The 144,179-nt window shown below is 29.2% G+C and overlaps 1 protein-coding gene and 1 long non-coding RNA gene across 5 annotated transcripts; both read left to right on the plus strand.

The window, feature by feature from the left end:
• The first annotated feature begins 20,568 nt into the window (after positions 1–20,568).
• LOC135923594 (DNA polymerase kappa-like) lies at positions 20,569–93,061 on the plus strand. 4 transcript variants are annotated; one of them, XR_010571264.1, is made up of 15 exons: positions 20,569–20,676; positions 20,721–20,861; positions 20,902–21,054; positions 24,734–25,082; positions 25,186–25,320; positions 26,521–26,634; positions 39,124–39,248; positions 39,502–39,691; positions 52,285–52,451; positions 52,566–52,701; positions 81,265–81,489; positions 82,394–82,621; positions 83,027–83,070; positions 89,747–89,940; positions 92,782–93,061. XR_010571264.1 is itself a non-coding variant. In XM_065458545.1 (13 exons), exons 1-13 carry the CDS (start codon positions 20,605–20,607, stop codon positions 83,044–83,046), a joined length of 2,055 nt encoding a protein of 684 aa, XP_065314617.1. In that variant the 5' UTR covers positions 20,569–20,604; the 3' UTR covers positions 83,047–83,487. The 4 variants fall into 4 exon arrangements, 3 of the variants coding, with proteins under 3 accessions (XP_065314617.1, XP_065314539.1, XP_065314736.1); XM_065458545.1 differs by lacking the exons at positions 89,747–89,940; positions 92,782–93,061 and having other exon boundaries at positions 83,027–83,487; XM_065458467.1 differs by lacking the exons at positions 89,747–89,940; positions 92,782–93,061 and having other exon boundaries at positions 82,394–82,649; positions 83,027–83,486.
• Positions 93,062–101,130: 8,069 nt separating this feature from the next.
• Positions 101,131–101,501, plus strand: LOC135922647 (uncharacterized). The gene is made up of 3 exons (XR_010570982.1): positions 101,131–101,218; positions 101,276–101,308; positions 101,358–101,501. It is a non-coding gene; the product is annotated as an uncharacterized LOC135922647 (long non-coding RNA).
• Positions 101,502–144,179: the final 42,678 nt, after the last annotated feature.

Consider the following 144,179-nt stretch of genomic DNA (forward strand, 5'->3'; position numbering starts at 1 on the left):
AGAGAATTTTATAAAAATTTGATAATTAAAATAATAGATAATATAATCAATGAAATTGATTTTCGGTTTGATACATTAAAAAATATCAAATTCGTCGAATTGTTAGATATTAGTAAATTTCAAATATTTAATCAAAATTTCCCAAAATATTTATTAGACAATTTAAATGACACTTATTCTCAATTTTTCGACTTACACAAGCTGGAAACCAAATTAAAGGTAGTGTTTAGTGACGATGAATTTAGAAAGAGAAAAAATGTTTATGAAATACTTGAATTTTTAATTAATACCGATTTGATGAAAAGTTTTAGAGTTTTTTAAATTATGCAAATTCATTTTAACTTTGGCTGCAACAACAGCAAGTGCATAACGGGGGTTTTCATCTTTAAAAATAATCAAATCTTATTGTAGAAACAGAATGCGTCAAAATCGATTTCGAATCTAGCTTTGATTTCTATTGAAAAAAAATTATTGAAAAATTTAAAATCTAGTAATAACTTTTATAATTCAGTACTTGATCATTTTACTCAAAAACAAAGACGAATTCCGCTTATTTATATATCTTTATTTTTTATGGTTTGACTAATAAATAAAATAAAAAATTTTTTTGATTGCTTCCCTAGTAGTAAACTTGACGCCTCGTCACTGTGTCGTACTATAATTACCTATTTTGAAAAATAGTTGCGTATTTTATTTTGGGAAATAGTTACCTATTTTATTTTGAAAAAGAGTTGGATATTTTATTTTGAAAAATAGTTGGCTATTTTATTTTGAAAAATAGTTGGCTATTTTATTTTAAATAGTTGGCTATTTTATTTTGAAAAATAGTTGGCTATTTTATTTTGAAAAATAGTTGGCTATTTTATTTTGAAAAATAGTTGGCTATTTTATTTTGAAAAATAATTACCTATTTTATTTTGGAAAATAGATTCGATTTTATATTTATAAAAAATAATAAGCGGATAACTAAGCGCAAAGGCTTGCTATTTAATGTCGTTGTAAATTGTAAAAGCATGACTTTTACTTAAATAACGCTCTAATTATAGAAGTTACAAAGCACTACTTTTTAATATTTTATAATCTAAAGCCATCAAAGATTTAAGAAGGATTCTGTGCCAATATTTTTTATTAAAAAAAATTAGATTGGGTACGGTAATTTTTTAAAATTAGATGGGGTAAGACCTTTCTAACAAGTAACTTGGTTAACAATATATATTTTCAATAATTTTTGAAATAATACATAATTTTCAAAATATCTTTATTTTATCCTTGTTTAAATTTTTAAAAAGTTTAAAAATTTTACATATGACAATTGTTAGTTTTCTATGTTATATATAAAAAAAAATCAAAAAAGTTCAAAAATAACGATTATAACAAATGTCACTTTCCACATCATCACTGAAATTTTAATTTAATATGTTAAAAAAATATTTTTTTTACCCATTTGCCTCAAAAAGGTTCAATAATAACGATTATGACAATTGTCACTTTTCTGTAGAAGATCTTCACAAATTTAATATGATAACAACATCTATTTTTACCCATTTGTCTTAAAAAATTCAAAAAAGTTCAAAAATAACGATTATGACAATGGTCACTTTCCTGTGGTACATCTTCACTGAAATTTTAATCTAACATGTTAACAATATCTATTTTTACCCATATGCCTTAAAAAATTTCAAAAAAGTTCAAAAATAACGATTATGACAATTTTAACTTTCCTGTGATACATCTTCACTGAAATTTTAATTTAACATATTAATAATATCTATTTTTACCCATTTGCCTTAAAAAAATTCAAAAAGATTCAATAATAACGATTATGACAATTGTCACTTTCCTGTTGTACATCTTCACTGAAATTTTAATTTAATATGTTAACAACATCTATTTTTACTCATTTGCCTTAAAAAAATTCAAAAAATTTTAAAAATAACGATTATGAGAATTGTCACTTTCTTGTAGTACATCATCACTGAAATTTTAATTTAATATGTTAACAATATATATTTTTACCCAATTGCCTTAAAAAAATTCAAAAAAGTTCAATAATAACGATTATGACAATTGTCACTTTCCTGTAGTACATCTTCACTGAAATTTTAATTTAACATGTTAGCAATATCTATTTTTATCCATTTGCCTTAAATTAATTCAAAAAAGTTTAAAAATAACGATTATGACAATTGTCGCTTTGGTGGTACATCTTCACTGAAATTTTAATCTAACATGTTAACAATATCTATTTTTACCCATTTGTCTTAAAAAATATCAAAAAAGTTCAAAAATAACAATTATGTCAATTGTCACTTTTCTGTGGTACATTTTCACTGAAATTTTAATTTAACATGTTAATAATATGTAATTTTACCCATTTGCCTTAAAAAAATTTAAAAAAGGTTCAATAATAACGTTTATGACAATTGCCACTTTCCTGTGGTACATCTTCACTGAAATTTTAATTTAACTTGTTAACAATATCTATGCTTTAAAAAAATTCAAAAAAGTTTAAAACGATTATGATAATTGTCACTTTCTTGTAGTACATTATCACTGAAATTTTAATTTAATATGTAACTGTTGTGATATGATGTAAAAATGTATTGATTTTTGTGTTGAAATTAGGTTATTGATGAAAAGTGTAAAGAAAAATATATATTGATTTGGTATTATTGATTTTTTTGAAAAAGTTTATGTAAAAAAAGAAAAGAAAAATTAATTATTGTTTTCATTCTTCGCGTTTATAAAAAAAATATTTTTTTTTGTACTGAAATTGAAAGAAATAAAACATTTTTACAAGAAAATTTGTGTACGTGGTTTTTCTTAACTAAAAGTCCGTAAGTCTTACCACTAAGCATATAGAGTTCACCACAGTGGTGCCGTGAATATTTTAAGATACCTACTTTGTAAATAGGTTAAGCGAAAAAAACCATTGACTACCATTTTATACATAAAAGGCCAAAAAGTATTTTTTTAAAAAAAGCAAAAATTCGAAATAAAGGTAAAAATTTTTTTTAAGATAAATTCTATGAATTGTTTATTGATAATATTAATAATAATAGTTATAATTTATTGTTTTTCTTTTAAATAGTTAAAAAATTTTTAATAAAATTATTAATAAGCTTGATATAATATAAAAATTGAAATTGAGAAAATAAATAGTGTTAAAATAGTTAAAAAATTATAAAAAAAAATGTGGAATAGAAAAATAATTAAACTAAAAATTATTTTGAGTTTAAAGATTTTGCACAAGGAGAAATATATTCGGGTATAATTGTAATAATAATTGTATGGGTTGCGGGTTATAAATGGTATAGAAAAAGTGGAAATAAAGAATCAAATAGGATAAGGTGTTTAAAACAAATAGAAGAAGAAAAAAGGGAAAAAATAGAAAAATTTCAAAAAAAATGGAAAATTTTTTTAAGGAAATATATGTAATGGAAAATGATGATGAAAAAAAAGAACATTGAAAACGGATATTTTTAGCGATTCTGAAAAGAGAAAATTTGAAAGTAATTTTAATAGACCAGATTTCGTTAGAGAATCTGAAAAAGAAGAAAGAAAAGTGAAAATGGAAAATCGAAATTTGGAATATGGAAATTATGAAATTGGAATAATAAATTTGTTGAAAAATAGAGCATTAAAGGAAATAGAAATTGAAAATATTAAAAAAAGAAAATTGAAAAAGAAATTTTAGAAAAGGAAAATAAAGAAAAGGAAAGGAAAGGAAAGAAATGCTTTAAAAAATTGAAGAATTAGAAAGTAAAATTAGACAAGGGCATGAATTTAATCAAAGATATAATGTTAATAATAATAAAAGTCAAAAAGAATGTTATAATTGTGGAAAATATGGGCATTTAAGTAGAGAATGTAATGCCAGAGTAAATCCAGAAATATTACCGAAAATATGTAAAAGATGTGGAAAAAGGGACATAATGCGGAAGAATGTTACATTCCGGCGTATAAATTAGTAAATGGGAAACAAAAAAAATGTAATTTCTTGTGAAAATTGTGGGAATTTGGGACATACTAAAGATAAATGTTATAAAAATGAACAAGGTATTTTCAAAGCGTTTCCAGCAGTGGAATACGTAGGAAGTGAACAGAAAAATACATTTAAAAGAAATAATAGAGAAGATATAACTTGTTATAAATGTCGTAATATTGGGCATTATGCAAGGAATTGTACAGTAGATATGATAGCAAAATAAAGACATTAGGAGGAGTTACATCAAAAAATACAGAGGATCAGATAAATAAAGTTATGTTTACAAGTTCAATAAATGATAATAAAATAAAAATGGAGAATGGAGTGATTGAAAATGAAAATTATGGTGTTTATAAAAATATGTTAGTAAATGTAACACAAGGGAATCAAATATGTAATTTACCTATCTTTAATTTGAAAGATAGTAGAAATTGATCAATGTCCAAGGGTTAAAATCAATATAGGAAATAAAGAAATTTGGATGTTATTAGATACCGGGGCAACAATTTCGGTTATGGGATACGAGGAATTTCACGAATTATGGCCGGATAAATTTATAATTAAGGATAAAATGAGAATAAAACAATTAAATGGATCTGAAGTTATGGTAGTGGGAAGGGTTAATTTACCGGTTTTGGTAAATGAAGAAATAATATATTTGGATTTGTGGATACTAAAAGAAAAAATTGGTGCTATTATGGGATGGTCTTGGATATCAAAGTTTGGATTAAAAAATAATTTTTGGAATATGTTTCAAGGGAAAAATAAAAATAATGAAAATATTAGAATACCAGATTCGGTAAAAGAAATGGGTATCAAAAAAATGGAAAATGAATTTTAAAAAAATTTAATTTTGGAGAAAATTAAAGTTGAAAATATAAAGATTGATAATCAGGAAATTGGTGATAATACAAAAAAGAAATTTTAGAGAATAAAATAACAAGGTGGGATAAAATTAAAAATTTGGTAAATAATTTTGAGGAGATTCAGGAAAATAAAATAATTATAAATGAGAAATTGGGTCAGGAGGAACCTAATTGTCTGAATAATAAAAATGAAATAATAGGTATAATAGATGATTCAGGAATTGAGGAAAATATTGATTTGGATATTGATAATTTCTGTTGATGTGGAAATGGATAATATTACGGAAACAAATGATGAGAATTTTAATTTTGAGATAAACGAAAAGATGATTTTAGAGAAATTGGGACTAGAGAATAATTATGTAAGAAGTGATGAAATTTATAAAGATTCAAATTTAGAGAGGGAAAAATTGCCTGTATCACAAAATTTTCCGGTGAAATTGGTGAGAAAAAAAATTGAGGATAATGTAATAATAGAAGAAATTGATGTAAGTCATGATTTAGGAATTTTGAAGGAGTCAGTGGATTTGGTAAATAAATATAGATATTTTTGATGAAAAATTAGGTCGTTTAATAGATTATGAAGTAGATATACGTTTGAAGGAAGGATAGATTCCACAATATTGTGCAGTACGTAGAGTGCCTTTTGAATGGAGAGCAGAAATGGAAAAAGAATTAGATAAATGGTTAAGAGATGGGATAATTTGTCCGATTGGATATAGCGAATCCATTAGTTCCAATAAGGGGCGAATGGCAAGTTAAGGATTTGTGCGGATTTCAGAGTAACTTTAAATCCGTGAGTTGTGGAAGTAAAGTATCCGTTACCGAGAATTGAAGAAATTTTAGCGAATTTGAAAGGGGCGAAGTATTTTTCAAAAATTGATTTTTCATGTGCGTAGTTGCAGTTACCTATGAAAGAGTCTACGAGAAAATTGTTAACCATAACGACGTTTAAAGGATTGTTTACGTTTTGTAGATTGTCATTTGGATTAAGTGTTTCGGCATCGATTTTTCAAAGAACAATGGCTGCGGTGTTTCAAGGAAGGTGTTTTTTTATTATAAGGATGACGTATTGATTACCGGAATAACGGTAGAACAACATAATCGAAGGTTGGAAGAGGTTTTTGGACGAATAAGGGTTAAAGGATTGAGGTCAAGTAGCGAAAAAAGCGTTATGGGCATTACCGAAGTTGTATATTTGGGACATAAAATAAATGGAATAGAGGTAAAACCGTTGGATACAAATTTGATGAGTATTGCGAATTTGAGAAAGCCGGTGAATAAGGCAGAAATTCAATCGTTTATGGGAATGGTGAATTATTACCATAGATTTATTGAAGATTTTTCAAGGATAGCAGCTCCCTTATATGAGTTATTACGGAAAAATGTATCTTTTGAATGGAAAAAGGAACAAGAATTGGCGTTTGAATGGTTGAAATTACAAATTAGTAAAGAACCTGTGTTAGTGTGTTTTAATAGTGAATTGGAAGTGATTGTGGCTGTGGATGCTTCCAGTAAAGGAGTGGGAGGAGCTTTATTGCATTTGATAGAGGGTATGGAAAGACCGGTAATATTTTTCTCGAGAGTATTTAGAGAGGTAGAAACAAGATATTCGGTAATAGAGCAAGAAGCGTTGGCGGTTAATTTTGGTTTGACGAAATGTAGGGAATATTTGATTGGAAGGAGATTTGTAATGTATACTGATCATAAACCATTGATACATTTGTTTAAGAAAAATAACAAGGAGCTGATGATGTCACCGAGGCTTCAGAGGTGACTATTGTTAGTAGGTAGCTTTGATTTAGAATTGAAATATCGACAGGGTAAAGAAAATCATTTACCAGATGTATTATCGAGATTAGGTATGGGAGAAGAAAGTAATTGTATAATGGAGGATAAGATGGATGAAAAAGCTTTAATTCGGATATTAACGGGGGGTTTTAAAGGTAGTCCTACGACTTGGAAAGAAATACAGGAATATACTCTGAAAGATAGGGAATTAAGTTTGATAAAATTATTTATAAAAGGTAAAAGAGCGTGGAATGATAAAGGAAATAAATTAAAAAATATAGAAACTGAATTGGTAATAATTGATGATTGTATAATGAGGGGAAATAGAGTTATAGTACCACCACGATTAAGGGAAAGAGTTTTAAATATGTTACATGTGGGGCATCAAGGAATAGAAAAAATGAAGCAATGGGGAAGAGAATATGTATGGTGGCCCAGAATGAATGAAGAAATTAATGATTTGGGTAAAAGTTGTGAGGTTTGCAATGCTTGGTCCGATATGCCCCGGAAGGAAAAAGATAGTAATTGGCCAAAAGTTAAAGAACCATAGATAAGATTGCATTTGGATTTTTTTAAATGGGAAGAAAAAAAGTTTATTCTGAGTGTAGATGCATTTTCTAAATGGATTGAGTTTGAAGAAGTACATGGTTTAACAGCGGGATTAGTAAAAAGACATTGAAAGAAATTGTTTTCGAGATTTGGTATTCCCAGTATTATGGAGTCCGATGGAGGACCGGCTTTTATAAGTGTGTTGTTTTGTGTAAAGATGAATGTGAGACATATAATGTCACCACCTTACCATCCTAGTTCGAATGGTCAGGCTGAACGAATGGTAGCTATAATGAAAAATTGGTAAAAAAAATAAAGAAAGTAAAGGAGAATTGTGGATAGCTCAATTATATTACAACAGTGCAATTGGAAAGGATGGCAAATCACCAGCAGAGAAAAAAATTAATTTCTTTTTGGATAGTTTGAGACCAGTAGATATGGATGTAGAAATTGGAGATAATGTTGTTTTGAAATTTGTTGTTAATCAATTGGTATGGGTTCGGATGTATGGAATGAATAAAAAATGGGAAAAGGGAATAGTTATAGGGAATGTGGGAAATAAAATACTGAAAATTAGATTGGAAGACCATAGTGAGGTCACGAGACATAGAAATCAGTTAAGAGCAAGGGTATGAAGAGTAGTAATATATATATATAAAAAAAAATGTGTAAAATGTAAGGATCAATTAGGAAAAATTTAATAAAAGTAGAAGGTGGAGAATTGGGGACTCTTTAAGGGCAGCCAATCTTAATTTGTTGACCGTTAATGTAAATATGTATAAATTGAGAGTTGGTAGAAAGTATAAAAGTCGGAAATAAGGTTAAATATATGGGGTTAAGTGGCCATAGGACAATCGCTAAAGAATTAGCTATGTGTTGTATTTAACCCATTATGTTTTGAAATTTTGGAGTGAATAAAGAATGTGTGTTGCATTAACTCATTCTGTTATTATTAGGGAATTATTTAATTAATTCAAATTCAGAAGAAATTTTGTAAAAAAGGGAATAAATAATTGAGGGTAATGTTAAAGGAGATAATTAATTAGAGAAGTTGGTAAAATAAAAGTTATAAAAAGTTAAAATAGAATTTCTGAGAGTTAAAAAAAAGGAAAATTGTAATAAAAGGGGGAACGCATTTAGGTGGCGTATGGTGTAAAAGAGAAATTTAAAAAAAAAAAAAGGAATTGAGGTTAAAAAAAAGAAAAAAAAACAACTGGTAGAGTAATATGTAAAATATTTTTAAAGTTAAAGAAAGAGATGTAAAGGAAAAATTGTGTTATTTTCAAGTTTGGTATGTGTTATTGTGTTTTATTAAAAAGGAAGAAATAATAATAATAATATTTTATTATTTTTATTGGTAGTAAAAAAAAATAAAGAAGAAATTGTTGTGTTATCGGTTTAATCTAGTTTTGTAAATTGTTTTGAAAGGTAAGAAGTTTTTGTTGAAAATTTTTGTAAAACAAAGAAGAAAAGAAAAATTATTTTTAATTCATGGAGACATTTTATATTAAGGCCCATAGAACTATGATTCAGGTGAATTCTTTGGATATGGCGAACCCATTGGCTGACAAATGGCATAATTTGTGGATTGATCAACAAACAGGAGAAGGAGCAACACAAAAAACATACTCATATCGTATGGTCCTATGTCCTCGCAAGGAAAGGTGGCGTTACATGCAAATTACGCGTCTGGGCCGGCTACTATTCTAATGCGGCAACTGGGGATGAGTGGAACCAACATAAACTGCTTCAAATGTGGTGGACGGGGACATAAAGCAAGGGAGTGAGCAAACGGGGTGAGCACATCGTACACGTTGAACAATGGGCTCAATCGTTGGGCTGGGGGGCAACAGCGGAGGATAATAGACGATTCTCGATTAGTAGCTAGGGAAGCAGAAGATTTTGCGGAACGGCGTCTGATGTATAAATTCCTTCCAGCAGCCGAAACTGTTTCATGTGGGGTGACGAAGAATTTGGGTAAAAAGGAAATTCAGGAGTTAGGAATTCTAAAATGACGGGTCAAAAAAATAATAATTTTAACGATAGCGGAGTGGAGGTGGAAATGAGCGACTCTATAGAGGAGTTCCTCATAAACGCTCCGGTCCCATGATTTTTTTTTGTGTTGTGTGAATATTTTTTTTATATAAATAAATTTTAGCGGAATAATAGTTGTTTTTTTTGTAGTGCATATTAAAAGGAAATTTTTATTAGCATGTACCCTGGATTTTATCCTTAGAAGGGGTTACATGTTGTGATATGATGTAAAAATGTATAGATTTTTGTGTTGAAATTAGGTTATTGATGAAAAGTGTAAAGAAAAATATATATTTGGTAATATTGATTTTTTTGAAAAAGTTTATGTAAAAAAAGAAAAGAAAAATTAATTATTGTATACATTCTTTGCTTTTATAAAAAATATATTTTTTTTATACTGAAATTGAAAGAAATAAAACATTTTTACAAGAAAATTTGTGTACGTTGTTTTTCTTAACTAAAAGTCCGTAAGTCTTACCACTAAGCATATAGAGTTCACCACTTTAACAATATATATTTTTACCCATTTGCCTTAAAAAAATTCAAAAAAGTTGAATAATAACGATTATGACAATTGTCACTTTCCTGTAGTATATTTTCACTGAAATTTTAATCTAACATGTTAACAAATATCTATTTTTACCCATTTGCCTTAAAAAAATTCAAAAAAGTTCAAAAATAACGATTATGACAATTTTAACTTTCCTGTGATACATCTTCACTGAAATTTTAATTTAACATGTTAACAATATTAATGCTTTAAAAAAATTTAAAAAAGTTCAATAATAACGATTATGAGAATTGTCACTTTCTTGTAGTGCATCTTCACTGAAATTTTAATTTAACATGTTAACAATATCTATTTTTATCCATTTGCCTTAAAAAATTCAAAAATGTTTAAAAATAACGATTATGACAATTGTCGCTTTCCTGTGGTACATCTTCACTGAAATTTTAATCTAACATGTTAACATATCTATTTTTGCCCATTTGCCTTAAAAAAATTCAAAAATGTTTAAAAATAACGATTATGACAAATGTCACTTTGCTGTAGTGCATCTTCACTGAAATTTTAATTTAATATGTTAACAACATCTATTTTTACCCATTTGTCTTAAAAATATTCAAAAAAGTTTAAAAATAACGATTATGACAATTATCACTTTTCTGTGGTACTTCTTCACTGAAATTATAATCTAACATGTTAACAATATCTATTTTTACCCATTTGCCTTAAAAAAATTCAAAAAAGTTTAAAAATAACGATTATGACAATTTTAACTTTCCTGTGATACATCTTCACTGAAATTTTAATTTAACATGTTAATAATATCTAAGCTTTAAAAAAATTCAAAAAAGTTCAAAAATGATTATGACAATTGTCTCTTTTCTATGGTACATCTTCATTGGAATTTTAATTTTACATCTTAATAATAAAAATTATAACCTATTTACGACATAATAAATCAAATAAGTTAAAAAATAACGATTATTACAATTGTCACTTTTCTGTGTTACTTACATTACATCTCATTGATATTTTAATTTTAATTTATTTTTAAATATAAATTTTTACCCATATATGTCAAAAAAGTTTAAAAAATAACGATTATGAAAATTGTCGATACTACATCTTTATTGAATTTTAATTTTAATTTAACATGCCTACTAACCCATTTACTTCAAAAAATAATATCAAAAAAATAATAATTTACTATAACATTCTAAAATATGAAGATCTTTGAAGATCGTTGTTCTATAATATTTTTAAATTAAAGATCTTCAAAGATCTAAATTTTTTAAAATGAAAAGATCGTCATTTTAAGATCTTTCTCAAATTTTTGAGCCAAATCTTGCTCAAAAATCTTCAAAGAAGATCTTTTGTACAACTCTGCATTCAGGATACATATTCCCCTGCAACATAAGATTTTTTCCTTTAATGTCAAATTCTTCATATACATATATTTCCTTTTATTAATTTTAGAGGTATTTATATTGGGAATTCTCTCAGGATACATCTTCCCCTGCAACATAAGATTATTTTTTCCTTTAAATGTCAAATTCTTCATAAACATATATTTCCTTTTACTAATTTTAGATATATTTATATTGGGCATTCTCCCAGGATAGATATTCCCCTGCAACATAAGATTTTTTCCTTTAATCATATACATATATTTCCTTTTACTAATTATAGATAATATATCGCCCCTCCTCATACCCCCGATCGTAATCTTCCCGGTTCCACGCCTCTTTTCAATTGATCCCGATGCCGTATTCCCTCTCTCCTGTCGGTGAAATCAACTCGATTTAATTTTTGTCCCATGTTTTCCACGATCACCCCGAATTCTTACCTTCTTGTACTTCCATATATTCCTGCCCACACGGTTTGTCCCACTCCAAACTCAGGCGGATTCCATTATCTGCCTTTCCGCTTCTTGATGTGGTTTCAGCTTTAATAAATCCAATAGTATTCTGGTTCGCCTTTAAAAACTTTTCGGCTGGAGATTTTTCCTCCCCCTTTCGACTGATGTTATAATATGCTATGGCTATCCAATTTCCCTACCTCCATACTTTGATTTTATTAACCAGTTTTTGACAACCGACACCATCCTTTCTGCCTGACCATTGGAGCTCGGATAATATGGTTGTCCTAAAATATGTCTTACTCCAGTTTCCAAACAAAACGCTTTAAACTGTACACTGGTAAACGCCGGGCCTCTGTCAGATACTATCGTTTGCGCTACTCCGAATAGCCCATAGATTTTTTAACGTTTTCACTACCATTTGAATCATTAAACCCCTTATATCCTCATACTCCACCCATTTTGAGTACGCGTCGACCCCGAGTATATAAATCTTATTTTCAAAGTCAAAGAAGACAACGTGTATCCTCTCCCACTGCTGCGTCGCCTTTGGCCAAACACTCTTCTTGTCCTCAGTGTCTACATGAGCGGGGGAGGGGGGGGGTAGGAACAGTTTGCATCCTAATATCTATAAAGGGATAGGGGGTAGGAGGTAGGTGGTAGGGGGTAGGCATTATGGGGGGGTAGGCTATAATAATCTAGAAAATTTTCCATTACTTTTTTAAATTATCTATGGATAACATTTTGGTATTTTTAGGGGGATAGATATATATTTTTGAGGGGGGTTTGCATCCAGTGAATATACTGTCATGTAGACGATGCTTGTCCTTATGGGACATTTTGGCCCATGTATTGCACATCAAACAACTCCTACTGATATTTTCTATATCTCTATTCATTCCCGGCCACCATATATATTCTCTGCCCCATTGTTTCATCTTCTCCACTCTTGATGCCCCGCATGAATCATTGTCAGCACAGCATCCCTTAATTTGAGCGGCACTACACCTCTATTCCATGGCCAAATCTTTTTCTATATATTTGTAAGTTTTGTCTTCATCTCGCCATGTCTTCCGCCCCTTTATGCATGCCTTGATACTTGTTAATTCGCGATCCCTTAATGTGGCCTTTTTGAGTTGTTCCCACGTTACCGGTCCTCCTTTAGATATTTCTGCCATATTTTTATCCAGCGGTCTCACTCCCATCAATCTTGTGTCCTAGATACACCACCTCCGATACTCCCAACACACTCTTCTCGGCACTGCCTTCAATCTTTTACCCTTAATTCTTCGGAATACCTCCTCTAATTTCTGGGTATGCTGCTCAGGAGTCACCCCCATTACTAACACATCTTCTCTTCCATGTAGTAAAACACCACTTCTAGGCCTTGTAAAACAGCTGCCATAGTTCGCTGAAAAATCCACAAAATTTTGGCACACAGCCCTCCTTCATTTTAATATCTACTTTATAATCACTCAGACATCCTAAACCTTCATCAAAAATCTCTTGATAATTGTCCACTAATTTACATACTCCTTCTTGCACTTTGATTATTCCTAATTCCATTACTTTATTTCGCAATTCCGCGTTGTCACGCAGATCCGTTTTCTTTATTTCGACTTCAACTCCTCAAATACGCGCTTTTCCTTTCCCCTTTTGTTCTAACTCTTCGAGCTCCATCGTCCACATCTGCGGCAACCTCTCTACATTCAAAAAATTCCCATCGTCTATTCCCCTACAGATCTTCCCCATTTCTCCCTTAGAATTATTCTCCCCAATTTTTTTCCTAGAATTATTCGCCCCAATTATCCCCTTATAATTACCTTTTCCCATTTTTTTTAATATTCCCCAATGAGTCCCCCTATTACTCTCCAAAGAGCCCCCCCCATTACTCCCCAATGAGTCCCCCTGATTACTCTCCAATGAGTCCCCCCGCTTACACCCCAATGAGTCCCCCCGATTACTCCCCAATGAGTCTCCCCGATTACTCCCCAATAAGTCCCCCCAATTACTCCCCAATGAGTCCCCCCAATTACTCCCCAATGAGTCCCCCCAATTACTCCCCAATGAGTCCCCCTGATTACTCCCCAATGAGTCTCCCCAATTACTCACCAATGAGTCCCCTCGATTACTCCCCAATAAGTCCCCCCTATTCTCCCCCATAAGTCCCCGATTACTCCCCAATTAGTCCCCCTATTACTTCCCCCGATTTCTTTTCCCAAAATATTCTTCCCTATTTCCCTCCTAGAATCATGAACCCCTATTTCCTTTTTTCACTTCGCTTATTCTCTCATTTCCTAAGAATACTATCCTCTCACTCTCAGTCTCTTCCCTTATCTCTACGATACTTCCTCGCTCTCTTCCCTCTCTATTCCTACTAAACGCAGCCCCGAATTCTGGTAATGATTCTACGTATTCCTCCGATATATCCCATAAACATTTTGTCTAGTTAAGGGTACAAACACACCCCGCCATGAAAATACTCCCCAAAAACTATACCACGGCCCAATTCTGGTTATCCAGTTCCACTCCATTACCGCATCAACCTCCCGATTGATAATCCACAAATCTAATATCTCCACCCTTTCTCCCAATATCGCTTCTATTTCAACTCTCCCCATCACAGATACTTGTGATCCATCGAATTATCGTATTCTCAAAACTCTATTTTCGATCATCTCATCATGCCAAATACTCCGATATTTATCCTATTCCATTACCGAAATAACCGCTCCCGTGTCAAATAACATTGGCACCGTACTTCCATTAAAATTTATTATTACTCTCGGACAAGGGTCATGTACTATTCCTTCTTGTATCATATTTATATATCCCATAATTTTTATTTTTTCGGGAGACCGCCCTTTTCATGTCTCCTTGAATCTCCTCGCCTTGACCCGCGTAATTTTATTGCCATCATATAGTCACCAATTCCCACATTCTCTCGCCACATGTCCTTTGACGACATTTGAAGCATTCCATATTTTGCTCCAAAATATGTCCACCCATCCCCTCCATTTTCTTTCTCTGTCCTCACATTCGGGGCATTCTCACCCATTACTCTTTGCGGAAAACCCCCTCTAGTGTTATAATGGCTCGAATTGCACTCCTCTTTATTGAGACCATCCACATCCGGCACAATTTTTCATGTTTTCCCGGACAATATGGAGCTATCTGTCCAAATTTTTCCCGACAACCCCTAACCATATGTCCTTATCTTCCCCAATTACAACAATTTAAATTCATATATCCTATTCCACAAGAATCAAAACCTCGTCTCATTTCTATTCTTCTTCCTTGTGAATTCTCTCTTGATCCCCTCTGCATTCCTCACATTTGACCATCGTAGGACTCTCGCTTCTCTGGTCTATGGACTAATTCATTTATATCACTCTCCGTCCATCCTTGAATTAACTCTTGAAATGGTAGCCACATCACCTTTCCCATCACATCTTCCTCTCAATTATGTCCTTCTATTATCAAAGTTTGTCTTTTTATTCTAACACTGCGGCTTCTCTTCATCCTTCTTCCCCATATTAAACTACACATCCATATTACTAGTATAACCAATGCGCCAAAAATATTGTATTGAATCTCCCAGTATTTAACAAATTTTAAGCTTTTTATCCCGTCGTTATAAAAAATTTATAATTTATTTATAGGACAGTTTAAAATGGCTTCGGTGTTTTTGTTGTTTGGTGATAGACCGTTACTATTTATTACATGTCCTAGGTATTCAACGGACGGTTGCGCGAATTTGCATTTTGGTAGGTTTATTTTCAGGTTGTATTTGTGCAGTCGTTGAAATAGTTTATGGAGGTTGTCCCAATGCTCATCTTCTGTTGTCCCAGTAACTATTATGTCGTCCAAGTAGGTGGTAGTTTTGTCTAAGCCTGCAATTACCATATCCATGGTCCGTTTAAATATCATGGGAGCGGCGGAGACCCCAAACGGTAGTCTATTTACACGGTAGGGACCAAGATGTGTACTTATGGTTAGGATTTCATTTGTTTCCTAGGTAACTGGAATTTGCATATAGGCATCCTTAAGATCGATTGTTGTAAATAAAGTACCTCCTTCTAATTGGCCAAAGATATCCTTTATTCTGGGAAGTGGATAACAGTCGTTTTTGACCCATGGATTGATGGTTACTTTATAATCTACACATAGTCGGAGGGTGCCGTCTGTTTTGGTTACTGGGACAATTGGAGATCCCCATGGACTATATCCACACTTTTCAATTATTTTGGCTTGCTCCCATCGATTTAATTCCTCTTCGACTTGGGTTTTATAGGCGTAGGGTACTTGTCTTGGTTTGATAAATCTGGGCTGAGCTTCTGGTTTTAGATGTACGTCTATGGGAGTTGGAAATTCCCCTAGAATATCGTCGGCAATATTGGGAAATTTGGCTATTAGTTTGGTAGCGTTTGTTTCGGCCGATATATTGGACATAATTGAGGGGAAAATTCCTATGGCCTATAATGGGTTTATTATCATTGTCGGTGATTAATACTGACTTGAAAGCAGATTGTTGATCATATTTTAACCAGGTTTTAATTTCGCCCAATATGGGAATGGAGTGACCGGAATATGAAGTTAATTGTATTATAGATTTAGTTATGGTTTTTAAAATGGGTGTTGTATATATTTTTTCCTATGATAGTTATTGGCGATCCCGTATCAATTTCCATTTTTATTGGAATCTCATTAATTGTTAGGGAGATGTGGTAAGCCTTGGGTATGGGGTTTAGAATAACATGGTTGATGTTTAGGGATGAGAGGTTGGGAAGGGGGTCCTTTGGGGAATTATCGTCTATAGTTAAATAATTTAGTGATTGCTGATGTAAAGGATAGCTTTCCAGCTGTTCTATTGCATTTACTACATTGTTTGTTATAGCTTTTTTTGTTTCGGGTTGTATGGTGGGTCTTAGACAATTTCGCTCTAGGTGACCTATTCGTTCACAATTAAGGCATTTGGGGATTTGATATTGTTGTCGGTTATATGGGGGCCATTAAGATGAATTGTTTGTGGGATATTGGTATTGTGGGGTTTGGTGATACGGGGGCACATAAGATGAATTGTTGGAGTGATTTGGGTATTGTTGTTGTTGGTTGTATTGCGTCCAATGCGATGAATTTTTGGTTGGATAATTGTCTCTATGGGTAGGTTTAGCGTTTGACTTGAATGTTAGGTGTGTATAAGTATCCTGATGTGGGGCAATATCATAATTTCCTCCATCTGATGTTGACCAGGATTCGAATTCGATAAGCTCCTCGGTTTTTGCTATTTCCACATACTCTTGGAACTGAGTAGGGGGTAGCGATAGTAACTTGCGTTTTATTACTGTTGAATAAACGCCAGACATAAATTGGGTAGCCATAAATAAATCGTGGCTCTCCTTTAAATCGCAATTGTGGGCGATTTCGACCAGGGCTTCTGCGTATTGGGTTATCGATTCGTGGAGATGTTGAATTCGATTCCTTAGTCGGTAGCGGGGGGCGGTTCGGCGAATTTGTCGATTGATTGATTAATTTTTAGAAACCCTTGGGTCTCTATTGCCTCTGGATAGAACGTATTTTTTAATTTGGCAAATAATGTTGGTCCGCAGTAAGTTAGAAATAGTATACCTTTCTATATATCATCGGAAAGCCTAACGGTCTTGGGTTCGAGCCCCAATCAGGGCGCCAGTGAAGAATTTTGAGACACTTCATTTAAATGATTTTGAGATCAGGTCGAAGTCATAATAATTTATTTAATAAAGATTTTCAAAATTATTTTTAACATAAAAAAGTATGTAATGATTTTCAAAATTATTTTACGGAAAAAAAATAAAGTATATCTAAACTATAAAAAATTCGTCCCTTTTATAGGGAAAATAAAAGGCGCAATTATAAATTAAAATTAAATTGGCGTAAAGTGAAAAAAAGAACGTTTTTGTGGAAACGAGTTGTGTTAGTTTTATCGTACATAATTGGGGATAAAACCTACCCCCTATTCTTCCCGAAACTCAAAATATACCTTGGGATGCAGGGTGGTCTCCCGGACCCAACGGTCTAACTCATATTTTCGGATCACCTTACTGAGGATTCCTAAAGTAAGATATCCAGTAAAGTGAGAGAAAACACAAAAGCCATATGTTTTACTTTCACTGTGTTTAACTTAAAACAAGAGAGGGACCAAAAAGAGAAACCTTTTTTTTAAAACTTTCATTTTATTGTAAACAAAGGAGGGGCATTAAAAAAAACTTTATTTAACTTTAACATAAACAAAAGAGGGGGATTAAAAAAACTTTTTCATCTTAACCATATAAAAAGAGGGGGATAAAAAAAACTTTTTTTTTTCATCTTTTATAATTTCAAAAAAAAAATCTTGGTTATTTGCAATGTCAGCAGATATGATATTATTAAGAGCGTAAACAATCCAATGATGCACATACACATCCACACTTTATAAGTCTAGATATGACAACAATTAGAGCAAATTTCGTGTAACAGATTTATAACTGATAAAATTTGTGCAGCACTTCCGTTTAACAGGTTAATATGACAAAAATGTGGATAAATTCCGTATCTGGTAAAATTTGGACAGCACTTCCGTACAATAGGACCCTTCTTTTTAAAAAAAATAATTTTCGACTAAAATGGGCAGCACTTCTGTGTAATTTGGCCACTCGGTGTATTTTTGTAAAAAAAACGTGTTCCACAATCCTCTAACGTTTTCCTATTAGTTTTCAACGGTGTTCCGTATATACAACGCTTTTCCTACCAATTGGTTTTCAACCTTATTCCGTATATACAACGCCTTTCCTACTAATTAGTTCTCAACGTTATTCCATATATACAACGCTTTCCCTACTAATTAGTTTTCAACGTCATTCTGTATATCCAACTCTTTTCCTACCTATTGGTTTTCAACGTTATTCCGTATATACAACACTTTTCCTACTAATTAGTTCTCAACGTTATTCCGTATATACAACGCTTTCCCTACTAATTAGTTTTCAACGTGATTCCGTATATCTAACGCTTTCCCTACTAATTAGTTTTCAACGTTATTCCGTATATACAACGCTTTCCCTACTAATAAGTTTTCAACGTTATTCCGTATATACAACGATTTTCCTACAAATTAGTTTTCAACGTTATTCCGTATATACAACGCTTTCCTATTAATTGGTTTTCAACGTTATTTTTTAAAAAAAATTATTATCCCATACACTACGTCTTGGCCACCACTTTTAAGTTTATTACACACAATTTTTAAAATGTAACACACAATTCGGACTCTTTGTTTTATTTTATTAATATCAAAATATACTTCCCACAAATTTAAATATAAAATAATCTATAAACCGCGGAAACAACTAAAAAAAAAAAATAATAATAATAATTTTAAAAAATTTAATAAAAAATTAATGAATGATTTTTCCCTTTTTTTAGGATTTTTATATTTTTTAAATTTTTACAAATTTATTATTTATCAAATAAAAAATATATTTTTCATTATAATTATGACTAATGAAAATAATATTAATTTTACGACGATGACTCAATAAAATATTATAAATTTTTATGACGATGACTAAAATAATATTATAAATTTTTATGACGCTGACTAAAATAAAAGACATATACAACAATTATGATTGTGCGAGAATAAAACATCTAAAATATAAATTATATCTTTTTAAATTTTGAATTTGTAAATTATGAATATATGTATATCAAAATATAATAATAAATGAATAAATTTTTTTTTTATTTTGAGTCATTATTTTTATCCTGACCCGAACCCTGGACTCGGGTCCTTTCAAATTTTATTCCTGTACCCAAACCTGGACCTGGATCCTTTTTTTTGTCCAAGGGTTCACATCCCTGAAAAAAATATCAACTTTTACATTCTTTCTTTCAAATTATTGTTTAAGATATATGCATACATTTTTGAGGGTCAGAGAGTGGGGGGGGGGCTAAGGGGAATATTCTATATTAACTTAAAATGATATTGACAAAAAGTGATAAATTTCTGAAGGGATGGGGATTTTCCCTTGCCCCACCCGGCTACGCCTATGCAACATTATATTAATTATATGACTGTTTGTCAATGTAGTTAGCTAAGAATTACAAATTGCGTGTAAAAAATTCAATTACCTTGTATAGTTTTAAAAATCATTATCAATAGAGGTTAACCTTTTTTATCACTTGTATTTTAGACACAAAATTTTTTTATACCCGTAATCGAAAATATTTAATATTGTAATAAATAGATAAATGTTATGTATTAAAAAATATTTTGTTTAATATCTTGTTTTATTTTACTTTCATTATTTGTATGCATAATAAATGACAAAAATTTAGAATTGTTCTGAGTTTGCAAATTTCAATTACAAAAGTATAATATATTTATATAAAACCCGGCCGAAGGCTTGGCAAAACCGTTTTGAAGGCCCGCAAAATGGGTATGGAGGCGAAGAACTCCAAAATTTTTTAAGTTGAGAATCCTGAAATTATAAAGGCTAGTGAGGCACCCAATGATATAGTACCTGAATATATTTTATATATAATTTCTTTATAGTATGTATATGTAAATCAAGTATTCTATCACATGACAAATATTATAAAACTGTATGATTGATTTGCATATGACATTAATAAGATTAATAATATATAATATATCTCATTTATAACAGTCTTATTTCATCTAAAAAAAGTTATCCCACCCCTTTAAAAGCGTCTACTCTCTACCCCCCCCCCCCCCCCCCCATTTATGTAGACACTGCACATCGTAACTGGTTATTACCTATTTTTACGAAAATTCGTCATAAGTCTTTTTATTATTATAAATATCAGCTGATAAATAATTTGATAAAACAATATTATTTGAGGACCGTAGGTTATGAAATATTAGACAGGAAAAAATTTAGATGAGCATTCCTTTTATTAAATTATTATTGAAATATGCTGGCCGGTTAAGTATTATGCGTGGTTTTAATTGATTCATTCATTAAAAATAATGAACACTTTTTTGAATTTGGACGATACCAAGGCTGGAATGATATCTCTTGATAAAGAGGAGATTAATAAAGTATTTCTATTATACTAAAATTGTTTTTTTTATCAACCACATAGAAAATTCAAGAAGCATCTTTGGGATCGTTATACTATGAAACTCAATTGAAAAGAGCAACAATTCTTGAAAAAAGGATTTTAAATCAGCATATATTTTTATCAACATGTGATAATCTTCGATTTGAATCTGCGAAATTGAAAGTATATTTATATTGAAACATAAATTTTAAACATTAGGAAGATGGAAAAGATTTTTAAAGATTTAAGAAATAAGCAAGACTTATCACAAGTTATAGTACATATAGACCTTGATGCGTTTTTTGCTGCTGTTGAGATGAGAGACAATCCTACTTTAACATCGAAACCTATAGCTATTGGTTCAATGCAAATGATTGTATATTTAATTTTTATTACTCAATATATATAGATAGATAGCAATTTTGCTAAATTTTAAATATTTTCCCCAAATAAATTTCAAAAGTTAAATTCACTTTATTAAATAATTATTTACTATATATCTGTATTAATTGCTAAACAATTTTGAAAATAATCTTAAAAAAATCCAAATTAATTGGTATTCAAACATGTGTCTAGATGAGCCTTTGATTTTTAAACCAGATTTTTAGAAATTATGAGACAAAAGTTAATATAGGTTTACTAACTAAATGGATATTCTTAAATTTGCTATATACTCCACTCTCATCTATTATTTTATTTATTAATATCTATTATATAGGTATTATTAAAACTAATTGTTTGGTCATTTTTTTTTGCTTTTCCAATGGTTTCAAAGTGAGGAGATTCACTAGATTTGATAAAATTATTAACAAAATTGTGGAATCCATTTAAACATTTTTTACATTGATATTTTAAACAAATGTGTAACTTATCACCTTCATTTTAATTGATAATATTTTCACATGACCACAATCTGGTTTTATTAATTAAAAATACCTATTAATTGCTCATAGTTTTTCTTATAAATACCTCCTAGAGTTTTAAGGCATCACATTGTATATTGAATGGTATTGGCCTTAGAGATTTTAATATTTTATAATCTTTTTCCATTATATTTTACACTTAGGTATTTTAATAAACCATAAAACTCTATTTTTTAACACAAATTTAGAAACATACATGATTTAATTTTGGAACCCATTCAAAAATGCAGGCACCACAAATGGCTAACAATAGTCATTTTGGGGATCTATATCATACTTTTTTAACACCTACACTAAATTAAGTTTTTTATTCTAACTGAGTGGACTAAAATAAAATTTTCATGCCTAAATTAGTTCAATATCACTTACACCTGGGTTTCCGCTAAGTTAGTTTAGCTTCTCGTAATAAAATATATTATCAATAAATAACATTTTAATTTAGTCTTATAACTATATCAAATATTTAAAAAAAATAAACCCTTTTATGGTAGACCACACATGATTAGGTATGTTAGTTTAAATAAAAATTACGTTGATGAAAGCAACATTGTTACTAACAGCTACACCATTTGTTACTTGAAACAAGTGACACGTTTTTTATTAGAGGTAGCACAAAACTTTAAATTTCTTAAAAAATATGGAAAATATTAATTTTATTATATATTATATTTTGTTTTAAATTTAATAAATAACTTAAACCGAGTTTAATTCAAATCAATCACCAAGTTCTTCATTTTTATTTATATTTTTGTTGTTGAGTTTTATACAGTCAGGATTCTAAGTCTAATTAAATTTAATCAATGAAACTATTTTAATTTATATTCTCTAATATTATAATTTATTTTATAAAGAATATATGTCAACTAGAGGTCTGCATTGGGCGACCCAATGTTTTAAAAAAAATTTAACGCACCCACAGCCTGCCCATAATTTTCAAAAATATATACACGCCCGCCCTGCCTATTTGTCTAAAATTCCTTACCCGCCCGCCCATTAGTCTAAAATTTTTTACCCGCCCGCCCATTATTTATAAAAATTTTAACCCAAGCCCGCTTATAAAATTTAATTATGGCCATTCTTTCAATTTTTAAGCATCTAATAAAAATATTTCAGCATTACACTTCTACAAAAAGTTTATAATTTAGGAAATCTTTAATAAAAAAAATATAAATTAAAATTGATATTATATGTAAATATATTGCAAAAATAATAATGAATAGACATTTTCTAGATTCAAACACGTTCATCTTTGTTCTAAAAACCTTCCAGCAATGCTAAATCTCCTTTCAGAAGAAGCACTAGTTGCAGGAATTGCCAATATTTTTCGTGCTAATCTTGATAGCTTTGGCAAATCTTTTTCCTGTCGTTTCCTCCAAAGTGGGATATTCGCTTGGGTATATCCTCTTCCTCAAATGAGATTCGGATGTCCAGTATTCAATATATGTAAAACTCTTTTTTTGAAGTGAGTACGGAATGATTAATCTGCCATCTCAAAATAAAATACCGTGCTGTTTTTGTAATCGTTTTCATACATTCGGAATAGTAACAGAACAAAATACTATATAGTTTTATAAACCGGACCTTGAGTTAATATTAGAAACAGATGCATCTAACCAAGGATTTGTAGCTGTTGCAAAAATATGATAATGGTAACAAATTTCCAATAGCTTACACCTCAAGAACTTTACAAGATGCTGAAAAAAATTATTCTACAATAGACAAAGAAACAAAAGCAATAATAAACGGCGTAGAAAAATTTCATAACTATTTATATGGACGAAAATTTAAAATACGAACAGATCACAAACCTTTAATAAAGCTAAATGGTAATTGCAGAGATTTAAGCTCATTAAAAAACAAAGATTATTACATTGGGCTTATAAATTATCTGCAAATGATTATGATATAATATACTAGAATGGTGCTAATAATATAATTGCAGATGCTTTATCGCAAATAACAAGCGAAAATAAAACAGCGAAATATATAAGAAATCTTACTTATGACACATTAACTCTATCAAGAAAAAAACTTAGAGAGGAAACCACAAAAGATACAATTTTAAGAAAAGTAAAAATATTAATAAATGGTACAAATATACAAAATCAAGCACCAGAATTACAAGCTTTTAGAACAAGAATAGATGAAATAGAAAATGATGACGGTATTCATGTAATGACAGATTAATCATTCCGTACTTCAAAGAAGAGTTTTACATATATTGCATACGGGACATCCGGGTATTACATCAATGAAATCCATTACGAGACATTATATATGATGGGAACAATTAGATAAAGAGTCGAAAAACTAGTAAATTGTTCTTCACTTAAAAAAAACGATTGGTAGAATAAAAAAGAAATATTGTTATTGATCATTTAATTAGATTTTTCTTTAGCTTGTTTTTGAACAAAAATTTTAAATTTCCTTAACCCGCCCGCCCATTGTTTAAATTTCTTAACCAACCCATCCATAATTTCAAAATTTTTTTGCCCGCCCACTTAGATAGGCGGGCGGGCCGAAACCCTCCCAATGCAGACCTCTAATGTCAACAGTACTTATTTTTTCAGATGAATATGATTTAATTCTGCCCTGGCCACATGAACATTTTTTACACAAATAAAGAAGTGCACTATGTTTATACATTTTAAATGTTCATTGCCCTAATTTAAATTTCTACCTTGATGTCCAGCAGCTAAAATCTAAACATGATAGTAAAAATATGATTTCAGATTAAATTCTGATAAAGACAGAAATAAATTTGATTAGTATCTGAATGAAGATCCTTGTGTAAAGATGAAAAATATTTTTAATAAATATACCCAAATAAAATTTATATTTATTAAATATAACTATGGTTATTACATTGTTTCCAAAAATTTAACATCTGCTAATTGGCTCCAGAACAGTGCTAATTATTTTACCCTTTAAGTCATTATTTATAATTTAATTAATAATTTTTGTTTATCTAAAGACCATCTAACTTGACTAATATGTTAGAAAGAACTCTACATTAAATTTATCTAATAAAGAATATATTTTAGACATAAATTTCAAATTTAATTTTTTTTTATCTACCATTCATTTTTTTAAAACCCTCAATCCTTATAATACATTATTTTCTGAATGAAGTCAACATCAAATTACATTGCCAGACGTTATGGGGTTCGAGCTGGTATGGCTGGATTCATAGGCAAGAAACTTTGCCCTGATCTCCAATTTATTCATTACAATATTCACAAGTATAAGCAAGCATCTAAAATGTTCCAACAGATTTTAAGCCTTTATGATTCCAAGTTTAGCTCGGGGGGATTAGACGAGGCCTACCTAAATTTGACGCCTTACCTAAATGAAAAACGCACCTTCTTAACTCTAGAAGAAAGAACTTTCATCTTTACACGCATATGCCAATGCTTTTGTCACAATGCTTCACAAAAGGTATCCCTCACCGATCTCCCATCCACTTCCAATTATGAATCGGGTAAACATATCCCCAAATGCACATCTTTTTAACTTATGCACCATATACTTTGTTACCAAGATCCAGAAAGTTATGTAGATACTATTTTTTTTAAATATCATAGATGCCACTATATCAGCGACCCCTCAAAATTCGGCCTTTTTAACTTGCTGCTGTAGGCGAACTACCGAATATGCGGAAATGCACAAAAATGGTTACGAAATTCCTGGTTGCATTATGGCCGATCAGAAATATAAAAGTACTAAATTATTAAACGGATAAAATTATTTATATCTTTTGTTAAATAAGATATTGTATATATAGCAGATTTCTATCTCAAAGATAATAGTAGTGGTTGCAAGTTTCTTATTTAATAGCTAAGTTCGGTGAATGAGTTTATGAATTTCATTTAGGTATGACTTATGTTTAAATCACATTCTGAAATTTAAATCAAATTTAATAATATAATATAAAAATATGAACTAGGGGAAAATAGCTCTCTAGACAAAGTTATTATCAAACATGCAGTCATTTTATTAAATTAAACATCGGTTTTCCTATGAAATTTTTGAAGAAACCATTGTAAAACTAGGAATAAAAATATTTTATTGTGTTATCAATATTTAATATTTGCACATTTGTAAAAATTTTGATACATTCTAAGTATATCATAGAAAATACATTTTACTGTTAAGAATATTCGATTATTTAAAATTAATATTTTTTATAAACTAGCATTATATTTATAGAATGCTTCTAAATTAATCATAATCAACAAAATATTTAATCAATATTATATAAACTGGGCAAAATAGTTATAGAGATTTTTATATTCCCCTAAATTTTAACAATATTAAAATAATTTTGAAGTTTATACAAATTTCACGAACACATCATAAAATCATTTATAATAATAAAAATTAGCAATTAATACTATCAAGATTTTTACATAAAAAAATTGTTAAATTAGATTTAATCATGCCAATCCTACTCCTTATCTATTGGATAATAATATATTTAAAAATAAAATTCAAATATACCACCTTTTGAGTTACAATTAAACTTATTTTTTTAGAAAGTAGATATTTAGGGTTGACAGATTAAATTACAAATTATAAGTGTAACTATTAATTCCATTTTTTAAAATAAGTTTAATTAAAATAATCAAACATTTTAAAATTAATAAAATTTACTCCGAATCAGGATATATTGAATTAATATTATTATAAATGGGTAGATGCATTAAATATTGATAAAATATTTTTTAGTCAAATGTAGAATTAAATGATTACATGATCGATTAATAAATTTACTCCAGAAAGTATTTTCCTTTGGGCCATATTGCTCATAATTATTTTTATTATTAATATAATTAAATTAAAAAAATTCCAATTTAATCAAATATATCGTTTTTTTGGATTTTTATAAAAAAAAATTATAATCTTTGCCAACTCTATAGACATTCAAAACAAATCACAATCTATAAAGATGACATTTGATGTAACGATTCAAGACACCATTAAGGAGATTAGGACACGGATTTATGAAGCAATCGGAATTACCTGTAGTGCAGGTTTATTGACAATTTATCCTAAGCCTAACTAACAATTTCAAGGTTAATAATAATAAATAATAGAATATTGTATTAGCTTTAATACTTTTTGCATTTATACTAAATACTACCCCACTTCATATATATTAAGGTGACTGGACAGAATACTCTCCCAGACATAATATCCAGGACATTAAATATAATTATAAAAAATAAAATTTGTAATTAATAAGAATTGGTAGCCTTTGAATTTTAAATAGAAATTTTTATATTTATTAAAATTTTATAAAGATTAAACTATAAAATGATATAATTTTTTGGGTTACATGTCAATACCGCGAAAATTTTAGCGCGAAATGTATTAGCGCGAATGCATTATCGCGAATATCGATTACCGCGAAAAGATATTATAGCGAATGCATTACAGCGAATGCATTATCGCGAATATAATATAGCGTATGCATTATAGCGAATATAATACAGCAAAAATATTATAGCGAATGTATTAGCGCGAATGTAATACCGCGAATGAATTATCGCGAATACATTATAGCGAATGCATTATAGCGAATCCATTATAGCGAATGCATTATAGCGAATAAATTATCGCAAATGCATTATAGCGAATGCATTTTAGCGAGTGCATTATATCTAATGCATTATAACGAATGCATTATAGCGAATGCATTATCATATCGCGAATGGAGTTTCATGAAAGTTACAATTTTATATTTATCGACTTTTCGACTGACTTAGTTGAATCTGAAAATTAAGTTAAAATGGGGATTGGCTCTAAAAACATTTTTTTATTGAAATTAAGGCTAAGGCTTTTCTTTTTTTTTTTTTGACTTAAAATATATAAAAAAGATTCTAAGTAATAAAATAGATTTCTCTTTTTCATCTAATCATTTTAAATATTAAACATCATGTTTTTTCTTTTTAATTTATTGAAAACTTGTAAGGGAGAACGGGGTAATGGCGAACCCTAATGGCAAACCTTAAGAAAATTATAAGTACTTTATCATTTTTAATAAAAAAATATCTCATTTTGTTCAGCTCTATTAGTTTTATGATATGTTTAAATTTCAAAAATACATCTCTAATAATTTTTTCAAAATATCATTTTTCCTGGAATTTTTTTTGGTAACCGAGTGAACCCTACCCAGGGACGAACAAGCCCTTGGTCAAGGCTATTATAAACTCTGCTTAATTTTCCATATATAAAAGTTATATATTTTTTTATTAGGATATATTTAATGATTTAAAACATAAAAGTGTTATATAAAATCATTTAAAACATTCACAATCTTTGCAAATAAAAAAACAATAAAATTGCAAAGCCATGTAACTAATAACTGACATTGAAAGCAGTCTTGATTGTTATGCTTGATATAATTTATTTGTATACCAAACAATTATTTATCATATAATAACCTTTTTTCGATTTTTTTTCTTTTAGTTGGTCTCTCCTTGGCTTTTTTTGCATGTCAAATTTTTTAAAAATAGCAAAAAAAAAAGGTTCGACCTAACCCCATAAAAATAGCCCCAGTAGCACCACTTTGATTAAGATCATATTTTGAAGTATTTATATTATCAATTTTGTTCGGGTAAATTGTTATTCTATAAAATAGGATTTTTTTCTTTTATATAAGATAATTTTTGTGTGGTAAAATTGTATATTAATCTTTATTTTTAAAAAATAGTAAAAGTGTAAAAAGTTACTTTTGAAGGTACGAATGATATAAAGCATTATAAAAATTCTTCAAGCGGTCCGATAGAAATAAAAATTATAGCCGCATATGCAATATATAAGTATATAGTTTTGGTAAAAAATTATCTCTTAGAGTTTAATACTCTAGAAAATAAAGCCACTCTCACTATAACCCTGGGTTCATTATAACACCGGTCTCCCCTAATTATGGGCATCAGAAATTTTTTAGCTTTAGCTGATAACATAAAAGAATATCCAAAGTTCTTTCCAAAAGTGTCTTACTTTGTGGAACAAACAAAAAATGTCTACCAATATGTAGGTATCTGATAAATTCTAGTGGAATTCGTATTACGAATCTATGGTTTTGCTTGATAAAATCTTAGTTGAAAAACAAAAGGAGCTTGATGAGTTATATGATAACCATGGGGTTAGCTTGGTGAACTGGATTAATATTCCACTTTTTCCTAGAGAATTCAGGAATTAAACTTGATTCCAATTTTTCTTCTCATGTCAAAATTTTATCATTATCAGATCTTTGATAAAATACATAATTTAGAAAATTATCGTATGTTTATATTGTTAGTGGTATTTAATAATGAGATTTGTTTAATAATGCCAAAATATTTTATGTTATAGTTTATGAATTTGAAGAAATCTTTAAAAATATATATGTCCGACTACATTTTTTTATCTTAATTTTCTAAAAGCCACTTTATAAAATTTAAAATATTTTGTTTTTATGTTAGTTTATGAATTAAAGGAAATCTTTAAAAATATATATGTACGACTACATTTTTTTTATCTTAATTTTCTAAAAACCACTTTATAAAATTATATATTTTGAGAATATTAAGACAGGAGATTTCATAAAAAACGAATGACACATTTCGGAGTTAATAAGATTTCAAAACGCGACGTTTTTTAGCCGCCCGGTAAATAATCAAAATTTTTGATCTCATTATCAACTTTCTTCCAATAGTAGGAATAGGGCTAGTAGTCGTTTTTGTCTATATCATCATAAGCTTGACAATTTATAATTGAATTTATTAAATACCATGAGATAGATTAACAAACACTTAACTTAAGTTATACATTAATTAATATTTTATATTTTAAGTTTGATTCTAGTATACTTTTATTAATATTTATTTTTTACAGTACAGACAAAATTGAATTTAACATATTTCAATGTCATAATTAGTAATAAAATAAATAATATAAATGTCATAAATTAATATACCTGTGTTCTTCTGCATTTTTTAGCTCTGATTATTTAAAGCCCTGCCCTAGATTTTTAAATTTCGTTATTTTGAATATTTTCTCTGTATTTTAAATTGTTTTATACGGAATTTAAGATAAGTAAATAATATTAAAGCATAATTAAAATGTTTTTCACTATAATATTAAACGGCATAAAAATATGGATTTGTGGCCTTCTGTCTCTCTTAAAGTTGAAATTGTTTTAAACCGTATCATGAATAATAAACCAATTTGCACAGTGAGATTTAGAAATAATTAAATAGACAGAATATGAAATTAAAAAATCTTCTTTTCCCATTTCAGAAAGTCTCATAATCATTATGTTTAAAAATATTTATTGTAGGCATTCCCTTTCAGGCAGAATAATATGATTTGAAAATAACTTACAAAATATTAAATTTGAACTAAATTCACATATCATCTCTATTGAAACCACCAAAATATATAATTAAATATATTTTTTATCATTTTAAGATTTATATTTGAAACAGGAGTTGGCATTTATTATTTTTAAATTTAACAATGTTTAAATTTAAAAAAGATAAGATTTTATGTTTTAAAGCTATAAAATTAATAATTTTGACGATTACAAAAGATTTAATAAGATAGAGGTCCTAATCCAATGTTCCCCTTCATCTAATCTTATTTAGAAATTTTTAAAAATTATCAACATATTTTTTTAGAGCTGGAAAGGGTTAATCATATCTCAGTAACTAGGGGCTAGTAGAATTAGGTCGAATTAATTATATTATGCTTAAAAATATGATATAATAAGTATTCATTGGCTATTATAGCTTTAAATACTATTTTTTTCCCTTTAACTTTCACCTTTTCTGGTGGTTGATAATCAAAAGAAATAGAAAAAAAATTAAAAAATTCATTAAAACTTAAACATTTTTTAAAATATAATATCACATTTTGAAATTTTTTATGAATTATTTATATACAAATGGTGTATTATTGATAATAACAATTATCCTATAGGAGACTTAATAAACCAATATAATCTACAAGCCTGGGGTTTGGGGCTTGTTGGGGCAAAAATTAACTTTTACTAGAATCAATCTTAAAATATAAAATATTAATTAATAGGGTCTTTTGTAAAAAACGACTTAATCTAATTGTTAAAAAAATTGAGTATACCAAATTCCACATATTTTTTAATAAAATACAAATTTCATAAATAACAAGTGATGTGTTTTAGAGGTAAATAATTTTAAAACGCTACTTTAAATAAATATAGACAATTAAGCTGGTTCTCTGGTTTTTAGGAACTTAATAAATGGGTTAAATATAATTTTGTCAAATATAAATCACTATTGCATTGTGATAATGTTAGTTGTAATGCATTCGCTATGATGCATTCGCGATAATGCATTCGCTGTAATGTATTCGCTCTAATACATTCGCGATAATATATTTGCTGTAATGCATTCGCTATAATGTTTTCGCGGTAATGCATTCGATATAATGCATTCGCGCTAATATATTCGCTATAATACATTCGCGGTATTACATTCGCTGTAATGCATTCGCTATAATGTTTTTGCGGTAATGCATTCGCTATAATACATTCGCTATGATGCATTCGCGATAATGTATTCGCGGTATTACATTCGCTGTAATGCATTCGCTATAATATTTTCGCGGTAATGCATTCGCTATAATGCATTCGCGCAAATATATTCGCTATGATACATTCGCTATAATGCATTCGCGGGCATTCGCTATAATATCTTTTTGCTGTAATCGACATTCGCGATAATACATTTCGCGGTAAAAGTTTCGCGGTATTGACGTGATACGAATTTTTTGTTATTAATCAATATGAAATTAGTATTATATATTATTTTCAAATATTAAATTAAAAAATTGTTCATAACTTTCGTCTAAAATTTTTATGATTATTAATTTACGTCCTTATTTATTATTTACTTTTATTCGTAATTCTACCAGACATTGAATTTATTATATGTACAATTCCCGATTAATTTAATTATATACATCTTAAATTCTGTTAGAGGATTCATCCTACTATGATATTCCGTGAAATTTTAATTAAATAAAATCAGGGCTCTATGCGATCATTCTACAACATTATCAGATATCCATTTTTAGTCGAATTCTCCATATGAAATGGTGCCCTGGAATTCTGGAGGGGGAATTTAATTCATAGGTGTTTTGGGGTGCAGACCCGCTTTCGTTATTTGAACCGATTTGTTGTACAATGGGCAATATGTAGGATTGGCATGGTCGTTGGGTAATGCCAAATTGTTTTTTTAATTTTCGTTTATTTAGGATGTGTGTATAATTCAAGTCATATTTAAATCTCGTTTTTAAAATTCTTTGCTGATAAGAATGTCTAAAATGTCCTTGATTAAAATTATATAAGCGAAATATTACAAAAATTTAATAATAAAATAATAATTTATAAAAACGAATATTTTGTTTTAGAAATTCTTCTTTTAAAAATTATTTAATGGACCTTTACTCGTTCTATCCAATTTCGGACTAATACTAATGGGATGACATGATATACTTTTATATGAAGCAGGGTAGTTTATAAATTTTAATATGTTGAATTCCACTTCAAACCAACTGAATATCCAACCCGACCACCTTCGACTTATTTAAAAAATTTATATGACGTTTATATGTATTTTCACTAATTAAAATATAAAGTTATAATTTTGAACCCAGCTTATTCCCAGAGGTATGACGAACTTTAAAAACGCTAAATACAAAATACCTTCCATTTAATTTTAAATATTTCAAACTAATTTGGCTAAAATCACGATTTAATTTATTATATAGCTCTGTAATAATCCTATTGTATGATTTAAAATTTAATATAGTGAAAATTAGCCTAATTCCAAAAACCGGAAATAGACATAAAAAGTTTTTTTCAAATTTTTTTTATAGCTAGACATTATGCCACCTTGTAATTTTCCAAAATACTAGACTGGGACGATCACAAAAGTTATTACACTTTGGTCATATGGCTAAAATCCTATATATGTAGTAATTTTTTTAAATTTATTTAATATAAATAGAAGGTTCTAAATTTAGTAATTTTTTGTATAAATAAATAAGAGGGGGGATAATGAAGCGTATTTAACACTTAGGTTTAGCTATCTTATTTTACAAAAAAAAATTCTAACATATTACTCTATTTATTTAGCTAATCATATATATAACAATCATTGTAAAATTTTTATTATAAAAAGTATTTTTAATAATTATTATAATGTGCTAAATTAAATTAAAGAATTTGAGTATAATTTGACTTTTATTTTTTGTCTAATGGAAATAAAGCATGAAATTTTTATGTTCCGGGAATTTGTTTTGCTTTCAAAGTGTTCAAAACTTAAATATTCAACATTGAAATATAATTAATTCATAATTAAATAAATCCATAAGGATAACTAACAAAATTTGTGATTATTATTTGAATCCCGATTTTTAAATTTAAATCGCGATTTAAACCAAATACTAATATTTTTATTAGAGAAGTTACAGATTTAGATTTAAAAATATCCATCATAATTTTATTTTACCTTTATCTTATTTTTGTAAGTAAAAAGTTAATATGCCTTAGGAGAGAAAAATATATATTGATCAGATGAAAATCTTACTTTCAATTAAAAATTCGATATGTAAAAACTGTTTTTAAAAAATTTAACTAATCGATATCAATGCGTCGGAAAGAAAATCATTCATCTTCTAAAATGAATACTATTATGAATATTTTCAAATAAAACTGTTAAACCAAATTTATAATTTCATTTTTTTTTGACTAATAAATAATGGTGGTTTTATAATTTTTAATTTTAGCTACTATCATTTCACAATTGAGTGTCCTGATGCATTATTAAAATTTAAAATATTCGTTAATACCCTTAATTTAAAATAATCATATTATTAATTTTGTAGTAATTGTTAGGTATGTCCCATAATTACTCTCCCCTTTTCTGCTGATAGAGGCTAATTCTTCAATTATATAATGATAAATATGGTTTAATTAATCTTTTTTTCTGAAGATCAATTTACACATATCAAATAAGCAATTAATCATTTTTAAAATGTTTGGTTATACCAGAATCTTTTTTTAGAAGGAGGGTTCACAGCCGTTAAACTATTAAATAATTTTTCACTACATTGAGATTAGAATTATACAATTAACAATTATGTCTAAAATTGAAACAATGAAATATAAATAAATCAAATGTTTTTTATCAAATTAATAATGAGTGGTATTTTTCATATAAAAATTGTTTAATTCTAAAATAATTGAAGCCTTTGTCTTTTCTTATAGTATTTTTGTTGTATGTTTGTCTAAGTGGGCAGGCGATTTGGTAATGTCCAGGGTTACCACACTTGTAACAAGTGGGATTATTATTACGTTGCATATTCTGGTGTTGTAGGTATTGTGTATTGTTATACCTTTCGGTTATATGGTTAAGGCTATTGTGAGTTTGGTTCCATGAATTGTTTTGGCTCAGAGATTCCGTTATCTCCCAAGTTTGGGCTATTTTTAACTTTCCCTTAAATGTTAAATCATCCGACGTAATTACTCGGCAATTCCAAATGATTGAATTCCGGCTCCGAATTGGGATGACATGAATAGATCCCAGCTGGGGCCTAGGTTGCATTGTGTGGCTAACGAAATCAAAGCTTTATCATATTCGGCTATGGTTTCTCCATCCTGTTGTATACGATGGCGAAGTTTATCAATTGCTACTCCTTGGTTACCATTATTGTTGCCTAGAATAACCTTGATATCTTGCATTGATAGCTCCGTCATGGATTTTGGTGCATAGGCCAATTTTATTTTTGTATACAAACAGTAACCAGAAACCAGTTTTCGAGATGAAATCAAAACAGGCTCGATAGGAGGCCACTAACCAATACCTTGAACGGTTTATGCTCATCAACCGTAACCAGACTGATGAAAATCTTTTAGCAGTATTCTTATCTTCTTATGGTCACTGTTTGTATACTAAAATAAAATTGGCCTATGCACCAAAATCTATGACGGAGCTATCAATGCAAGATATCAAGGTTATTCTAGGCAACAATAATGGTAACCAAAAACTAGCAATTGATAAATTTCGCCATCGTATAAAACAAGATGGGGAAACCATTACCGAATATGAAAATGCCTTGATTACGTTAGCCACACAATGCAACCTAGGCCCAGCTGGGATCTATTCATGTCATCCTAGTTCGGAGCCAGAATTCAATCATCTGGAATTGCCGAGTAATTACGTCGGATGATTTAACGTTTAAGGGAAAGTTAAAAATAGCCCAAACTTGGGAGATAGCGGAATCTCTGAGCCAAAACAATTCATGGAACCAAACTCACAATGGCCTTAACCATATAACCGAAAGGTATAACAATACGCAATACCTACAACACCGGAATATGCAACGTAATAATAATACCACTTGTTACAATTGTGGTAACCGTGGACATTACCAAATCGCTTGCCCACTTAGACAAACATATAACAGTTTCCCTGCAACATCCTACCAATCTACTCTCCTGATCCAAGGGCAAACCGTAGCGACTCCAAACGAGCATACTCAAAAATCTACGAGAGGGAACTCGCAAGACCATTGGAAACCTTCCCCTGGATAGCAGGATTTAAGCGGGGAGGAGAATAGAAGTCCAACAAAACACCGTTTTTTTATCCCATTATAACCCCCTTTTTCCCCCTTTGTTTTTTTATATACTTTACCTTTTTTTTATATACCTTCTTCCCCACCCTCCCCGAGTTTTTTATCTTAGTAGGATTAAAATCCGCCCTGACATTTGTTAGATGTTTTTATGTGTCTAAGTAAATGAACTTAGGATAAACACCGCTCTAATTCAGCTGTACGGCATATGCCGTTATTATTATTTTATTTTTTTGGTTATTGATTATGTGCTTAATTAAATTAACTTAGGATTAAAATTCGCCCTGACACCGTTTATTTTGTTAGATGTTTTTGTATGCCTAAGGTAGTGAACTTAGTACTGAACACCACACTAATTCAGCAGTACGGCGTATGCCGTTCTTTCTTTTTTGCGTTGTAAAATGAATTTTTATTTAGGCCTGCAATCTGCCCTGATCCGACGGTGCGGCGGTAGTAGAAGTTAAGCGGGGAGGAGTGTTGTGTTATAACTAGTATTATAATTATTATTATGTTTTGTTCTAGTGATATGTTTTTCTTATATTACCATTTATATTATTTTTTTCTTAGTTCATTTAGAAGTGATGTGTTTTTTTCATATTATCATTTATATTTTTCTTTGTTCATGTATGCCGAGCCTGTTTTGATTTCATATTAAATTAATATTCTATTTTATTATTGTTTGATTGAAAAACGGGTCTATATAAAGACCTCGAAAAATGAATTGTGATGATTAAATATTTGATTTTTTTCTTTTGCTGTTTATAATATTATACTGTTTAATTACCAATTAAAATAAATACCTGTATTTCTCGACTTACCTGTGAATGACAAAAATGATGTCCAAATCCTGTCCCCAACATCGACCATCTCGGACCCCCGAACACGGACAGTATCTATCCCTGCCCGACGGTGGAACCCGTCTGTCCAACACTGTCGATGTTGGGGACCGGATTTGGACATCATTTTTGTCATTCAAGTCGAGAAATTAATGAAACACGTATTTATTTTAATTGGTAACACTGTGTGACAAATTTCGACTTGATTTTTTGGGAGAAAATAAAATAAACATGTTTTAAGACAGTTTTTTATGCATATTCTAAATCCCGCTGTCAGTTTTTTTCTAGCACGTCAGGTTTTTTATTTATTTTTGGTTAAAGTGGCCAAAAAGGTCATTTTTAATACTTTTTGAAGGTTTATAACTTCGGTTCTAATTATCCCTACAACTAAAAAAATATCTTAATTTTTGCAGCAAACCTTCCTTATTATTATTATACATTTTTTTTTATAAAATCCTTACTCAATTTTTAAACAACCTAAATTTTTTAAATTTACCTTTATTTATAAAATCTTTTTTAATATAGCTTACATTTAATATATTTATTTATTATATTTTACCGGATAAACAACCAACGAAATTTCAGGATAACAAATTTTCTTCTTATTATTTTTGTTAAACCCAAATGTACTAATCGAGCAAAAATAACAATCCCACAAATGATTTCTTGCTACGTGCCATATGCAGGTTTTGAATAAGGCAAATATGACCGTTTTCCATTTACCCATGAATTAAAAGAATTATAACATGTTTTACATATGTAATTAGGGGCAAATGGTTTATCCAAATCGCAGAGTGGAATATTGTAATAAATTTCATAAATCCTTTGATTGATTGGAGAAATTGGACATTTTTGTGCGGGCAATATATAGCCCGCACAGATGTAACAAAATTTAGAGACACACTTTAAACAAGGGGACCTCGGCATTAATTTTTTGTAGAATATTATATAAGGAGGGAATTTGAATAATATTTAAAATCCAATTTTAAAAAAAAATTAATGAAAGAAATTAAATGTTTATGAAAAATTAAGCGCGAAAAAAAATAATTCTTCTCCTTTCTTCCTACTCGTTATTTGGCATTATTATTTATTGCCCATACTACGGGTTCAAGGTACTCCATTGGAAAATCATATATTTTGATATAAATTGATTAAAAAAACAAATATTCTTAAATACATCTAAAAAAGATAAATATTAATAAAAAATATGAAAAAATTACCAATTATTGCATTTTAAATGAATTTTGCTTCAAAAATGCTCAATTCAAAAAGAGTACAAACTAAAAAAGTGGGTACAGATATCTGATTTTGGTATAAATTGATCATAAATGCATAAAATATTACTAAATACAACTAAAAAAGATAAATATTACCTTAATTTTGCTTTAAAAATGATTTATGCAGTGAAAATTCAATAAAAGTGTACAAATTAAAAAGTTCCAAAATATTTGTACCGACTTTTTTAATTTATAGATTCTGGTTGAATTTTCATGGCATAGAGTACTTTTGAAACATAATTTGAATTAATATATAATTTTGAGCATATTTGAAGCAAAATTATATAAAATTTATCTTCTAAAGTTAAGAATTTTGATAGTAATTTAAATTGAAAACTTAAGACCCCCAAAACGAAATTCTTTACCATTTTTCCCAAAAACCAATCGATAAAAAATTATAGAAATTAGTAAATTTATAAAGAAATATAAGTTTAACATTATCACCAATTTTCAGGGATTTTTATTCGATACTTTTTAAAATATATCCGTATAAAGACCTAAAATTTACCATTTTTGAGATTTCGAAAAGTTGTCTTTATAATAATATTTTTAAAATTTGACGTATAGGGAAAATTTATAAAACGGATTCGAACTCAGCGTCAAATTCTGCACCAAAACTTATTTTTATTTTCTTCTCCCATTTTTCTTGTCACACAGTAACAGCAAAAGAAAAAAAATCAAATATTTAATCATCACAATTCATTTTTCGTGGTCCTTATATAAACCCCTTTTTCAATCAAACAATAATAAAAAAAGAATATTAATTTAATGTCCTGGTCCATCTCGAAAACCGGCTAGAACCAGTTTTGAAGATGAAATCAAAAAAGGCTCGGTATATATGAACAAAGAAAAATATAAATGATAATATGAGAAAAACACATCACTTCTAAATGAACAAAGAAAACAAAAATATAAATGATAATATGAGAAAAACACATCACTTCTAAATGAACAAAGAAAACAAAAATATAAATGGTAATATAAGAAAATCATATCACTAGAACAAAACATAATAATTATAAACTAGTTAAAACACAAACAATTTGGATCAAATTTAGTAAATATAATATTTTAAAAATATTGATTTTTATTTGCCAACCCTACATAGGGATTAGTAATTGGTTTTCTAAGGGCTTGCAGGCTTACTTTGGCGCTAATTTCGTAGTATTGCCTCTTAAACCAATTCAAGGAGTTTTTCCATGTGCAATTTTGAGAAATGGCATTCAGCCTTGATTCCAAAATTATTTTCATGGATGTAGAGGTAATAAATTTTTTTTAGTTTTTATACTGATCCACAGCTTCATCGGAATAAATAACAAAAATTTGAAATTAAGCACATCTTTCTTTCAAAAATAGAATAAATTTTGAAATAGATAAAATGCACAAATGTTGTGTTTTATATTTGAAATGATTACACATGTTTGATGATCTCGCTTTCACGGCAAGAAATTATAATATATTAAGTGTCGAAACCCATAGCTTGATCACTACAAGCGCCTAGTTCTCTCTAAAGTTCAATATTATTAGATAAGTCCCAATCATTTAAATTAGATTAAGCTTGTTGCGAAGAAATATGAGTGAGGAATTTTTTAAATGAATATTCTACAGAATCGCTGGCAACTATACTAAAAATGAGTGTTCGAAATATCTCCAAATGAGTTACTCCCTAACAGTCATTTATTATTATTTACGCCTATATTTTATATAAATGAACATATTTTTTTAATTACTCATTTATATATTTAAGGCATAGCCCCAACTCCATTGTTGGCCAAAATTTGCACCGATATCAATAAACCTTGTGGACAGTTCATCCTCGAGAGCGATAGAAATCAAATCGAAACATTCATAAAAAATACTCCGATAAATAAGGTAAGCATTCGGGTAAAAGTGATTCTAATGCAGGATACCCTTTTTCTTCATATATTTATTCATTTGGTTGTTATAAATCACAATCTGATTTTCATCAGTTAAACCAGTTTAGAAATTTACCATCACTTATTAGAAATTGACGGAGAACTCGATGTTCAAGTTTTTAAAATTTTTGAAATATATTACACGAGCGGCAAAAATGCAATCTAATAAAATAAATTTGTCGACCTTCCTTTCCCATCTACTATTTTAGATAAACGGCATAGGTAAGGTAACATCGGCACTTTTGAAATCCATAAACGTAAACACCTGCGGTGATATTTGGACTCTGAGAGACAAAATAGGACTCCTCTATTCTGATATTTTTTGCCGCTTCATTCTTTCCGTTTTTATCGGCGGACACAGCGAGGCAGGTAGCGATGACGATTCCGATGATGACTCAGGTAAATTAAATTATAATAATTAATTATATTATATTATTTGGACAAAAAACATAAGATATTAATTTTTTGTTTTTTAAAAAGTAATCAATGCGCCATTTTGATTTTTTTTAAAGCTAAATTTATTGTTCAGAATATTTATTATTCCTCTTTCAAAAATTTAGGGTGATCGAAAAAGATATAATGTCTTTTTAGTGTTATATATTATTACCGGAATTTTTGGCTAGATAAGATGAAGTTTCGATTAAATATTATTTATATAGATGAGCATATTTTTTACAATTGGATCAATTTTAATTATAGTAATAAAAGTAAAATACTTATAGAAATAGCGAAGATATATCTAAGGGCTGGGGATTGCAAATTTATTTTTGGGATTTCCCCCCAAACCATCATTTTCTCGGCCTTCGGCCGGGTCCTGCTTATGTAAAATTAATCTGATAGATATTTTTGAATTTTCCGTGGTTATTCTTTATAACCTTTTTAAAAAGTTAGCTGAACTTGTAAGCGCTAATTCTAGAATCTATGCCAATGTTTTCCTTGTTTTATTAGTGCCCATGATTGCTTTAACTATTATAGTAATAAGTAGTGAAGAGATTATTGAGGGTTGACTTACTTTTAATTATCTTAGTTGTTACTTTATTAACTCTTTACAAAAGGGTCATTCCACATCAAGTGAGCAAAAAAATGAGATTTTCGGCCGACCCCTTTCGATTTTTTTAAAATTAGGTAAGCAAAGAAAGGTCAATGTAACTAAGAAATAGCCAAAATTTTAGCCTCCTAACATTTATATTTTTAAAGATATTAGGGTTCAAAGTGGCAAAAATGACGTATTTTTACCATTATCTGCCTTCATTCAATTAAGCATATGGTGAATTCCATATCAAATCAACCAAGGTTTCAACCCGACCCCTTTCAATTTTTTTTAAATTTTGCATACTGGTAGTATATACTATAACTAAGAAAAAAATGAAATTTTACCTCCCAAAAAGGCTTACCCGCTAAGATATGGGCGTTTAAAGCGCGGAAAAATGGTACATTTTTGACAAAAAGTGCCTCATTTATTTTCAAATATCTCGAGAAATAATTAAGTTAGAAAAATAATTTAAATTTTATTATGTAGCTTAATAATAGTTCTTTAATATGACATAAAAATAAATATGATATAATATGATGAATGTCCAAAACCGGAAATGGCCATAGAAAAAAAGGTATTTTTTTTTTCAAAATTTTTTTTCTGTAGATAGATATAACACTGCTTTATATTTGTGCCAAATCCTAGCCTGGGATGAAAAAGGGTCTAGGAATTATGACTCTTTATATGGCTTAAATTGATCAAAAATATCTTCATTTAATGAATACTTATGAAATAAAGTTTATTTAAAAATTATGTCTAAATGATATGCCCTTACTTTTTTTTATTTATTACCATAAAACAATCTATCATAATTAAAATTCAACAAATATCATCATATTTAATTGATAAATTCACATTCATATTGTAGTTTTCGTAACCCCTAATGTGTAAGCTCTATAACTTTTACTTCATCTTTAAATCATAATCAATTTTCATTTATATTAAAGAAAAATGAATTCTCCGAATCGAAAATAGTATTCTTAAACGGAAAAAATAATAAAATTATTATATTATTGGGAAAAAGAAACTAAAAAAATAATAAAATCATAATATATTATTGGGAAAAAGTGCAAGACCATGCACAGGGATTTCATTGGACAAATAATCAGTCCACTATTCACTCTTTTATCTTTTATTATAGTCAGGACAACACTATAAAACATATAAGTTTAGTGGTGATATCAGATTGCTTAAAGCACAATGCCTGTGCCTTTTATTTATTTTAAACTAAAATGATCTTATTTTTAAAAGAAAGATTTGATACATTGACCAAAATTTATTATCTTTCTGATGGGGCCGTAACCCAATATAAAAATAAAAAAAATTTCATAAATCTCTAAAATCATGAATGTGATTTTGGTATAAAGGCCGAGTGGCATTTTTTTGCTACAGCTCATGGAAAAAGTCCGTGCGACAGTTTAGGAAGTATTAAAAAACGGCTAGCAGGTCGAGCTAGTTTGCAACGGCCATATCAAAACCATATTTTGACACCTATGGATTTATTCGACTTTGCAACAAATAATATACATGGAGTAAATTACATTTTTGTAAGCAATAATGAATACAATAATATGGAAAATCATCTAGAAAGCAGATTTTTGAGAACAAAAAGAATTCCGGGAACACAAAAATACCATGCTTATATTCCCCTTGACGAAAATAAAATTAAAGTCAAAATTTATTCCAATTCTTTAGATAATTTAATATATGATATATTGTAAACATAATTATGAATTATTATATTGTATGTAATTATGCAATTCTTTAGATAATTTAATATATGATATATTGTAAACATAATTATGAATTATTATATTATATGTAATTATGCATTTCAGAAAAATAAAGTTATAAATTGGTTTAGAATTATTTTGTTAAGTAATTTTTCAGTCACAATATGTTAACAATTAAAAATAAAAAAAAGTTAGGGCCTATCATTTAGACATAATTTTTAAAAAAACATTATTTCATAAGTATTCATTAAATGAAGATATTTTTGATCAATTTAAGCATAAAGAGTCATAACTTTTAGACCCTTTTTCATCCCAGGCTAGGATTTGGTACAAATATAAAGAAGTGTTATATCTATCTACAGAAAAAAAAATTTGAAAAAAAAATACCTTTTTTTTCTATGGCCATTTCCGGTATTATACATCCGGTTTTGGACATTCATCAAATTTATATCATATTTATTTTTATGTCATATTAAAGAACTATTATTAAGCTACATAATAAAATTTAAATTATTTTTCTAACTTAATTATTTCTCGAGATATTTGAAAATAAATGAGGCACATTTTGTCAAAAATGTACTATTTTTCTGCGCTTTAAACGCCCACATCTTAGCGAGTAAACCTTGTTGGGAGGTAAAATTTCATTTTTTTCTTAGTTATAGTATATACTACCATTATGCAAAATTTAAGAAAAATTGAAGGGGGTCAGGTTGAGAATCGACTTTTTTTGGTTGATTTGATATGGAATTCACCATATCTTAAAAACTACATAATTGTAAATAACGAATTTAATATCAAAATTACGTACAAAGATTCTACTTTTAGATAAAAAAATTTTTTTATTTTTTTTACCAATTTCCGGTATTTTATTTAATATATAAGGACTAAAAACGATTTTTTGGAAATAATACGACCTTCAATTTTTTTAAAAAATTTAGTAGACATTATTAAACTCTTCCTTTATATTTATATAAAAAAATTGGTTTGGGACGCAGCCATTTTCATTCTCAAAATCGATAAAATGCTTAGAAATGTGTATAAATATTTTCCCGAAAGGGGGCGTCTTTGTATAAAATTATATATTAATCAGTTTTTAATTGTTTTTCTTGGACTATTTGATAAAATTTAAAGGATTATTCATCTTGTAAGTGAAAATAACAATAAGTGAAATTGTATATCGATAAAAGAAATTCAATTTATTACTTTATTTATAATTTATTATAAAAATTTTGCCCATATAGCATATATTTAATGAATATTAATAAAATATATTTAACCAAGTTTATAGTTCTTGAATATATGAATCAGAATCTTGTGCATTTCATAGACGCCAAAAAATAATATCAAAATTTTCTCTACTCAATTTTTTAAAATAATTTGATATTTTTAAAATATTGCAAATATTAATTTATTATTATTATGAAATTATATACAAAATAAAAGTATTATCATAAATAACCCAAAACAATATAAATATTGGATCGGATTTTCTAAAATCGGCATAGCCTACTAAATTAGAAACACAATAAATAAGTGTTTCAATCAATAAAATAAATAAAAATTTTAAATTGATTAATCATTCAATAATACATGCTCACTATATTAATTCATTTTTTAATTAATTTATTGGTATTTTGATTTCTATCAACACCTAACCCCAAGCCTGGAAAAACTATAGACTAATATACAGTTAAAATTGTACAAGAATTTTATTGTATGGACGAAATAAGCAGAATCATGCCAGGCAAGAAAGATTGCATTTCGATTTTGTCTAAAGACGGAAAAAAGAATACCATACATAAGAGATCAATTTTAGATTATTTGAAAGAAATTCATATATTTTTTAAAGAAATGAGGTCTGATGTTAAGGTTTTTCGAAATTTGCAAGCATTCGCCCAAAAATTGTAACTCGTTGGAGGTAGTGGTACACATGTATGTGATTGCAGCTACCACCAAAATTTTAAATTAATGATCATTGGATCAAATTTAACCAATGATATGTTGCCATTTAAAACATACAAACATATTTTACACTTAATAATTTGTAATTCGCCTCAACCAGCCAGTTTATATGGGCAAATGTGATAATTGTCCAGGGTTAACACATTTACGAGATTAAATAGAAATATTGTTTCATTCTAAGGACATCGAATTTATAACATACAAACAATGGCTATCCGTAGATAGAACCACTCTTGAAACAATAACCAAACCAGTAGGTGAATTTATCAATGCCTTTTTTGAAAAAATGGAATCTTTATCCATTTTTTTATTACAACGCAACAATCGTTGTATCAATACAATCTAAAATTGAACTTAGATGAAGACCAATATTTAATTTTATGTGATTTTTAAGAAAACTATAGCTTTATACTTCAGGATGAAGTACAAAATTATCATTGGAATAGGGCTCAATCCACTGCTCACCCTTTTGTTATATATTATAAAGATAATTTTGCCAATAATTGTTGCCTAAATTATGTAATGATATCCGAATCTTTGCAACACAATCCAATAGCAGTACATAATTTCAAAAAAACATTGTTAAATTTTTTAATTAATAAAATTTGTAGGCTAAATAAAAATTTTTATTTTTCCGATGATAAAAATCGTAAAAATTTTATTAATATTTGCCATTATGAGATGGATTTCGAGGTACAGGCGAAATGGCATTTTTCTGCTATAGCACACGGGAAAAGTGTTTGTGGGCACTGTTATAAGATTAGCCGCTAGAGCTAGTTTACAAGGCCTTACTCAAAGTAAATAACCACATATGAATTGTACAAGTTAAATAAAGAAAATATTAATGTCATATATTTTGAATAAATGACCAAAATAAATTATGATTACGAAGATCTATTACTCAGGAAAGATTTTCAAAAACTAGATCTATACCTGGAACACACAAAATACACACCTTAATTCCAACAGATCTACATCAATTTAAAAGTAAAATGTATTCCAATTCAATAGAAAGTACTATAGAATAGTTATCATATAATGATGAAAGTATAATTATTGAAGAAATATCAGGATACCTAACGTATCCTTATGATTCTAATTGGTGGTTAGCTTTGTTTTAGTGAAAAATTAAAAGCAGGAAGAAATATATATAAAGTTTTTAACCCATCCGGACCTTCTAATTCTTTACATTTCCAAGTATAGACGACACTCTTTACTTGCCCAAATGTCATATCTTAACATTAGTTTCACTGTTAACTGCTACTGGCCGTAGTTATACATTGTTGTCACAAGAAAGTAAATGCGCTACTGAAAAATTAGAATCTTTTAAAAGTGAGTTGTCTATTAGATTTTTAAATTTAAATTATATCAATTTTTTTAATATTTAGGGCGCCATATATGAAATGCACAAGATTCTGATTCATATATTCAAGAACTCGAAACTTAATTGAACATATTTTATTAATATTCATTAAATATATTATTTTATGGGCAAAAAATTTTATAATAAATTATAAATAGTAATAATTTTTTTTTTTTGAGAGATAAAACTTTATTATTTATTCATAATCATTAAATTACAGAGGATTAAAAAAATATATATTAAAATGGATATATTAAAGATTAAATATAAAAAAAATAAATATATAATATGTATATAATCTATGAAGACATTAAAAAGGACTATAAAAAAAATATATATTTAAAAAAAAGGGGGGTATATATCATCCAAGAGAAGAGTGAATACTTAAAAAATTAGACCGGCAAATTTCCAGGGAAATCTGCTGGCGAAGGTAAAATCCTTCATTGGGGTCCCCTGAGATCTATCATTTTTTTTCCTATGATTTTAATGAAATTGAGAGCCTCGTTTCCAAACATGCCTAGGGTATTGGTAAAGATAGGAATGAACATAGTGTTAGCGAGGCCAGCGTATTTTTTTAAAAAATTTCTGCCTTTTCGATAGCAGAAAATGAGAGGTTAGACTTGGCTGCAAAATCAACGCAAGTGTAATCCCATGTTAGCGGAAGACCATTAGACCAGGGTATGAGAGAAATACCATCTGGGCATATGGCGTATTCGTTTGAAAGACCCACTGGTTCGAGGGTAGATGGGATATTAACTTTTTTGAGGGCGGCTAGTAAAATGTTATTAATAGATTTATGACGAGGTTGTCGTCCACGGGCGAACTTGCAGTGCAAGGGATGGTAAGCCTTCGATTCAATGGGCTGACCACAGTCGATGCAGATGGAGGGAACTACGACATTACAGTCGAGGTGGCGGGCTATAGATATACGTAGCTGTTCGCCAGTCACGAGGAGGCCAAGATTGGCGCTGGGGATGGCTTCCAACCATTGGTAGCCAGAGTTTGCATTTACCAAATTATTGGGATTGATATTCAACGGAACGGGCGATCAGAGGAGCATCCCAGTCTTTTTATTGAATTTCTTTTATCGATAGACAATTGCTATAATTGAATGAAAGCCCCATTTATTGTTATTTTCACTTACAAGATGAATCCTTTAAATTATATCAAATAGTCCAAGAAAAACCATTAAAAACCGATTAATATATAATTTTATACAAAGACGCCCCCTTTCGGGACAATATTTATACACTTTTTTAACCTTTTTATCGATTTTGAGAATGAAGATGGCCGCGTCCCAGATTAATTTTTTTTTATAAATATAAAGGAAGAGTTTAATAATGTCTACTAAATTTTTTAAAAAAATTGAAGGTCGTATTATTTCCAAAAAATTGTTTTTAGTCATTATATATTAAATAAAATGACCGGAAATTGGAAAAAAATTTTTTTTATCTTAAAGTAGAATCTTTGTACGTAATTTTGATATTAAATTTGTTATTTACAATTATGTAGTTTTTAAGATATGCTTAATTGAATGAAGGCAGATAATGGTAAAAATACGTCTTTTTTGCCACTTTGAATCCTAATATCTCCAAAAATATAAATGATACGAGGCTAAAATTTTGGCTATTTCTTAACTACACTAACCTTTCTTTGCTTACCAAATTTTAAAAAAATCGAATTGGGTCTGCCGAATCGTGGTTGATTTGTCATGTAATGACCCAAAATCTTTATAATTTTTTCCTTATAGTGCTTTCAAATTAAGGCGTTTTACTTTTTTTAGTAATATAATACAATATGGTAAGCCCTTTTTATTATTAACGCAAAATAGTCAGGGTTTTATAGGATTTTAGTTTCTTGCATATTGACTTATAAATAACTATATATTTGGTATAATATAGGATTTAAACCATACCAGCTAGTATTTAAAGTTGCAATAACTCTTGGCCCAGTACTCGTCCCAGTCTAGGATTTTGTACAAATAATAGGGAGTAGTCTCGTTGATTTTCACTATATAAAATGTTATGTCATATTAAAGGACTATTTTAGAGCTGTTTTAGCTTAATTATTTTTGAGATATTTATAATTTAATGAAGTGTATTTTAAAATTTTGGCATTTTTATAGATGGGCATATATAAAAAAGTAAGTTGATTTGAAAAGTAAAATTTCCCATTTTTATTAGTGTATATGCTACCAACATTCAAATTTTTAAAAAAATCGAAGAGGGTCGGGTTGAGAATCGAGTTTTTTTTGGTTGTTTTAATATGGAATACAACCAGAGTTGGGCAGTACCGTGAATACTTGTTTCTAAGATACAAGATCCTTTTGTATCTTGTACTCAGTATCTTATTGACATTTTTAATAAGATATTAGTATCTGTATCTAAGATCCTTTATTTTAAAAAGAATCTTGTATCTTTTTTATTTTCTTTAAAAAGATACAGATACAGATTCTTTTTAATATTCATGTTTAAAACATTTACATATCACAAATGTAACTTTATTTTCTTTGTTAAATCTTGTATTATTTTCTTTATTTTTTCCCGCTATATAAATAAAATATATTGTATTGATAACCAAAATTAGTTGGAAATTTTACAGGTCATAAAGATAGATAGATTAAAAATAACAACACCAAAACTAAATAAGAGAAGGATATATTTTATATGTAATATTTTTTAATTTGTAGAATGTTTAACAATCATAGTAGTGAAGATGAAATTATGGAGATTCAAATCCGAATCTTAAAATTCTAGATGGAAAATTTTTCTAAAGTAATTCATGTGAAAAAGAACAAGGTACAAGCTGAATGTCAAAATTGCACAAGTAAAATAGTTATTAAAGGTTCAACAAACTCCTCGACAAACTTTGTTAAACATATTAAAATATATTATACATTTTTATTTTATAATTATTAACATAATAATACCTATACTTAGACCTGTGCGCCGGCCGGCTTTTTTGGGTATGCCGAAAACGCCGCCGTTTATGAAAATTGCGCCAGCGCGCCGCCGATTTTCATATTGCGGCGTACGGCCGGCGCAGAATTTTTTTTCATATTTTATACCTTTTTATTCTAATAAGTGGTCAACATCACTTTTGTAATTTTATTAATGCCAATCAGGATTTTAATGAATTTTTATTCTACATGTTTTTATTATATAATAGGAATTAATAAATTAAAATAGTTATTAAATAGTAATATATTTAAATTATATTTCACGCACTCATTAAATTTTCTGTATTTATTTTATGAATATATAGCTCCACCATAATCTTCTACAATTTTAAAATTATGATTATATTGATGTTATTATAAAATTCACTCCACCATATCCTTCTACAATTTTAAAATTATAATTATATTGATGTCATCATAAAATTCACTCTACCATATCCTTCTACAATTTTAAAATTATAATTATATTGATGTCATTATAAAATTGAATCATTCAAAGTTACCATAATTTTACATATTTTAAAAATGGATGCATCAACATTTAATAATTCTGTAAATAATTTTAGTATTATAACAGTAAATAATAAAAATAAAAATTTTTTTGTTTGGAAATTTTTTGGTTTCTTACATTTAAAAAGAGATAATAAAATAATTTCTATAAATTAGGACAAATTTTATTGTAATTCTTGCTTGGAAAAGGCTATTGTAGACGATGAGGATTCAAATAAGTCATTTTCACAGTATATTTTTTTTAAATATTATACCCTCATATTAAGCCAAAATCTTTAATAAATTAAAATATATGTTTTGTAAAATATAATCTAGCTATAGAATTCAAAAAATCAATATTAGCACAGGAAATTTGTTAAAACACTTGACTTCTGATCATAATATTAAAGAAGATATTTCATCAAAATCACAAGATTAAAAAAAATATTTTATGTCCAAACCAAAATTCCAGACAAATTCTAAAACTTCTAAAAAATGGCTTTTAGCAAGAAACTATGTGTTATTATGTTGTGCTGACTTATTACCTTTTCAATCAATTGATAATATAGGAATGAATGTTGTTTTTTTTCTATTGAAATAGCATTGGCTGATGAGGACTAGGTTTACAATAGTTGAATTTCATAGCCATGCTAATAATATGATTTACACATAGACATGAATGATTTAAATAATATTAAATTTGTTCTAATAACTAATTTATTGTTTGATATAAATTAAAGATATAATAATTTTCTGTTATAAATTTCAAAATACTTAATTTTAGAAATATCAAGTTATCAACTATGATTCTGATTTGCTAGACAGGACAACACTAAGCCGTACTGCTCTTAATGATGTTTACCTATCAATGAAAGGATATGTACAAGAACAAATTAACTCAGGGCCAAAATTTTTCTCAATTACATTGGATATGTGGACAGATCAATATAGAAGAAGAAACTAAATTACATTTACACTTCATTTAATAAATGATTTGAAATGATTTACTTTACCTTAGCAACTCAATATATAACCCAAAAACACACAGGTGAGACTATTCTAACTGAGATTGAGAAAATAGAAGAGGAATTTAATTTAAAAAAAGAAAAAAATACAAATGGTTACAGATGCTGGGCCTAATGTTAGAAAGGGTGTTCGATTAGTTAAATATGAACACCACTTATGTTTGGGTCATGGTTTACACAATCTTGTTACAGTAGATGGTATAAAAAAGGTACTTTTTGTTGAAAATCTCATAAGAATTAGAGAAATTATTACTGCTCTCCCATTTATATCGGGTCAAATTTTATAATATTGGCCGATAACCGATATTTTAAAATGAATGAAATCGACCTGATCCGACAAAAAATATCGGCACATCACTAATTTATTTTATATATAATTATTTTAGCAAGTTCTTATTAGAGGAAATATCTAAGCTACAATTGATATTTACATTAGATAATTTTAAAAGGCTCTTAATAAAATAATTATAATAAGGTAGAATTTATCTTTATTAGTTACTTTTATTTATTTTTGATATAAGTAAAATTACATTAGAGTATTTATTTACAAAATTTAATCAATTTAAAATGCATTAAATAAAATTGTTATGTATTTAATAATTATAATATAATGTTGTACATTATTTTCATATTTTTTATATATAATTAATGATTTTGCAAGAATTATATAAAAAAAATTTGAAAAGAGATTTAAATGATATTTAAATATACGATATTACAAACGCAAGAATTAATAAGTCATATTAGAAAATAAACTAATTTAAAAAATACATAAATATCACAAACAAATAATGATAAATACTTATTAAAGATAATGAATAAAACTAATATATTTTTTTTAGAGATGCCATTTAACCATATACTCCGAATATATGCTATATTTAAAACAACACAGAAAATAACCTGCAAATTCTAATAAATCATTTGATTTAATTTTTTTTTCTTATTTGCAAATTTTCAACTCCCATTAAATATACTACTCTCCCTTTCCTGTTTAAGCTATTAATGGGCAAAAACTAATATTAAATTCCCTGGTTATTATAATTAATTCATTAATAAATATTTTATTAATTATTGCAAATATTCATTCTTATATGTGTATGCTATATTCTTCACAAATAAATAATAAAAACTGTATTTTATAAACTATTCTTATTTAATTGGTAATGATAATTTAAAAGTATCTTGTAGATACTCTAGTTAAAGATACAAGTATCTTTTATCTTGTATCTTTTTGATATTTTTAAAAAGATACTAGTATCTATATCTAAGAATCTTTTTTTATAAAGAATCTGTATCTAGATTCTTTTTCTGGAGGACCTGCCTAACTCTGAATACAACATATATAATGTTGTATTAGATAAAGTGAACAATTTCGTTGAATAAAATTTAATGAATATAATATTTTTGATTGACTTAAAAAATTGAATAATTTTTTTTAGATCACTTCATACTTTGAATTTTAACATTAGAATCCTAACTACGCTTTATGTACACCTTACATAATTATGACATGATAAAATGTAACTATATCTAGATTCATTTTTAGGCGATGTATCGATACCTAGATAAATTTTTATCTAGATACATTTGAAAAGTATCTTTTTATCAATAATTAGTTCGTGTTTGTACATTTTAGTGCTTCAACCCGTTTGATAGAAATTTTAAAGAAAAACGCATTATTTGCAAAATAAAAAAAAATTATTCTAATAGTATGCATTTTAGTTTAAGGTTTCAATCCTTTGGTACACAGTACAAATAAAAACACATTTAGCAAAATAAGAAATTTCTAATATTTGTATCAAGATTCAAGATGGAACGAAAATTTTATGAGTACTAGAGAAATTAAAATTATAAAAAAATTAAGTAAACAGAATATTTATAAAAATAACCATCATTATAAAAAAATCAACTTTTTATCATATTCAATGTCTGGCTTTATGTATAACTTTTATAATTTGTAGACGTAGCATAAAAGTAGCCAACTTGACTTGCATCTTTAAAATGTGATACCAAAATAAGGATTAATTAAGATGAAATTGTAAACGATTACAATAAATTATTTTATTTTTTGCCCTCAAGCGCTAAGGTTGAACGATTGTTAGTAAAATAATTCTATGCTAAATGTTCTTTCACATTTGGAAATATAAGTCATATGAGCGTCCCATGTAAAAAATCTATTTGAAAAATAATATGATTATAATATTGTTTATTCATAGATTATTAGGATTTTCTCACATATTTTTTAAAATAGAAGAAATTTTTGGGAATATTTTAAAATAGAAAGTTCAATTTTAAAGAAATGGAAGTTTTTGGATATCAATATAAAATTGTCATAAAATTTTACCTTATCATATTTTTTTGATGAGGCCCCTAGGTTATTCAAATATTACTAATAATATTTTATATAAATAATTCCACTAAACAGAGTGCCGCCGTCGTAAGAGTATAGGAGTCGAACGCACAGTAGCCCGCTGCGATGCCCGCCATGATTCTGCTCTAATCTATGAAATCTGTGCCGAGTTATGCCGGACTTTGGCACACGATTTGCGGTCCCGTCAACTAACCGGTTCCCTACTTACCGTTAAAATTAAGGTTAATTATGTAAACCATCATTATTTAATTGCAAACGCGAAAACGATATTTTTACAATAGTAAATTATCGTAAACTAATTTTTATTGTTGTTATGAACCTGCAAAAATTAAAAGTCATCCAATTTTCGCGTAATGACGCGCGTCAAACGCCTTCCACGAGCAACTAACGATGAGGTTCTTATGTTGAATTATGCTTGGGATTTGATCAGGCCTGAATTGGAAGCGGCTAAAAAGGCGGCAGCGATTGAAAGTTTATTTTATTTTTTAAAGGACTTGAAGGTAATGTTTTAGATTAAATTTCTGCAAGGCCGCCCCCGGGCCGGTGGTAGCATCATCATTTAAATATAGGCCCATGATCCGAGAAAATATAAATGCTATATTTCCTTCTTATTCTTCCTTTTTTGCCTGAATAAATATTAACAATTATAAAATGAATTTTAAAAATAAGTAAGTTTTTAAAAAGATCAAGAGGTGGGAATTTATATTATACTTTGTAATATAGAATAAAATAATCATCAATAAATTATTGAATATTTAAATTTAAAATATAACAATAAAATAGAGAAAAAAATTAATATTTTGAGTTTGAAATTTTTTACATACATGCTTATAAAAAAACCAGGCAGTGGAGGCCACAGACTGGGCTAGATCTAATATTATAGACTTGAAAATCTCACGTTTTTTAATAACTTATAAAACCCCTTATCTATTCGTACAGAATTGTATTCATTGCCTGAGTGTTCATCTACTGTCCATCTTCATTTTGTACAGCTAGTAACGAGTTGTTATGAACGATAAAAGCTGATTAGATACAATATCGCATTAGGTTATCTCCATCCCATGCCCAGCATCGTTTGGCCGTGATTAGATATAGGGTTCTCTTGTTCCTTGACCTTCATATCTTCTTGTTGGGCCTCTTTGTCTTTCGTCGGTATTGTTCATCATTTCTCTATATAACATTGTAGCTTCTTCTCAGGACAAATTTAACCAATTCAGGATATATCTGAACTACTTATCTCTAATTTCTATACTTATTATTTTTTTGCCCAACGATGCCATCTAAAAATATTGCAATCTTTAATTTTCTTTATATAATAAAATATCGATCAAAAATATGTATACTCTTTTAAAAATAAAAATTTTATAAATATGCACGAGTTGCTAACGGCCATATCGGATTCGATACAATATCGCATTAGGTGATCTCCGCCCAGCCTCATTTTGACCCTGATTGGATACAGGGTTCTATTGTTCCTTGGCCTTCATATCTTTTTATTGGGCCTCTTTGTCTTTCGTAGTAATTGTTCTTAGTGTTGCTAAACAGCGCGTTTTAAATTAAGAGGTTAGATAAAATAATATGCAAGCCTCAGGATCCAGATTTCGTTAATAGATATCTAAACCTCACTGCCATCTATGAGCAAAATAACCAGGTTTGTGTAATATTTTTTGGCTAAAATATTGTGTAAACCGTTTTTAAAAATCGATCCGTTTAACAACACTAATTGTTTATTATTTTTCATATAACCTTGTGGCTTCTCGGGCTAAATTTAACTAATTTCGGGATACCTCTGAACCATCTGGTTCCATGTCAATTCAGCGAAACTTTTATCGCTAAACACTTTTTCACGAAACTTTTATCGCGAATCCACATAAGCGAATACTTTTCCGCGAAGACAATATAGCGAAACAAATATCGCGAATTTTTTATAGCGAAACTCTTATCACGAAACCTTTAAAGCGAATACATTAGAGTAAATTTTATCGCGAAAATTTTATAGCGAGGTCAATATCGCGAAACATAAATCGCGAAGACATTATAGCGAAAACTATTTCGCGAAATATAACGCGGCCTATTATTATTTTTTATTTTTATTAAAACAATTTATTTTATTAATATTTAATGTTAAAATTTTATTTAACATATTATATGATATATATTTTTTATTTATATTATGAAATGAAGAAATGAAATGAAAAATAAAATGGATTGCTTCTATTTGATGTTTTTTTAATAAAATAAATGATATGCTACTATTGTAAATTATTTTTGTTACAATTTATTAGTGATTTTCACGACCAAAATTTTAAACAAAAAGTATTTTTTAAGTTCAAAAATATTTTTGAACATATTTTGATAAAAATTTTAAATCTTTTTTGAGGAATTCTTTTGTGAGATTTATTATAAATAAACAATCTTTTAGGTAAAATCTTTTATAGTTTTTTTATCATTTTTGTAAAATTATCTATTTTTTATGTATATTAAAAAAGGTGGGTTTTCTAAATAATATTTTTTTAAAAATATTTTTATTTAACTTATTTTTGTTATTTCATATGATCTTTTTAAGAAAAATAATTTAATCTGACAATTTTTATATTCGTTATTGAAGATGTTCCTTGGAAAAATGACAATTATCATAATCGGTGTTTTTAAACATATTAGATTTTTTTACGGTAAAATATATGTATTTTAAACATGTTAAATAAAAATTTCAATTAAGATGCACCATATAAAAGTGACAATTATCATAATCGTTATTTTTAAGGTTTTTTAGATTTATTGACGTAAATCTGCTTAAATAAGTATTGTTAACATGTATTAATAAAACTTCAGTGAAAATGTACCCTAGATAAGTGACAATTGTCATAATCCTTATTTTTAAAGTTTTTTTGAATTTTTTGATGCAAATGGGTAAAAATATAGAATGTAAATTTGTTAAATTAAGATTTCATGAAGATGTACCACAGAAAAGTGACAATTGTAATAATCTTTATTTTTAAACTTTTTTTGACGTAAATGAGCCATTGATAACATGTTTAAATAAAACTTAAGTGAAGATGTACCCAAGATAAGTGGCAATTGTAATAATCTTTATTTTTAAACTTTTTTTGACGTAAATGAGCCATTGATAACATGTTTAAATAAAATATTAATGAAGATGTACCATAGATAAGTGACAATTGTCATAATCGTTGTTTTTAAAGTTTTTTGATACAAATGGGTAAAAATATAGATTGTAAAAATGTCAAATTAAAATTTCATGAAGATGTACCCTAGATAAGTGACAATAGTCATAATCGTTATTTTTAAAAGTTTTAAAAATTTTTTGAAGCAAATGGGCTAAAATATAAATTGCTAACATGTTAAAACAATATTTCAGTGAAGATGTACCACAGATAAGTGACAATAGTCATAATCGTTATTTTTAAAGTTTTTGAATTGTTTGACGCAGTTGGACAAAAATATAAATTGTTAACATGTTAAAATAAAATTTCAGTCAAAAAAAAAACAAATCGATATTTTCATGCTCATAATCGTTGTTCCTTTTTTCCTGCTTAAAATTTGATAAAAATATGCAAAGTGATTTTTAAAGATAGTTGTAACTTATGTTAAATTCTAAACTTTTAAGATATGGTTTCACAATTTTATTCCTTAGATTTATAAATTTTAATTCTACATTATAAAAATGTAATAACCCTGCATTCACAGTTAACAAATATTTTTGTATACTCGTGGCAAAATAATGCTAAGTCTGAATTCAGGGTAGGATTTTTATAAAAAAACTTAAAAACCATATGAATATTATTTCGTAATATGATACGATACAATCAACATCCTATAAATTTAACGTTAAGATTTTATTTTATATACTATGGTTAAAATGGATTACAATCTATATTTTAACCCATATAAATCAAAAAACTTTAAAAATAACGATTATAACAATTGTCACTTTTCAATGGTATATCTTTATGTTTAATTAACATGTTTACAATCTATATTTTTATCCATTTGCAACAAAAAAATTCAAAAATTAACAACGATTATGACAATCTATGGTACATCTTCACTGAAATTTTATTTTAACATGTTAGCAATTTATATTTTTGCCTTTTTGCATCTAAAAAATTCAAATAATTTTAAAAATAACGATTATGACAATTGTCACTTTTCAATGGTAGATCTTCATTAAATTTTAATTTAGCATGTTTACAATCTATATTTTTACCCATTTGAGTCAAAAAACTTTAAAAATAACGATTATGAATTGTCACTTATCAAGGGTACATTTCACTGAAATTTTATTTAAACATGTTAGCAATATATATTTTAGCTCATTGTTATGGCTGGCAAGGAGTAAAGCAAGATATTACAAAAAGATTTAAAATTTTATTAAATAAATATATTTTTAAAATATTTAACTACAATATAACTGAAAAACTATATTAAATTTATCCTTTATTATATAAAAAAAAACTATTAAATAATTAAATGAAAGTAGAGTACACGGAAGTGCTGCCCAAATTTTTGGTTATATAAATCTATTAGACGAAAATCGAAAATTTACTGAAAAAGTAGAGTACACGGAAGTGCTGCCCAAATTTTTGTCTATATAAATCTATTAGAAGAAATTCCAAAAAAGTTTATTAGAAAGCAAGTTACACGAAAGTGCTGCCGATTTTTTTTTTCAAAAGACGTCAATACACGTAAGAGATTAAAGATTAGCGGAAGGTATTGATTTTTTTTTGAAATTGATAAATGTATATGTGTATTATTGGAGTTTTTACCTTATTGATTTTATCTTATTGTCTGACATTACAAGTAGTTAAGATATTTTTGGTGAAATTAATTATTAATTTTTTGTGAATATTTTATAAAATTTAGTGTTGTTAGAGAAATAAATTAGGAAAAATTTAAATACTTAAATATTTTAATGAAGGGTTTTAAAATTACAAAATATGTGGAGTTGCAATATAATGTATTGGGAGCGGTGGTAGTGTTGATGATATGGTTGTGTAGTTTATATTTTGGAAGGAGAATGCGAAGAGAAAGGAGTATTAGGATTCGTGGGCAATCGTTGTTGGTAGAGGGGCATAATGGAGAGGATGATAGGTTGGGGAGAGTGACGTGGTTACCGGTTCAAGAAATAATGAAGGGTTGGGTCAATAATGAAGAAATTGACCGGTTAAAGAACGAGAGGATAGATGACAGACATTTGGATATATACCGTGGACGTCAAGATATGCCAAGGCCGTTCAACAGTGGGGGACAGAGAGGTCGGAATGGTAGATGTTATAAATGTGGGGAGATGGGTCATATTGCGGTGAATTGTAGAGATGTCAAATGTTTTACGTGTGGGGAGATGGGACATATTTCGACATATTGTCCGGGCAGAGCAGAGAGAATACGTTGCACGGGTTGTGGAAGATTTGGACATGTGTTAAAGGATTGCCGAGTGGGAAAGGTGGAAACAAGGGCAGGTTTTCCACAGAGAGGAGAGTCGTCGGGGGTCGTGAATATGAGGAGTATGACGGAGATAGCTGGAAAAGGAGGAAAGGATATTGGAGAGGAGATGACGTGTTTCAAGTGCCGAGAAAGGGGACATTGGGCCAGAGATTGTAATAAAGATTGACTATATGATGGGAAGGAGAGTAAAATAATGACCGTGGCGTTAGGAGGAGGCAAGAAAGAGTTGAGAGTTAAAATGTTGCAGCAGGAGGTTCAAAGGGAGTTAATGTATCTGCCGAGTCCAAGGGTATGGTTCGATATCAACGGGAAGATGGTATCTATGTTATTTGATACCGGAGCAGCTATTTCGGTGATGGGATATGAGGATTTTAGAAGACTTTGGCCGGGTAGTAATATAATTAGAGACGTTATGCAAGTGAGGCAGTTTGATGGATCAGAGATGGAGATGATGGGAAGAGTGCATATTGGGGAGGTAGGAAGAGAAGGATGTAAAATGTTGGACTTATGGATAATTAACCGAGACGTTGAGCCGGTGATGGGATGGGATTGGATTACAAATGTAGGGCCGAGGTATGGATTCTGGGGAGTATTTGCCCGATGGGGAGTATTTGTGGCGATCGAAGAAGATATTCGGGAAGACTTGATAAATATGGTCCGAGTGAATGAAGAGAAGAGAATGTCGAGAGAAAATTTGGAATGGATGGAGGGCCGAGATAATATTGAAGTAGACGATGGAAGATCCATGTTTTGGGGGGAAAGTGAAGAGAATGCGAGAGAATATATGTTGGGGAGAGGTCCGATTTATGTAGATGGAGAAATAGGAAATGTCCAAGACAGTAGATATGGAGTATTGAGGCCGCTGGTTAGTGAGAAGAAGGGAGAGAATTTTGTAGAACAAGGAGTTGCGAAAAATTTGTGGGGGTGTGGAGAGGGAATAAAGGATGTCCAAAAGGAGGTGGAGAAGTTAGTGGAGAGGTATGGAGAAATATTTGAGGAAGAGTTGGGTTGTTTGAAGGGTTATGAGGTGGAGATTCGGATGAAGGAGGGAAGTGTGCCGAAGTATTGTGCTGTACGTCGTGTACCTTTTGAATGGAGGCGAGAGGTAGAGCAAGAGTTGGATAGATGGGTAAAGGAAGATATTGTATGTCCGGTCGAATATAGCGAGTGGGCGACACCTTTAGTACCGGTGAAAAAGGCTAATGGGAAGTTGAGATTATGTGCAGATTTCCGAGTAACATTGAATCCGTGGGTAGTGGAAGTAAAATATCCGTTACCGAGGATAGAGGAGATATTGGCGAATTTGAAGGGGAGTTTATATTTTTCGAAGGTGGATTTTTCTAATGCGTATTTGCAGTTGAAGGTAAGGAAGGAGATGCAGAAGTTGCTGACCATAACTACGCCCAAGGGACTATTTGCGTTTAAGAGATTGCCGTTTGGGTTGAGTGTTTCGGCACCCATATTTCAGAGGACAATGGCGGCCGTTTTTCAGGGTTTGGAGGGAGTATTTTATTATATGGACGATGTCTTGATAACAGGTATTACGCAGGAGGAGCATAATAGGAGGCTAGAGGAGGTATTTTGGAGAATCAAAGAGAAGGGATTGCGTGCTAGTAGAGAGAAAAGCGTGTTTGGAGTAATGGAGGTTGTTTATTTGGGTCATCGGATTAATGGAGTAGAGGTTAGACCGTTGGATAAGAATATGGTGGGTATTGCAAACATGTTGAGGCCGAAATGCAAGTCGGAAATACAGTCTTTTCTGGGAATGGTTAACTATTATCACAGGTTTGTAGAGAATTTTGCGGAGATAGCGGCACCTTTGTACCAGTTGTTGAAAAAGGGAGAGAGATTTGATTGGGGAGATGAACAGGAGGAGGCGTTTGAGGAGTTGAAGTGCCGGATTGGAAAAGAGCCCGTCTTAGTGTGTTTTAATAATGAACTGGAGGTGATATTGGCGGTAGATGCGTCTCAAAGGGGAGTAGGAGGAGCGTTATTGCATCGTATAGAAGAGCTGGAGAGACCGGTGTTATTTTTTTCTAGAATTTTTAGGGCCGCGGAGACGAGATATTCGGTAATTGAGCAAGAGGCATTAGCTGTAATTTTCGGATTGACAAAGTGTCGGGAGTATTTGATTGGGCGTCGTTTTGTAGTCTATACGGATCATAAGCCGTTGATTCATTTATTCCGGAAGGATAACAAGGAGTTGATGATGTCGCCGAGGTTGCAGAGGTGGTTATTGATGGTGGGTAGTTTTGACATGGAGATGAGATATCGTAGAGGCCGAGAAAATTATTTGCCGGACATAATGTCGAGATGCGGAGCAGGGGAGGATGTGGAAGAAGGTAGTACGGAGGAGATGTGTAAGAAGGAGGTAGCGATGGTCATGGTGGTATCGAGAATGTTGAAGGGAGGTCCGGTAACGTGGGAGGAGATTCGGAAAGAGACGCAAAAAGATAGGGATTTGAGTCGAATAAAAGAATGTATAATGGGCCGGAAGTCGTGGAAAGAAGGAGATAGAGCTTATAAAAATGTTGGAGGAGAATTGACGGTGATGGACGAATGTGTAGTCCGGGGAAATAGGGCAGTGATACCTGGGAAGTTGAGAGGAATGGTTTTAACAATGTTGCATGCAGGTCATCAGGGAATGGAGCGTATGAAACAATGGGGACGAGAATATGTATGGTGGCCGAGGATGAATGTGGAGATTGAGGAACTAGCAAGACAATGTGTAGTATGCAATACTTGGGCCAGGATGCCAGCAAGAGATAGAGAAGGGACTTGGCCGAAAACAACGGAGCCATGGGAGAGGGTTCATGTCGATTTCTTCGAGTATGAAAAAAAGGATTATTTTCTAGTGGTTGATGCATTTTCTAAATGGGTGGAGTTTGAAGTTGTAGGAGGGTTGACAACGCAAGTAGTGGTCAGAAAATTGAAGAATTTGTGGGCAAAGTTTGGAGTGGCTAAATCAATCGTGTCTGACGGTGGACCAGCGTTTAGTAGTGCAGAGTTTGCGAAATTTTGCAAAGAAAATAGGATACGGCATATTTTATCTCCTCCATACCACCCAAGCTCCAATGGGCAGGCAGAGCGGATGGTGGGGTTGGTGAAAGATTGGTTACGAAAGGCAAAGTATGGGAAGGGAGAAGTATGGACGTCGGTGATGTATTATAATAATAGTAGGAGGGGAGAGGATTTGTCTCCAGCAGAGAAGTTTTTAGGGCGCAGAACGAGGATTGGGTTAGATGCTCTGAGGCCAGAGTCTGAGGGTCCGAGGAGAGAACGGGAGGAGGAGGGACTAGCAAAGTTTATGGTGGGACAGTCGGTGTGGGCGAGGGTATATGGTGAAAAGGAGAAATGGCGAGCCGGAGTTGTGATGGAAAGGGTGGGAAAAAAGTTAAGTCGGGTCCGTTTTCAGGATGGTAAGGTTGGTGTAAGACATGAAGATCAGATACGCAGAGGAACGGAAGCGGGGCGAAAGTGACAGGGGCAAGAGGTCAACGAGAGGTCCGAAGTTCAAAAAATATATATAGGTCAAGGTCACGGGGGTGGTGTAGGTGGTCGTTCCGGAAGGCGGAAGGGAAAGGGGAAGTATGATATAAAGAGGGGTATATATATATATAAGGTGGGAATATAAGTCAAAGTATGATCGAGTCAAATTGTAAAGAAAAATTATAATGTATCAGAGTAAAATAGTAAAAGGAAAATTGTTTTTTTTTAATTTTTTTTTTTTTTTTTGTGTGAAATTTGGTGGAGCTGAAATAAATATTAGAGAAATGTTTAAAAAATGTTGAATTAAATAAATTAAGGAGAAATAAATTATTAAAAAAAAAAATATTTTTTTGGAAGTTTAGGTTAAATAAAATAATGTAAAGGGAAAAGGGTTTTGAAAGTGTATATTAAGTAAAATAAATTTTCGAAATATATTTGGTGGAATAAACCGGTAACGAAGAAGGAATAAGCGGCGGAATAATATTGAAGCGAAAATAGTTGAAGGTTCTTGTGGTAAACGGAGGGGCGGAGGCAGGAATAGAATGGGTATGAATAATGGGAATAGGTGGATGGGATGATGTAATAAAGAGAAGTATTGAGAAAAATAAAAATTAATTTAAAAAAAAAAAAAAAAAAGTAATGGTAAAAAAAAATTAATAACGGGGTTAGGGTTGAGTGATTTGTATTATAATGTTTTTTATATTATAATGTTAATAACGGGGTTAGGGTTGAGTGATTTGTATTATAATGTTTTTTATATTATAATGTTGTATTTTGTTGGCAGGGAATAGTGAATTCAAAGGAAAAAATAATAATAATAATAATAAGATGTTAATAAAGGGAGTAATGGTTGTTTGTTGTTTTTAATTTTTCTTAAGAGAAAAATAGTAGGAGTTAAGGTTAAATGATAAAAAATATAATAAATAAAAGTTTTTCTGTTAACGAAAATAGAGAGAGAAAGAGGAAAAAAAAAATAGAGTTAGGAAGATGGGGTATTGAAATATAAAGGAAATGATTTACGAGTAAGAGAGTGTTGAGAAAAGGAAAATTTTGAATAAGTAAGAGAAGAAGAAAACATAAAATTCATAATTTTATTCGGTAGAGGAAAATATCATTTTATTCGGTATGCCGATTATTAATAAGTAAGTCGTTATATATATATATGCAAGGAGAGTGATGAGGAAAGGGGAGGGAAGAAAAGGGGGAAAGCAGAATAAAATAAAATAATAATAAGAGAAGGTAAATGATTATGTGATATAGATATGTAGACCTGGGTACTCATTTGATGCGAAATACGATAATTAGTGCGGATATGGAACCGCTTGCTAGTGAATGGAGGGCTTTAGCCCAGGAAGGCACGAGATCAATGGAGGGGAAAAGAAGACCATCAGAGCACTCAAGGGAAACGGTACGTGAAGAAAGAGACAGGGTGATATGTTATGGTTGTGGAATGGCGGGACATATCCGCCGGTGGTGTCCCAAGGAACGGTTTGATACTATGGGAGGGCGAACCTGGAAGGAGTCGGAGCCAACGTCCGCATCTTCCGATAACAGAGCAATACAATCAGATCAACGAATGGCGTCGGACACGCCAGTGTTACGGGTAGGAGAAGATGAGTATAGGCAGTTGTTGGGGCCAACGAGGTCCGATAAAGGGGGGAAATGTCATAAATGAGTGACATATTTGATGATATTTATTGCGTGAACATTAATAAATAAATTGTGCAGGTTCATTATTAGACCGTATTTTAATATTTTGTTTTATTTTATTTTTAGATATCGAAATTAAGTTTTGTTAAATCATAATGAGATTGTATTTTATGCGCTTCCCTATAAAAGGGAAGCGAAATATTATAAAAATTATTAACTATTTTATTTTTGTTTTTAATATATTTTTTTTGGTTGTAATAGTAAATTTTGAAATAAAATTATTCGTTTTTTTTGTGTGGGAAATTCAATAAAATTATTATACTCGGAGTTTTGCTTTCTATCACACAAAAACAAACGAATAATTTTATTTCAAAATTTACTATTACAACCAAGAACTATCACGTTGTGCCGTATAAGTCCGAATAGAAAGCAAAACTCCGAGTATAATAATTTTATTGAATTTCCCACACAAAAAAAACGAATAATTTTATTTCAAAATTTACTATTACAACCAAAAAAAATATATTAAAAACAAAAATAAAATAGTTAATAATTTTTATAATATTTCGCTTCCCTTTTATAGGGAAGCGCATAAAATACAATCTCATTATGATTTAACAAAACTTAATTTCGATATCTAAAAATAAAATAAAACAAAATATTAAAATACGGTCTAATAATGAACCTGCACAATTTATTTATTAATGTTCACGCAATAAATATCATCAAATATGTCACTCATTTATGACATTTCCCCCCTTTATCGGACCTCGTTGGCCCCAACAACTGCCTATACTCATCTTCTCCTACCCGTAACACTGGCGTGTCCGACGCCATTCGTTGATCTGATTGTATTGCTCTGTTATCGGAAGATGCGGACGTTGGCTCCGACTCCTTCCAGGTTCGCCCTCCCATAGTATCAAACCGTTCCTTGGGACACCACCGGCGGATATGTCCCGCCATTCCACAACCATAACATATCACCCTGTCTCTTTCTTCACGTACCGTTTCCCTTGAGTGCTCTGATGGTCTTCTTTTCCCCTCCATTGATCTCGTGCCTTCCTGGGCTAAAGCCCTCCATTCACTAGCAAGCGGTTCCATATCCGCACTAATTATCGTATTTCGCATCAAATGAGTACCCAGGTCTACATATCTATATCACATAATCATTTACCTTCTCTTATTATTATTTTATTTTATTCTGCTTTCCCCCTTTTCTTCCCTCCCCTTTCCTCATCACTCTCCTTGCATATATATATATAACGACTTACTTATTAATAATCGGCATACCGAATAAAATGATATTTTCCTCTACCGAATAAAATTATGAATTTTATGTTTTCTTCTTCTCTTACTTATTCAAAATTTTCCTTTTCTCAACACTCTCTTACTCGTAAATCATTTCCTTTATATTTCAATACCCCATCTTCCTAACTCTATTTTTTTTTTCCTCTTTCTCTCTCTATTTTCGTTAACAGAAAAACTTTTATTTATTATATTTTTTATCATTTAACCTTAACTCCTACTATTTTTCTCTTAAGAAAAATTAAAAACAACAAACAACCATTACTCCCTTTATTAACATCTTATTATTATTATTATTATTTTTTCCTTTGAATTCACTATTCCCTGCCAACAAAATACAACATTATAATATAAAAAACATTATAATACAAATCACTCAACCCTAACCCCGTTATTAATTTTTTTTTACCATTACTTTTTGTTTTTTTTTTTTTAAATTAATTTTTATTTTTCTCAATACTTCTCTTTATTACATCATCCCATCCACCTATTCCCATTATTCATACCCATTCTATTCCTGCCTCCGCCCCTCCGTTTACCACAAGAACCTTCAACTATTTTCGCTTCAATATTATTCCGCCGCTTATTCCTTCTTCGTTACCGGTTTATTCCACCAAATATATTTCGAAAATTTATTTTACTTAATATACACTTTCAAAACCCTTTTCCCTTTACATTATTTTATTTAACCTAAACTTCCAAAAAAATATTTTTTTTTTTAATAATTTATTTCTCCTTAATTTATTTAATTCAACATTTTTTAAACATTTCTCTAATATTTATTTCAGCTCCACCAAATTTCACACAAAAAAAAAAAAAAAATTAAAAAAAAACAATTTTCCTTTTACTATTTTACTCTGATACATTATAATTTTTCTTTACAATTTGACTCGATCATACTTTGACTTATATTCCCACCTTATATATATATATACCCCTCTTTATATCATACTTCCCCTTTCCCTTCCGCCTTCCGGAACGACCACCTACACCACCCCCGTGACCTTGACCTATATATATTTTTTGAACTTCGGACCTCTCGTTGACCTCTTGCCCCTGTCACTTTCGCCCCGCTTCCGTTCCTCTGCGTATCTGATCTTCATGTCTTACACCAACCTTACCATCCTGAAAACGGACCCGACTTAACTTTTTTCCCACCCTTTCCATCACAACTCCGGCTCGCCATTTCTCCTTTTCACCATATACCCTCGCCCACACCGACTGTCCCACCATAAACTTTGCTAGTCCCTCCTCCTCCCGTTCTCTCCTCGGACCCTCAGACTCTGGCCTCAGAGCATCTAACCCAATCCTCGTTCTGCGCCCTAAAAACTTCTCTGCTGGAGACAAATCCTCTCCCCTCCTACTATTATTATAATACATCACCGACGTCCATACTTCTCCCTTCCCATACTTTGCCTTTCGTAACCAATCTTTCACCAACCCCACCATCCGCTCTGCCTGCCCATTGGAGCTTGGGTGGTATGGAGGAGATAAAATATGCCGTATCCTATTTTCTTTGCAAAATTTCGCAAACTCTGCACTACTAAACGCTGGTCCACCGTCAGACACGATTGATTTAGCCACTCCAAACTTTGCCCACAAATTCTTCAATTTTCTGACCACTACTTGCGTTGTCAACCCTCCTACAACTTCAAACTCCACCCATTTAGAAAATGCATCAACCACTAGAAAATAATCCTTTTTTTCATACTCGAAGAAATCGACATGAACCCTCTCCCATGGCTCCGTTGTTTTCGGCCAAGTCCCTTCTCTATCTCTTGCTGGCATCCTGGCCCAAGTATTGCATACTACACATTGTCTTGCTAGTTCCTCAATCTCCACATTCATCCTCGGCCACCATACATATTCTCGTCCCCATTGTTTCATACGCTCCATTCCCTGATGACCTGCATGCAACATTGTTAAAACCATTCCTCTCAACTTCCCAGGTATCACTGCCCTATTTCCCCGGACTACACATTCGTCCATCACCGTCAATTCTCCTCCAACATTTTTATAAGCTCTATCTCCTTCTTTCCACGACTTCCGGCCCATTATACATTCTTTTATTCGACTCAAATCCCTATCTTTTTGCGTCTCTTTCCGAATCTCCTCCCACGTTACCGGACCTCCCTTCAACATTCTCGATACCACCATGACCATCGCTACCTCCTTCTTACACATCTCCTCCGTACTACCTTCTTCCACATCCTCCCCTGCTCCGCATCTCGACATTATGTCCGGCAAATAATTTTCTCGGCCTCTACGATATCTCATCTCCATGTCAAAACTACCCACCATCAATAACCACCTCTGCAACCTCGGCGACATCATCAACTCCTTGTTATCCTTCCGGAATAAATGAATCAACGGCTTATGATCCGTATAGACTACAAAACGACGCCCAATCAAATACTCCCGACACTTTGTCAATCCGAAAATTACAGCTAATGCCTCTTGCTCAATTACCGAATATCTCGTCTCCGCGGCCCTAAAAATTCTAGAAAAAAATAACACCGGTCTCTCCAGCTCTTCTATACGATGCAATAACGCTCCTCCTACTCCCCTTTGAGACGCATCTACCGCCAATATCACCTCCAGTTCATTATTAAAACACACTAAGACGGGCTCTTTTCCAATCCGGCACTTCAACTCCTCAAACGCCTCCTCCTGTTCATCTCCCCAATCAAATCTCTCTCCCTTTTTCAACAACTGGTACAAAGGTGCCGCTATCTCCGCAAAATTCTCTACAAACCTGTGATAATAGTTAACCATTCCCAGAAAAGACTGTATTTCCGACTTGCATTTCGGCCTCAACATGTTTGCAATACCCACCATATTCTTATCCAACGGTCTAACCTCTACTCCATTAATCCGATGACCCAAATAAACAACCTCCATTACTCCAAACACGCTTTTCTCTCTACTAGCACGCAATCCCTTCTCTTTGATTCTCCAAAATACCTCCTCTAGCCTCCTATTATGCTCCTCCTGCGTAATACCTGTTATCAAGACATCGTCCATATAATAAAATACTCCCTCCAAACCCTGAAAAACGGCCGCCATTGTCCTCTGAAATATGGGTGCCGAAACACTCAACCCAAACGGCAATCTCTTAAACGCAAATAGTCCCTTGGGCGTAGTTATGGTCAGCAACTTCTGCATCTCCTTCCTTACCTTCAACTGCAAATACGCATTAGAAAAATCCACCTTCGAAAAATATAAACTCCCCTTCAAATTCGCCAATATCTCCTCTATCCTCGGTAACGGATATTTTACTTCCACTACCCACGGATTCAATGTTACTCGGAAATCTGCACATAATCTCAACTTCCCATTAGCCTTTTTCACCGGTACTAAAGGTGTCGCCCACTCGCTATATTCGACCGGACATACAATATCTTCCTTTACCCATCTATCCAACTCTTGCTCTACCTCTCGCCTCCATTCAAAAGGTACACGACGTACAGCACAATACTTCGGCACACTTCCCTCCTTCATCCGAATCTCCACCTCATAACCCTTCAAACAACCCAACTCTTCCTCAAATATTTCTCCATACCTCTCCACTAACTTCTCCACCTCCTTTTGGACATCCTTTATTCCCTCTCCACACCCCCACAAATTTTTCGCAACTCCTTGTTCTACAAAATTCTCTCCCTTCTTCTCACTAACCAGCGGCCTCAATACTCCATATCTACTGTCTTGGACATTTCCTATTTCTCCATCTACATAAATCGGACCTCTCCCCAACATATATTCTCTCGCATTCTCTTCACTTTCCCCCCAAAACATGGATCTTCCATCGTCTACTTCAATATTATCTCGGCCCTCCATCCATTCCAAATTTTCTCTCGACATTCTCTTCTCTTCATTCACTCGGACCATATTTATCAAGTCTTCCCGAATATCTTCTTCGATCGCCACAAATACTCCCCATCGGGCAAATACTCCCCAGAATCCATACCTCGGCCCTACATTTGTAATCCAATCCCATCCCATCACCGGCTCAACGTCTCGGTTAATTATCCATAAGTCCAACATTTTACATCCTTCTCTTCCTACCTCCCCAATATGCACTCTTCCCATCATCTCCATCTCCGATCCATCAAACTGCCTCACTTGCATAACGTCTCTAATTATATTACTACCCGGCCAAAGTCTTCTAAAATCCTCATATCCCATCACCGAAATAGCTGCTCCGGTATCAAATAACATAGATACCATCTTCCCGTTGATATCGAACCATACCCTTGGACTCGGCAGATACATTAACTCCCTTTGAACCTCCTGCTGCAACATTTTAACTCTCAACTCTTTCTTGCCTCCTCCTAACGCCACGGTCATTATTTTACTCTCCTTCCCATCATATAGTCAATCTTTATTACAATCTCTGGCCCAATGTCCCCTTTCTCGGCACTTGAAACACGTCATCTCCTCTCCAATATCCTTTCCTTCTTTTCCAGCTATCTCCGTCATACTCCTCATATTCACGACCCCCGACGACTCTCCTCTCTGTGGAAAACCTGCCCTTGTTTCCACCTTTCCCACTCGGCAATCCTTTAACACATGTCCAAATCTTCCACAACCCGTGCAACGTATTCTCTCTGCTCTGCCCGGACAATATGTCGAAATATGTCCCATCTCCCCACACGCAAAACATTTGACATCTCTACAATTCACCGCAATATGACCCATCTCCCCACATTTATAACATCTACCATTCCGACCTCTCTGTCCCCCACTGTTGAACGGCCTTGGCATATCTTGACGTCCACGGTATATATCCAAATGTCTGTCATCTATCCTCTCGTTCTTTAACCGGTCAATTTCTTCATTATTGACCCAACCCTTCATTATTTCTTGAACCGGTAACCACGTCACTCTCCCCAACCTATCATCCTCTCCATTATGCCCCTCTACCAACAACGATTGCCCACGAATCCTAATACTCCTTTCTCTTCGCATTCTCCTTCCAAAATATAAACTACACAACCATATCATCAACACTACCACCGCTCCCAATACATTATATTGCAACTCCACATATTTTGTAATTTTAAAACCCTTCATTAAAATATTTAAGTATTTAAATTTTTCCTAATTTATTTCTCTAACAACACTAAATTTTATAAAATATTCACAAAAAATTAATAATTAATTTCACCAAAAATATCTTAACTACTTGTAATGTCAGACAATAAGATAAAATCAATAAGGTAAAAACTCCAATAATACACATATACATTTATCAATTTCAAAAAAAAATCAATACCTTCCGCTAATCTTTAATCTCTTACGTGTATTGACGTCTTTTGAAAAAAAAAATCGGCAGCACTTTCGTGTAACTTGCTTTCTAATAAACTTTTTTGGAATTTCTTCTAATAGATTTATATAGACAAAAATTTGGGCAGCACTTCCGTGTACTCTACTTTTTCAGTAAATTTTCGATTTTCGTCTAATAGATTTATATAACCAAAAATTTGGGCAGCACTTCCGTGTACTCTACTTTTTTAGTAAATTTTCGATTTTCGTCTAATAGATTTATATCGGCAAAAATTTGGGCAGCACTTCCGTGTACTTTACGTCTTTCAGTAAATTTTCGATTTTCGTCTAATAGATTTATATCGGCAAAAATTTGGGCAGCACTTCCGTGTACTTTACGTCTTTGAAAATTTTCACTCGAAGGTCACCTCTTTTGACGGTACTTGTTCTTGACGGTCTTTCAACCCCAAACGGTCCCTTATTACACACGGTACTTGTCCTTGACGGTTCTTGTTCTTGACGGTACTTGCTCTTGACGGTACTTGCTCTTGACGGTACTTGCTCTTGACGGTACTTGCTCTTGACGGTACTTGTTCTTGACGGTTCTTCAAATTGGCAATCTTATCCACCACAACACTCCACAAAAATGTTTTCCCAAAAATAATTTATAAAAATAATTGTTCTTACTTTAATTTTTTGGTCACGGCACCAACTATCACGTTGTGCCGTATAAGTCCGAATAGAAAGCAAAACTCCGAGTATAATAATTTTATTGAATTTCCCACACAAAAAAAACGAATAATTTTATTTCAAAATTTACTATTACAACCAAAAAAAATATATTAAAAACAAAAATAAAATAGTTAATAATTTTTATAATATTTCGCTTCCCTTTTATAGGGAAGCGCATAAAATACAATCTCATTATGATTTAACAAAACTTAATTTCGATATCTAAAAATAAAATAAAACAAAATATTAAAATACGGTCTAATAATGAACCTGCACAATTTATTTATTAATGTTCACGCAATAAATATCATCAAATATGTCACTCATTTATGACAGGTAATATGCGCTATATAACAACCAGTATAATAAAATAATAATCCATGTTTAACATTCCACCCTCTAAAGGAACCCCGTTTAGGTTCTCATAAGACGTAAATCTTTCGTGTTCAAGGGTTTCCCATTTATTTTGATCATAAAATCTGTCATAGTTTCGTCTTGGAAAATGATAGTTATTTTGGTTGTTAAATCTTTGGTTGCCATAATATGGTCAAATCTGCCATGGTTGTCTAAAATGATGTTTGTAATTATTATCATAATATCTGTTGTTCTCAATATATGGCATCATCTGGGTATAGTCATATCTAGTGTTAGTTGGTTTTTGTTCGTAAACTTTCTTATCTTGTCTTACTCCCTCCAAATCTTTGAAAAACGGTTTAGTATATGATTTGACTTTGTCATCCTTCTGTTAATTATTATCATTGTTTGTTATTAAATATATATACGAAGATTTTGAATGATTTTAGAATATAGGTATTATTGAATAACGTCATAATAAAATAAGAATCGTCGAATAATCGAAATAGAATTAATTTAATGAATATCGAATTTTATTAAGAATAATTGAAGTAGAATAAATTAAATATTGAATAATCGAAATAAAATGAATGATTGGTCGCGTTTTATTTTTATATTATATATATTGCGTTTTAGATAATAGCATTTTACGTTTCTCAATTTCGCGTTTTATATAATAGATTTCATAATATATCATTCATTTTTAATTCCGCGTTTTTTATAATATATGATTTTATATTTATTTTTAATTACGCTTTTTGTATAATAATTTTTATCAATATTAAATTTCAATTTTATCATCATTTTTTTAAAAATATCCTTAATTGTAGCGTTTTGTATAGTAATTTTTTTTATTAATATTAAATTTCAATTATTTTTTGAATTTTAAATTTTACTCCCTTGTTTTTCAATAAACAACTTTTTCATATCATAAATTATCTATAAATTGTTCTTTCTAAAAAGAATTTTATTTCTCCTTCCATTTCTAATATATGATTTCCATATCATATTCTTAAAAACTTTTTTATCATCAAGATGTTTAACTTTCACCTTGCCTCTCTTAATATTAATTGTTTTACATTTCTTTATTTTCACAGTTTTTTTAAATTTTTTATCAATTATAAAAGTTTTTATTTCATTATTTTCTTTAATGTTTATTTCCTTATTTTCTTTAAAGTTTATTTCCTTTTTTTCTATAATCACAAATGTTTCAAATTTTATTATATAATTTATCTCTTTTAGTTTATAAGAATCTCTTTCATTTTGAATATTTGGTTCTTATTAAATATTTTTCAATTTCTTGTTACCAAGAGATTTACAATTATAATTTCTTTTATTATAATGTGTTTCTTTATCATATTTATTGTCTAATTTTCTATTTTCATAATAATTCTCATTATTAGATTTATTAAAATTTTTATTATGAACATTTTTCTTATCATGGGATTCACAGTTATGACATCTAAAGTTAAAATTTCTGTAGTCTCTATAATTATAATTTTCATAATATCTAAAATTGCAATTTTTATTATAATTAATATCATATCTTTTAACAAAGTTTCGTCCAAAGTTGTTTTTAAAATGCTCATTAGATTTATAATCATTATAATTTCTTTTGTTATAATTAATATTTCTATTATTATTATAATAACCTATGTCACTAGTATTATAATTTTTTTTAGACTGAATTTTGTCAATATGAAATCTATAATGATCTCGGAATTGAATTAAATATGGCCTATTTACGTAATATTTTTTAATTGTAGCTAAGAATTTATATCTTTAGGCAATTTAGTTAATTCCTACATTTGGTCATTATCCCAGAAATCAAAAATACGAAAAATATCAATGGGTAGGTCTTCAAGAAATTTAATTGTTAATTAATTACTTAGCAAATATTTTTTAAGGTTATCTAAGTATTCATATATGTTCATTATTACTGATTTAATTTAATAAGTTATTTTATACAACTCATTAATAACTTCTTCTTTTTTTTACTTGGATTTAGAATATTTTGGAATCGTCATTGGTTTTACTCTATAGAATTCATAACCTATTGTCTAACTATCATATTGGTTCTTGTAAGTTCATATACCCAATTTTAGTTATCATTTCCATTTATAACAACTCCATATCCATGATAGATTCGTCTAGTTTGATATTAAGTTTAGTAATTCTCCTCATTCTTGATTTATCCATTTGATCTAAATTATATTTTGTATAAAATAAATAAATTTAAAAGATTTTAAAATTCTGCCGCCACCATGTTAAGGTTGGCAGGGAGTAAAGCAAGATATTACAAAAAGATTTAAAACTTTTATTAAACAAATATTATACATTTTTTTTTATTTATAACATGTACAAAAATTATAATAATTATTAAAATTTTGTTTTCCCGTCTATATTATAGTTTTATTATAAAAAATTAAATTTATCTCGAAAAATTTCACAAATTATAAAATTTTAATTATAAAATTACAAATTTTAATTTTATATACAAAGAGTATAAATTAATTTTTAAATATTATATTAATTTATATATAAATAAATTATTAATTACGCGATTAAAATAATATAAAATATATTCTAATCATCATGTGAGATGAGGCTGCCAATGAAGCTGATGTAATTGGCCCTGTGAATTGCTATTGCGAGTCTTTGTCTTACGAAGAAGCCTTCACGAGGTTCATCTGTTAGTTTGCGGATTATATTTTTAAAATATTTAACTACAATATAACTGAAAAACTATAATAAATTTATCCTTTATATATAAAAAAAACTATTAAATAACTCTGTGTGACAAATTTCGACTTGATTTTTTGTGAGAAAATAAAATAAACATGTTTTAAGACAGTTTTTTATGCATATTCTAAATCCGCTGTCAGTTTCTTTCTAGCCAGGTTTTTTATTTATTTTAGGTTAAAGTAGCCAAAAAGGTCATTTTTAGCACTTTTTGAAGGTTTATAACTTCGGTTCTAATGATCCCTACAACTAAAAAATATCTTAATTTTTGCAGCAAACCTTCCTTATTATTATTATACATTTTTTTTATAAAATCCTTACTCAATTTTTAAACAACCTATATTTTTTAAATTTACCTTTATTTATAAAATCTTTTTTAATATAGCTTACATTTAATATATTTATTTATTGTGGCTTTCGTTCTATTCGCTACACTGCACACGGTACGATTCCCAAACAATTTATTTTAAATGAAATAGTTATATTTCTCATATTTAAATAAATATATTATGCTAAGCTAACCTATCTCATATTTTACTTTCATCAGTATTGCGATCATTTTGAGATCGCAGCATATCTTAAATTCGTAAATGGAATAATTTATTTTTGACAATGAATATTTCATATGATTCATTTAACTGGTTGGAATAGACGATGGGAATTGATGGCTTAGAATTTCCGTTATGAAGCAAAACTGCTTTCAAGCTGTTTTTGCTTGGATCGATGAACAAGCGCCATTCATCGGGCACCAATTCAATATTAAGTTGTAAAAAAAGGTTGACCTAGATTGTTGGAATAGTATAAAAAAATTTCTTAAGAGTATAAATTTTTAAACGATGTTCCACGGAATTGGTATGAAGCTCAAACTCCATTTTTTTAAATTTTAAAATCATTAAGCCTTGAGGCTAAAAATTCGGACTTTCTTTTTCAAAGTTGTAAATTTCTGGTTATGTCATTTAGTTGCTCTTGTGACATAAATGGCGAATCCTCTTCGGGATGATACTCAAGATTTATATTGTCATTGTCCTGGCAACGTAATTTTTCCAGCTGCGAACTATTAAAAAAAGGAACTGTTGTATGCATATTATATTTTACCGGATAAACAACCGACGAAATTTCAGGATAACGAATTTTCTTCTTATTTTTTTTGTTAAACCCAAATGTACTAATCGAGCAAAAATAACAATCCCACGAATGATTTCTTACTACGTGCCAAAAATGCAGGTTTCGAATAAAGCAAATATGACCGTTTTCCATTTACCCATGAATTAAAAGAATTATAACATGTTTTACATATGTAATTAGGGGCAAATGGTTTATCCTAATCGCAGAGTGGAATATTGTAATAATTTTCATAAATCCTTTGAATGATTGGAGGAATTGGACATTTTTGTGCGGGCAATATATAGCCCGCACAGATGTAGCAAAATTTAGAGACACACTTTAAACAAGGGGACCTCGGCATTAATTTTTTGTAGAATATTATATAAGGAGGGAATTTGAATAATATTTAAAATTAAATTTTAAAAAAAAATTAATGAAAGAAATTAAATGTTTATGAAAAATTAAGCGCGAAAAAAAATAATTCTTATCCTTTCTTCCTACTCGCTATTTGACATTATTATTTATTGCCCATACTACGGGTTCAAGGTACTCCATTGGAAAATTATATATTTTGATATAAATTGATTAAAAAAACAAACATTCTTAAATACATCTAAAAAAGATATATTAATAAAAAATATGAAAAAATTACCAATTATTGCATTTTAAATGAATTTTGCTTCAAAAATGCTCAATTCAAAAAGAGTACAAATTAAAAAAGTGGGTACAGATATCTGATTTTGGTATAAATTGATCATAAATGCATAAAATATTACTAAATACAACTAAAAAAGATAAATATTACCTTAATTTTGCTTTAAAAATGCTTTATGCAGAGAAAATTCAATAAAAGTGTACAAATTAAAAAGTTCCAAAATATCTGTACCGACTTTTTTAATTTATAGATTTTGGTTGAATTTTCAAGCATAGAGTACTTTGAAACATAATTAGAATTAATATATAATCTTGAGCATATTTGAAGCAAAATTATATAAAATTTATCTTCTAAAGTTAGTAATTTAGATAGTAATTTAAATTGAAAACTTAAGACCCCCAAAACGAAATTCTTTACCATTTTTCTCAAAAACCATTCGATAAAAAATTTTAAAAATTAGTAAATTTATAAAGAAATATAAGTTTAACATCACCAATTTTCAGGAATTTTTATTCGATACTTTTTAATATATATCCGTATAAAGACCTAAATTTTACCATTTTCGAGATTTCGAAAAGTTGTCTTTATACTGTAATATTTTTAAAACTTGACGTGTAGGGAAAATTTGGAAAACGGATTCGAACTCAGCGTCAAATTCTGCACCAAAACTAATTTTTATTTTCTTCTCCTATTTTTCTTGTCGTGTAATTAAATGAAACTATTAAGTAAAGTCGCCGAAACAGGAGTATTAGGATACGTGGACAGACGCTGTTGATTGAAAGACATAATGGGGAAGAGGATAGATATGGTAGAGTAACGTGGTTGCCCCTGCAGAAGATGTTGCATGGATGGGCAAGTAATGAAGATTTGAAGATGGGCGAGGAGGTGAAGATAGAAGAATGGACATGTATCGAGGTCGTGGAGAGTCATCAAGGTTGTTTAGAGCGGAATCGAGGAATAGAAATATTGTTTGTTTTAAATGCGGGGGTAGAGGGCATATGGCGGTGAATTGTAGAGATGTCAAATGTTTTGCATGTGGAGAAAAGGGTCATATTTTAACGTATTGTCCGGGTAAAAGAGATAGATTACGATGCGTAGGATGTGGAAGATTTGGGCACGCAGAGATGATTGCAGAGTTGGAAGGGTAGAAACCAGAGGAGGATTTCCACGAAGGGGAGAGAATTCGAGTGCTATTAATGTGAGGAGTATGGCCGAGATATCAGCAAAAGGAGAAATGGGGGCCGATTGCAAAATTATATGTTTCAAGTGCCGGGAAAAGGACATTGGGCGAGAGATTGCGACAGGGTATGACTATATGATTGTGGGGAAAAGAGAATTCAGGCCGAGGAGGGGAGAACGGAGAGGCAAGAAATGGTTATGAAAATGTTGCGGGAGGAGGGTAGAGAGGAACAGGTATATCTTCCGAGTCCGAAAGTGTGGTTTAATATAAATGGGAAAATGATATCCATGTTGTTTGATACAGGAGTGGCTATATCGGTAATGGGATATGAAGATTTCAGAAGACTATGGCCGAATAGTACAATAATTCGGGAGAGGATTCAAGTGAGGCAATTTGATGGACCCGAAATGGAGATGATGGGAAAAGTGAAAATAGGCTATGTAGGGAGTGACTGATGCCAAGTTTTGGATTTGTGGATAATTAATAGAAGAGTAGAGCCATTGAAGGGATTGGATTACGAGTGTTGGGCCGGTGTATGATTTTTGTGGAGTATTTGCGCCGTGGGGAGTATTTATGGCCGTCATAGAAGGCATCAGAGAGGACATTATAAGGATGATCAAGGAGGATGAAGAAATTTACAGGAGAAATGGTGAATGGATGGAGGACCGAGACAATATAGAAGTGGATGAGGGAGCACCCATGTTTTGGGGAGAAAGCGAAGGGATGACAATGGAGGATCGTGTAGAGGAGGTGAGAGAAGGTCAAATGTTGATGAATATGGAAATGGGATGTTCAACAGTAACCAAGGAAATAGTTGGACCGCGGATGCGAGGTATAGAAAATGGAGAATTACAAGAAGAGGAGTTCCAAGAACAAGGAAGAGTAGTAAATTAAATAAACCAGAGGATTTTATGGGGGAGTTGGAATTTGTGATAAAAGGTGTCGAGAGATTAGCCCAAGAGTATGAGGCCAATGTTGAGGTTGTATGCGGATTTCCGGGTAACGTTGAATCCATGTGTGTTGGAGGTGAAGTATCCGTTACCCATGATAGAGGAGATATTGCCAGTTTAAAGGGGAGCAGATATTTTTCGAAAGTGGATTTTTCGAACGCATATTTGCAATTACGGGTGGAAAAGGTGAGGCAGAGGTTGTTGACTATAACAACGCCAAAGGGCCTATTTGCTTTTAGAAGGTTTTCGTTGTATTGGGTGTATCGGCGCCTATATTTCAACAGACGATGGCGGCGGTTTTTCAGGGATTGGAGGGAGTGTTTTATTATATGGATGATGTATTAATAACGGAGGTTACGCTAGAGCAGAACAATCGAAAGTTGGAGGTGGATGAGTATTTGCAGCGTGTTAATGGAGTTGTGGAGTCTTTTCAGCGTGTATGCAAAAGTGGGAATCCACTGGGAGTCCGAAATTTTTTTTAGTAATAAAATAAATTAAAAGGATTTTAGGTTCACTTTACTCATAGAAGAAGACGATGGAGGAATGGTAATTATGGAAATATGTTCGAACAATCGATGGTCAAAGGTGTCCACTTACAACAATAACAGAAGAATTCCTAGGGGTGATCAAAGGGATTGGGGTCTCAAGGATTGTGTCATAATTGGAAGACTTTGATTTGTAAAAATTTTTGGTAAAGTCAGTATATATTGCGTTTAATGAGTATATTTTATTTTTATAATTTTATGTTTTAGTTAATTTGGTGAGTCATTGTTATTTTTATAATTTTATGTTTTAGTTTAATCGCATTAACATTTTATTTTTAGATTTATAAAAGTTAATTATTGTAAAGTCATTATGATGGGATAATTTATAATGTCTAAAAATGTATTTTTATCTTATAATTTTAATTTGAGGCATGAGGCGCTTTATAATTGTAAAAGAAGATATTTTTAGATTGTTAAATTTTAATTATTTATTTGTGATGATTATTGCTTCCCTATAAAAGGGAAGCGAAATTGTAAATTATCAATTCATTTTTTTTTAATTCATTTTTTTAAAATGACAATTGTCACATTATATTTTCCTTAAAAAGATCATATAAAATAACATAAAGTTGAATATAAATATTTTAAATAAATATATTTAGAAACCTCTTTTAATATAATTTAGAGATAGATAATTTTACAAAAATGATAAAAAAAACTATAAAAGATTTCACTTAAAAATTGCATATTTATAATAAATTTCACAAAAGAATTGCTCAAAAAGGATATATTTTCAAAGAAGATTAAGAATTTTTATCAAAATATGTTCAAAAATCTTTTTGAACTTCAAGAAAGGGCAATCATTAATAAATTGTAACAAAAATAATATTACAATAGTAGCATATCATTTTTTATTAAAAAACATCAAAAATAAATAGTGTTCCTTTAAATAAATGCATTCGCAATATTTTTATTGTTTCGCGGTAATGCCCTCGCGATAATGACTTCGCGCAAACATATTCGCGATCAAAAATTCGCTGTAAAGTGTTCGCGTAAAATGTTTTGCTAAAATGTATTCGCTCTAATAAATTCGCGGTTAAGGTTTCGCGGAAATAAATTCGCGGCAATGGCTTCGCGAAATTGTCTTCGCTATGTTTCGCGGAGATAAATTCGCAGAATTGGTTTCGCGATTTTACCTTCGCTATAAAAACTTTTCGCGATTAACGGCATTCACGATAAAAGTTTCGCGAAAAAGTGTTTCACGATAAAAGTTTCGCTGAATTGACCTGATACGGAACCATCTATCTATATCATATTTTAGAATTATGAAGAAAATACTGAAAAACAACAATTTTGGTAAGCCAACAAATTAACCGTAATCTTTAATTTCTTTATCAATATTTAATTCGATGCTATTTCTTAGTATATACAGGAGCTACCTTTTGGTGGGACTTGGTCAACAAAAATTACGGATGCTGCAACTGATGAAAACATAATTTATTCTTTTGGACTATTTATAACAATGTTTTCATACATCATCCCAGATTCAAAACGAAGTAATATCTATTATGGCAGATATGGTACTTGAATATATTTCAGATAAATATAATAAAAGTGAGATGCCTTTTATTTGTCTTAGGCTGATGAGACAAAAGATGCACAAGGTGTGAAAACCTGAACATAATTATTCGTTATATTTTTCCTGAAGTCCAAAAAAGTTTAATAGGAATTATTAATTTACAGTGTCTTTCTGCTGAAAACATTACTAATTGCATTTTAAAGCAAAATAATGAGTTAAATATTAATTCAGCGAATATAATAAGCCAGGCATTTTATGGGGTAAACGTTATGTCTGGCCGAAATGAAATAGTGCAAACCCTTCTTCAAAAAAAATTAATAAAAAAGTTCCTTTTATACATTGTTACAACCACAAGTTGCATCCAAAATTGATATAATAATATTTTTATCATTTCTAATTTTTTTAATTTATACAATGCGTTGTATAATTTTTTAGGCTCTTTAACGTATCCTGTAAATATGCAGGCCATACTCCTAGGAGACTTTTAGACCAGAGGTGGACTAGTCATTTGGAAGCATCTCTCATCATTTATGATAATTTTGAGGCTAGTGGTGAAGTATTATTTTACTTTTCTTCGGAGGTTTCTACTCATGATTCAGTCGAAGCCTAATATAAATTACGTTATATTAGTCATATGAGATATAATAACAATAGATCCACTAAATAAGTATCTACAGTCAGTAGGTACTAATCTGGGGGATGCTAAAAATTGTATTGATTCCACTATCAATATATTAAAAAATAAAAGAAGCGATAATTCTTTTGATTTGATTAGAATTAAGGCTGAAAAACTTTTAGCAAAATTTGATCTCACTCCCCACAAATCATCAAGGGTACGTAAAACGCCTATAAATTTTCAATATTTTTTAGTCGAGACCAAATTACAATTTGATTGTGAAAAAGACTCCAATTGGAGTTCTTTAAAAAGGAATTATTGATTACTTTGTGTTGATCATTTTTTAGATAGATTTACACAAGATGACTATAACCTTCTATCATGTTTTAATACATTGTCCCCCTTTGACCCTGATTATTTTATATCGGATAAAATGGCCTGATTAGAATGATTATTAAACTTAAATATGGAAACGTTACATCATGAAATGAAAAAAGGATTATTAGCTGCAGAAGTTAAAGAAACACATAATTTTGAAAATATCCTAAATATTATGTATAAAAATAATATCATCATGCATTTAAAGAATTGTATAAATGCTATACTCAGCAGCCATCATCATTAGGGTATCAACGGCTTCTTGATTGGTCTCTTTCTCTACAATAAAGAGAGTTCTATCGAGCACTAGAGAGTCGATGAAAGATCAACGTAAGCAAAATTTAGTATTGATGGCTTATGGAAAAAAATAACGCAAAATTTATCCTTTAATTCATTTATGTTAAATTTTAAAAATAAAAATCGTCGTATTATATAAAGTATTATTTTGTATATTCATATTATAGTATTATTTTGTATTCATATTACATTAGTAAATTGTTAATAAAAATAAATAATTTCTATGAATGCTTTTATTTAAAAAAAATTGTGGCCCCCTCAAGTAAGCAGCTGGCCTTTCTAGTTGAAAATTCCTGGTTACGGCCCTTTTCTTGAGCATCACTAAAAACCACCCTCTATAACTCAATAAAATCATAATATCATAACAAATAAAACATATAATTAGAATGTAGGTTTGTATACAAAAGTGTTCAAACCGGTATTTAGAGGTTCGAACAGAGCCGATACTTGTATTTTACTGAACCTGAACTTTGAACCGTTATAATATTCTTTTTGATACGGATCTGCCTTTTACAATCTACTTTTTCATTTTTGAATGTTACAATCTATGTTTTGGTTTTTTTTAATAAAACCATATTATTATTGTCTTTTTTACAATATAAGTTTTCGCATTTTCACCAGTTTATTGTTAATTAAATAAAATAAATAAACTTTTGGAAATTTCATTTGACCGCAATTGACTTTATAACTACATTTGATTGCCACTTTTATTTTTTTGAATGGGAAATCCTGTGATACTATGTTTAATTAAAAATTTATCACGTGATTTGATTAATTATGATATAAGATCAACGGTTGAGGATTCAAAAATCTCAATATTTCCCAAAATTCGAACCGTACGATATCAAGAGCGATGTACCGGACTCAAACATGACAATTATATCGCTATTTACCAAACCTGAACCAAAACAGTCTACAAAACCAAAAGACCCACCTAAGAGAGAGGAGACAGAGAGGCCATACAGACAGATCGTCGAAAATCAAGAAGATTTTCTATATCTTCGGCTCTTGGGTAAAACTATACCACTAAAAAATCTATATACGCTAATTATATATTTATTCTATCTGGCTAAGTAAGTAGTTATATGTAACTATTTTTAATTTCCCTTATATACTTTAAATTACCAGATTTATTTAATCGAAAGCATAAGGAATTACTTTTTTCAGCTTGTTATTCGTGTGTATATATTTTGTGTGTGTATATATATAATAGTAGAAGCCTGCACTGACAGATTCAACACCTATCTGATCGAACTGTCGGACTTGGGAATAAATATTCTCTGACTCTTTCGGATTTGAATCTTGATTTTGAAATTTATTTCGGACTCTAATCTCTTAAAAAAATTTAAATGATTTGGATTTCCTAATGTTTTGATGATAACTATCTTCAGGAATAAAAACAAAGTTGTATATTATCCTTCAAGCCGTGTAGACTCACGGATTATTTCTAAACAGCTATCAGCCGTCTATAAAATATATAGCCTTAAAAAAGTGGCTATTATGATTTACCATATCTTTACTTTATTTGTACCCCAAAAAGATGTATGAATAGCAAGTAATATTTATTTAATTACACATACTCACTTAAAACAAACCAGAATAGGGTGTATTATGGCTCAAAGCTGAATAGTTTATCCTAAGCAGAAATAAGTTTCAGAAATAATCCGAGTGTTGACACGGCCTCGGCACTTATAAACTTTCTGATTTCTTTTAATAATGTTTTTTCAACAGTTCAATAAAAACTGATCGGACTCGGATTGAAGAAAATTCTTGTATCGTTCATACAATCATTTTTTCTCAGATCGGGTTCGACCTGAAAAACAGGTCCGATTTAGGTGTATATATTAATTATTTAATTCATAATATCTGCGTTTTTTTCAGTTACTCTGAAAATTTACAATATTCATTTTTTCCAGGAGTGAGAATGTTGAAATTAGTAAACACTAAGACGAATGAAATGCAGGCTAATTACCTGAAAGGGTGGATGAGTAACAACAAATCTCTCCACCCCGAAATCATAGTCAAAAAGGATTCTCCCAAACTACTTGTAGAAGAAAATAGTATGGAGGAAGCATGTACCCTGGACGGCCCCATATACCACGTAGTCTCATATGTTGACGATGAGGATGACGAGTGCCAGTATGGTCAGGAAAGTTCTAGTTTTAATGATAAGTTCATATTTTATAAAATAAATAATTATATGTTTGTTCGATTGAAGAAAATCAATATTAAAATAATAAACCTTTAAAGAAATTTGAAAAAAATTTGAGGGAATAGGATTATACATCCGATTTCACTATTTTTTTTGTTACCCTAAATATTATTTCTCATCTAAAATCTCTGAACATTACTTTTGAAAAACTTAACGTTGTTTACATATGGGATATTATATTATAGGTAAACTGAGTGGAAATTTTCTAAATATTTTTATTGAATAGTATACATCTGTTCAGACCGGACTGTTTTAATAATATGGTATATTATATTTTCTATATAATAATTTTATTTAAAATACTTTTTTCATAATTTAATAAAAATATCAATTCAAGGGTTCGTTCGCAGAAATTGATTACGAGTTATTTTACAAAACATGGTGAAAGTTAATTTTATTAAAATATACGTCGATGGGGACATATTAAACAATTATTTCCACTTGTTATCAGATTCTTATACAAAGTGCAATGCAAATCAACCATTAAAAAAAATATATGAATTGTTTTTTCATCATAATTATTAATAAATATTTGTATTGTAGAAAATTAGCAATATTTTTAAAGTATCGATTTTATTAAAAAAAATTTTTCCGGTCATGGGTTACTTTATTTGAATATTTACATTATAATTGCATATTTTAATAAATTTTAAAATCTTATAATTTTATATACACCATTTTTTATTGTTTCGTTTTTCTATATCTTTTAGCGTATCACGTCAATTCGGCGCACGACAATTCGGCGCGGCGACAATTTAACGCGTATCTATTACAGTTGCAATTTATTATATATTACTTAGTATAAAAAAATAAGGATTAAATAGAAATCATTTTGAATGTTGGTCCTATTAATTATTTCTTCATATTTATTTTTACAAAAATCTCAATTTTATTTACTAAATGTGTAATATCAAAAAAATTAACAACCAATATTTACCTATTTCTTTGGTTGACCAATTTACCACATAAGGTATGTTGATTAGTAGCCAATGTTTTGCAAGCCGAGATTTTGGACATAGAAGAAAGAAAGGTTTGGACCTCTATTTCGAATCTTACATATTATTTTGGCTAGAATTTAAATCGACGATTTTTAAAAATAGACCCAGCCATGATCCAAAAAAAATCATATTAAGACTGATTCATTTTTTAGATTTATTAAAAATCTTTAAATTCTATTAATCCTTTTTAAAAAAAATATTATTCTTAGGCTAATTTTTTTTATTATATAAATCAAAAATTAAATGTGTAATATCAAAAAAAATTAACAACCAATATTTATACCTATTTTCTTTTGTTGACCAATTTACTACATAAGGTATGTTGATTAGTAGCCAATGTTATGTAAGCCGTTTTGGGTCTATTTTTAAAAACGGTTGATTAAGATTGTAGCCAAAATAATATGGTAAGCGGAAAATAATTCCCCGGAAAAAAAATCCCGGAAAAAAATTCCCGGAAAATAAATCCCCGGAAATTAATTCCCCGGAAAAAAAATCCCCGGAAATTAATTCCCCGGAAAAAAATCCCCAGGAAAATAATTCCCCGGAAAAAAAATACCCGGAAAATAATTCCCAGGTAAATAATTCTCCGGAAAAAAAATCCCCGGAATAAAATTCCCCTGGAAAATAATTCCCCGGAAAAATTTCCCCACTATACATTGAATTGCTAATGCATTGCTAAACTGCATTGCTAAAAAGCAATCAATCATAATTAATTATAAATCAATCAAAAATTTATTACCCATATTTTTTTAATGATAATTTTTTAAACTTTTTTTAAAATATATTTAAATCATTTTTTTATTATAAATGAAGAATACTGATTAAATGATATAGTATATAATTTTATTTTTATTTAATATTTATTTTTCTAGCTTATTAAAACAAATATACATTTTATTTAATTTTAAAAATTAAAATATATATCCGTAAGAGTGCGTTATATGTTTGAATATGTATCATTTTAGGAAACCGGAATGATGATTGGATAGCACTTTTTTTATATTTGGGTATATATATACATATGAAAAACCTAAAAATTAAAAATTTTTTTAGGTTTCTTTGATGTTTAATGAGTAGGTTTAGAATAGTAAAACAATGGAAATTTTTTAAAGTAAATATTGCTGGCGTTATTTATCAAAATCTCTTCATTTTTGTTTTATACGTGTATATTTACGTGCTAAGCATTATTCTAAAAAATAATTTGATTTGACCGATTGCCGAGTTCAAAACCGACCACTTATTAAATATTTGATTGATCAAATTTGCTATTAAGATAAATTGAAAAATGTTGATTTTTGTTTTATGTATCTATAAATACGTATAAAACATAATTCCAAAAAATATTTTAAAAATATCGTGATTTGACCCGAAAACCGACCGAATGACCAAATACTGCATTGCTGGCGTTATCCATGGAAAAATCTTCATTTTTGTATTATACGCGTATATATATACGTGCTAAGCATTATCCTAAAAAATATTTTGAAAATAATTTGATTTGACTGATTGCCGAGCTCAAAACCCCACTTACTAAATATTCGATTGATAAAATTTACTAGTAATATGATTCGAAAAATGTTCATTTTTTGTTTTATATATCTATAATTACGAGTAAAACATATACGAGTCGGTTATCCGCCAAACCACGATATTTTTAAAATATTTTTTGGGATTATGTTTTATATGTATTTATAGATGTATACAACAAAAATGAACAATTTTCAAATTATATTACTAGTAAATTTGAATCTGGGAAAATAATTCCCCGGAAAAAAAATCCCGTGACCCGGATCTGCTCTGCAGTATTTAATTAAATAGAAATGTTTTTTAAAGTCAAATTTCTTCGAGGATTTGAGATTTTAAATAATAAAACGAAAGTTAAATAAATCTAGTTCACCTTTACACACTTTCATCAACTTTTAGGTATTTATTGAAAAATTATTTTTACACAAATTTTAATCATTTTTTTAGAAATATGATAAAAGGCTTTTCACAGTTTACTGACTCTTAAATAGCGCCCCTTTTTGTTTTTACAAGGATAAGCTATTAAATAATATAATTTTATAAATTTTGTGGCGAAATAGGAAATTAGCAATTCAATCTGATACCCTCTATTTGATAAAAATTATTTTACTGAAGTATTTACCTACTTTAAGAATTTAACTGACTGAATACAAAATCACAATAAAACTTGCAAAATTATATTTTTTACTGCCCAATTTTAATTAAATACTGCCAAAAGTAATGAAAAATGCTGACCACTTTAATCAAAATACATCCAGAGGTGATTATCAGCAGTGAGTATTATATTTTTCTAATCTAACAATTATTATTTTGCTTATGAATTTTTTTCAAAAGTTACAGAAAAGAAATAATTATAATTTTATTAAATGATATATAGAATAATAAATTATATTATTCAAAAGAAACAATTCTAGAACGTATATGTTCTCCAAATGAAGAGAGAAAATTGGGCAAGTCCCTTCTCTCTTCTAAATAATCAAGGCATAAATTTTTTTAAATAGTTTGTTTCGGTGCATAAATACGATTTTTTTGGGAGTGTATGTCCCAATATTCCATTGGCCGATTTTTCCCATATCAACCGCTATTTCCATCCTTATTTTTTCGAGTAGTTCCCATATCTTCGGTTTTTTATTGCCTACAATATGCTTAAATCGGTTATTCCATCCTTCACATACATTGTTTGTTCGATTTTCCCCAGCAATCGTAACATTGAACACATTCCATGTTTCTGGTGAGAACAATGGCTCTACTTGCCTTTGAGAGTTTTTCCCATGTCTCAATTCTCCATTCACATAATTTTTATCAAAATAAAACAATAATTCTTTGTTTTCATCCGATACAATGGTTTTTAAATACTCCATACCTCGTTTGACATCGTGTATAGGTAAGAATGCTAATCCATCGATCATAGCTGCAAATAAGCATAACATTGGATCATTCCGATATGATGATTCTAACCCCAATTCCTGAATCTTTCTATGAGTTGATTGAGTTAGATGATAAAAACATCCTTGGATGTTGATATCTCTACCTAAAAGTTGAAAAAATATAGATTAAAATTATTGTATAGGTTTTATTTAATATTTATGTCTTTATCAATTTTTATTAATTGTACTGTGTGACAAGAAAAATGGGAGAAAAAATAAATAAAAACAAGTTTTGGTGCAGAATTTGACATTGAGTTCGATTTCGTTTTCTAAGTTTTCCCTTCACGTCAAGTTTTAAAAATATTATCGTATAAAGGCAACTTTTCGAAATCTCAAAAATGGTAATACGGATATATTTTAAAAAGTATCAAATGAAAATCCCTGAAAATTGGTGATAGTGTTAGATTTATATTTCCTTATAAATTTATTAATTTTTATAATTTTTTATCGATTGCTTTTTGAGAAAAATGGTAAAGAATTTCGTTTTGGGTACTCTTAAGTTTTCAATTTCAATTCCCGGCAAGAATCGTATAAATATGTTGGCGGACTACTGCTGGAGTATCTTTTTTGAAAATAAATCATCAACTTCATATTCGCGGAAATATATTTAGATTTACCATTAAATGTTTTTAAATTCGATAAATTTTATGTTATTGTTTAATTTGTTTTAAATTCAATAAATTTATTGTATATTACAAGTTAAATCCTATATAATAATGAAGGAGGGGGTGAGACAACGGACCGATAAAAGGTTTATTAAAAGTAAAATATGAGATAGGTTAGCTTAGCATAATTTATTTATTTAAATATGAGAAATGTAACTATTTCATTTAAAATAAATTGTTTGGGAATCGTACCTTGTGCAGTGTAGCGAAGAGAACGAAAGCTACAATAAATATATTAAATGTAAGCTATATTAAAAAAGAATCTAGAAAAATAATTCCCCGGAAAAAAAATCTCCGTTTTTAAGATAATTAAAATTACAAAATTAGGAGAAAAAATTCCCTATAAATATATCAACGAAATAATAATTCAAATAAAATATTTAAAAATTTTGATAAAATTAATTCTGAAGAATTATTAGGATTATGTTTTATACGTATTTATAGATATATAAAACGAAAATCAACATTTTTCAAATTATATTCCTAATAAATTTGGTCAATCGAATATTTAGTGAGTGGTCGGTTTTGAGCTCGGCAATCGGTCAAATCAAATTATTTTCAAAATATTTTTTAGAATAATGCTTAGCACGTAAATATACACGTATAAAACAAAAATGAAGAGATTTTGATAAATAACGCCAGCAATATTTACTTTAAAAAATTTCCATTGTTTTACTATTCTAAACCTACTCATTAAACATCAAAGAAACCTAAAAAAAATTTTTAATTTTTAGGTTTTTCATATGTATATATATACCCAAATATAAAAAAAGTGCTATCCAATCATCATTCCGGTTTCCTAAAATGATACATATTAAAACATATAACGCCCTCTTACGGATATATATTTGTTAATTTTTAAAATTGAATAAAATGTATATTTGTTTTAATAAGCTAGAAAAATAAATTTCTTATTAATAATATTAAATAAAAATAAAATTATATACTATATCATTTAATCAGTATTCTTCATTTATAATAAAAAAATGATTTAAATATATTTTAAAAAAAGTTTAAAAAATTATCATTAAAAAAATATACGTAATAAATTTTTGATTGATTTATAATTGACAATGATTGATTACCTTTTAGCAATGCAGTTTAGCAATGCATTAGCAATTCAATGTATAGTGGGGAAATTTTTTCCGGGGAATTTTATTCCGGGGATTTTTTTTCCGGAGAATTATTTACCTGGGAATTATTTTCTGGCGAATTTTTTTCCGGGGAATTATTTTCCGGGTATTTTTTTTCCGGGGAATTATTTTCCTGGGGATTTTTTTCCGGGGATTTATTTTCCGGGATTTTTTTTTCGGGGAATTATTTTCCGGGATTCAAATAATATATAAGATTAGAGATAGAGGTCAAATCTTTCTTTTTCTTTCTTCTATGCGCAAAATCTCCAGGTTTACATAATATTGGCTATTAATCAACATACCTTATAATGTGGTAAGTTGGTCCATTAAAGAAATAGGTATAAATATTAGTTAATTTTTTCGATATTACACATTTAGTAAATATAATTGAGATTTTTCTAAAAATAAATATGAAGAAATAATAATAATATCAACATTCAAAATGACTTCTATTTAATCATCCTTATATTTTTATACTAAGTAATTTATAATAAATTGCAACTGTAATAGATACGCGCCAAATTGTCGCTGAGCTGAATTATTGCCGCGCCGAATTGTCGTGCGCTGAATTGTCGCTGCGCCGTGACGTGGAACCATCTTTATCTACTAATATGTTTTTTCTTCTCTATTGTCAAACTACCATCATAGTATATTACCTTAATTTTAAAATTTATTTCGGATCGGGTTAAGACCTTGACCAAGGAAACTGACCACAAAATTATTCATCATCATTGAGCACTCATAATTTTTTCAATCCAATTAAAATCATTGCTCCTACATATTTCAAATAGGGTTCATATAAGAATTAGCGATCAATATCCTAAAGTTCGTAACTTTTTTAAGCTTAGATTAGGCAAATTAATCTCTTCATCATAAAAACATTATTATTGAGCAAACATCTTATACATTATTTTATGGGGCCAAAAACTCTAATCAAAAAATTTTATGATTAGGCCATCCCGCGTTGAACTCCTATAAAAATAATGTGTTTGGAAACCGTTATCCTATACGACAAGTTACCTGATCCATCCTATATTATATTTTTAATCATGAAATCCTTTTTCAGAGATAAGTGATTTTTTTAGAAAGCTTTATATAAAGATATAAAGTACAACAATGTAATGAGATTGAACTGTCACCAAAACAATGAATTATTTTATATTTTTGTAATTAACTTCAGTTTATATATCTTTTACAAATCATTATAAATACATCAATTAATCATCATACACAATTAACGAATATATTTAAATACAATTACCTATATTACCAGTTGCCTTTATTTTCAATAATAATTGATTCTTTTTTAGGCTCGATTTGGAACGGAATAAATTGGTATCCATTTTATATAACGGCTAGTACTTTCGTTCCCTACTGTGGGTTGATCCGTACTATCGATTTCAATCTTTTCATATATGATGGTGTCTTTAGTTGTCGAGTCTCATATAGGATCAATGTCTTTGGCTATCGAGTTTTGTATAGAATCAATGTCTTTAACTATCAAGTTTTATAATCAATTTTATCCATTAATGTTATAGTTTCTTCTTCTTTTCCTTCCTCTCTATTTTTTAAACTGGAATCGTCGAACCGATGTTTTAAATAATTAATGTGTCTTCTCCATTAACCTAATTTAGTTAGAATGTCATTGGTTCTGTTCTTTTAACAATGATACCTGGTATCCAAATATCTCTTTTTTCTTTTGCATATATTATCTTATTTATATTAAAAAAAACCTTTATGTATGGATGAGGATAAATTGGTTCTATTTATTGTAAGGGTCCTATGGGTTGAAATTATAATTGAACTTAGTGATTGTTTTGCGGAGTATTTTGATAATTAAAAAGAAAATCATCCTTTCAAATGGTTTGGTTGCCGAAACCCATGGTTTTTGTATCTTTTTAGGATTGTCATGATATATGTTACAATCGTCACAACTTTTTACTTCCATGTCTATGTCATTATTTATACCACCACATATAATCTTTGGCTAAGGATTTGATTTTTCCTGCTCCCAAGTGACCTTCATGTAATGTCGTACATTTTTTCTCGTAGAAGACGGAATTATGATTTTGTTGCTTTTGTAAAGACAATCCTTAATTATACTTAATTCCAATTCAACGTTTTTATAGATATTATTCTTTATAAGCACGTTGTTCTTATCATTTATGACTTGTTTTAATTCAATATCTTTGAAAGTTTCATCACGTATTTGATTAAAATTGATAGGTAAATCCCCAAAGTCATTTATAATTGTGATATTTTCGACAACTTCATTGTAACATTCTTGTGGCAATTTCGAGAGACAATCAGGAACAACATTATATTTACCCGCTTTATACTTTGAAATTATATCCTCCTAATGTTATATTCCACTTCAGGAGTCTTAGGGATAAAGTACTATTATCCTTAAGACCCTTGGTAAAGATGTGAACAAGAGGTTTATGGTTAGTAATAATTGTAAATTTTATGCCGATTAAGTATTCCTGGAACCTCTTTATAGCGAACATAATAGCGAAAGCCTCAAGCTTAATATTGGTATAATTTATTTCGGATTTTAATAAGGTTCTCGACGCGAAAGCTATTGGTTTTTCTTTGCCGTCTTTTTCAGTAACCACATTTAGATGCGTCAGTGGCAATTCCTATAAATAATTCAGGATTAAAATAAGTCAATGCAGGAGGAAGACTAATCAACTTCTTCAGATCATTAAAACTTCTAGAGTGTTCTAAGTTCCAAGCCCATTTTTCTTTGTTGTCGATATTATATAGAGGATCGGCTATTTCTGCAAATTTGTTCAAAAATTTTCTATAGTAGCCAGCCATTCCCAGAAATTTTGATAATTCAGTAGCTGATTTTGGTTATGGCATTTTAATTATTGCTTCAATTATGTCGTGATTAGCATGATTCCCCTTGGCGTCAATATCATGACCCAGGAGAACCTCACTTTATTTTTAAAGAACACACTTTTGTTGAAGTTAGGTACTAACCCAAACGATGATATTCTATAAAACATTTTTTTGTGTTATTTAGGTGAGCTTCATCTTTTTTTCCTGTTATAAGTAAATCATCAATATAAAATATGACATCTTTCATGTCACCGAAGATTTTGTCCATGATCTGTTGGAAGATTGCAGATGAGGACTTTATATTTAAACCAGAGACCTGCAGAGGTACCATTTGCACGGCCCGTCTCGGTTTTAAAATTTTTAGGCCCGGCCCGGCTCGGATATTTTTTAAAAAAATTTTTTACGGCCCGGTGCGGCCCGGATTAAAAAATTTAAAGCCCGGCCCGGCCCGGATTTAAAAATTTAAGGCTCGGCCCGGATATAAGTATATTCCATATTTTATTCAGATATTTAATTACAAATTGATACTATAAAAAATTTGTGCAAATAATATTTTTGAATATAAAAGATTCTATTGTGATTTTTAATTTTTATTTAAAAAATACATGTAAAAAGCTAATATTTTGAGAATATTATATTAAATTTATAAAAATTATAAAACTGTTATTTATAAAAATGAATGAGCATATACTATATTTTATATTGCATTTATAAAAATAAAACTAATATTCATAAAAATGGTAATAATATTTTGAGCATATACTATATTTTATATTGCATTTAAAAAAAATAAAAGTTAATTTATAAAATAATGGAAAATATTTTGAGAATATAATATATTGTATTTACTATTTAATTTATAAAATAAAAATAAATCGCTATTTAAAAAAATGCATGTAAAATAAATATAAATAGTATTTTGAAAATATAATCTAATTGCACAATATTAAATTAATATAATTTTTAACAAAAGAAGATAATTGTATAGGCTAGTAAATTGGTAATATCCCTTGTGCTTAGATATAGTTAAAATATTTCTGCAACTTTTATCAATCTGGACCTGTAAGAAAGCATTTTTAAAATCGATCTTCGTAAATTTCTTTCCTTCTGAAAGTTTAGCTATTAGATCATTAATTCGTGGGTGGATATCTGAAATCTTCTAGAGCTGGGTTTACGGTGTCCTTAAAATCAGCGCAAAGTCTAATGCTCCCATCATCTTTGTAGACGGCGGTAATAGGACTTGCTCATCATATTCACAAGCTCAATAATTTTATCATGTATCCATTTTTTAAGTTCTTTGCCCACAAGATCAATTTTTGAATAAGGTATACGTCTAGGTGGTATAATTTTAGATTGTACATCTCTTCTTAAATGTAACTTGACACTTGCTTTGTTAATTGGACCGTTAGTCAATTTGGATTCGCACTCATTAATCAATTTTTTAATTTCATTATCGTAATTTGTCAATATTTACTATAAATTTTTTAAAATATTTTTGAAGGCGTTAATCCATGTACGTCCCAACAGACTCAACTACTACCGCTTGTAAATATTTTGAGATACCTTCATAAGTCACTTTAACTTGCGTAATGCCTATGATCTTAATTAAATTTCCATCATAGGCGCAGGGGCGTCTCTAGCCTTTACAATCTCAGGGGGCTCAACTAAAAATAATTTATAGGGGGTAGAGTGGGGGGTGCAAAGCCCTTCATACTCCCATTCTTGCAGGCCTTCGGCCGGGTTTTTTATTATATATTATACTTTTTTAAAATTTGCTCCCTCTGAACAATTATTATGAATTTTATATTTTGTCATTTATTATATTATGCATACAAAATAAATTAGCATATAAATCATTAAAATAATCAGGGTTGGGCAAATTTTCAGAAAATTGTATTCAGATACAGATACTTTATAAAATTTTGTATTTAAGATACTAGATACTTTAGAAAAATTTCAATAAGATACAAGATACTTGTATTTTTTTAAAAAAAAGTATCTAAGATACAAGATACTTTTTTAAAAAACTTTAAATAGTCAAAATCAAAATGTATAGAGCTTTATTTTCTTATCTATAATATAAATTTATAAAAAAATATTTAAAATAAATTGTAGAAAATAACAAATTTATTATAAAAGATAATGCGATATTCCATTTAATTATTATATAATTAGTAAATAATAATAAATTAGCATCATAAATCAGCATTATTTTTTAATATTATTAATTTTTCGTTCAATCTTTGACGATTTGGTCTATTAACCATATTAGCAAAGCTAAATAATCTTTCAACGGGGGCTGAGGAGGGTAATATTGTGTTATATTTAATAAATATTTCTTTTATATATTTATAACTATTTAACATATTTATAATCCACCTGTCATCTTTCATATAATTTAGGACCTCTATTTCAATATCATTTATTGAATTATTAGAATTGTATGTGGTACTTTTAAGGCAAAAGTAATCATCATCTTCATCACATCAATTGAAGATTTTGTTGAAGTATTAATTTCAATATTATTTTTAAAAACAATTAAAACTTCATGTAATAAAAAATCCTGAAGGTTTTTTTTTTTTCACCATCAATCCAACGATTTTTAAAATAGGGATGAGAAATAGTTACCAAAAATGCACTTTTAAAATTGTTATCAAAATTATATATATTTTTATATTTTTTTATTTAAATAATTTTCTATGGCAACAGCTAATGGTTTGCAAAATTGTAGATTGGTTTGAATTAAATCTGTAATTTTTTTTAACGACATTTAAAATTGGAGCTGATTCTCCATAATAGCAATTGATTTCACTCTGTATTTTGTCAATCGCTATAGCCAATGGGGCCATTATATTGCAATATTCTTCTAAATATTGAATTTCAATATCTCTTAATTTAGGAAATTCTAATTTTTGACATAATTTAGGAAGTTCGCCTTTAAATTTTAATAAACTATGAAGACTATCATACAAACTATTCCATCTAGTGCAACAAGGTGTAACTAATTGTTTTCCTAAAACTGCTTTGATAAGTTCTGCAGTTTTAGGCCTATTATTTGCATTCCAAGTACATTTAGCTATTGCAGATGAATTTTAGAAATGTTAGGAGAATCCTTAATAGCTCTCTCGACATCTGTTGTGGCAATTAGACTTATAGTATGGCACAAACAACGAATGTGTTGAGGCAATGTTATTGAGGCTTTTTTAGACCCTTAAATAAACAAATAAATAATTTTATTTGAATAAAATTTTTTACTAAATTTACAATATCATAATAAATTTTAAAGAAGTATTAAATAATACTTTCATGATTTCGAATTCTATACATTCATCATCATTGATGTCAAAGTCATTCTCTACAGCTTCTATAGAATATCCAAACTCCTTGAAAGCTTTCTTAAAGTTAGAGCCGTTATCTGTAATAGTTGCTATAACTTTTTCGTCAATACCAAAGTCACGATGAATTTCTTTATTATGATCATCTTGAAGTACTTCAAAAAATTTGCCATTAAGTATGCTTAGTTTAAATTTATTGTTGTAATTTTCGGTTGAAGAATCATCTGAAGACGATGATAAACATATTATTCTATTTTCTTCTTCCATAATTTTAAAATAGACAGATATAAAACGATTCAAATATGCTAGTTCTAATTGTTAGCAAATTGCTATATGACGACCAACGTCATATATCAAAAATTATCTTAAAATATCTAAATTTTGATTAAATTTTTCATTTAAATCTTAAAACAATATCATTTAAAATTTTAATACTATTTAAATTAACCAATATAAATTTTTTTTAAAGTTTCTGTATCTTTTTTAATACAAAGTTGGTTAAGATACAAATACTTTTAAATAATATGTATCTTAGATACTGGATACAAGATACTTTCCAAAAATTTTATAAAATCTATTTATTACAGTATAAAATATTTTCGATTACTGATTTAAAAAAATTTTACGTCTAAAGAATTGCAAGTGATAAAAGATTAATTAATTCATACATATGCCTCAATTGATAATTGTTTTTAAAAACCACATAATAATATAATTCTTAGCAACATACATTGTCATGAAACTAATAAAACTCTCTGCTACCATTTTAGACAATGTTTTATAAAATGGACTAATAAGGAAAATTTTATAGGCCTAGCCAAATAAACAATTCTCAAAGAAGAGATTATAAACGACCATCATAAAACTATATGGTGGTTAGAGCTTCCTCTTAGATGATATGATGGAAGCTAGATAAGTAATCGAGAAAATTATTGTGAGATATTAAATTTCTAAAAGATTATCTTCCATTTTTAATAATATATAAACGACTACACAGTTGACCATTATTGCATATAAAATATGCATTCATATGATCTCAGCAACTATAGTAATAATCTTAACTTACATTGCCACACAAATGATAGATGCCGGTTAATTTGCAGTCATAACTATGACACTCACGATGTAACTCATAGAATTTATTATGTTATATAAATAGATAAAACAAAAACACTAAAAATCTTTAGAAGAAATTATGTAAATATATTGAAGCCTTAAGTTATTTACACGGCAAGGATTCTATATTAGAAATGAAACATTTTAACCAGAGTGATATGATGAAAGCAATTAAAATTTTATATATTATTATCTCACCACATCGAGTTGGTATATTATATCTTAAAATAATAGTAATTTGTAATAATATCAAAAATATACTCGAAATTTAACTCGAAACTGTTTTTCAAATAAGAAAAAAAATAGCTTTCTTAAAAACACATAAAAAAAGAGAAGAAAATATATCTAATTTTTAATGTCCATTGTGGGATAAATAATAAGAGTTTAATCTTTAATAATATTTTTAAATATAAATAGATGGCGTTAAAGAATTGAATGCAAATTGTTACTTATATTTATTATCAAAAGCATTTAATAGTAAAATTTATTAAAATATTAACTGTAATATTTTATATAACTGTCAAATACTTATGTAAAAGTGGCATTTTACCTAATATTTTATAAACAATTATATATAATAGGGAATTATAAACTATATGTCTACTTTTTTATAAAGACAATCTACTATACTTATTTGGACCTTGAAATTATTTTTAGGAAGAGGCATGGTAATTAAATTTAAAAATGAATAATATAGGTGATTTGTGATTTTGCACTCGGCTAATTACAATATAAAATTTGTTAATTTTAAATTAATAAATGATTATATTTATTTAATTAGGGTTATATAATAATTTGAAATAAAGGTCAATTAAGCTTCAATTGTTAATGCTAAATTAATAGAGTGATATTGATATTCTATTTTTAACACAGAATTTGATTGCAAGCTGTCATAGTAAAAATATAATTTATATGTATTAATAATGTAATAATTAAAATAGTATTCATTTAATAAAAATTTAGATAGTCTTATTAATTTTTAAATAATAAAATTAAATATATATTACGCAATAGAATTATAAAAGAAATCGTTCAGGAGGCCAATCAAAACAATTTATTTTTAGTTCAATGGCATATTAAGGAGCTATTAAAAAAAAATCCTTCAGGGGGCTATTCAAATTTTTCAGGGGGCTCACGCCCCTGCGCGCCTCTCCCTAATGACGCCACTGCATAGGCGGTAAGTTGTAACTCGGATCTTTTAACATCTCTAATACCAAGTTTTTTTAGCCAATTCATGAGGTATAATGGTGTATTTGGAACCCGTGTCGACTTGCATGGTTGTTATAATATCATTTACTTTTAAGGTAGTCATAAATACCTTATTTTTATCATTAAGCATGTCCCCAGATAAATTGTTAATGTTAAAATCGTTATCATCTTTATTTTTTGTAGAGTCAACTTTTTAACAATTTCTTCAATATTCATATTATGGTAGTTGTTGTCAGGGTTTCGAACCGAACCGCCAAACCGGAATGAACCGTTATGATTTTCTGAACCGCAACCTTAATAGAAAATATAAAAAGAGCGAACCGAACCGTTATAAATATTTTGAACCGGTTCAAAACGGTTTTAAAAAATAATTAATTTTAAATTATTAACCTAAATTTGAAATTTTAATTTTCCTTGGGGGAATTTTTAAAATTTGGTGATTTCTTTTCAAATTAAATATTTTTATATTATCAACATTATTTATCAATTAATACCAAGTTTATTGTTTTTTTCTTTAAATACTTATTTTATTAGAGAATAGGCTAATTATCTGTTAATTAGATAAGATATCTTAAAATCACACATAATTATTCTTGGCTAAATTAACAGGTTATATATATAAGTTATTAATAAGCTTTTATAATAATACTTACTAATAGTTTAGGAAAAAATTAAATAAATCTACTATTAATAACTAACATCTAATAGAAATCAGTACTTTTACATTCATTTTTATATAATATGGTTTATTTTTTATCTCATTATAAAAACTTGGATCATAGAATTTAAATGACAATAAATAAAATGGTCAGCAATATTTTAATGATATGATAATTTTTTATTTATAATCATATTGTTTTTTTAAATTCAGAATTCTAATATTTATTTAAGTCATTATAAATTATTTATTATTAAAATAATATTTTTAACATTTGAAGAAGGAGAGATCGCCAGAAAACATCTTTGTAAAACTTGGAACTTGATACAAAGTCTAAATAATCAGAATATTGAAATTCTAAATACTATGCCTACGTGTTCGCATTCGAAAGATAATTTAGATGATGATTTTGAAGATATATTAAAGTGGCATAAAAGTCTTAATATGAATAATTCTCAGGGCATAGAAAATTATAATAAATGTATAGAAATAAAATATATAATTCGGTCATTTGATAATATAGAGAGATTAGAAAAAGATACTAATCTTTTGAATTATTGGGGAAATGTAAAGAATAGTATGCCAGAACTTTATAAGTTAGCTATAAATGTGCTGGCAGTTCCAGCTATGCAGGTATCCGTAGAAAGAGCATTTTCTAGCCTTAAGTTTATATTCTCTGCACAGAGAACTAAATTAAATCCTGAAATATTAGAAAATATTTTAGTCATCCGTTCTAATTCTCTTTTTAAACATAAATAGTATACCTTTTATTATATTTATGTGTTATTTTATTCATCATTGTATTTACACATGTTTGTTTTTATCTTATTTATTTATGAAATAAAAAAAATTAATTTGTCTAATTTGTATTTACTAAGTTTAATAAATATTAGATTATCATGGTTAAATTAAATAAGAAATTATAAATTGAAAAGATTTTTCTCTAAAATTAATATATACATGGTTAATGATTAATTTCTTTTTAAATCAAATTTATAAAAACCGGAACAAACCGAAATGAACCATTATAAATTATAAACCGAACTGAACCGATATGAATTTTTTTAAAAAAAACAGAAATGGAACAAAACCTTTATAAAATTTTAAACTAAAAACCGGAACAAACCGAACCGTTATGCTTAACGGTTCGAAACCCTGGTTGTTGTTATATTATTTGCTTTCTCTGATTTCGCTACCTCTATAATCATTTGAATTATTACTATAGGATTGGTAATTTGCGTTTCGATTACAATATTGGATCTGTTTCCTCTGATTATTATCATGCCATGTATTATTATTATTTCTACCGTAATTAGATTGATTATTATTGTTGTAGCGATACTTGTTGTAGTTATAGTTATTATAATTATCATGGTATCCAGTGGCGTGGCTAGGGGGGGGGAGGGGGGGGGGGGGGGGGGCTCGAGCCCCCTGAAGAGTTTGAATAGCCCCCTGAAGCAAAAAAATTTTTTAATGGTTCCTTAATATCCCCTTGAGCTAAATATAAATGTTTTTAATTGCATTCTGAATAATTTCTTTTATAATTCTATTGAGTAATATATAGATTTAATTTTATTAAAAAATTAATAAGACTATTTTAATTTAATTAAATTAAAACTATTTTAATTATTAGATAAGATTATTACATATAAATTATACTGTCAGCTTGCAATCAAATTCTATGTTAAAAATATAACAATATCACTCACTAAATATTAATTTAGCATTAACAGTTGCTTAATTGACTTTTATTATTTAAATTAATATATAACCCTAATTAAATAAATATAATCATTTATTAATTGAAAAATAATAATTTAATATTTTAGCCGAGTTAAAAATCACTAATCAACTATATTATTGATTTTTAAATATAATTATCATGTCTCTTCCTAAAATCATTTTCAAGGTCCAAATCCAAATAAGTATAAGAGATTTATTTATAAAAAGTAAGTAGACATATAGTTTATAATCCTCTATTACATATAATTTTTTATAAAATATTAAGTAAAATGCCACTTTTACAGACGTATCTGACATATATAATATATTACAGCTAATATTTTAAAAATTTACTAATAAATGCTTGATAATAAGTATAAGTAATAATTTGCTTACAAATATTTAACGCTATCTATTTATTTACAATATAATCATACAATGGATGTAATAAATTAGATATCTTTTCTACTCTTTTTTACGTATTTTTAGGAAGCTAATTTTTTCTTCTTCGGAATATAGATTTGAGTTAAATTTTTAATACGAATATATTTTCAATATTATACAAACTACTATTATTTTAAGATATAATATACCAACTAGAGATGGTGCGACATTAATATATAAAAAATTAATTGCTTTCATGATATCAATCTGGTTCTTATTTTGTACTTACAAAATGTTTCATTTCTAATATGTCATTTTTGCCGTGTAAATAACTCAAGGCTTCAATATATTTGCAAATTTCTTCTAAAGGTTTTTAGTGTTTTTGTTTTATCAATTTATTTAACAGAATAAATTCTGATATGGGTTACCATCGTGAGTGTCATGCCTAGGACTGCAAATTAACTATCATCTATTATTTGTGTGGCTATGTAATTTAAGATTATTACTACAGCTGCTGAGAGCATATGATGGCATATTTTAGATAAGCAATAATGGTCAACTGTGTAGTCGTTTATATATCATTAAAAATGGAAGATAATCTTTTAGAAATTTAATATTTCTCGATTACTTATCTAGCTTCCATCATGTCATCTAAGAGGAAACTCTAACCACCGGTATCGGTCCGATCCGTTTGTCTGTCTTTTGTCATTGTACCATTTCGCTTAAAAATTTCGAAATATTTCTTAGAAAAAGTCTTTACTTCAATATTGAATTTGTGTTTATCTCCTTAAAGGAAAAGGTAATTGTTTTAATTAAAATTTTTACATATTAATATTTTAAAGTATTTACTTCAATACTGTAATTTTGGTTATCTCATTAATTTACATCAATATTGTATATTTGTTTATCTCCTTAAAGGAAAAGGTAATTGTTTTAATTAAAATTTTTACATATTAATATTTTAAAGTATTTACTTCAATACTGTAATTTTGGTTATCTCATTAATTTACATCAATATTGTATATTTGTTTATCTCCTTAAAGGAAAATGTAATTGTTTTAATTAAAATTTTTACATGTTAATATTTTAAAGTATTTACTTCAATACTGTAATTTTGGTTATCTCATTAATTTACATCAATATTGTATATTTGTTTATCTCCTTAAAGGAAAAGGTAATTGTTTTAATTAAAATTTTTACATATTAATATTTTAAAGTATTTACTTCAATACTGTAATTTTGGTTTTCATTAATTTACATCAATATTGTATATTTGTTTAATATCTGTTTATCTCCTTAAAGGCAAAGGTAATTGTTTTAATTAAAATTTTTACATATTAATATTTTAAAGTATTTACTTCAATACTGTTATTGTGGCAATCTTAAATAATAATACCAACTTCATACCGAAAGTCCTTATAAATGTAAAATTTATTATATCTGTACTTCTCCAACCTGCCATGGTAGAGGATTTACATTAAATAATGTATTTACTCTGACAGCAGAATGCAATGGTAAATTATTTAATATGCAAGATTTTAATATACAAGATGTAATTTATTATTTTCTAGATATTTGCAAGTACTTGACTGCAAGAAGAGGAAGTATTTTACAATATAATATGAAAATCAAATTAATATATTTTTCCTTAAGTATCATTGGGAAGAAATGAAGATAATGTGACTTCTGTGAATATTCATGAACAAGAAGATGGAAGTGCTGTGGGGATTTCTGGGATCCTTGAAGAAGGTCCGGAGTCAATATCCTCGATGATTAATCCTATTCGAGAAGATGCTGATTTTGGTTAATCAAAATTTTGTTAATATATTTTCTTTTTAATTTTATCATAGTTAATCAAAATTTTGTTAATATATTTTCTTTTTAATTTTATCATAATTAATCAAAAATATATTTTTCCTTAAGAATCGATGGGTAGAAATGAAGATAATGTTACTTCTGTGAATATTCATGAACAAGAAAATGGAGGTGCTGTGGGGATTTCTGAGATCCTTGAAGAAGGTCCGGAGTCGATATCCTCGATGATCAATCCTATTCGAGAAGATGCTGATTTTGGTTAATCAAAATTTTGTTAATATATTTTCTTTTTAATTTTATCATAGTTAATCAAAATTTTGTTAATATATTTTCTTTTTAATTTTATCATAATTAATCAGAAATATATTTTTCCTTAAGAATCGATGGGTATGAAGAGATTGTGACTTCTGTGATTAATCATGAACAAGAGGATGGAGAGGATGATCTCCATGTTTTACCATTTTTGGACGAAAGTTTTATAGATGAAGAAGTTGTAATCGATATCTCCATTGCAGCTGATAGCTCTGTAACTTTACCAATATCAGTTAATAACATTTAATTCTCATATTTAAATGTAGAACAGCCATATAATTTTATTTTTTCCCAAAAAAAACGTAATTTGTTATATTCAAATAAATTTCTATATGTTCATCATAAATTTGGAATTTTATTTATATGTAGACTAAGTCATTGTACGGCAAGAGGTACATTATTAAATATGCAGTTTACATTGACACATATTCACAACCATCCTTTTGAATCTGAGGAAGAGCATTATGCAATTTTAGTAACTATGAATAAACTTAAAGAACAAATTCGAGCGTACCCCTATCAAAGCAAAGGTAAAACATATAATCAAGGTTAAATTAATATTTTTACTTAATTTTTTTTATTTAATTTAGATAGCCTAATATACCATTCTTACATTAGGATTTTGTCATGCTAAATTAAATTTGTTAATTGAAATATTTTTATCCTGTGTTGGTAAAAGGTATCCAAGTTTTTTAATTACTATATTAAGGTCTAAAATCTCAGTATTTGAACAAATAGATTTAATATTGTCAAACACATCAGATAAATTAGCAAGTAAAGTATTTACTTTAACGGAGTCCGATGATGTGCTGAAAAAGTAGTCAAGTACCCTTTCTATGTAAACCTCAGTCAGTGGTCCAATAAGCTTAGGAAACTTATAAGGTGTATAATATTTTATATCCGTTTATTATTATCTTTTTTTATAAAATATTACGTTAACATATTATATATTAAACAAAAATGTTGTTAATGTGTGTTTTCGTAATATAAAAAATGATGTTGTTCAAATCTTCACAAATATGCATCTTATTTGCACGAATTCGGAATCGTTGTATGCAAAAAACTTACCATTTAAGGCCTCATAGTAACGTAACATCTCCTTCAAGTTATAAAACTCGAAGAATATCTCCATGAACGGGTCCTCTCGTATATTGTACATCAGAATTCTCGGAAATACATAAAAATTTTATAATAAAATGTTATTAAAAGTTTTTACATAGGAATTATAGAAAATTATTTTTTATTTTATGTTTTTACATGTAAACATTAAATCTCACTATGATAAAAAAATGGAAGAGAAAAAAATTCAAAAAAAATGTATAGATAAATGGTGAGTATTTTTTTACCATTCCGGGGTACCATGTAAGAATAATACGTATATTCGTTCCGTAATAATTTATTTCGATCTCTATTCATTTTCTGCAAACATTTACAATATATCTCTATTTTCTATCTAAAAATTAGAATATAAACAAAAAAACGTGAAATAAAATGTAAAGTACATATTAAAAGAACTAGTTAAATAAGTATTTTTTACAAAATAAAAGAATAATCTACACAATAAAATAAGACGAGGTTAAATCGTTATTCAACACCCCTTGAACTAAAAATAATTTTTTTTTAATTGCCCACGATTTCTTTTATAATTCTATTGAGTAATATATAGATTTAATTTTATTATTTAAAAATTAATAAAACTATCTAATTTTTATTAAATGAATACTATTTAATTATTAATTCTGTGTTAAAAATATATCAATATCACTCACTAAATATTAATTTAGCATTAACAGTTGAAGCTTAATTGACTATTATTATTTAAATTATTATATAACCCTAATTAAATAAATATAATCAATTATTAATTGAAAACTAACAAATTTAATATTGTAATTAGCCGAGTTCAAAATGACCAATCAACTGTATATTTATTTTTAAATTAAATTATCATACCTATTCCTAAAATTATTTTCAAGGTCCAAATAAGTATAAGAGATTTCTTTATAAAAAGTAAGTAAATAGATATATAGTTTATAATCCTCTATATATACAGTTGGTTATAAAATATTAGATAAAATGTCACTTTTATAAACGTATTTGACAGTTATTTAATTACAGTTAAATTATAATAAATTCTAATAAATGCTTTTAATAATAAATATTGTAACAATTTGCATTCAAGTATTTAACGCCATCTATTTAGTTAAAAATAATTAAATTAAACATTTTATTATTCATCCTACAATGGATGTAATGAATTAGATATCTTTTCTTTTCTTTTTTTTACTGTTTTTAGCTATTTATCTCATTTTCGAATAACAATTTTGAGTTAAATTTTTAATACAAGTGTATTTTTGATATTATTACAAACTACTATTATTTTAAGATACAATATACCATTTAGAGGTGGTGCGACAATACTATATAGAATCTTAATTTCATCATATCATTCTGGTCCTTATTTTATAGGTATAAAATATTTCATTTCTAATATGGCATCCTTGCCGTGTAAATAACTCAATATGAATAATTATTTCTTCCAAAATTTTTAGTGTTTTTATTTTATCAATTTATTTAATATAATAAATTCTGATATTAGTTTACATCGTGAGAGTCACGGCTATGACTGCAAATTAACCAGCATCTATTATTTGTGTTTATGTAATTTAAGATTATTACTACAGCTTCTGAGAGCATATGATTGCATATTTTAGATAAACAATAATAGTCAACTGTGTAGTCGTTTATATATCATTAAAAATGGAAGATAATCTTTTAGAAATTTAATATCTCACAATAATTTTCTCAATTATTTATCTAGCCATCATGTCATCCTAAGAGGAAGCTCTAACCACCATATAGTTTTATGATTTGGATCGGTCGTTTATCTCTTCTTCAATAATTGTTAATTTGGTTTAGGCTTATAAATTTTTCCTTATTAGTCCATTCTATAAAACATTGTCTAAAATGGTAACAGAAGTTTAGTTTCATAACCTTTTGTCAATGTAAGTTGCTTAGATTATATTATTGCATTATGTGGTTTTAAAAACTATTATCAATCGAGGCATATGTATGAATAAATTAACCTTTTTTATCACTTGTAATTCTTTAGACGCAAATTTTTTTATATCAGCAATGGAAAATATATTTTACTGTAATAAATAGATTTTGTATAAAAAATATTATTTTTAGAAATGTCTTGTATTGTTTTAATTATTTATATGGATTTTGTAATAAATGACAAAATATTAACAAAATGGGGGGGGGGGGCGAAGCCCTCCATAAGATTTTATTTAGTTAAGCCCCCTTAAATTGTAAAGGCTAGCGACGCCCCTGAGTCGCAGCGTTAAAATAAAAGGACAGACTTTGACCATTGAGGGGCATAATGGAGAAGAGGATATGATGGGGAAAGTAACCTGGTTACTGGTTCAGGAGTTAATCAAAGGGTGGACGAGAGCCAAGGGAAAATTCTAGGGGAAGGAGATTGGAAATAAGACAAAGTTTTGAGCCTCGAGGGAGAGGAGTAATGAGTTGTTATAATTGTGGTAAACCAGGTCATATGCTCAGGGATTGCCGTGAGCAAAATGCTTTAGTTGTGGGAAGCTTGGACATATTGCCCCTTATTGTACAGGTAAGCAAGAGAGATTGAGATGTTCGGGTTGTGGTCGATTTGGGCATAATAAGGAAGAGTGTAATACGAGCAATTACAACAACAGAAGCGGTTTTCCACAGAGAGGGATGGATCTGAATGCTCTAGGACGAATGAGCGGGAGAAAATGGAAGGAGTTCGTGCAGTCAATGTTAATGAAGCGGGGGAGAAAAATATGGAATGTTTTCGATACCGAAAGGGTGGGCATGTAGCGAGGTAAGTGAGAATTTGTGACTATATGATGGCGAAAAATTTGCAAGATGGGTCGGGGCGCGGCGGTTGAAATGGACAAAGGAGGAGCGTTATCAGAGAAAAATAAATAAAGAGGGAGGTGTCAATATGCTACAAGAAGGGCTAGTGTACATGATCGTTGTCCGAGAGTGATGATAAATTTAGGTGGGAGAAAGTTCCCATGTTGTTTGATACGGAAGCAGCCATTTCGGTAATTGGATATAATGGATATCAGAGTATTTGGCCCGGTGAAATGATAGAGAATGATGGGTTAAAAATAAGTCAGTTTGATAGGACCCTGTTGGCAGCCATGGGGAGAGTGGAAATAGTAGCAACATTGGAGGAAAGGGTTGAAATATTAGATTTATGGGTTATCAGTCGGAATATAGAAGCGGTGTTGGGATGGGATTGGATAACTAGGATTGGTCCATGGTATAGTTTTTGGGGAGTATTTTGATGGTGGGGTATATTCGTACCAATAACGAGTGAGGAATATGCTGTTATGACATTAAGAGAGAATGTGTTACCAGTAATTGAGACATTTAATGAGGGAACCAGAGAAAATAATTATAGGAGAGAAACAAGGAGCGATAATTCAAGGAGCGAAACAAGGAAGAATAATTCAAGGAGCGATAATTTAAGGAACCAAACAAATCAAAATAATTCAAGGAGTGAAATAAGGAGAAACAATTCTAGGAGCGATAATTTACGGAGCGAAACAAGTAAAAATAATTCAAGGAGCGATATTTAAAGAGTGAAACAAGTAAAAATAATTAAAGGAGCGATAATTTAAGGAGCGAAACAAGTAAAGATAATTCAAGGAGGGATAAATAAGGAAAAACAATTATAGGAGCGATAATTTGAGGAAAGAAACCAGGGGAGATAATTCGAGGAATAAAACGGGGAGAAGCAATTATAGGAACGAAGTAGGGGAAAAGAATTCTAGGAGAGAAATAAAGGAGAATAAAGTTAAAGAGAAGATAGATAAAAGTTACTAGGGGTACGTTGGACCTGTTAAGGAGGGTCGTGATATTAAGAGAAAGGAAGAGGAAAGAGGAATTGGGAAAAGGGAGGTGGGAAGGCAGCAAGATGTGATGAATGCGAAGACGTAAAAAAATCGGGAAGTAATGAAGGACAGGACACTGCCCAGTGAGAAGAGTTGATAACTAAGGAGGAAGAGGGAAGAAAATTGGCTATGACCCAAGTGCAAGAAGGAGTTCGGAGATTAGTACGAAGTTATCAGGAAATTTTCAACGAAGACCTAGGATGCCTCAGAGATTATGAAGTAGACATTAAGTTAAAAAATGGTTGTGTTCCAAAATTCTGTGCGTTACGACGGATACCGTTTGAATAGAGAAAGGAAGTGGAACTGGAATTAGATCAATGGGTACAAAGAGGAATTGTTTGTCCTGTGGAGTATAGTTAGTGGGCAACTCCACTTGTGCCTGTGAAGAAAGCCAATGGAAAACTTCGTTTATGCGCAGATTTTCAAGTCACGTTAAATCCATGGGTAGTGGAGGTCAAATATTCGTTGCCATGAATTGAAGAAATACTAGTCAATTTAAAGGGAAGCGTTTATTTTTCAAAAGTAGATTTCTCTGATGCATATCTGCAATTACGTGTAAAGCCGGAGGTAAAGAAATTAATAAGTATTACTACGAGATGAATGTTTGGTGCGAGGAAATAGGAGTGTTATACCGTCCAAGTTAAGGGAAGCAGTAATGGCGTTGATTCATGCGGGATATCAAGGAATGGAGAGAATGAAACAATGGGGAAAGGAATATGTTAGGTGGCCAGGAATGAACAGGGATATTGAAAATATTAGTCGAGCCTGTGTTAGATGTAATTCATGGGCTCCGATGCCTCGGAGGAACAGAAAAAGTATATGGCTGAAAGCAACCCAGCCTTGGGAACGCATCCACTTGGATTTCTTTGACTTTGAGAATAAAATATATATATTGGTGGTAGATGCTTTTTCGAATTGGGTAGAGTATGACGAAGTGAAAGGATTAACCACTCAAGTCGTGATAAAAGTATTATAAAACCGATGGGCTAAATTTAGAGTGGTTAGGACAGTAGTATCGTTTGGGTCCTGCTTTTATTAGACAATTCAAAATCTTTTGTGCGGAAACTTGAGCGAAACACATTTTAGCTCCGCCGTATCATCCAAGTTTAAATGGACAAGCGTAGAGGATGGTAGCGGTAGTCAAGAACTGGTTGAGAAAGTTAAGGGATGGGGGCGGAGAGATGTGGGTAGCAGTGGCTTATAATAACAACAGTAAAAAAGGGGAGAAGTCATCGCCGGCATAGAAGTTTTTAGGACGGAGAACTCGAATTTGGTTGGATTCACTGAAACCGGCAGGTCTGGAAAAGGAAAGGTTCGAAACGGTGAATGAAGCGGAATTTATCGAAGAGCAAGCAGTATGGGCAAGAGTATTTGGAAGTAAAAAAAATATGAGCCCGGGGTGGTTGTGGGAAATATGGGAAGCAGGGTAACTAGAGTAGAATTCGCCTACGGGAGAGAGGGAGTGAGACACAGAGATCAGCTACGCAGACGGATAGAGCAGGAAAAATTGAGGGGTTTGTCGAGGAATATGAGAATTCAGTAAGTAACTTTTATGAGTAATAGGTAACATATATTATGGTACATATTTAATAAAACCTAAAATATGGAAAAGAGGAAGTGCATATCATCAATAATTAGTGGAGGTAATGAATAATTGTAGGGGGAGAGTATGAGCCAGAGGGTCTAGAGGTAGGTAATGTCAGCGAATATTTTTTTTTGCGAGTTAGAGGGTACGGATATTAGGAAAAAGAAAGAATTTTTACTTAGCAGGATTGTGATATTTGGGAAAATTCTTAAATAATTAAGGGGAAATGTCTCAAAATAGTGATGTATTGATTATTCTTAAATCAGGAAGATAATTAGCTTTTAAATTAATTCTGTATTGGGTAGTAAGCAGTATTCATCCGTAAATAATTAAGTTAATAAGGAATTAATAAATATGGGAAATAGATAAAGAAATATGGAAGAGAAGTAATTGAGTCACTAATTTAAATTGAAAAAAATATGTAAGAAAATAAAATAATGAGTTAGGGAGACAGCTGCGTTAAATTAGATTTTTTAAAAAATGAGATAATTTTAGATGTTAAAATAGAAAGTAATAAAAAGGAATTTTGGAAGGGAATAACAAAGTAATAAATCAAGTGACAACCGAGGAAAGCAAAAGAAAAAGAAAGGAGAAAGTTAGGATAAAATTAGATTTGGGGAAAAGTATAAAAGGTTTAGAAAAGATTTGTCCTTCTAAAATTTTTTTCTAAAAAAAGAAAAGAAAATATATAATTTGCAAGGCCCGTGAATTAGTTTTTGTCGAAATTATTTTTTAGTTTGTTGATAGGAATTTTTTTTTTAAGTTTGGAGAAGTTTTTAGGATTTTTTTTAAAAAAAAAATTAAGGGGAAAAAGGAGAATTCATGGGTAGCAAGGGTGAGAGGGTATTAGATATTGTATACGTAAATAATAAAAGTAAATAAAGATAACCAACATGTGACCGAATTGGGTTTTTGAAGATCGAGATCCATTTTATAATAACGCCAAGGCAAACGACTCTTCATGGATTTTCATCAAGAAGGGCGCTGGGACCGCGCAGGACAGGAGAATTAAGAAATGTTCGCAGAATTCGGATAGATGACCCTAGAGGAGCCCGAGGGGATGAACGCCAGTGTTATGGATGTGGAGAACGGGTTCACATTCGGCGTTCGTGTCCCATGGAGCGACGGAGGGAGGAGACCGATTTGGGAACAGTGGAGCAAATGATGATGGGAATACCGGAATCGTAACGGTCGGATGGGGTGGAGCAGATTGGGGAAGATTGGAACAAAACTGGTATGGAGGAACAAAGACCGCAAGCCACGGTGTTGCACAATTTAGAGGCCGCGGAAGCTGATAGAATTGCCCAGGGGAGTAATGCGCGTGGCCCTCATGAATGTCCGTTGGAGCCAAAACAAGACGAGATTAGCGAAACTGAGGCATTAAGGGAGTTGGCAGATAGGGGTTTGCTTCCGGAGGAGCGGATAAGTCGGCAGGAGGAAAGGGGTATGGTAGACGAAGAGTGGGCAAATGATTCGGAGTGACCTGGAACACTAGATGACTTGGCAAATGATTCGGAGTGGCTGGGGACACTGGAGGACTTTTTGGAATATATTCCGTCTGACACGGAGCGGGAGGAGGGGGATTTCTTCTGAAGGGAGGAGCTGCTGTAGGCAGTCAGTTAGTATTAATGTATTAGTTTTTTTGTTATATAAAATAATCGGTTTTTGTTTGTTATTTTTTTTATATAATTGTTTATTTTTAAATTGGTAATTGTAAGGAAAATAATAATTATAATATTAATAATAAGAAATATATATATAAGTCGTATTGGGATATGGAATCATGTGTCGGAATCCCAACCGTTCCCCACGTTTTATGAAAAAAAAGTCCAAATCCCGATGAAAAAAAAAACATAATATAATTACTTTTTCTTCTTTTATTTTGCGGCTGGCACCATATAATTAAAAGGCCAAAATAAGGGATTTAAAAAGATAATTTAAAAAAAAGTAAATAGTATAAAATTAAGGCATAAAATAAATGAAAAGGGATGAGGTTAAGACATTTTTGTTTTAAAAAATATTAAAATATATTACTTTTTCTTCTCTTTTTTGCGGCTGGCACCATTTAATTAAAAGGCCAAAATAAGGGATTTAAAAAGAGAATTTTAAAAAAAGTAAATAGTATAAAATTAAGGCATATAAATGAATGAAAAGGGATGAGGTTAAAACTTTTTTGTTTTAAAAAATATTAAAAATATATTACTTTTTCTTCTCATTTTTGCGGCTGGCACCATTTAATTAAAAGGCCAAAATAAGGGATTTAAAAAGAGAATTTAAAAAAAAAGTAAATAGTATAAAATTAAGGCATATAAATGAATGAAAAGGGATGAGGTTAAAAATTTTTTGTTTTAAAAAATATTAAAGAATATATTTAAAAAAATCCGAATTATTGCAACAATTATTCAATGTAATATGGCATTTCGTTGAACATTTAAGAAGGGACCCGAACCGTTATTTAAAAAGAGTCAGCTTGGTTCAGTATGTAAAAAATTATAATGGTTACGTTTTGGTTACGGTTCTTGAGAAGAAATTTATAAAGGTTCGGTTCGGTTCAGCTAATTATAAAGTATTCATGGTTTCAATGAGAATATTTATGTTATTATATGATAATAGATTTGAATATATTTTCGTTTTTAATCCCTCTTTTTTATTTTTCCCAGGAAAGGTTCAAAATCTGCAATGAGTTTAATAAGGCCCATCATATTACCTTATTGTTGCCTGTTCCCCAGAAGGCTTGGTTACGAGATATTAATAACCTAGACATCTTATATTATTATTCTTATGATAAAGGTTATCCACACATTTTTTCTGGAGTATTATAAATTGTAATATGGAATTTTTATTGTGTGAAAGTCTTCCATAATCGGCCATCCTGTGTGCCTGTGAAGATTCATGCACAATAATATCACTATTAAATTTCATGATCATTAAAAGAGTCAGATATTTTATTTTCTTCTAACACATTTTATTTTTTTTGGTTAATATTTTTGGGTATATTTTGGAAAAATAATTTATGACAAGAAATCTCGGATAACAACCTAATTTACTAAACATCGACCAAAATTTCCGTCAATACTAATTAAATTAAATAATAAGTGAGGGAGGGGGTCTTATTATTACATACATAAACCAGAAATCAATTGGTTTTTTTTTTAAATATTAAAATAAAAATTTAAAATAAAAAATAAAAAAAAATTTTTAAAAAGTACCCCCCCCCCCACTCAAAATTTCCAAATAAAATAAATTTTAAAAATTATTATAACCCCCACTCAAATTTTTAGAAGCAATTGCTTCGACCCCCCCCCCCCCCGTTGTAGGGGTCACTGTCAGCTGCAAAAAAAGAGAAGAAAAAGTAATATATTTTAATATTTTTTAAAACAAAAATGTCTTAACCTCATCCCTTTTCATTTATTATATGCCTTAATTTTATACTATTTACTTTTTTTAAATTCTCTTTTTAAATCCCTTATTTTGGCCCTTTAATTATATGGTGCCAGCCGCAAAAAAAGAGAAGAAAAGGTAATTATATTATTTATTTATTTTTTCATGGGGATTCGGAATTTTTTTTCATAGGGATTCGGAATATTTTTTAAATATTTTTTTTAAAAATATTTTTTTTAAAAAAAGATCTATTTTTAAAATTAGATCCCGAATAAAGCGTGGGGAACGTTGGGATTCCGAATCCCACATGATTCCATATCCCAATACGACATATATATCATTATAAAATAAACATTAATTATTATGATTAATATAGAAAAGATTTTTCTGTTTTAAAAAAAATAATTAATTTGTTTTAAAAAGGATATTATATATTAAAGTTTGTAAAAAAAAAATTTTTTTGAAAAGGAAAATAAAGAAAAATTTAGTTTTTAAAATTTAGTATTTTGTGTGTAATTAATAATTTTGTATAAGAAGAAAGTTAAAAAAAAGTAAAAAGAAAGGATTTGTAAAAAAAGAAAAACATAAATAAAAACTCTGAACAAAGGTTTATAATAATGGGAAAATAAAAATTCTGAATCAAGGTTTGTAAAAAGAGGAAAATAAAAACTCAGAGCCGATCTTATTAAAACTACCGATCCTACACTACCTTTTAATGAATAAAATACGAATACGAATAAAATAGAATAAAGTGTGTGATTGTATTAAATAAGTTACGGAGAAATTCCCAATATATTTTTATAATTTATTTTAAAAATAAGCAAAAACAAGTGATTCTAAAATGAAAATATATATTAATTTATATATATAATTTGCTGCCTTGAGATATACAAATAAATATCACTGAACTTTAAATATAAATTATTTAAATATTTAAATATATAATAGTTTAACTGAACTTTAAATATAAATTATTTAAGTATTTAAATATATAATAGCTTAACTGAACTTTAAATATAAATTATTTAAGTATTTAAATATATAATAGCGCACATGCACTCCCTCCAAAAAAAATATATATGTCGTATTGGGATATGAAATCATGTGGAATTCGGAATCCCAACGTAAGGATTCAAGATCTTAAATCCCCACGTTTTATTCGGGATCTTTTTTTAAAATATTTAAAAAATATTCCGAATCCCCATGAAAAATAAATAAATATAATTACTTTTTCTTTTCTTTTTTTGCGGCTGGCACCATATAATTAAAAGGCCAAAATAAGGGATTTAAAAAGAGAATTTAAAAAAAAGTAAATAGTATTAAATTAAGGCATATAATGAATGAAAAGGGATGAGGTTAAGAGTTTTTTGTTTTAAAAAATATATTTATAAAATATCCGAATTATTGCAACAATTATTTAATGCAATAAGCATTTCGTTGAACATTTAAGCAGGGACCCGAACCGTTATTAACGGTTCAGTTTGGTTACGGTTCATTATGTAAAAAATTTAAATGGTTACGGTTCTTGAGAAGAAATGTAAAGGTTCGGTTCAGCTAATTATAAAGGTTTATAAAGGTTCATTACGGTTATAAATTTTTTTTTTATTGAAGCAACATCATCTTCTAATTTATTTTTATTATAAACATCTATGAATTATATATAAAAAAAATATATAAGATTCAAAATAACTCATTTTTAAATATATTATTTGAACTTTTAAGTAATATATTTTCAGGTATAAATAATTCCTTTTTGTTTGTTGTGACGATAACATAAATTTTAGCCCCGAAAAAGCCCTTTCTACAGAAACATGTGTTGCGGGAACAGCCAGTACTATAAGAACACGTTTATAAAAAAAATGATAAAACACTAAAATATTAAAACAACTATAGAAAAATATGTAAAAATATATAAAATTACTAAATAAAAATATATCGAAGGCTCTAAAAAGAGCTTAATTTAATAATGAAAATATACCTAAAAAGCAAGTATAATTGTGTTTAAAAATTTCCAATTGAAGTTTTTGTTTAAGAAATAAGGATTCGCGATTTTTGTTTGTTATGCTAAAAAAATTTCGTGATAAAGTTTTTTAAAAAATATATGTAGACTGTGAAAAATTGCCGTTAGTTGAAATGAAATGAATATTGGCGAAATATAAAGTTATTTATTTTGAATATTTATTAATTTTTTTATTTTCCCCACAAGTAAGAGGGTTTGTATTAATTGAAAAGGATGATACGCAGATTGCATCTCAAATAAGGGATTTCCCATTGGACCAGAGGGTGCAAGTTAAGCCATCGGGTCTGATTTTTTTTTATAATTATACCAATATCAATATTATCAAAATAAAATTTTAAAAAATAAAACAAATAACAATGGCAATATTTTGAAGTTTTGGAAGCAGGAAAATTTATTTCCTTTTTTGAAAAAATTAGAGAGAATTTTGTCAGCCCTGGCAAATTCGGCTTCTAGTGAAAGGTTATTTTCTGTAGCCAATCGCCTATTAGAGGAAAGGCGTACATAATTGAAATTTTAAAAATAGTCATTCTTCTTTTTCTAAGTAAAAATTTGGATTTATAATATGTATTTATTTTTTGTTATTATGGATTATGGAATTAAAGAAATAGAGTAAATTCAAAATGTAAAAAATTATAGTATTAAAATTTAGAAAAATTTAAAAACACCGTTGAATTTACGGACGGAAATCAAAATATTGCCTTTCGGGAGCGGGCGGGTCGGGTCGAAATTTTTTAGTGGTAAGCGTGAATGGGCGTGATTATGCCACCGTGAGCGGGCATAAAAAATTAGTCCCGCACCTCTTTTCGCTTTCTTTTCCTCTAATTTGTCTAAATTATTAATTTAAAAATAATATTTATTTTTTACATTTAATTTATATTAAAACCATTTTTTCGAGTATTTAATGATTTAAAGCATAAAAGTAATACATATTAAATATCTCTAAAAAATAAAATTTTCTGGTGCCAGCCAGGCGGCAAAAAAATATAATTTAATTGTTTTTTTAAAAAAAAGATTCCGAATCCCCAATATTTTTTTTAAAAAAATTTATTTTTGTTAAATATCTGAACCATAACCGTAACCGATATAATTATTTTTTGAAGGAGTAAAAAGAACCTTTATAAAAACGGTTAAACCGGTTCAGTTTTTATATTTTAGAAATGGAAATAATTTGAATATCCAGAATTATATAAACGTGCTCTTATAGTACTGGAGGTTCCCGCAACACAAGTTTCTGTAGAAAGGGCTTTTTCGAGACTAAAATTTGTGTTATCGTCACAACGAACATATAAAATCAAATAATATTTAAAAATGAGTTATTTTGAATCTTCTATATTTTTTTTATATATAATTCATAGATGCTTATAATAAAAATAAATTAAAAGATGATGTTGATTCAATAATAAAAAATTTCTAACCGTAATGAACCTTTATAAATTTTTATAGCTGAACCAAACTGAACCGTTATAAATAACGGTTCGGGTCCTTGCTTAAATGTTCAACGAAATGCTTATTGCATTGAATAATTGTTGCAATAATTCGGATATTTTATAAATATATTTTTTAATATTTTTTAAAACAAAAAAGTTTTAACCTCATCCCTTTTCATTCATTATATGCCTTAATTTAATACTATTTATTTTTTTTAAATTCTCTTTTTAAATCCCTTATTTTGGCCTTTTAATTATATGGTGCCAGCCGCAAAAAAAAGTAATATATTTTAATATTTTTAAAAACAAAAATGTCTTAACCTCATCCCTTTTCATTTATTATATGCCTTAATTTTATACTAATTACTTTTTTTTAAAATTCTCTTTTTAAATCCTTTATTTTGGCCTTAATTATATGGTGACAGCCGCAAAAAAAAGAGAAGAAAAAGTAATTATATTTATTTATTTTTTTCATGGGGATTCGGAATATTTAAAAAAAAGATCCCGAATAAAACGTGGGGATTTAAGATCTTGAATCTCCACGTTGGGATTCCGAATCCCACATGATTCCATATCCCAATACGACATATATAAAAAAAAAATTTTAAAACTTGAAAACACAACATTGTACAAAAATATGGGGAAGGAAAGAACTCGTTTGGCATGCGAGAGGTAATTTATATTTATTTTTAAAAATGAAAATATATGTATAAAGGGGAATTGGCACCATAGTTTTACATGATAGTTTTTTATGTAATTACCCTTACAAAAGGTATAAATTACACTATCGATAGGTACAATTCACACTATAGGTGGCCAATAAACAATAAATATATTTGTAATAAAATTAATATAATGAAGATAATTATTTAATCAAAAAAAAAACAAACATTAAAATATATGATAAAATTTGGAGATGGTGATAAAAAAAAATATAAGAAAAGCGTATTATCATAGAAAACAATTATAAATAAAGAACCATTATAATTAAATGAATAATTTTGACCTTAGAAAATTTGAATTTCAAATGACATTACTGATCTTCTCAGTGACAATACCCCACGCCATAATTGATTGATGCTCACTTTGAAAAAAAAACGGAGTTGCGGAAAGTTAATTCTCAAAATTTAGTTCTTTTAAAATTAAGGTAATAAATCAAAGTCATTGTCATTTCTTTTAAATTTTATGTTATAATCAAAATCATTGTCATTGAACAATCAACCGATTCCTATTCGAAGCGATAACGGATTATTAAAAGTTAAAAAATTAACCTTATCTCCTATCTCTTTAGTATTAAAATCAAAATTAAATCTAATCAAATCAAATTCTTTGATCCAATCTAGACCACATAAAGGTGGTCCCTCCCCTTCCAAAACATAAAAATCTAAATATTTAATTGTATTTAGAAATTTGACCTTACAATTAATAACTTTACCAATGACTGTGATAGGTGACCCTTCATAAGAGAATAATTTCTTCGAACAACTCTTCAACTCCACAACTTCATCCTTCGTAAGCTTTTCAAACTCTTTCATGGGCAAGGATGACACCGGAGAAACAGTATCTATCATAAAAGAAAAATCATAATGATTAACTTGAAGGTCAATCATAATATCATTAATAAAATTAATTTTATTTCTTGGCCTTAAATTATAAGGGGTTTGTATCATCTCCGCCTTTTTGAAATTGTTGTAATTGCTGTTGTTGTTGTTGTTGTTGTTGTTGCTGCTGCTGTTGTTGTTGTAATTGTTGTTGTTGGTGTTGGCCTTAAAAGTCTGCTCTTTCCAAGACGAATAGCCTTGCCAATCGGTTCTATCCTCTCTTCTCCAAGAATCTTTCTCTACATATGTTTTATTATTATTGATCTCCAACGATTGAAATTTGACAACAATGTCCTCTATAATATTAATCTCTGTAGTATTTTCTTCAATCAACCTTGTTTTTAGCTTTTCATTACGACAATTCAACATAAAATGCACCGACAAAAATTCAGGATTGAGCCCCGAACCATACCCTTTCAGTCTATCGAAATACTCTCTGGAAGACTCAAGTCTCCGGTTTTGTATTGAACAACTCCAAAATACGCGTGATCTTGTTCTTTTCAACTTTCTTTTGTACTAAATCTTTCATTTGTTGATATGATAAATTATCAATGTTATCCATGATACTCACAGCCAACTCTTTATCCAATGTTTCGAATAGTTTATATTTTTTTTTAGCTTCATCTATAATATTCTCCGCAAGAAATTTTAGATCCAACGTCTTCAATAATACCTTGATCTTTACATCATTATTATCCTCCACCATAATGAATAAAATACGAATACGAATAGAATAGAATAGAATAAAGTGCGTGATTGTATTAAATAAGTTACGGAGGAATTCCCAATATATTTTTATAATTTATTTTAAAAATAAGCAAAAACAAGTGATTCTAAAATGAAAATATATATTAATTTATATATATATTTTGTTGCCTTGAGATATACAAATAAATATCACTGAACTTTAAATATAAATTATTAATATATAATAGTTTAACTGAACTTTAAATATAAATTATTTAAGTATTTAAATATATAATAGCTTAACTGAACTTTAAATATAAATTATTTAAGTATTTAAATATATAATAGCGCACATGCAACACCTTATAGTAGCGTTAAATTTGCAGACGACATATCTGTTATAGTGATTATAGTAAAATATTTACCAAATAAATATTGTTTATTGATCAATCAAATATGACTGTTAAAGCCTCACGCTCTATCTGACTATAAATTCGTTCGGCGGCATTTAATGTTCAAGAAGCGAATCCAACCGGCTTTTCCTCTTTGTTAATATGAGATAGAACTGATCCTATTCTATGTTGTGACGCATCAACAGCTAGAATCATCGACTTAAAATTGATGCTTCTAATATTAATTTTTTAAATTTATTAATTACTTTTGTTTCATTATCTGTCCATTACCATGGCAAATTTTTCCTTAAGAACATATATAACGGAGCAGCAATAGTCGAAAAATTTTTTATAATTATTTATACCGATAATAGCTTGTAACTCTTTAACGTTTTTAGGTAACGGTGAGTCTAAATTGCATTAACATTCTTATTTATTGTTGAGATTCCCCCTTCGTAAATGGTATGACCTAAGAATTCAATTTTTTCTTTAAAAAATTACATTTTTTTAGATTTAATTTCATACCGTTTATTTCTAACGTCTTACATTTATCAAATTATTTTTATGAATCTCAATTGATTCTCAGTAGTGTTACTGGGGGGGGGGAAATAGGGGCTCGAACCCCCTGAAAAATTGATTAGACCCTGAAGCAAAATTTTTTTTAATGGCTCCTTAATATCCCCCTGAACTAAAAATAATTTTTTTGATAGCCCCCTGACCGATTTCTTTTATAATTCTATTAAGTAATATATATAGATTTAATTCTATTAAGTAATATATATAGATTTAATTTTATTATTTAAAAATTAATAGAACTATCTAAATTTTTATTAAATGAGTGCTTTTTTAATTATTAGATTAGATTCGTTTATATTCTCTTCTTGAAAATTATTGATTTGGTTAGGCCTACAAATATTTCCCTATTCCATTCTATAAAACATTGTTTAAAATGGTAACACAACGTTATATTAGTTTTATGACCAAGTGTCAATGTAGGTTGCTAAGAATTATATTGCCTTATAGGGTTTTTAAAAACCCTTATCAATTTGAGGCATATTTATGAATTAATTAACCTTTTTTATCACTTATTTCTATAGATGCAAAATATTTTTTATATTAATTGAAAATATTTTATACTGTAATAAATAGATTTTGTATTTAAAAATATTATCTTTAGAAATGTCTTGTATTGTTATTATTTATATGCTAGTCTATATTTTGTGTGCAACTATTATAATAGTCCTCAAAAACGTCAATCAAATTTAGCCAATAGTGTTCTTTTAAAAAATATTCGTCCAATAAAAATGATTATAACGTATTCGGTCCAACTTATTTCTAATACATTTTACCATCTTCATAAGGTTAAATTTTTTATAGTTATTCTTTTAGTCATATTATTTTTATAAAATAATCAATTCATATATACTCAACCCATAGAAGGTTTAGATATTGGGCTGCAAGCTAAATATTCATTTTTCATAACTAAAATCTAACAAATTATATTTAGATAAATTATCAATAAAAAGAAATATAATCAACTTTTATATACTCAACCCAAAGAAGGCGTTAAGATATTGGGCTGCAGGCTATATTCATTTTTCATAACTATAAAATCTAACAAATTTTATTTAGATAAATTATCAATAAAAAGAAATCTATCAAACCAAGAATTTAGCTTAATTACTTGCATTTTGTATGATTATATATTTTAAAAAGGTTATATAAGCAAATATTTGCATTTATATTATTCTCAGTTTAGTTACACCCTTGGATTTGTTAAATTAAAAACATTATACTTTATGAGTTATCACTTATATGAAATATAATAGGTCTGTTATTTTGCATTAATTGTTATCATTGGAAGAAGTTTGTTGAAAAAGTTTTAAAGAATCATGCTGAATAGATTGATTATTTGTAAATGTAATAATATTATTTTAATAAGAAGAAATAGGGAGATAGAATAATTTAATACTAGCTATAATTTATTTTATAAATTAAAATTCTAAATTTTTTTTATGTAAATAGGTTAATATATTCTTAAATAATCAATCTATCAAAAAAATTATTTTTGATAAAAATGGAGATAGAATAACCTTTAACTCAGGTGACAAAATATTTTAATGATTTAAAATGGTTTAAAATTTCAATCAGAGATCTTCATGAAGAGGCTTGCGGCTCATGGGGTGCCAGGTATAATATATTTACTAACGTGCCTGAGTCAGGACTGGGTTTTTGATAAAAAGCCTAAAAAATTTTCTTTTATCCTATTAAACTGTGACTAACTTAAAAAAATATTGCATTTTTTTTCCTTCTAATAATGATAAATTTCAGTATTTCAAACAAAGTGTGCCTATATTGTTTATTTTTATTTAAAACAATAAATTAAATTTTTGGATATGGGTTTGGGCAAAATTTTTAAAACTTATGATGGGCTTATGGGCTTGGGTTCGAATTTTTTTATTAAATATGGGGGCCTGCAAATTATTTTTACTGTTGACCTGATCTGGAGGCTGATGAATAAATCAAGGCCCATGAAGGTCTCTAATTTCAATAACTGAATTATTACATTTCCCATTTGACTTTATTTGAACTTAAAGGAATGGGCCAACCAAGATATGCTTTATTTAAATCATTTGCAAAACATTTTTTGATAATTGCTGGATTCAAGAAATTGTTGGACATAATGAAATAAAGAAAGCCATTGTGAAGTGTATATATGGAGGAAATATAAATCCATTTTTATTTTAGCATAAATAACAAAAAAAATATTGCCTGTTGTGACCTTGCTTTAAATTTACATATATTTTAGGGATTTTTTAAGAACCCGTTATCAAAAATATAAGTTACTAGCTGATAGCCCGTCAAGAATTGCGAGGAATCAGAATTTTCTTCTTTATTTACTGATGAATGAATAATAAATTTACCTTTATTTGATGACGAATGAATTAGAATTTTTCCTATCTTATGAGATGTGATTAAGAAATTTATATTTATTTAGATGAGAGGTTATTCTAAAATTTTCCATTATTATTTATAAAATATGTTTATGAAGTATATCGTTAGTAATTTTAATTTATGGGCACTATCAAAAATCTTTTAAACTAAATTTTTATTCATTTATATTTGTAATTTATAATCTAAAATATTTATTCTTGTTAGACATAAATATATTTTATAAAAAGTATGGAAAATTTTAGAATAAAAACCCTTATCTAAATAAATATAAATTTCTGAATAACACCTCATAAGATAGGAAAATTTTTGATTCATCCATCATCTAATAAAGGAGAAAATTATGATTCCCCGTCATTCTTGACAGGTTATCAGCTAATAATATAATAAGTGGGAAAATATTAAATTCAGATTATTGTTCAGAGTCAGCAAATTTCAATTAAAGTATAATATATTTATATAAAAAAAGCGAGTCGAAGGCCCACAAAATAGGAAGTATAGGGGCCACCCCCATAAATTTTTTTTAGTTGAGCCCCCTGAGAATGTAAAGGCTAGTTACGCCACTGCCCGTAATTATTATATCGTCCAAATATACCGCTACTCCAGGTCGTCCTATTAATAACGAATCCGTGGCTTGTTAAAAAATGGCTAGCGCTGAAGCTACCCCAAACCGAAGTCGTGTGAAACGATACAGTCCACTCGTCGTGTTGATCACTAACAGCTTTTTCGCCTCCTGATCTAGTGCTATTTGAAAATACGCTTCTGATAAATTTATGGATAATTTATTAATTATGGGTATAGGATATTTATCAATCAAAATATTTGCATTAACCGTCTGTCGGAAATCACCGCAAATTCGTAAGAATCCATATTTCAGTATACACACGATCGGCGATATTCGAATATTTTAGTTTTTCTAAAACTCCCATGGATTCCAGTCTTTGTAACTCCGTTTCTAGTTTTGCCTTCCACACAAACTGCTTTTAAGACATTGAAAGTTGGGGTGGGGTTCTACTGATAAACTTGCTTTGAAATCTTTTAGTAAACCTAATTTCTTAATAAATAATCATGAAATTTTTTGTTCAATTTTATCCCCCCCCCCAAACCCCATTAATTATATTAAATTGATTTATTATTATTTAATTTGTTTATTAAATTTCTATCTATCAAATTAAATTGTTTACAATTATAAATTCATGATATATAATTTTATTTTTATAATTAACGGGTACATACATTTACCTCGAATATCGATCATTAAACTATTATAAGATTTTAAGATAAACGTCTTCTATACAAAGTTGAGACTGTGATCCTATGTCAGAAATTAATGGGTATGATTAAATACTGCCTTGCTAAACTGTCTTGCCCAAACTGTATTGCTAAAAAGAAATTAATCATAATCGATCATAATTTGATGATATAATTTCTTTTAAAAAAAATTTTTCAAAAACATTTTTTTTATTTTACATAAATCAATTTTTAATTAATTAAAAAATTGATATTAAATATCAAATAATTTAAAATTCTATTTTTACTTAATATTATTGGAAAAAAAATATATTTACTAGCTTATTACAACTTAAATTTAATTTTTCAATTACAAAATTTAACAAATTTATATCCATAAGAGGGCGTTAAATACATAAATATCAAAATATATTCTTAGCAAACAAGAATAAATATTGGATAGCGCTTTTTTTTTGTATTTGGGTATAAATACATGTGAAAAACCTAAAAAAGATTTAAAAAATAGAGGTCTCCTTGAGATTTAATTAATGAGTAGGTTTATAATCGAAAAATAGTAGAAAGTTTGTAAGGAACATATTGCTGGCGTTATTGATCAAAATCTCTTCATTTTTGGTTTACACGTGTATATTTAGGTGTTAAACATTATCCTAAAAAATATTTTGAAAATATTATGATTTGACCGAATGCCGAGCTTAAAACCGACCACAATATTCGATCTACCAAATTTGGTAGTAATATTATTTGGAAATTGTTCATTTTTGGTTTAATTATCTATATATACGTGTAAATCATTATCGCAGCTAAAATATTTTAAAAATATCGTGATTTGACAGAAAACCGATTTGAAGGCCCAATGACATACATGGAAAATTCTTTATTTTTGGTTTATATGTGAACAATAACGTGGTAAGCATTATCCTAATTAATTTTTTGAAAATATTAAGATTTGACCGAATGGAGAGCTCAAAACCGACCACTAACTAAATATTCGATCTACCAAATTTGGTAGTAATATTATTTGGAAAATGTTCATTTTTGGTTAATTTATCTATAAATAAAAAATATCTTGATTTAACCGATAACCGATTTGAAACCGAAATACTGCCTTGCTGGCGTTATAAATAGAAAATTCTTCATTTTTGATTTATACGTGAACAATAACGTGTTAAGCATTATCCTAATTAATTTTTTGAAAATATTATGATTTGAACGAATGGCGAGCTCAAAACCGACCACTTACTAAATATTCGATCTACCCTATTTGGTAGTAATATTATTTGGAAAATGTTCATTTTTCGTTAAATATCTATATATACGTGTAAATCATTATCCCAAAAAATATTTTAAAAATATCGTGTTTTGACCGATAACCGATTTGAAACCGAAATACTGCTTTGCTGACATTATACATGGAAAATTCTTCATTTTTGGTTTATACGTGAACAATAACGTGTTAAGCATAGCATCATGTTTTAAAGTAAGCTATAAGACAGTGACAAATATTAAATACTCTCATCTCAAAAAAGGAATAAAATATAGCTTACCCAAAGGAGGTTCACGCGCACGCAAGAAATTAAATAAAGAGCAGGAAGAATATATATTAAATTGTATAAATTTGGATTGCACTTTATCCTTAAAAAGGTTATGTGAAATCATTAAAGAAAGATATGATGTGGAAATATAAAAAAATACGGTATCAAGGTTACTCTCAGGATTTAGGTACAGCCTTAAAAGAGTATCATCACGTTCAGTTAGAGAAAATAACGAATCAAATATAGAGATTCGCAAAGAATACGCGAATTGGTTTGTAGATGTAGCATATATGAAGGAAAAATTTATATTTATCGATGAGAGCGGGTTTTCAATATCAATGAGGCGATTATATGGATATTCCCAAATAAATAAAAAGGCAATTAAAAATGTTCAAGGAATAAAGACAATAAATTACACTATCATTGCGGCTCTCACAATTGCAGGAACATTTCGATTCGAAGTTCTTGATGGCCCTTGCAATGCTATATATTTTAGCAACTTTATAAATGAAATATTAAATCATTTTGAAGAATCTAACATTATTAATATGATTTTTGTGATGGATAATGTTCCATTTCATCACAATTATTCACTTAGGGAATCGATAGAAAAAAAGGACATACATTGAAATATTTACCAACCTACAGTCCGTATCTTAATCCTATTGAGAATGTGTTTTTTCAATGGAAGGATTTTATCAGAAATAAAAATCCTAGTAACGAGGAAGAATTAATTCGTTATATAGAACATGGAGAAAGAGGAATATCTGAAGAAAATGCAAAAAATTATTTTAGAAATATGGAGACATATATTCCAAAATGTAGAAGGGGAGAAATTATTAATGATTAATATAAATTTTTGTTTCGTATTATATTAAATATATATCGTAATTGTAATTAAATAATTTCATATGTAAAAAATTATAAAAAAAAGTTGTCTGCCAAAAACTTAGTGAAAATTAAATATACTTAAAGGAATTATCAAAAATGAGAAGAAAAAAATTGAGAACAAATAAAATAAAGAAATCTCAAAAAGTTAGAAATAAAATAAGAAGGAATGACAAAAATAAATAAATTTAAGAAAAATTGAAAAGTTTATATATTTTTTTAAAAAAATTACGATTTTCCTTTTTTGAATGGGAATTTTCCTTTTTTGATTGACCCTTTTCCTTTTCTTTTGGGAATTTTCCTTTTTCGATTGACACTTTTCCTTTTTTGATTGGACCTTTTCCTTTTTTGTTTGACACTTTTCCTTTTTTGATTGAACCTTTTCCTTTTGACACTTTTCCTTTTTTATTGGACTTTTTCTTTAACCTTTGGGACTTTTCCTTTTTTGATTGACAATTTTCCTTTTTTGATCGGACCTTTTCCTTTTTTGATTGAACTTTTTCCTTTTTAGTTTGACACTTTTACTTTTTTGATTGAACCTTTTCTTTTTTTGATTGGGACTTTTCCTTTTTTGGATGGGAAACCCTGTAAATTAATCGTTTGGTTATAATGACCTTTTTAAAATTAAATAAGTTTGAACTTAATACCAAACGATATGTAAATTAATAAAATATACTCAATTTAAAATTCTTATTTTTAAAATTATCAAAAATGAGAAGAAAAAAAAACTGAGATATGCAAATAAAGATTTGACTTAAAGAGATTGAAAAGGTTAGAAATGTATGTAAAAGATTACAATAAAAAAATGATAAAAAGAATATTGTATGTATGATGAAAAAAAATCGTAAAGAATTGTTAAAAAAATGGACCTAAATTTATAAATTATTTTTAAAAATACAAAAGAATTATCAAAAATGAGAAGAAAAATAAATTGAGAGAAGATATAGTAAGAAAAATAAAAGTTAAGAAAATCGCAAAAGGTTAGAAATAAATTGAGAAAAGATACAGTAAGAAAAAAAACGTAAAAAAATCGCAAAAATTTAGAAATAAATTAAGAAGGAATAACAAAAATAAAGAAAAATTTAAAAAAATTACGATTTTCCTTTTTTGAATGGGAATTTTCCTTTTTTGATTGACACTTTTCCTTTTCTTTTGGGAATTTTCCTTTTTCGATTGACATTTTCCTTTTTTGATTGGACCTTTTCCTTTTTTGATTGGACCTTTTCCTTTCTTTTTGGGAATTTTCCTTTTTTGATTGACACTTTTCCTTTTTTGTTTGGGAGTTTTCCTTTTTTGATTGAACATTTTCCTTTTATGATTGACCCTTTTCCTTTTTTGATCGGACCTTTTCCTTTTATGATTGAAACTTTTCCTCTTTTGAATGGGGAACCCTGTAAATGTAATGGTTAGAGAAAATAAAAAATTAAAAGACTGAGGAATATATATGAAAGGGAAAAAAAAATTATTTTTGGGTATGTTTATGAAAGAGGGATACCTTTAACCCCAGAACTTTACTTTTATTATGGCCTTCGTATAGATAGGTAGTAATTGGACGCCGAATAACCTATTTGTAATTGTAAGTATGTTTTTTTTAAACGGCACAAAATTGTCGTGAACTGACACATTAAGATAACAAAAATTGATATTGAAGTAAGAACTACACACAGAGATAAATTTGTAAACTTTATTTTTTTCAATATATTTGAATTAAAAATAACACGGTCAGCGTAAAACATTTTTTTTTATTAACTTCGCAAATAAATTTTGATACTGGTTTATAATTATCATACTTCTCCTTGTCACTTATTTTGAAATTATTTATCTCATTTCCTGCAGATAATTTTGTATACATTACCGTCGTCCTAGTCTCCATGGATGTAGCGATTTGAACAGCCTTTTCCCAAGTCAAGTCTGGAGTGTTGATTAACTTCATTAATATTTTTTCATTCGTAATTCCCGACACTAATTTATCACATAACTCTGTATTAATCTCTTTAAAATCACACGTGTTTGTTATCCTTAATTTATTTGTATATTTTTAATAGTTTCTCCTTTTCCTTGTTCCGTTTGAAAAAATAACATCACTCCACCATAAAATTAGTTTCTTCGAGTAATAATTTTTTTAAAAGTCTAATTATATCATCTTATGATATTTCAGCTAATGAATAATTATCTAATTATTTACCAATAAAAACGATTTTTTGTCGTCTATTTTGACGATTGTAAAAATGAATTCCATCTTTGATACACTTCTATCTCGCACTCCTTTATATTAAATTTTTCCATTTAAACTGCGCCATTAAATTGTCATGAAAACATTGAATTATGTTTTTTTAATTAACTTCTTCAGTTTATATATCTTTTACAAATCAATAAAAATACATCAATTAATCATACACAATTAACAAATATATTTAAATACAAATACTCATATTACCAATTGTCTTTATTTTGGAAGTTGACTCTATTACAGAGACCAGTAAAAACATTTTTGTGAGGAATATGCGATGGAGTTGGCAGATCTTCCTTATTTTTTATCATAACCATTCTAATTTAATACTCAATTGAAACCCATTTAGTCATATATGTAATATTTCCTTATTTTTATATTTTACAGAATATATTTTATTGAAATTTTTTACATTTATTTTATGTGCATAGCTTGATATAAAACTAATATTATTCTAAAATTTTGTAAAGCTTAATATTGTAAGAGAATGAATCTTGTGATTGACAAAAAACAAAAAGGAGGAAACAAGAGAGGTTCAAATGTTAATTATATCAGAAAAATTACTAAAACGAAATTCTAATATAAGAACCAACTCAGAATGAAAACTATCAATTAATGAACTAAATTAAAACTTATAAATTAAATGCCACGCGAACTAATTTTTGGATTTATATCTTTATTAAATAAAAATATTCATCAATTTACAAGGGTCAAAAATTAAAATCGCAAAATATTATTATAATTTCAAAAGGTTTTATTCAATAAAAAAAAAGGTTATCAAAAATTGAAAAGTCACAAAAATCAAAAATTAATAAATTTTAAAAGTGATAAAAAAAAGTGATTTTCTTTTTTCACAAAAATATGATATCTATTAATTTTTAATATTTGAAAAAATGACTGACATTTTTCTAACTAAATACAAAACATAGATAAAAATATGATTGACATTATCCGATAAATGTATTATTTATGACATGCCACCCCTTTATGGGCTGTGGCACGCCAAACAACGAAAAAAAATAATATAAATTTAACAGGTGTCTGGGTGCAGCGGATATTTTGTGGAGCCCTCATGAGAGTAGTTGATTCTCCCACAAGTCCATGTCATCTATACGTGGAGCTTCCGCAGAAAAAGCTGACGTCGTCGGCGTAGGCCCTTGAATGCTATCGACCGCTCGCTGAAGAATGTTGTCGATGGGGGGGGGGGGGGGTTTGACGTGCTGCTGGAACTTCCGCTGGAGGTACTATTCAGGGCACCCCTGTTGGCTGACGGCGCTTGTCGTATGGGAGCGCATGGAGCTGTTCCCCGCGTGGAGTCCTCCCCTCTCCTTCGATATTGCCTGGTTGATCGCCCAATGGTGTTGTCATTGATAGGGGCTAGAGGCGCTCGCCCGTCTCTTCCTAAGCTTGGGCACTGGCTTCGAATATGGTCATTGCTTCGACAATGGAAACATTTCTTGATACGGGGACCTCCAGACATCATCGAATTATCTAGTACCATCGTGGCTGGTATCGTCATACCGGTATTCTTGGGGATCAAGGTAATTTGAATGTAGCAGGACCCTAGATCGACTAATCGACTGGTAGTTTCCATGGGTCTTATCGTCTGGAATATGTGGAGATCAGCTGCAACGGGAGATTTATTTTAAATTTTCTTTTAAAAATTTTAATTTTTAATATAAAATTAATTCGCTTTAACTTAATTTTTTTTTAAAAAAAAAATTTTTATTTTTAATATAAAATTAATTTAAAAAAATTTTAAATTTTTAATATAAATTAATTTACTTTTTTTTTTTTTGTAAAAATATTTTATTTTAAAACAAAATTTAATGAGGATATACCAAAATAAAGGCATATATATAGTGTGTACATTGTTGCCCATAAACAAAAATAATTAATAACCAAAAACAAAAACGACAATTTCAAAATAATTTATCCTCACTCCTACTTATAGGATGTAAACTATATGAGGCACACACATGTTTATTCATAAACTTTTCTTATTTTTTTTTTTAAAATCAAACTGTCACTTACCCTGGCAACTGGCCAGACAAAACAAATTTTCTTTTAAACAAAAATATCCACCAACCTTACCAATATCATAAAAATCTTCTTATTCTTTAAAACAGTCATCTGACTGTAAAAACAGATAATAGACGACAAACCATTTCTTTTCTATAACATTTTTTTTTAAAAAAAAAACTTTCTATTCATTTAATGAAAGACAAAGACAAAACTTGTCTTTTCCATCACCACAATATACAAACATGTTTTTATTACTTTGAAAACCAAACTTTATTTAATACAAGACAACATTAACACAAATCTTCATTTGACAAAACAGACAAAGACATTCCTTAACGAACCAAACCGAAGAAAACTTTCCATGTCTTTACCATGTTGATAAATTTATTAAACCCGTCTATATTGACCTATCTTTAATATGATCCAATATATATATCTTTACCATGTTGACAAATTTATTAAACCCGTCTACATTGACCTATCTTTACTATGACCAAATATATATATCTTTACCATGTTGACAAATTTATTAAACCTGTCTATATTGACTTATTTTTAATATGACCCATATATTCAGAAACCGATTTTGTTAACTCGTCTAATAGAACTATGCTTATAACTGCAAATGACCAACAACCTGTCTATATTGAACTATTTTCAATATGACTAAATATATTCGGAAACCGAACCCATATGAACCCCAAACAAATAAGACGCTTCTTATTTATCCCAATCTCATATGATCGTGATGCCGAACCACGGTCACCCCTGTTATTAACAAAATTTCACTTAATTTCGAACCCCGGTTCAATATGACCCGACCCTTTTCCCATTTGGTTGCCCGATTGTCGAACAATCGGGCCCAAACCTTTTGTCCCACGGCAAACCGTACCCCTAATTTTACTTCCATTGAGGTAATAGTCTTCTTCTTTGGTTTTAAGAAATCCAAAGGACCCCGTGTTCGCCTACCTAAAAATAACTCGACAGGCGTAACTCCCTCTCGATTACGAGAATTGAGGTAATATAATTGAGACATGTAAGCCTCCTCTTTATGGGCTCCAGCCTTTTTGATCCAATTTTTAACAATGGCTACCATCCTCTCAGCCTGTCCATTCGAGCTGGGATGATATGGTGGAGCTAGAATGTGTTTTGTCTGTGACTCAACACAAAACTGTTTAAAATCTTCGCTGACAAAGGCGGGACCCCCGTCAGACACTATCTTGTCCGGAAAACCGAACCGAGCAATTCTCTTAATTTTTTCACAACAATTTTTGTGGTGTATCCATGTACTAATGCATATTCTATCCATTTAGAATACGAGTCAACCACTAAAAAATATGTCCTTTTATCAAGATCAAAGAAATCGATGTGGATACGTTCCCAAGGTTTCTTTGATTTAGGCCAAACTTGCCCTACCTCTTTTCGGGGCATAGGAGCACATGCATTACAAGGAACGCATTTCCTGGTAATCCGTTCAATATCCTTGCCCATACCAGGCCACCATACATATTCTCGAGCCCAAGACTTCATCTTGTCTCGACCTTGATGACCGGCGTGCAATAATTTCATAATTTTACTCCGTAATTTATAAGGAATTACGGCCCTGTTTCCCCTCATAATACAATCATCAACAATTGATAATTCTTTCTGTATTTTTTTATATGCATCATATTTGTTTTTCCAAGGTTTATCTCCTGTTAGACTTAATTTTACCTGACCTAGCACTTTGTCATTCACAGTATTGGCTTTCAAATTCTCCCAATTGGTAGGACCTCCTTTTAAAATATACGACAGAGAACGCACTAAGGCCTTCTCTCTATCACTTATACTAATATTTATTTCCGGGTCTGCACAGTCAAAACCTAACCTGGACAAAATATCTGGCAAATGATTCTCTTTGCCCCGACGATATCTAACTTCCACGTTAAAACTTCCCACTAATAACAACCAACGTTGTAACCGGGGAGATAGCATTAACTCCCTATTATCCTTTCGGAATAGGTGGATTAATGGCTTGTGGTCAGTAAAAATTTCAAATTTTTTACCAATCAAATATTCACGGCATTTCGTCAAACCGAAAATCACGGCCAAGGCCTCCTGTTCAATCACCGAATATCTCGTTTCAACATCCCTAAAAACTCGGGAAAAAAAAGGATGGGTCTTTCCACACCATCAATTACATGTAATAGGGCTCCTCCAACACCCTTGTTGGAGGCATCAACCGCTAAAATAATTTCTAAATCATTGTTGAAACAGACTAAAATTGGCTCTTCCCCAATTTTGCCCTTTAAAATTTCAAATGCTTCTTGTTGCTCTACTTTCCAATCGAAATGAACACCCTTTTTTAATAAATCATATAACGGGGCAGCTACCTTCGCAAAATCCTCTATAAAACGATGATAGTAATTTACCATACCCAAAAAGGACTGCACTTCAACCTTATTATTGGGCTGCTTCAAATTTAATATATTTTTTTAATTTTTTTGCAATGGCTTCACCTCAATCCCATTTATTTGATGGCCTAAATATTCGACCTCCATTACACCCAAAATGCTTTTTTCTTTGCTGGCTCTCAAGCCTTTACCATGAATTCTTTTAAAAACTTCCTCCAGACGATGGTTATGCTGCTCAGGCGTTACCCCTGTAATTAGCACATCATCCATGTAATAAAATACACCCTCTAATCCTTGAAAAACGGACGCCATGGTGCGCTGAAAAATAGGCGCTGACACACTCAACCCAAATGGTAATCTACAAAAAGCGAACAACCCTTTGGGAGTCGTGATCGTCAATAATTTACGAATCTCCTCCCTCAAAGGTAATTGTAAATAGGCTGACGAAAAATCAACCTTTGAAAAATATTTCGCTCCCTTCAACTGGGCCAAAATTTCCTCAATTCGGGGTAAAGGATATTTAACCTCTACTACCCATCGATTAACAGTTACTCTGAAATCAGCACAGAGTCTCAATTTACCATTTGATTTCTTAACCGGTACCAACGGGGTTGCCCATACACTATATTCCACTGGAACAATGATACCATCTTTAACCCATTTATCCAATTCTTCGTCAATCTCCTTTTTCCATTCAAAAGGGACTCGACGACAAGCTAGGAAAATAGGTGCAAATCCTTCCCTTAATTTTATATCTACTTGATAATCATTAAGACAACCTAAGTTGTCTTCGAAAATTATTTCATACTTCTTCACTAAACGAGATATATTTTCACTCATCTTATGTAATTCAGAAATACCAATAGCCACCACTGGGGTTTTATCAATGCTAATGTTGTTTTCAACCATTAATTCCGTGGACTTTACATACCTATCAGAATTACGGGTTGAATCATTTTGTTTTATGGTTAAATCCTTCCCTTCTATTTCACGGATATTTTTTCGAGCGTTATAAGCAATATTTTGGTCCTTCGGGTTAATTATGACCGAACCATTATGTAGGGCAAAAATATTCCAATAATTACTGAAAGGACCTAACTGAACAATCCAATCCCACCCCATGATGGTTTCCACATCTTTCTTTACTACCCATAAATCTAGGAAAAATGTGGTATCATGAAGAATTACGCCCAATTTAGTTTTTCCCAAAACTATTATCTCAGACCCATCAAATTGTCTGACGCACATAGATTCTTTCTCAAGCTTACCTTTAGGCCAATACTTAAAATAATTTCTTCGAGACATTATAGAAATGCTAGCCCCTGTGTCAAACAACATGTCAATATCCCTAGAGTCAACTCTTACGATAACTCTTGGACAAGGACGAGGTTCGACTAATCTCTCAGTCATTAAAATATCATATGTTTTAATTGACGGATCAATATTAATCTCATTTGAAACATCAGTTTCATGAGAATTCTCATTTGAACATAAATTCAACTCGGAATTTAGTGGTTCCTTAACAATATTCATATTGTTTTTTGCCATATAACTGGGATATTTTTCCCATCTGAAAATATTCATATTCCTTTCATCGGAATATTTAACAATACCCTTAGGATATTTCTCCCATTTAAAATCATTAGAATCTTTATTATTTTTATCATCATAAATTAAAAAATTTCGGTTATTATCATGGTTATTTACTTTATTATCATTTTTCCATCCCGATCTCCTACCTACTATATGATTACATTTGCAATCATATAGTCAATTTTTGATACAGTTTATGGTTACATGTCCCGGTTTGTTACATTTAAAACACAAACGGGATCTGCCATAATTCGGTCGTAAAACATCAAATTTATTCGTGTTAGTACCAGAAATTTTTCTAACATTAAAATTTTCTAATGCCAATCTCTTTAACGGAAAACCTTCACGAAAATTTTGTTCTTTGACTACGCAGGTCTCTACCTTGTGACCCCCATACCCACAACGGGTACATTTCAAATCTTCAAAAATTTTCTTATGACCTGAAAAGCCATTTTTTTCAATGGAAATATTTTTTCCATCTGTCCATGTCGGACCACGCACTTGGCCTTTATTACTATTACTATTAGCCATAACCAACGTATTCATATCCTGATATATAATCTTAATCATGTCTTTTAATTCTTTCAATTCCTGGAGGATAACTATAGATCTCTCCACACTATCCAAACGATCATCGTTATTATCTTTCATCATTTCCACCTTTTCAGGTCTGCCGTTCTTGATTTCATTTAAAATTCCATTTAAACTACTTTCCAAGACCGAAATCTTTTTCCAACAATCAGCCGACACCGGAGTGTCTATTTTCCAATTACCATATACTCTAGTCGCAACCAGAGTACATTTTCCAAACAAAAATTTTATTATAATATATAACACGTACAGTAGAACCAACAATAAAATTGTCACTACGGCATTATTTACATCAAATTTATCAACCATTTGATACAAACTTTGATAAGTAATACTCGGATACTCCGAAATTTTATCAAATACGCTAGGCTCAATATCAAAATTAAATATAAAGCCCATTTCATTATATGAAAAATTTATATTACCTTAAAACGGCCGTGTTAAATTTCTAAAAATTTACACAAAAAGGTGATTGCGTTGTGTTCTGAGGCAAGATACAAAATATAAAATAAAATATTTTCTTTTACCTTGAAATACCGAATAACCCTGGAATCGAAACAATCCTGGTGGTCTCGGTCACCAATGACAAAAAACAAAAAGGAGGAAACAAGAGAGGTTCAAATGTTAATTATATCAGAAAAATTACTAAAACGAAATTCTAATATAAGAACCAACTCAGAATGAAAACTATCAATTAATGAACTAAATTAAAACTTATAAATTAAATGCCACGCGAACTAATTTTTGGATTTATATCTTTATTAAATAAAAATATTCATCAATTTACAAGGGTCAAAAATTAAAATCGCAAAATATTATTATAATTTCAAAAGGTTTTATTCAATAAAAAAAAAGGTTATCAAAAATTGAAAAGTCACAAAAATCAAAAATTAATAAATTTTAAAAGTGATAAAAAAAAAGTGATTTTCTTTTTTCACAAAAATATGATATCTATTAATTTTTAATATTTGAAAAAATGACTGACATTTTTCTAACTAAATACAAAACATAGATAAAAATATGATTGACATTATCCGATAAATGTATTATTTATGACAGTGATTACAACTTAACAAAATTAAGAACAATACATATAGCAATTTACTAATAATACACAATTTTATTAAAATGAAATAACATCCAATTTTAATATAATTCTGGCCCGTAATCAGGAGGAAAAAAAACTATCCCGTGGATTAGAATAGCCGGGTGCAATTTCTTGATTAATATATCAACACTCTGAGCAACGCTATCTGAAAATAATGATTTAGGTTAATTTATGACGTTATAAAATATTTTATGAAAAATATATTTTAAAAAACCAATACGGACTATAAAGTTTAATGCTTGAAGGTCTGATAATTTAAAAAAAATTTTTGTCATCAAAACATCTACATGAGAAAAAACATTGGAGGAAACACCTAGATTTACCTACCACCTAAAAATATTTTTTTCCTCTTTAGACGCCCCTCCCTTCTCCGAAAGATATATGACACACACCTCCTCGTTCATGCACATGTACATCGATTTAGATTGTTAAGACCATTTCCAAACGTCGTTTTTTTTCAAAAAGGAATAAAATAAACCCTATGTATATTCTTCCAAACTCTTAATAAACTTATTTAGTCTTTCTCGCTTTGAAAAAAATATTTTGAGGAAATGACCTAATAAAATATAATGGGGAAAAAATATGATAATATACTCATCCCATTTGTGTGTCAACCTCCTGTTCACCTGGAGAAGATGCAATCTCTTCACACTTATAAGTCAAAGGGGTATTAAATACTCCGCATTTCCAAGATTATTTAGAATATAACATATAAGTTTTGAAAATCCGTTTATCAAATTATTCAAAGATTCGTGACCATTGCCATTTATGACGAAAACTATAATTATATACTTTTTTTATAAAATTTTCATAAAATGCTTTAATTAGCTAAAACAAAAATTATTTTTAATATTCTATCAGTCACAATTATATTTTAGTATTTTGACTTATAATTATCTTATGTTTCAGACTTTAGAAGAAGAAAAAACAAGCATTTACCAAATGGAAAAAATAATTTATTTTTATTGGTCCTGATTTTATGATTCACCAGCCTTTTAGGTTTAACAAACAATGTAATTTTTTTTTCTTTGACCAAAAAATCATTTAAATATAAATTAACATATAAATTAACATATCAATTAACATATAAATATATAACGCCCTCTTGGGAATAAATAAATATAATCAGCAGGTCTTATTTTAAATGTTTCGATAAATTTGAATGATTTTAAAATAAAATATTAATTAATAAATAATTGTAATCAAAAGTTTATTTAAATTTGAATTTTATATTATGAAAATAATATTAAAACAATAAAATGAACATTGTTTTCATAGATGACACCATAATTGAGTTATTACTTTTTTTCTGTTAAATTCTTATATTAATATTCCTATAAGAATTTTAAATATATGTTAAATTACATTTGAAATAATATAAAATAATATAGTGGTTATGCATATTTTTTTTGCCAATCAACTTAAAATAAATTACACAGCATCCAAATATGCTCGTACATCAAACAGACATCTGCAAGGCCAGGCCTTTCGACCCGTCAAGATGTTTTGCACGTTATCTGGCTCGGTCCGTTAACAAAATTTGGCCCATTTTGGCCCGATAATTTTTTAAACTAATTTTCCGACCTGTTAATATGAAAAGTAAGGGCTGAACCGATATTTTTTTAGACGTATTTTCTGGCCAGCACAATATGTATGTCTAATTTTTCTTAATGCCAATTAAGACACTTATATGTGTGGCTATCTATTTCCATACCAATCTTTTTATAAGTCAATTGTGTTTTGATATATGTATTGTGTAATTGTATCATATAATAAAAAACTTCTTCAGAGTGAATTCAATTAGCACTTTAGTTAGACAGTTATTAAGATACAAAGAAATAAGCATACTGTAATTTATTTAAAAATAATTCAAAAAAATAAATCAAAATTTTACTACCCAGGTTGCCCCATTAAAATTTTACCATAAATTAGAAATTTGCGAGGCCTGGCCCAATTATTTGTGTACAAATTTTCCGGTCCGACCCCCTCGTTAAATAAATTATTTGTTCGGTCCTCTAGCCTGGCTTTGGCCAGGCTTGGCAGATCTCTAAAGATATTATTTATTCCAATATTTTCATGTCAATCATAAATCTTATTTCAAGTTAAAATTAATTCACATTTTGCGTGTCTTCTTACATTTATTTAATATAAATTTAATATATAATATTACAGAAATTTCAAACGAAAAAACCTTTATAACTTTTTTAAAACTGTAACCGAACCGGAACTTTTAAAAATGTAAAACTTTTGCAGTCATTAAACTCTATTCATTTCATAAGACAAATATATTTACAAAATCAAAACAATAAAAGGTATATCGAAATAAAAAATTGAAATATAATCTTCTTTCGATCTATATATGTTATAAAATTTGAATGGCTAAATTAAATAATAAAATAACACGAAGGTTATATTAAAATTAAAATACAAAAAGACAACTTAATCGAACAATAAATTTTTTTATTTTTCGTTCCTAAATCCGAACCGTTATCTTCATATTTAATGGTTCGGATCCTTGGTCAAATCACCTTAAACAGTCCAAACTATAGAATCTGCCATTTAATGGATACTTTTTTTCTTAAGATGTTATGGAATAATTAGATTGCTTAAGTTAAAATTTGTGTTTGAAAAAAAATCTTTTAATATATAATTTTTTTTAAATTGTGATTTCATCTTGAAAGTTTTTTTTATGCATCAAAATTACAAAAGATTTACTTTAAAAGTTTTTTTACTCGAATTATAACTATATTAAAATGATAATGATAGAGTAACGAAAGGTATCCTTCCCTTGATGATAATTTTCCTGGGGCAGTCTGGTCATATTTTGATGATGTTGAGGATAAGATAACAGTAATTCAAAACGAGAATTGGAAAACTGAGATAAGGATTGTGATTCTTTGTTTTAGGATTGATAGACTTCTAACTTATATTATCCTGTATTATAATAAGTATAATATTATTAGTTGTAAAGCAATTTCGTACATGATTAAGAAGTTTCTTTTTTGTCTCTTTTTCTGAGATTGAGATAGATAGGTCGTAGAGCTTAGTCAATCGATTATCTCTCATAGCAACTGTTAAATAATCTTATTTTGTTTGTTATACCTTTCGGTGATATAATTTTTATTTTATATTAACTTTTTTTTATATCATATTAACATTACATTTTTTTGATATCAATTTGTATTTTTATTTAACATAATTGGTTATTTTTTTATTGTTAAAAAAAAAGATATAAAAAGAATTTTTTTTGGATTAAAAGAAAATAATAAAATGTAATTCTTATAAATAAAATGTAATTTGTAATAATAAAATAAAAATTATGACTTACATGTATATTCCAATAATATATAATAGACAATTCTATCTAAATACTTTATGGAGGCCAAATTACGTCTGAACTTCGCGTTATCAGCACGAATTCTATATTACGCTTTTATCGATTAAAATTCTTTATGGATGCATTAAATAATTCCACATATATGGCCAAGTTCGTCAAGCTGGATTTCCCTAAATTTAGTAGCGATGACAGTGCTTATATAGGGAAATTGCAAAATTTCTTTGACACTAGCAAGATCTCCAACGGAGAAGCTGCTTTGTTTCTCCAAAGTCTTCCAGATGACGAATTCAATAACATTGGAGCAATTTGCACGGAGGCGGACTTCCAGGACCCAATCGCTCTTCTTGGCAAATTCAAGCTACAACATCCGTCAAAGACTGAGAACGCCAAACTCTCATTATTTTATGCTGCCATTCAAGGCAAGGATGAGACGTTCTCGGCTTGAGTCACACGCGTAGCACGACTCAATAAAGAATGCAAAGCATTCAGCGCATTCAGCGCATTATTGAGAAAGTGAGAGTTGCTTAGAATTCCAAAGATGTCAGGAAAGCGGTCAGGAGCTCTATGACTATAGAAGATATTTACAATCTAGGTCTAGAGGAAGACACCGCAAAGCCAAGTGACATCAAGGGCGTGATAAAATTGTTTTATTTGAATGAATCACCTGGAGTACAAGAGGTCAATCACATGGGCGCCAAAAATAGCCACGTAACCATAAAACCCATTCAGGACTCTCATGCACATGGTAAATCTCTTATCAAGCAACCCCAGCTCATCAATGACAATCGCCACGGACAACATTTCTGTGAACGTTACGATGTACGCTGCAACTACTGCTGCGACAAACGATTTGATGGAAGGCACGACAACTTCCACGACAATCGTTTTGATCAAAGCTACGATAATTGTCACTATAACGGCAACCGTTTTGACAATCGCAACGATAACTACTATGACGACTCAAACACAGACCTTAAAGTATATAATCTGCAGAATTTGGAAGTGTACAATCTGGGGCTTAACGATATCAGATATGACGCGTACAACGTAACGGTGAGCATCAACAACACTATACTTCCGAAGCATACAGCTAAGACTATAAACATAACCACGATACGTAAGACAGATATGAAACTGGGAGGGTATGATGGCAACGCCATCAAGGTATTAGGTCTGGTCAATGTGAACGTTAAGTTTAAAGGTAACTTACAAACGCTGGAGGCCATAGTGGTGGATTGTAATAAAATCCCCCTGCTAGGGCGTATGTGGCTCCACGCCTTCAACAACATATTAAAAACGTTCTTAGTGGGTAATGTAGATAATGATCTCGAGAAGGTAATCTTGAACAAAAAAAAAGACCTCGAATCAACTTACTCCTACAAACCCAAAATGATCAGACAAGAGAAAGTTCACTTGAAGCCCGATGTTGTGCCTAAGATCATACCTTCAAGGAGAAGTCCATGTGCCAAGATTGATGCAACGACTCAGAAATTGGATGGCTGGCTGAAGGACAACATAAACCTTGCTAGAGAGGAATCTAGATGTCCGATGAAACCATGCACAAGCGATCCGATTGGGAAGTTAGCTAAGGGCTGCCTTCTTACCAAGCCATCGTTCGGTTTGAAAAAAGACTGCACCATGAGCATGGGTGGCGTATTGCGTGGCGATCATGAACGTTAAGGGCGTTACCACTCAACATATCCAAGGAAATCATAAGTCGAATTTCTTTGGAGGGTGGAATGTTAAATAATCTGATTTTGTTTGTTATACCTTTCGGTGATATAATTTTTATTTTATATTAACTTTTTTTTATATCATATTAATATTACATTTTTTTGATATCAATTTGTATTTTTATTTTACATAATTGGTTATTTTTTTATTGTTAAAAAAAGATATAAAAGGAATTTTTTTTGGTTTAAAAGAAAATAATAAAATGTAATTCTTATAAATAAAATGTAATTTGTAATAATAAAATAAAAAGAAAAATTATGACTTACATGAATATTCCAATAATATATAATAGACAATTCTATCCAAATACTTCAGCAACCAACTGGATTTGTGATTTCTTCAATCTTTAAAATTTCTTGACCACATGGTATCATTTGGATTTTTAATCTTTAAAACCTGAATACCGTCATTTAATAATCAGACCTATACTCGTGTTTTTTGAATAAAGAAATTGAAGTTACTGCGGTTAAAGCTTACGATAGGCGAATAAAAAATGTATTTCTTGTATTCTTTTTAATACAATTTTAAACATAAGCTAATCTCTCAACTCTCCCATTATAACATGAATAGGAATAATTTGGTGTTGTATATTATGTTGTAAACTTTCCTCTAACTCTCGCTAATAGAAAAACTAAATTTTTGTAACTTATCAGGTTATAGTATGTTCTATCCTCAATTGTGACTTTAAAGCCATCGTTTAATAAAAGGTACATTTTTGAACGTTCTAGTCTTTTCTTTTTTTAGGAACTCATAGTATCTGGAGATATGATATCGGACGTAACAGAAAAACTAAAGCCCAAGCCATATTAATTATAGTAATTTTTATAATATCCGTTATTGATATTTATAATTAATATCAGAGGCCTGCAGGTCAGTCCCTGTACACGGGCTGGGCCGTATTTTAATTTTTTTAAATATACCCGGGCCCATAAAATTTTTTTAAATACCCAGGCCGGGCCGTATATATTTTAAAACCGAATATTTTAAATCGCCATTATTTGCCATAAAGATTATAAATAAATGTGAAATATTTTTAAAAAATCCGGGTCGGGCCGTGCAATATTCAATAAATTTTGCCATATTTATGCTTATAGTTGTAAGAATGCGAAAAATATATATAAGAGCTTAGGCAAATTGTGGCTTCTTAAAGGACTGTTGAATTAATTTTTACACTGAGCCGCTATAAGTTCTGGCACGGCGGTAAAATAATGTATAAAAAACCCCTATATATTTTTTTTTAAATTTTTTAAGCCCTTATAAAGTAGAACAGAGCATCAAGACTTCTAAGCCAGTAATTCTGAAACCCACTCTCTCCGATGACTAAAATAAAATGGATACTAAACATGAATTGAGAGTACTCATTGAGATTTTAATGAGGCCATATATTTGCTCTCATGTAAATAAAAACGTAAATTAAATAACTTTCATGAGTGTAGTTTCTTTGCCGATGATAAGATTGGCTATTTTGAATTATTTTGTTTTTACTCTATATTCTAATTTTTATTTTATTATATTTTCTAAAATTATTTTAATATTATCTTTTTTCATTGAACGGGTAGTTCGCTTCTTGGGTTTTCCAAAAAAAGTAATATTTTAAACGAAAGCTTGAATAAGAACAACCCTAATTTACATGGATCGCTATAATAGGAAAGTGTGTATTGATATGATTTTCTTCCTTCCCTATAAGTTAAAATATGTTTTTATTAATCCTTTTGATGCCGATTTAAACAATTCTATCTATTCGTATTAAGAGTCATACTTACTTCTTTAATCCTACTTGTAATACTGTTATATTATAGGAATTAATAAATTAAAATATTATATATTTTGGTTATTGAATAGTATTATGTTTTAATTTATGTAACGCGCATTCATTTAATTCCGTTTATTCAAATTATATTTTTATTTTAGTTTTATAACTTAACCTTTTAATTTTATATTCTAATTTTAGTTTGTAAAAATATTATATAACCCATAAGAAATATAAATAAAATGATCATTTTTATATATCTTTCTAACTTTGGCTATGGGCGTTTTATAATTGACAAACTAGAGGTACTTTCTTTTTTTTACGAATTGATTATGAGGAGCGATTTCTCGTTTTCGTTTATTGTGATTTCTAAAGTGTTTTCGGCTATCGAGGTTTAGATAGGAATAATAATCACTTTAATTAAAGTCTATTGATGATATGTTTTAAATTGTTCCTATTAATACTTCCTTTCCCGGCTAGATCTCAGAATCGTCAAATCTATGTTTCAAATGGTTAATAAGACTTCTTTATAAACCTAATTTGTTTTCGCTAAATATCATGTTTTTTTTAATAATGATACCTGGTACCCGTTTATCTTCTTTAAAATCTTTCGGGTAAATTATCTTGTTTACATTTTAAAAAATCCTGTTAATTAAGGAATGTATGGATAAGGATAAATGAGTTTTAGTAATTGTTATGGAGCTATTGGTTAAAACATTTAAGCATAATTGAACAAAGATATTGTTTCGTTGTTATTTGCGGAATTTCGATAATAAAGAAATTCCTACATCTGGGCCATTCCACGTCAAATCGATCACGATTCGGCCGACCCCTTTTAAAATTGTTAAAAATTTCTGGAATTATTTAGATAGGCAAAAGAGTGAGCCGTTTATTTTAGCTGGCTAGCACACCTGGTTCTCGAGATATAGGGGCTCAAAGGTACAAAAAAGATCCACTTTGGAATCTGTAAAATTTTTAAAAAGCTTATATCTCAAAAACTATTTATAGTAAAAAATATTATTATATGCTAACAAAGAATAATAAATATTGGCGCCATTATAGGCTTAACATCCGGTTTGCCTAAATTGCTTTACCTGTATTTTTAAGCAAAATAGTGAGTTTGTTTTCGAATTTTTTTTATTGTTTTTATTTAGACACCTTTACTAAATATATATACAATATCAAAACCTTGGCGACGCTATCGACTCCAAAAATTGACAAAAAAATAGATGGCGCTTTATAAAATTACGGATTATGGTTAAAATTTTGCTGCTAATTTATCAATTACCAGATATTTTCACTTTTTATATTAAAAAATTTTGATTTTCTATTAAATATACTAATTAACTGAGGAGCAGAGTGGGCATATGCCCATTAGACACTTAATAATGTAACAAATTTCCAATAATAAATATCTTTCATATAATTTTTTTAATTTTTAAGGTATCTACAATTTCATCGAATTTTTGATCATTTGATGAAGAAAGATAATGGTATAATTTCAGTCGTTAAAACTTTTTTTTTACTCTAGATATTTTTTTCTTCGAATATTTCTTTTCACATAAGCGTTTTCTTTTAATGAGAGATTCCCCATTTGATTGTAGGGATATATTAATGTTATCAATAGCGTCGTGATTAATTATATGAAGGGGGGAATCAATATCTACATTGTCATTTGTAGTATAATGAATGTTTGATAATTTTTGTCGCCATGAAGAGCATATTAACATATCTAAAATGAATGGTAATTTTTTTAGGTCATCCACTTAGATCCTCGCGATAATAAGCATGTCTCTGTAGATTAAATGGGTTGCAACATTTTAATATTTGGTACGTCCATCTGTGATATAGAATAAAATTTTAATTGATCTACACCTAGAATACATGTTTTTGCACTCTCCAAATCCAGATTGTTATTGGTAGACAGACGATAAAATTAATCTGAACGGACAGGTTAAAATTATTTCTCAGAAAGAGAGATCGTTTTAAACAATTTATTTTGTAAAATATAATCGAATATATGCCTAATATTTTTACTGCAGCTGTTATATATTATCGAGCTAATAAGTCATTCGCTCGCTAAAGTAGCAAAGTAGAGATCTAAAAAATGTAAACATTTTAAGGATAGTGGGAGGGGCAGGGGGGGGGGCAGAACTGGAAATTTTATCACAATTCTTATAAACGTATCAATATTTTCATTTTCCTTAAGAATAATATTTTTCAACCATTAGGGCCATCTACTTTTTTCTTTAATTTTTGGTAAAAATGTATATTATGGAAAAGTCGATAGTGTGCCAAGGTTTTGGCATCGTATATATATTTATAAAAGGTGTCTAAATAAAAAGCAAAAAAAAATTCTAAAACAAACTCACTATTTTGCTTAAAAATACAGGTAAAGAAGCAATTTAGGTACCGGATGTTAAAAGTCTATAATGGCGCCAATATTTATTATTCTTTGTTAGCCCATTAGAGAATTTCCTTACCTACAAAATGATATATTATAATCTTTTTTACTATAAATAGTTTTTGAGATATAAGCATTTTAAAAATTTTACAGATTCCAAAATGGCTCTTTTTTGTACCTTTGAGCCCCTATATCTCAAGAACCAGGTGTGCTAGAGAGCTAAAATAAACGGCTTTCTCATTTCTTTACCTATCTAAATAATTCCAGAAATTTTTAACAATTTTAAAAGGGGTCGGCCGAAAAAGTGCCTTTTTTGATCGATTTGACATGGAATAGCCATCGATGATACACATTTTTTTATTTTTTTAACTTTTAAAAGTTTATACTATGCGCTCCGCTTTGCCGTTTAATTGTGCATAATAAAGAGCATTATATACATTTAGATTAATAAATGTTTGCAAAATATACTGATTTTTTGACTTTGAAAGGGGTCTTATCAATAGTATGGGGTATTCAAATGA

The sequence above is a fragment of the Gordionus sp. m RMFG-2023 genome, chromosome 1 (assembly GCF_954871325.1).
Source record: "Gordionus sp. m RMFG-2023 chromosome 1, tfGorSpeb1-WG-v2, whole genome shotgun sequence".
Classification (NCBI taxonomy): domain Eukaryota; kingdom Metazoa; phylum Nematomorpha; class Gordioida; order Chordodea; family Parachordodidae; genus Gordionus; species Gordionus sp. m RMFG-2023.

Excerpts from the sequence above, each read along its gene's own strand:
- LOC135923594 (XM_065458467.1), top strand. The coding sequence starts at position 20,605 with ATGAACACTTTTTTGAATTTGGACGATACCAAGGCTGGAATGATATCT. Across the intron at positions 39,692-52,284 it reads CGATTCCGATGATGACTCAG|AGTGCCGCCGTCGTAAGAGT; the intron begins GTAAATTAAATT and ends TCCACTAAACAG. Across the intron at positions 52,452-52,565 it reads TACTTACCGTTAAAATTAAG|TCATCCAATTTTCGCGTAAT; the intron begins GTTAATTATGTA and ends AAAAATTAAAAG.